The sequence below is a fragment of the Calliopsis andreniformis genome, chromosome 2 (assembly GCF_051401765.1).
Source record: "Calliopsis andreniformis isolate RMS-2024a chromosome 2, iyCalAndr_principal, whole genome shotgun sequence".
Lineage (NCBI taxonomy): Eukaryota > Metazoa > Arthropoda > Insecta > Hymenoptera > Andrenidae > Calliopsis > Calliopsis andreniformis.
The window spans coordinates 15,125,729-15,269,907 of NC_135063.1; the positions used below are offsets into that span (position 1 = coordinate 15,125,729).

Below are 144,179 nucleotides of genomic sequence, written 5' to 3' on the forward strand. Positions count from 1 at the left end.
TTGGGGGATGATGGACAAGTTCGTGGTGGACATGTTGCAGCCAACGCTTCTTCTAGACTCTGCGAACCATACTAGGGTGATGAATGGACGAAATGTGGGCAGCCCTAGTAGCATCATGGAAGCCATGGATTTTGTTTCGTACAAGAAAGGTTCGTCTGAGTCTACAAAGAGTTCGATAAGAGGTGTCAGAATATTTGTGGAAAATCCTATAGGCCAAAAAAGAGATAAAAAAGAACAAAAATTTATTCTGATTTAGGGGCATCTGTGATCCGTATGCTGAGTCATGTGATCGGGGATGTGGCTTTCCAAAGTGGTCTACAAAGTTATTTAAAAAACATGTAAGCATTGTGGAAAAAATTGTTACAGCCTTTTTGACACTTTTCATGAGACAAAAATATGTATGATAAAATATTAACAAACTTTGTGAAATGTTGAGTAATACTTCAGTGAATTATATCTTATCGTAGCTTGTTTGTAGACTTCTGAATATTTACATGATAATTCCTGACATTTATAGGAAAAAGTCTGTAATCAAACCAAATCACATTTCATTAATCCTGTCTGATAGGTTTTTGTAAATGTGTATATTCTGAATGGAAGCTTAAAATCACGATATGATAGTTTCTTTGAAAGTATTAACTCTATAGCTGATACTTTCAGATAGTCCCTTTTATTAATGACGATTCATGTGTCCTTCCATTTGACTACAGGACATATCGAGCAGCCACGCCATTCGACGTGTACGAATGTTTACAAACAGCTTCAGACAAGGCCAGACAATTACAAAGAGACGTACTTATTAAGGACATGATGGAATCCTGGACGACCCAGCCAGGTTTCCCTCTAGTGACAATCACGCGAGACTACAGGACGGAGACACTCACAGTCAGTCAAGAACAATTTTATCAAAATCGAGGACAATTTTCTCAGAATTCATCAAGATGGTACATACCGCTAAATTTTGCGAAAAAGTCCTCACTCATGGACTTTTCTCGCACGTCTCCGAACTACTGGATGAAACCAGAAGATAAAAACTTGACTATCAGTTCCATTCCATCGGAAGACTGGGTCGTTTTCAACGTTCAACAAGTTGGATATTATCGGGTGAACTATGACGAAAATAATTGGCGAATGCTTATTGATTACTTAAAATCCAGAGATTTTGAGAAGATACACAGGGTAAACAGAGCAATGCTTATAGACGACGCCTTCAACCTTGCTAGAGCTGGTTACATCGATTACTCGATTCCATTTAATCTCTCTTATTATCTGATTCAAGAGACTGACTATGAACCATGGGTTGCCGCAACAAATAGTTTCAAATTTCTGAATAAAATATTGAGCAGTGTTCCAGATGTACAGAAAGCATTTCAAGTAAGTAAAAGAACTCTAAATCGGTACAATAATTTAGCACATAAATTTGGTAGGGTCACAGTTATGCAAATTAGTTTAATACATGAATGTAACAATAGAATCACGTGGCACGTCTACTAGAACCGATGTATAATCGGTTAAGCTTCAATGAATCTCTAGGCGAGGATGTTTCAACGAAATTACACCGACAAATAATCTTATCAAGTTCCTGCTCAGTGCGCAATTATCACTGCTTGAGGACGTCCGAAACTCTATTTCGGAAGTGGATTTCCGCGAGTGATGAAAGGTATGAGAAACGTTGGACTGAGAAAATAATTACACAAAAAACAGGAGCTGACGATTCACTTTTTATTCAAAGTGTTATAACTAAGCGAAAAAAAATCGCAGTGCACTTATTGAGGTTTCATTGGAAAGAGGAGGCTTCAGATTTGAAATCTACTGCAAAATTAGTCCCGAAAAAAATTTTTCAGGTTCGTGAGATTCGTCTGAACCTGAAAAAGATTGAAGGGAAAACCACCTCCTCTTTCTCAGACTGTAGTTAATGGGAAAATTTTTTCTCGAAAAATTCAATTCAGGGATATAAAAGTAGACGCTTTTCCCTTCCAAATGAGACCAAGCTCATCTCCCTGCGATTTTTTTTGACAGAATTACAGTAATTCAAAGATTGACCACTTTTTTGGACTCTGAATTACCGCATGATTCTGAGGCTGGCGGCTCACTTTTCACTCTAACTGCCATATCTCAGCGAAAAAAAATCGCAGAGCACTCGCCAAGGTCTCATTCGAAAGGAAATGGTTCACACTTGACATCTACTGCAGAACCAGTGCTGAAAAAAATTTTTCAAGGTCGTCAGACTTTGCTGAATCTGAAAAAAATTCAAAGAAAAACAACCTTCCCTTTCTCAGCCTGTAGTCAAGTGGATCATTTTTTTCCAAAAGATTTAATTCAGAAGTGATAAAATAGAGGCTTTTTCCTTTAAAATGAGTCCAGGCTCGCTACTGTACGATTTTTTTTCGCAAAGTTACAGCAGCTCAAATATTGACAATTTTTTCGACCCCTAGATCATTGCGCAATTCTCATGCTCGAGTCCCACTTTTCATTCAAACTGCGATAACTCGGCGAAAAAAAATCGTAGTACACTCGCTAAGGTCTCATTCGAAAGGGAAGGGTTCCAGCTTTAATATCTCTACAGAAGTTGTCGCGAAAAAAATTTATCAAGTTCCTGAGAGTCGCTTAAAGTTGGAAAACATTGAGGGAAAAACCACCCTCTCTCTCTTGGCGTGTCGTGGACTGGAGAATTTTTTTCGGACAAGTTCAGTACAGGGGTGTAAAAGTAGAGGCTTCGCCCTTTAAAATGAGACCAGGCTCACCTTCCTGCGATTTTTTTTGACAAAGTTACACCAGCTCGAATCTTGGCAATTTTTCGGCCCAAAATTAGTGATCATTTAACTTTGTTGCGTAGTGTGGGTATATAAATAACATAAAATATGTTACAGAATATTACCAGACGTCAAAAGTTTCGTCTACTGCGAAGGCATTCGAAATGGGGAGGAAAAAGATTGGTACACAGTTTTAGATAAATTGCTGTTCCATAGTGTTCTACAAATCGAACAGGAATTATTTTTGCGCGCTCTAGGTTGTACTCAAAGATCCAACTTAATCAGCAGGTAAATTATGTTTAATCTAATCAGACTTTGATGCCACGATATCGACTTTTAATTCAGAACTTTTTCTGCAGCTATCTAACACTGTCGCTATCGGGTACACATAGTATTCGCAAACAGCACAGACTAGCTATACTTAATGCTATTTTAGACGGCGATACAAAGAATATTGAACATGTTCTGCAATTCGTTCGATATCATTTACAGGACATTACCAATGTGTATGTGTATTTAGTCGATAATTCTTCTGTTTGTTATCGAATGGCTACCAATTTTTTCTCGATTTCTATTTTAGGGGGGGATACGATTTCCTAGGTAAGATCATTAACGCGATTGGACGCGCGGTGACAAACGAAGAGCAAACAAAAATGGTATTAGACCCTCCTATTTTTCATTCATTTATTACAATTATCATAGCTTCATTACATACTTTTGATTCAATTATTAGAATATTTTTCGATATTTTCTATTTGGTATGCTTATTCGTTGCAGCTTCGTTCATTCGTAGAGGATAACACTGAGAAACTAGGAACAGCGTTGAACGCTGCGAAACAGGCGGTCGAAGTGTCCTCAGCAACTGTACAGTGGATTAAAAAATACGCGCCTGAAATTGCACGTTGTTTTAATTAATATAATGTACGCAGATTCTCGTATACTAATTTACAAAATTGTTATTAAAATGTCTGTACTTCGGTTTAATCAAAAGTTAAAATACATAATTTCATGAGTGCATGTGTGTTTTATCTATTTGTAGACACCAATACGGATATCGCAAACATAGATATGAAATTTATAGAATGTTGGAAAAAATAGTATATTCACTAAATTAGATACGTAATACTCTAAAATAATCAACCAATTTTGTCCTCGTCGATTTCACTAATTTAGACCATTGCAAAAGCGTCTAAACTTCGAGTGAGACGTGCCTGACTTATTCTAGTGGCCAGGTGGATCAGCCAGGTCAGGGGCAGCGATTTCAGTAGAATACGCCAGTAGAATAAGTTAAGTCAGACACACCTCGTTGGCGCCTTAAACGTCCTCTCAACAGTAACTCGAAAATGGAGCCTCAAACGTCAAATTTCGTCATTCTTTATGTCTGACTTTGAGTCTCATTCTACTAACCATTATGTTTGATCTGGTTAATAGCCTAATAGTAGTGTTCTAAATCTTTATCATTCTTAAGACAAGACTAGCTTTTACCAACGTTCAAACTACGCTCGAAAATACCGGTTCTCGTCCGATCACCGAAGTCAAGCAGCGTTGGGCGCGGTCAGTACTTGGATGGGTGACCGCCTGGGAACACCGCGTAATGTTGGCATATTTTTTATTTTTAATTTTTTAAATTAGTGATATTACAAAAAGATATACAGAACAATACTAGTATATTGTAATATAGTATAATATAATAATAAATCTTCATAATCACGTCTAAGGGTCAAGAAACTCAATTTTACTATTAAAATCATCATCTATCAATTTTATTATTAGACATTCCTCTATGAAATCGAATTATAGATTGCTTGTACTATCGAATACAAAAACGTCATACATTTCGGAGAATGCTTGCTCAAGTAATTAGTGAGAACGTGCGTTCAATGATTATTTATATCAATATTCAAAGAAACACTCTATCTTTTAAGTGATTCAAACGGATAGATTAAATCGTTTTCCTTGACTAATGTTCAATACTTACGTACCTGTGTACAAATATCGAAAACATGATTTTACATTTATGGTAGAGTGGGGCCACAGAATGACCACACTTTACTATTCCAAATGTACACACTGTACATTCCTGAAATTGATCAAAAAAATTATATCCCATTATTTATTTTCAAGAACCCACAATACATTTCTGGCAAGAAATTTCTAGGTAATTAAACAAAAACATGAAAATGTTTCTGTGAAAGAATTTTCATTCCTCGTTTGAATTATTATTGCTCAAATTTCTCCAGAAAAATATCTCATTTTGAGAAACACGGTCAATGGAATATTTTACGACAATATCATTATTCCAAAATTCCCGATATCAGACGGAAAACGTTCTCTACCTGTTTCACAAGTAACGTTCAATGGTCACAGTGAAATTTATCATTTTATCTGTTTCATTAAATCAAGCAGGGAGATTACCTAATACGATATAACATTGTTCGCGAGATATCGATGATAAGAAACGAAACCGACGAAGGATTCCGTCATATCTGGCATCGATATCTGGCATCCGTTGCTCATTGGTGGAATCCTACTATACGTTGAATGCCTCATTATCGTTATAGACAACAGTTTAAAAGCACCGATGCGAGGATTGCATAGAAATTTTGCGGTTCTAGTTCGATCATTTGCCTGTCGCTAACCAACGATGTAATAACTACGATCGGTAAAGAGCCAATTGATAAGATTAGAACGACAAACGTATTTTCGATAATAGCTCCTACTGTGAGTACCTTATAAAGCAAGAATATTTGTCCATGTAACCTTTTGAGAAACAATCGCCGACCTAGAATTTGCTCGTCGGTCATACGGCCGACCGTTGATCGCTCATTTACAAGGTACGTCTTATCAAAATCACTTCGTGTCGTGTCAATTCAATTAACATTCGCGTTATCTATCAGCTCGCTTTTTACGATTTTCGAAATTATTCGCGTAGCCAATACCGCGTATCGTAGGCATTTTATTAAAAGAAAATCAGATTCTTTACTTTGCCAATAAATACACCATAGTTTGAATTCGATCGGTTTTGTGTTAATCGCTGTGTCGCTAAATAAATATCATTAACATTGGCAATGTAAAGTCTCGTGAGTGATAAGCTCCGTGTAACAAGTGCTGTGTTTAATGAAGCAGAGAAGAAGAGTGGATCCTTCACCAAACGGGCTTTCGAATCAATCCAGGATGTCGGCCATAGCACTGCTGCCGATTCTTTTGTTCTCGAGTTTTTGCTGGGCTGAGGAACCACAGCCTCTGCCAACCTGTCCCAGTGTGGTTGACAGCAGATTGCCTCAAACTATTACACCCTTGAGCTATGCATTGCAACTGGAACCAGACTTAACAAATTTCAAGTTCAAGGGAGAAGCAAATATCACGATCAATGTTAAACAAGATGTACCTTGTATAATTTTGAACGCAAAGAACCTTACTTTTACTGCGCCCAATGTTACAGTAACTTTAATTAATGGATCTGGCATAGTTAATGTGACCAATGTAGAACAAATAGGCACAGAGTTTGTGACTATTTCGGTGAATCCTACGCTTCAGAAAGGCAAAAATTATATGCTGGATATTAAGTACAGTGGCACATTGAATGACGAAAAGAGGGGATTCTATAGAAGCAAATATCTGATGCCCGACGCCTCTCTAAAGTAAATATGTAAATTTATCGCAATACGATCTAGTGATTATTTGCTGGACTGCGAACGTTTATGCAGATTCATATTTTTTGGACAGAATTAGAGAAATGAAGCTTAACTAAAAATTCCTTTCACTCTTCATGTACAATAAACTCCGCTAAATTTTCGATATTTTATGCATTTCTGTATATCATATGAATTTTGTATTTTTTTAATATTAAAATTTCCCATGGATGCATAGGAATCCGCAGTCTAGATGTAGCTCAAGCATTAACACATTCGAGACCGATATATTTTAGCAAGAATGCCCCCAACGGCGGGAAATCTTGTGTAGTTTTAAAAGTGATCCGAATTATGGATCCACAATTAATTAGGAAAGGTATCGGTCTCGAAAATGCTGACTGTATTAAATTTCTCATGACTTATAGATTTAGTAATCTAAATTATCGAATACATTGTGTACCTGTTACAGATACATTGCTACGACCCACTTTGAGCCGACAGGCGCACGCCTGGCTTTCCCATGTTGGGATGAACCTGCGTTCAAAGCGACGTTCAAAATTTCTCTAATACATTTGTCAAATTATACAGCGATTTCTAACATGAAACAAGATGGGGATGTAAAACCGATAAAAGACACCAACAAAGTTGCAACTTCCTTCGTGGAAAGTAAGAGCATGTCCACTTATCTTGTGGCATTTGTGGTCTCAGACTATAACAAAACGGAGAACAGCGAAAAAACGATGAGAGTTTGGACGAAAGCTCATGCAATAAATCAAACAGAGTATGCCTTGAAAGTTGGTGAAGATATAATAAAACAATTAGACGAGTACACGGGTATCAAATACTTGCCAATAATGACAAAAATGGATCAGATTTCTATCAAAGACTTTACGGCTGGCGCTATGGAGAATTGGGGTCTCGTGACATATAGGTAGTTAGCTAATTAGTAATTACTGTTACTGTACTTTCTTGGTACTTTAGAATATTAGATACAGAAATTGAGATTGTTTGTATCTTTAGTATCTATATAGTTTATACTTAGCTAGCAAGTTGCATAAATTTAGATAAAATATTCATCGATATGAATGTAAATATTCATCGGTATGAATGTCAATGAACTCGTTTTATTGTTCTTATTAAAGGGAAACTGCCCTTCTTTACGAGCCAAACGTTACCACAACCCGTAGCAAGCAAAGCATTGCCACTATCATAGCCCACGAATTTGCACATCAGTGGTTTGGGAATCTTGTCAGTCCAAAGTGGTGGGAATTCATTTGGCTAAATGAAGGATTCGCTAACTATTTCCAGTACTACATTATGGACAAAGTAAGTAGAAATTGTACTTCGTTTCCTTAAATGAAAGAAATGAAAAGCTAATACAGATCAATGATCCTAGCTTTCCTTTCTATATGGTCTAATCTTCAAAATAAATTACAAACCTTTTAGAAAATACATTTACCAGATTTTGCTGTCGAAAATAAGGCGAAAGCAGTGATGAATTCCAACCTAATCGTTTCTAATCGAATATTTCAAATACAATGCTAATGATCTGTGATGTATGATTCCAGCTGGAGCCAGACTGGCGTCTAATGGAGGTATATGTTACGGAACCTTTGCAAGGTCAAGCCTTCGTCACCGATGCAGGTGAAAACACGCGTCCCATAAACAAGAATGTCAGCACTCCGAGTGAAATTTCGGCCTTGTTCGACAGAATCGCCTATGAGAAAGGTAGATCTTATTACAGCAATATTATTAAATCAAACTTGAATATAATGAACAATATATAAACTAAATAGCGCGAAAATTGATAGCCTTTGTTGGTGAAAATGAATTTGAGACAGCTTTGTTAATCACTCTGCTATCGAAATTCTAAATCGAGTAGATACAGTAGATGATGCAATTATTTCCAGTCATATAAACGTCTTCAAATCGTTCGATACAGTATGTTTAATATCGGACGGAAAATGTGAACGATGACAATACGGTTTTTTAATAATTCCTATTTGTTACCTGACGCCAATGATACCTAACACGAACGACGGATTACGTTTGTTCATGTACCAACACAACGATATCTTATCGATCAATTAACACGATATATTGTGGGTATAAGTACTATCAGCGTTGAAGATAAAATATAAGACTTCCGATGTCGAAAAATTCAAGTGTCCCCATTTTATGGGTTAACCCAAAGTGTGATAAGATCAGATGGAAAACAGAAAATAAACCATGCTTTAGAAGCAGTAGCTGTAAAAAATAATACTATCTAACTTACAAATAATAATGACTCTAATGATGAGAGTAGTCTCCTTCCTATTACAGTGACTTATGGATTTAGAAGTAGATAATAATTAAAAACTGACGTTTTTTACAGCTGGATCAGTCATTCGTATGATGTCACATATTTTGACACCAGAAGTCTTCCAAAAGGGATTAAAGGACTATTTGAACAAGATGTATGTATAAAATGAATTTTGAAGCATGATTTTCTTAAAGATCTTAAGCTTTGTATTGTAATATATTTTTATATCGTGGGCAAGAACTCTAAAGAAATTTTATCTTTCAAGATTGCTTATCTCTGAAGATTCAATTTAAAGATTATGTTTCTGTGATGAAGTTCAAACCTGAATTGTAATGCTGACATTAGAAAATATGTACAATTAATCGTATCTATAGAATAGAGTAATTATAGTAGTCTAGACATGAACATTTATTGGACCAACAAATTGTCGATATTTAAACAGCTGTAACTTTCTGAAAAAGAAAGATCCAGCGATGAGACTAGGCTCGTTTTAAAGAGCAATGCCTCTATTTTCACTTTCTTAAATTAAACTTTTCTCGGACAACTCTGGATTTTCGGTTACAGAGAGAGAAATAGAGGGTTGATTTTCACCAATCATCTTTCAAGTTTAAACGCCTGTGTAGCACTTAGTAAATTTTTTCCTTCAATGGTTTTAGAGTAAAATTGAAGGCAAAAGCCTCCCCTTTCGAACGAGACCTTAAAAATTTATCTACGATTTTTTTTCGCCGAGTTATCGCACTTTGAATGAAAAGTATACCTTAGATACCATTTCAGTCAAAGTGTACCCTGTGTATCGTTTCATTCAAAGTGCAATAACTCGGCGAAAAAAAATCGTAGATCGCTCTCTAAGGTCTCGTTCGAAAAGAGAGGGTTCCAGCTTTAACTTCTCCCAAAAAGATCTCGCGAAAAAAATTTATCAAATTCCTGAGAGTAGTTAGAAGTTGAAAAATATTTAGAGAAGAACTACCCTCCATTTTTCGGCATGTCGCCGAGTGGAGAATTTTTTCCGACCAAGTTCAACTCAGGAATGTTAAAGTAGGGGCTTTGCCCTCTAGAATGAGACCAGGTTCATCTTCCTGCGATTTTTTTTGACGGAGATACAGCAGCTCAAAGATTGGCTACTTTTTTGGGCTCTGGATCACTGCGTGATTCCAAGGCTGGCGACTCACTTTTCACTCGGATCGTGATAACTCAGCGAAAAAAAATCGCAGAGCATTCGCTAAGGTCTCATTCGAGAGAGGAGGGTTCCAGCTTTAATATCTCTACAGAAGTTGTCGCGAAAAAAATTTATCAAGTTCCCAAGAGTCGCCTAAAGTTGGAAAACATTCAGGGAAAAACCACCCTCTCTCTCTTAACGTGTCATGGACTGGAGAATTTTTTTTGGACAAGTTCAATTCAGGGATGTAAAAGTAGAGACTTTGCCCTTTCAAATGAGACTAGGCTCATCGTCCTGCGATTTTTTTTGACAAAGTTACACCAGGTCAAATCTTGGCAATTTTTCGGCCCAAAATTAGTGATCTTTTAATTTTGTTGCGAAGCGTACATTCGTCACAAAATCTGATTGTCACGAAGCCTATTGTGAACATAAATTCCTCAAAGGACAATTTCAATTAACTAATTTTAGTTTACACTCACAGTATCATTACTACTATTTGACTAACACTATCAACTATTCTAGGAAATTCTCCAATGCTGATGACGACGACCTTCTTGATGCGCTAAACGCTGCTGCGAATACAAACTGGGAGGGCAAGAACTTAACTGAAATCATGACCACATGGTTGGACAAACCAGGATACCCCGTAGTCAACGTTGTGAAAAGTGGAACAGATCTTTTAATAAAACAGGAGCGATTCACGTTGCACGAAAGCAGCGACAATACGAAGTGGTGGGTTCCTATTACCTACGCGCAGGAAGCCGATACTCGAGCTGCAGATACTAAACCTGTTGCGTGGTTGAACCCTAACGTTAACGAAACCAAAATTTCTAATATGAACAAAGACGGTTGGGTCATTGTCAACGTAAATCAGACAGGTGTGTACACTTCATAAAGTATGCTGGATCAAACATTTTTTAGTTAAAGATAAAGTAATTTCACTGTGAAAGAAGTACTGTTACATAATGGATATATTCTAGGTTTTTATCGAGTGAACTACAACAAAGAAAACTGGGATCAACTAACAAAATACTTGAAGTCGGATAATTATTCAAAAATAAGTCCTCTGGGCCGTGCGCAGTTAATCGACGACGCATTTGCTTTGGCCAGAACGAGTCGATTGAACTATTCTGTTGCACTATCTCTTACTTCTTATCTCAGCAAAGATACAGATTACATCCCATGGAACACGGCTTTCAGAAATCTCAACTTTTTGAATGACAAGCTTCAGCGCACTGAAAACTATCCCATCTTCCAGGTACGTGTACGCGAATGATAGTTATTCATTTTTCGTCTTTCCTTCTTTCTCATTTGCCAGAGAAGCCAAATCCTCATCATAAAGATATGGCACAGACACTATGTCTGCAGTAAAATTATTTTAGAAGACCTATTCTACTAACAGCCAGCGTTCAGCAGATCAGCCACAACAGCGGCAGTAGAATAACCCTTCTAGTCAGACACATTCTTACGCGCTCTTTAAAACTTAATATCTCTGAAATGAAGCACAGAATACAGTGTTGTTATTCTTTATGTTTGTCTTTTTCTGGCATGTGGAATTATCTTCTAGCATTTTTTACACCTGCTGTTGTACACACTGTATGTTCTACTCTGTATAGCACTTAATCTGAAATACTACTTGCAGCAGATTAGAGGAGATAATATACTATATCTCTTGTTTCAGCTCTACCTCAGATATTTGCTGAAGAAAGTGACGAAAGACGTGAAATATGAAGCATCGACTAAGGACAGCCACACCACGAGGCTTCTCAAAAGAAATGCATTGAAATGGGGCTGCAAAGCTGAGGAGCAGGAATGCACAAAATACGCAGTGAAGGAATTCAATGCGTGGGTCAGTGATCCTGTCAAGAAATCGTAAGTCCTTCTTTACTCTACCAATGAGCTGTCATAGAATATTCTGTAAATAGTTGTATAGCTATCTAATACTAAAATTGCTTATATTTTTAGACTCGATGTAGATCTGAAAAACAATATCATCTGCGTCGGATTAAGAACCGCAGACGAAAAGAAATGGAACAAGACTTTGGAAATATTGGTGAACTCTACACAGGACGAGGACGAAAGGAACGCTCTGCTTCCACTTATGGGCTGCTCAGGCTCGCCAGTAATTCTTAAGAAATTGTTACTGTCTTCCCTTCAGCAGAACCCTAAGGTCAACTTCAACATCGCTGTGGAAGCTGTGATTTCTGATCACAAGGATGGAGTGGACATTGTTCTAGACTTTATTACCACGGAACAAGAGAGGATCAAGAAATTGTAATGAGTTATAATATTGAAAATTATATCAACTAATAACTGCAGTATCGATATAACTCAAAAAATAACTGTCTCAAAAAAAGATCTTGCGTGAAATGAAGCTATTGCCTTATTTCTCGCAAAATTATGATTTTTTAGTTGTGTCACTGCTGCAGCACGTGAGCGATGTATAATTCAGTCTCTCTTTTTTATTGCAGAGATAATGCTGAGGAAAAGATAAAAGGATGTATAGAAAGTCTCGGAAGCACAATCACAGACGAACAACAGTTCTTGAAGGTATAGTAAAATTGTATTAATTATTTTATTTATTTTAATGGGATTTCAAAAGCTTAATTCTTTTTTCAGCTGACGCTATTCAGCGCAAAAGCAGGAGCGAAGCCAGACCTTCTGCACAATGCTGTAATGAAGGGACAAAAGAACCTCGAATGGATGAGTAATTACTCACAGGATATAGGAAAATGGTTAAAAGCTCATGAAGCTACCTTCTCCTCTGCTACTACGTTAGTATTCTCATCGTTCCTCACCATCTTGTCAATATTGGTTACACAATTTTACTAAGAATTTAATCCTTTGCGATCGGAAGTCGGAAGATTCTCTGCATTTTCGACTATATCTCACACTTCCAACCGCAAAAGGTGAATTTGTAAGATTTATACAAGAGATTTTATAAGTCGTAGGTAATAAATGACTAAATTAATTAGTATTCGAAAATTGTTCTGCTGTAATATGAAATGCATGACTTTTACTCAATATTTTTTGGGATCGCGTTCATTTTTTGAGGCAAAGGATTCCAGTTTCTTAAAAATATGATTCACTTAAACTATTGTAGTTGAACGCTAATGTGTATATGCTATATTATTCTTTGTTTTTAATTAAATCATAACATAATTGTTTTATTCTTATTTTCATTAACTTGATACAGTTTTTTTACTACAATGTACGTATTACTTCAAGGATATGACTATATTTCTTGTTAATGAATAAAAACAAACACTTTTATAGCACAAGCTAGACTAGTTCAAGAATAACCTTCCATTGTTCCCACTTTAGCAGCGAGGGCCATAAGTCAGCTGAATATATCATTCCCCTCCTTCTTTTCCGCTGTTTTCAAGAAAAACTTATTGCATTTGTCATTTGGATTTCGTTACAGGATAAAGTATTTACAAGCGAAGTTCATGTTAATTGAGGTGTCCTCTTACATACTTTAGTTTTAACAGTAACAACTAGCGTAATAACTTGCGTAATTCATTCAGTGCATAGTGAATAACTCGTCGTTCATTAAATAAGTGCACTTGTACATTCTGTTCCATGGTTATTTTCTGTATGTTCAACTAACTGAATAAGTGGAGGCGGTTGGTGGAGGTGTGGTTGTGTTACTTAATGTTACTTCGAATAAAAATATAACATTAATTCACAATTCAGATACTGCCCTTACTTCATAGGACCATTTAACACATTCGAGTCCGATGACCCACTCATTGGGTCGAAGGGTAGCTCTCCTCGTGAGCCAAGGACACAACATGTGAGTCATTTTTGTGCTGAAAAGGCTGTTGCCTGCCGCTGAGGACAGTCTTGGCAAAATACACTGATCTCGAATGTGTTAAAGAATGCTAGTAAATTCCTAAACATAATATGTATAAGATTTTCCTGGTTCAGAGTTTAATATCAGCAATGTGTTATCATAGACGTAGAATTTCGCAAGAAGTAGAATTTCTCGTCATGGTCAGACACGTTGCTCTAGATGGAATTTCCTATTAGTATCAAGGACTCACTAACGTGTCGTAACCTGGTGGGATTCTCCAGCGTCAGGCTAGTGTTTTCCCGTAAGCAATCGTCAATTATCGCTTAAGTAGTAAAGGTCAGCGAATTGAACATAAATTGACCTGTTGCTCCTACTCCTGCCAAACCAGCTATTCCCCACTCCGCTCCTGAGGTCGCTTGACTTTGAATGACTCCTTGGGTCCTCGGCAAAGGGACGCATATTGCAAAACACAATTGCAAAGCGCACTGGTCAGGTCATAGTCACAAGTGTCGTGTAAATTCAGTGAACATTCGCGTTGTCTAGCGACTCGTTCTCCACGATCTTGAAAGTCCTTTGAGTAAATAAATTTCAAGATAAAGTTGTAGTGGCAAGCAGTGATTAAGTTATAGATATTGATTATAAAAAGTGACTAAACTCTAAATTTGACGCAACACTTGAATTTTTAGTGATTTTATTAGATCGAAAGCATCGTTAAATGAATATTCATTAGTGATGTGTTTAATGAAACAGAGAAGTGAATATTCAGTGTCGAGTCTATTCAAAATGCCAGCCTTAGTCCTGCTGCCGATTCTTTTACTATCAGCGATATGCCAAGCGGATTTAATCTCTGAAGTGAGCCTCCAAGGAGGCTGTGTTGGTGAGATTGACTACAGACTACCCACAACTGTCACACCTTCGAACTATGAATTACACCTGGAACCAGACGTGGAGGCATTTCAGTTCAAAGGGCAAGCGCGAATTACTATCGATGTTAACAAGGATGTGACTTGTATAACTTTAAACGCACAGAATCTCACCATAAATAAGGCTGACGTTACTTTGACTCTTCCCAAAGGAGAAAAAAGAGTGCATCCGATAAATATAAAAAAAGTGAAAGAAGAATTTATGATTTTTACGTTTAATGATATACTTAAAAAAGGAAATGGCTATACTCTCGATATTTCATATTCTGGATTATTGAATAATGAAACGAGTGGGTTCTTCAGGAGTGAATACCTATTACCTAATGGCACTAAAGTGTAAGTGTATAGATTTGTTGCATTAGTGATTACTGAATTGCAGATTTCCTTTTATATATTTTTATAGACAGTTCAAGGATGAGTATCTAAACAAAAACTTCACCCCCAAATTTATTTCACTTTGCTTTCTACATTTTGCATACTTCTTCATATCTTTCCACATAGTATGCATTCTGTAATTTTTGCTTCAGTTAAAATTTCCATAAATCTCCATCCATGGCATATTGTAATTAAAATATTCGTGTGTGTTATCCACCATTACAGACACATTGCTGCAACTCACTTCGAGCCAACATTGGCACGCCAGGCTTTTCCATGTTGGGATGAACCAGCGTTCAAAGCAACGTTCAAAATTTCTATAACACACTTGTCGAACTACACAGCAGTATCTAACATGCCCCAAGATGGGGACGTAAAAAAGATAAATGGCAGCAATAAAGTTACAACTTGTTTCAAGACAAGTCCAAAAATGTCCACATATCTGGTGGCGTTTGTGGTCTCGAATTATAATAAAACTGAGAACAGAGACAAAACGATAAGAATTTGGACGAAACCTCATGCAGTGAATCAAACATGGTACGCCTTGCAAATGGCTGAAAGAGTGATAAAGAAGATGGAAGAATTTACAAATATTAAATATAATACATACATGCCGAAGTTGGATTCGATTTCTGTTCGAAATTTCGAGGACAGCGGTATGGAGAATTGGGGTCTAGCGATATTTGGGTGAGCATTGTTATTATCTTTCAAGGACTTCAAGTTTTTATCGGTTTTCAGAGACTTTGATAAAAAATTGACAATTATCCATACATGACTGCATGATTCATGTACTCAATTCGTTGTAGTTTTGTATGAGTCACTTCTGAGAACTATCAGGAAAGTTCACATATGACTCTTCACTTTTCCTTGTTATGGGGACGCTCGTTAAGCGAAACAATTATTCTTGTGGTCATTACAATTCTTCTTATTCGCTGTTCTCCTTAAAGGGAAGCTGCCCTCCTTTACGAACCTAATGTTACCCCAGCTCGTGGCAAGCAGGTCATTGGCAGGCTTCTGATGCATGAACTTTCGCATCAGTGGTTCGGAAATCTCGTCAGTCTGAAGTGGTGGAAGTATCTTTGGCTGAAGGAAGGATTTGCTACTTACTTCGAGTATCATATGCTGGATCAAGTAAGTACGAATTTTATTTTAGCTGTAAATAGAAATCAAAGAAATGCTTCGAATTTCTTATTTAAAATCAGGACTTGTAACAATTGTAAGGAGTTATTTCAAAAATCTAATAAATTATCGTCACGTGTTTTAGCTGGAGCCAGATTGGCGTATAGCAGAAGCTTTTGTTACAAATAACTTACAAGAAAATGCATTCGTTGTCGATGCAGAGAAGAGCATAAGACCCATTAACAGGGATGTTAGCAGCTCGACTGAAATTTGGGATGAGTTCGACAGCATTGCGTACAATAAAGGTAAATTTAATCAAACTTATACGCTACTAAATATATTTAGTTTAAGAAAATTAATACTACTCATCCTCGTTAAAATCACTTTCAATTAAATTGACATTTTCTGCAGCTGCCTCAATTATTCGAATGATGTCGCATATCTTAACACTAGAAACATTCCAAAAGGGTTTACAACACTATCTGAATAAACTGTACGTATTAAACAAATGTTTTTAACTAGTTTTAAAACTATTTTTTAACTGTTTTTAATTGAAATCAATTAGAATAATAAAACAAAAATAAAACAAATAATTGGTATCCTTTATTATTCTAGGCGATTGTCTGTTGCCGATGACAATGATCTTTTCCAGTCACTCCAAACTGTCGCAGATAAAACGTGGGAGGGCAAGGGTTTAAAAGAGATCATGGATTCCTGGATAAATAACCCAGGGTATCCGCTAGTCAATGTTGTAAAAAATGGAGAGGAGCTCCAAATAAGTCAGGAAAGATTCATATTGTATGGTAATAGCGACGATACGACGTGGTGGGTACCCATTACTTATGTCCAGCAGTGCCATCCTAAATTCACGAATGCTACTCCTGCTGCGTGGTTGAAACCCGAGGACACAGAAACCATAATTCCTAATGTCGATAAAAAGGGCTGGGTAATTGTCAACGTGAATCAAACAGGTATGTATACTTCATAAAATATGCTAAGACAGAACATCCTTCACAGTTCAAAATAGAGCAATTCCATTGTCAGGAAAAACTGTGTTACGAAATAAACATGTTCCAGGTTACTATCGTGTGAACTATGACGAAGACAATTGGAATCGTCTAACAGAATACTTGAAGTCGAATAATTATGCAAAAATAAGTCCCCTGAATCGTGCACAGTTAATCGACGATGCTCTCACTTTGGCCCAAGCAGGTCGCTTGAGTTATTCTGTTGCACTGTCCCTCGCTTCCTACCTCACTCAAGAGACAGATTATATTCCATGGAACTCAGCTTTCAGGCACGTCAACTTCTTGGAGAGAATGTTGCACCGTTCTGAATGCTATCCTCTTTTTCAGGTCTGCATAAAGATTATAGTAGGCTGATATTTAGGAGAATAAGAGATAATAAAAAGTAATGAATGATATTTATGACACTTATTATTTCAGCTTTATATAAGATATTTGATGAAGCAAGTGACAAGAGACGTGAAATATGAATCAACAGCTAAGGACAACCACGCCACGAAACTTCTTAGAGCAAATGTATTGAAGTGGGGGTGCAAAGCTCAGGAGCAAGAGTGCATGAAATACGCGCAGAGGGAGTTCAATGCGTGGGTCAATGATCCCAGCAAGCATCCGTGAGTTCTTAGTCACTCATTCAATAAAACGTCATAATACTTATATATGAACATTTATCAATATTTAGAGACAAATCCTATAATTCCTCTAGATTATATCAATTCACGTATTATTTATATTACTAAAATTGCATGTACTTACAGACTCGATATAGATCAGAAGGAGGAAATTATCTGCGCGGGATTAAGAACTGCAGATGAGCAGAAATGGAACAAAACTTGGGAAATATTGATGAATTCTACGTATGACCAGATCGAATTGAACAAACTGCTTCCATTTTTGGGTTGCTCTGGCTCTCTAAGTATTCTCAGGAAATTCCTCGTGTCCTCTCTTGAGCCGAATTCTACACTTGACTTCAACATCGCTGTAGAAGCTGTGGTTTCTGATCACAAAGAGGGAGTAGACCTAGCTCTGGACGTGCTTGCTGAGAATCAAGAGAAGATTGAAGAATTGTATTGAGTCCTAGAAGAAAAAATTAGACAATTTTCTAATACAATCGATCGATTTTACATCGACTCCTTTCGTTTCAGGGACAACGCTGAGGAGAAGATAAAAAAGTGCATCGAAACTCTTGGAGGTGTCGTTACAGACGAAAAGCAGTTCATAAAGGTAAAAAATAACTTGATCCTTACACGCAGACTATTTTTCACTTTTATGTCTTATTTCACTTTGATACAGCTGCAGAATTGTAACGAAAAATAGCAGTGGCTTGTAAACTTCTTTTTCAGTTGTTAAAACTCAGCGTGAAACTCGAAGGAGACTCAGACCTCGTAAGCAGTATTGTGCAAAAAGGGACACAAGCCATCGAGTGGAAAGATACTTACATGGAAAATGTCAAAAAATGGTTAACCACACACAGACAGAGCTTTCGAAATCGCCTACTGCATTAACATTTATCTTTACATGGTCCCAGTTACAAGAATAGTGAGTCATAGGAAGTTGTAGTCATACTTAATGCACACAGAAATATTATTTCTTTATTATTACGTAAAGATAAAATTTATTCAGCATTAGAAATTATTTTCTATTCTGATTTAATAGACAGTGTTAGTTATTTATGAGTAAATAGATCCAGATACCATAAGTAAATCATAGAGTATATATTCGCCTAGCTAGTTTGCTTGTCAAGCTTAAATCTAATGGACTTTTACTTATGAAATCTCTTAGATTTCATTCTTTACTTACGTGAATAGATAACAATAGTACATTCTATGTTAGCTGTAAAAAAGTATTTCTAAGAAAAGCATGAAACAGCAAAATACAGTAAATGTGTGTATTTGTTGTACAAAATAATTGTAAAAAAATGTTGTACTTAATATGTGGATTATTCTTTGCAGTGCAGCCCAGACAAAAGACATTTTAGATAGTCTTATCTCGAAAATCAACACGCTGAATCAGTTAGATAAGGTTTAGGACAATATGTCATTTTAGCTTTTATTGTCGGCAATACTAATCAGCTTCTAGACAGATTAAGTTATAATCAATTATTAATTCATTCCAGTTAAAGATCTTTTTATGAACCAGTGGAATTAACATGGATTTCTCGCTGCATTATCGCGAAAAAATATTAAAAGAAACTGGAAAAAGGTCACGCAAATATTCTATGTGCTGAAACCATTAGGATTATACTTTTATTTTAAAAAAGTTATAAAGATTAAATATATTTAAAAATTGATCATCGAGGTACAAATTAAATTACCGATAAAAATGTCAGATCATCTCGATTGTCTACTAAGTATTACAGACAACATACAATAGTTGCATAATCACCGTGATAAAGGAATTATTATTATCTCATTTACTAAAGAACTGATAGTAACAAAGAATTTAATTTCCTTGCATTTAGCCACCTTTAAAATAAAACTGTGCACTTATGAAAAAAATTAGACTAAACTAGCTTTCAGCTGAGACAGTCTCGTTCACTTATTCCATATGTAATCGTATAATCAGTATGCAAAATATGCGCTACATGTTCATTACCATGATATTGCAATGATTTAACACTTTCTGATAAAAAAGCGACAAGCAGTGAAACATGCAACAAGTATCCTTCTATGTTACAAGTTTCTTGCATAACTATCTTTCAGATAAGCAAATTAGCAGACGGTATTATTATTAATTGACCAAATACCACAAACGTTAGTTCTGAAAAGTGTAACTATAAGTTTGGCGTTTTGTAAATAGATTTTTATTCAGTAATAAAAGCTCATGGGCACTACGTGCAAGATCCAGAAACAAATTAGTTTTAGAATAAGAAAATGACTTATCACAAAAGATTATCGCTAGATTTCGATCGACTGAATACACATTTTCTGTTCAGGATAAGTTAGCAATTAACTTTGGACTCTGATAACTGTACTAAATGGTTTCAACTAAATCGCCTAAACAATTGCACGACCATTAAGACTATCGCGGGTTTATTTTCTATTAGTCCAGTCAGCTGGTACAAACACACGAGCGCGATAATGGCTCACACTTTCGTACCTCTGTACTAGGTAAAGTCTGCGCGATAATGTAGTTAGCATCCAGTAAAAAGTAGAATGTAGTATATCGGCCATTGGTCGGATCCTTGATAAGATAATTGACGATACTGAAAAATCGTGAAACAGTAAAAAACAAGGAAAGCGTGATTAGTGATTCAATGAGGCGCGAGTCTGTCGAATCGAAAGGTTCGACTTTTTGTACAGTGGTTTGTCACTGTTGTCGAGAGGTGTGCGATGTGTTGCTCGTCTTGGATTGTATTCTGGTGTGAACAGTGACTCGTGTCCATGAACTAGTCGTGATACGAATTTCTGTACTGACAAACAGCTTTCACTTTTGGAAGAAGTCAAATCTGCTCTTAGTGCTAGCCCATTGTTTCAGGAGAAGGATGTGACTATGAGGACACATCGTTTCAGGTGATAATTGAGCATTTTAAACTTTCCTTCCAAGCCTATAGAACATCTCATTTTTCTTTACGTTTTATGCTTTTTAAGTTCTCTTGGACTACTTTAAAGGGCTGTAACTTTGCGAAAAAAAATTATAGCAACTTGATCTTTTTTTTAGGTTGAAGGGAAAGGTTTAAATTATATGCTACGGTAAACGGTATTCCCTAAAAAAATTTTAGCGAGTCCCTGCATTTTGCCAAACTTTGTAATTTGTCGTATTGAAAATTGCCAACTTTGACGAGATGTACAGACTTGCTAAAATTTTTTTCGGCGATAAAGTTTACAGTGTCATATAGTTTGAACCTTCCTTTTCAATTTAAAAAAAAGATCAAGTCGTTGCGATTTTTTTTCGCAAAGTTACAGTATTTCAAAGTAACCCCTGCATTTGTACAGAATATCAGATAGTGCCAAAAAATGGCAAAAATGCAAGGATTATTTTAAGGTGCTGTAATTTTGCAAAAAAAAATCGTACCGACCTGATTCTTTTTTTAAATTAAAGGGGAAGATTCTGGCTTTAATCTGCCATAAGCGGCATTCTCAAAAAAAATTTTAGCATGTCCCTGCATTTTTTTAAAGTTTAGAAAATCTATATTCTTTGACATCATACTTTTGAGCTCTATATCTAAAAAATATTTTAATATTCTTAATATTACTCATAACATTATAATACATTAGAGTTTATTAGGTTATGTAATTATTGGTAATCAGTCTTCAATTAGTAATGAAACTAGAATAAAGTGCAATCAGATTCACATGGAGATGTTATCGTTTTCTCTGTAAATATTGATCTGGCAATGAGGCTGAAATTCAATTATATTTCGTGTACATACTTATCTTTTATTATCGATAAAGAAATATCTCATTGTTTTCTTGCTGCGTACATCGTAGTATATAATAAATTCCATATTGTAGTGTGTCCAATAATTACGACTCATTCTTCTTTCATGTGCTCATTAAGAAACTACTTTACAGTACAGTACAGTAGTTTACAGTACAGTAACTATGCTAATTATTCACGCAGTACATAATTTATTTTAAAACTCTAACTTTTATTTTTACAATGTAGCAAGCGGGAAAGAAATTGGTTCATCATGAATTTCTTTCAAATTGGGATTTCATTTATCATTTTTTCTCTACTCTTCACTGGAAATCAAGCAGCTACTAACAATGCTGCTGAGAATGAAGGTAATTCATTGAACTCTAAATACAAAATACGTATCACTGTTTATGGAGAAACATTTTATGCTTAAATTCTGGATAATTGATACAATTTTCGTCTATAAGAAATAATAAACAGAAGATATGAAGTATCAGTTACTTATATCTTAGTATTGTATGGCCTGGCTTAATGACACAAACTTTTATCTGCCAGATTATTACAGTATTCGTCATCCAAATTTGTGGCTGTCAATAAATTAAAAGAAAAGACGACCTTTTTATTCCACTTATTATAATACCATATTTCTAATTTTTTAGAAACATTTTTTGAAGATGGAACAATCCCATCAATTACCGACTTTCGACTACCAACAACAGTTATTCCTATCAGCTATGAGATTATGCTAAATCCAGAACTGGAAAAAACTATGACTTTTGATGGAATTGTTCACATTAGATCTACCGTACGAAATGCGACGAAAGTCATAACACTTCACGTGGGATCAGTTGTGATAAATAAAGTCAGCGTCACAACCTTTATTAATCCTCAAGATGAGCCACGAGAGTTAGATATCAGCACTATTAAGAACAGTAGTAGTACAGAAAAATATGAAATCACATTGAAGGAAATTCTACCAGTACAAACAAATATTTCAATCAATTTTGAGTACTCTGGTAAACTGAGGGATGACATGATCGGATTTTATAAAAGCTCCTACTACGACTCCTCAGGAACAATTAGGTAACCAGCTATAAAAGAATGAAGGAAAAGAAATGATAGAAGTCCAGGACAAATTTAGTTTTTGTTAAAAATTGTTCTAATATAAAAAATAATTTCAGATGGCTCGCTGCGACGCAATTTCAAACGACACATGCCAGACACGCTTTCCCATGTTTCGACGAGCCAAGTTTCAAAGCAACATTTACAGTTAGAATTTTAAGGGGCCCACAGTACACTTCTCTCAGCAATATGCCACTGAAAGCAAGCAATAAAACGTGAGCAACTGTTTCAATCTGAAAATACATTTTTAGCCTGAACATTTGAGGCCAAACGATTAATTGCTAATTAGCCTACCTTTTCCTTTATTACAACTTCAATTTACATATGACTTATCAATTAATACAGAAACGAAGGTCTATACTGGGATGAGTTTGAACACAGTATTCCCATGTCGACGTACTTGGTAGCTTTCGTCGTTTCGAACTTTGGCAACTCTTCAGAGGGCAAAGTCAGAGTTTGGGCCAGACCGAATGCCATAGATCAAGTCGCCTATGCTCTGAGCATTACACCTCGAGCCCTCGCCCATTTATCTACCTGGTTCAACCAATCGTACCAGTTGCCCAAATTGGACATGGTGGCTGTGCCTGATTTCTCAGCCGGGGCAATGGAGAACTGGGGCCTCATCACTTATCGAGAAAGTAGACTGTTGTACGAGGAAAAGACGACCTCTAAAGCAACTCGCCAAAGCATTGCTGCGGTAATTGTCCACGAGCTGACGCATATGTGGTTTGGAAATCAGATTACACCTGAATGGTGGAGCTACTTGTGGCTGAGTGAGGCGTTCGCTAGATATTTCCAATACTTTGCCACCGCGCAGGTAATTACTAGTTTTGCAATTGAGTAGTGATTGAGACACTGTTCGTTTTAAAAGGTTCTGGAAATAGGACTCCAAGACACGTGGACGTAAACAACACTTCAGCCCCCAAGTGTTTTCTATTTTACAGATTGAGATATCATGGAACATGGAGGAGCAGTTTGTAGTAGAACAGCATCAAACAGCCCTGGCAGCAGATGGTATCGAAACATCCCAGCCGATGACACGAAACGTTTCTAATTCAGCTCAGATGAGTGGAATTGGAGACACTATTACTTACAATAAGGGAGGGAGCATTGTACGAATGATGAATCTCATTCTGGGAGAAAAAGTTTTCCAGACGGGATTGCAAAATTATCTGAGGGACAAGTAATGATTAAATACTTTATCATCCATTTCAGTAGCTTCATAGCGATATTCAAACAAGAGTGGATATGGCACTCTTGGAAATTGACCAGAAGTCTTAAGAAACTGCATGTTACAAACTATTAACTCATAATTAGTCAACTTGAAATAAACTCAAGTCTTTATATATTTTCTGCAGCACAGAAAGGAAAGTAGCGCGTCCAGAGAATCTGTTTGAGGGTCTCCAGAAAGCAATCAACTATTATAAAACGCCACTTACCGTACCTATTAAGGATATTATGTCCACGTGGACAACCCAAGCTGGGTTCCCTGTTCTTCTTGCTTCCATTGAAAACGGTGTAGTTACTATGAGGCAACAGCGTTTCCTGCTGAGAAACTTGCAATTCACGCCTATAAATGTAACATGGTGGGTACCAATTTCGTGGGCCAGTAAAAGTCGTCCAGATTTTACGACTGTGAATGTGACACATTGGTTGAGCAAGAACGAGGGCACTATCAACCTGGGAATTCCCAATGAATGGGTGATATTAAATGTCCAATCCGCTGGTGAGTATTAACCAGAGCCCCCTGTTTCTTTGAATCTCGAGAGGTGGCAAACACTCCTCATTTTTGTAGGTTTCTATCGAGTGGTTTACGATAATGCGTCCTGGTACCGCATTTTCGATGTGTTAAACAGCAAGAATTACCAGGACATACATGTCCTGAACAGAGCAGCACTGGTCGACGATCTATTAAATTTGGCAAGAGCTGGATTAATCCTTTACAAAACAGCTTTTGATGGTTTACAATACATAAGACAGGAGAAGCATTACCTGCCTTTCAAGTCTGCATTATCTGGACTTACTTATCTAGACCAGCGTTTTAATGGACAGCCTGAATATGATCTGCTTAAGGTTTGTTTTACGACTTTATGTAACTCTTTCTGTTACTAATACTAGCATTATCGTTGCAGAAATTTGTCTTAACACTTATCCAAGAGAGGTACGACGAAATTGGATACGAAGATAAAGTGACAGACGATAGCCTGACTGTTTTATTGAGAGCTGAACTCAATAAATGGGCTTGCAATTATGGCCATCAGGGATGTATCATTACCTTCTTGAATATGTTCCAGCAATGGAGGGATAACCATACGTTAGCGTAAGAAAAATGCATGGGTTCCTTGAAATCTAATGAAATTACTTGACATTTTTCTCATGGGCCATATGTTCTGTGCTTCCAGCATTGGGCCCAATCAAATGGCTGTGGCATATTGTACAGGCATTAGATATGGAACTAGGGATGACTGGGAATTCTTATGGAACCGATACTTCAATTCGAATTTCGTTAATGAGCAAATGATTATTCTGCAAGCTCTCGGTTGCACTCGAAACGCCACGCTTTTGGACAGGTGAAAATTCTACTCTTATTATTGACTTCACCCTTAACTACCAACACTCAGTTTTATACACATAAAATTAATATATCATTATTTAGCGAGTAGAAATAAGATGTATGGAATAGTAGACTTTTTTATTTGAAGAAATATATGAAGTGGAATGTCTCAGATTCCTTGTCAGTAGTCAGACTACCCCATAATGAATATAAAGCACCATTTAATATGGTACGTTTCATTTCAGATATCTACTGTACGCGCTAGAAAGCTTCGAGAAAAGTAGAATTCGTAAACAAGACAGCAGTGCTGTATTTTCTGCTGTCTATAATACTGGTGCACCAGGCGCAGAATTCGTGCTAGATTTCGTTGCCAAATATTACAACAGGATGAGTACATAGTACGTATGCGTTAAACAGTGAATAACAAGAATTAAAAAAATGTTGTATCTCTAACATTTCTCTATTACTATTTCAGTTACAGTGGAACAGGTTCAATTGCGAGTATCTTATCATCAGCTTCCCAGCGTTTCTCAACGGAGCGTTTAGTAGAGAAATTTGAAAATATGACTAAAACGCAAACTGGAATTAAGGATATCTCAGAGTCCCTCAAAACTCCGCTGAACGTAGCGAAATTCGAACTGAAGTGGTGGAATAATTTCAAGGGACCAATCGTATCATGGATAACTGATTTCCTTGACAAGAATGAGGACAAATCGAATTATTATTTACCCAGAAACATAGTACCTAAAGCGTACCTAGTTCAACTGACACCTCATATCAATGAAACCCTGAATTTTACATTCGATGGAATCGTGAAAATCACCGCGCAGGTTGCTAGTCTCACGAAATTCATTGTTTTGCATTCAGCAGAAATGCACATCCGTAACGTTGTCGTGTTTAAAAAAGAGGTTCGATTGGAAACAGAAAACATAAGCACCACACCGAAATATGATTTCCTAACCATCGAGATGCAAAAGCTTCTGAGCCCAGGAGATATCATAACTATCGAGATAGACTACGTAGGGAACTTGAACGAGGAAATGCGTGGCTTCTATAGGAGCTGGTACAAGGATTCAGACGATGAAGTTAGGTATGATTTAGAAAAATTTAGAAAAACCTATAATTAGTTCTGACTGACTAGAATTCAATGCTATAAATACAGCAGAGAAGGTTGTAATTCAATAATCTTCTTTACGTGGTAGATGGTTAGCTGCCACTCACTTAGAACCTGTTGGAGCCAGAAAAGTATTTCCCTGCTTCGATGAACCAGCTCTAAAGGCAACATTTACTATAGAAGTCACGGTACAACCAGGATACGGTGCCATTAGTAACATGCCAATTCGGTCCACGACCAGATTTACGTAAGTGACACTTCCGGTTTTAGAATTAGATCATTGGATACATATTCAGAATCAACAGAGCAACGAAAAGATTGACAAAATATAAGGAACCTTGATTGAATCTTCTCGGAGAGCGATTTAAGAGAGAAAGTAGAATCGGTCCGTATGTGGTCAGACATGACAGTAGTAATCCCAGTTACGAGTGTATCTAGAATTTTTCACACGATCCGACTAGATTTTTCCATTAAATTCTATTTCGAATCATAGAAGTATCTAAGTAGAATCAGCCAGTATAGGTCAGACATATTCTAGCAGTGATTTCACTTGTAAGTGAATTTGACAATGACTATGATTTGACAAGACCCAACTAGATTTTTCGATTTAACTCACGTTTGAATTATATAAGACTCTAAGTAGAACCAGGCGGTATATAGTCAGCCACGCGCCAGTAGTAATCCCACTTATAAGTGTGTCTAAAGTCTGACACGATTTGCCTAGGTTTTTCGATGAAATTCTGCTATGAATAAAACTTGACTAAAAGTTACGATTAAATGAATTACTCCTCTACTCAATTTGAATTACAGGAATGGTGTGAAAAAGATAACTTTCCAAGAAACACCCCTAATGTCCACGTACCTGGTGGCGGTCGTGGTTTCTGACTTCACTTTGCTGAATCAGCTGGGAATTTACGGCGTACTGACAAGATCAGATGCGAAATCTGAAGGAGTTTATGCGTTATCTGTCATGGAGCCAGTGCTGTCGTTTTACGAAAATGCACTGAATATCTCGTATCAACTACCGAAACTCGACATGGTGGCGTTGCCTGATTTTGCATCAGGCGCAATGGAAAATTGGGGTTTACTGACGTACAAAGAACGAAATTTGTTGTACTCTTCTAGAAAGTCGACCACTGCGTCGAAGCAAGCCATCACTAATGTTATAGCACACGAAATCGCTCATCAATGGTTTGGAGATCTTGTTAGCCCACGCTGGTGGAAGTACCTGTGGCTGAACGAAGGTTTCGCCAGGTATTTCCAGTATTTCGCAACCAATACTGTACGTATAAATATACTATAGGATATTGAAATAGCTAGGGCGTTAGTTTTAAACTAAATACACCATTTTACTCGCTAGGTGATGACAGACTGGTCTCTCGAGACCCAATTCGTCGTGGATCAAGTTCACTCAGCATTGGAGGTTGACAGTTCTGAGTCTAGCCACCCTATGACCCACGATGTGTACTCTCCAACCCAAATTAGAGCAATATTCGATTCAATATCTTATAATAAAGGCGCTAGCGTTCTACGAATGCTGGAGAAAACAGTTGGCCACGAAGTTTTCTATCGAGCCCTTGAAAGCTATCTGAAGAAACGGTGAGTGTAATTTTTTTAGTTAAGCACACTGAATTTAAAAAAATCAGGGCTCTGTAAATTTTGAAGGGATTCAAAATAATATTTTAATAAAGTTTGACTGACATAGATTTTATTGGAGACCAGTTATACAGGATGGGACAGAAATTAAGAGACAGTTATTGAATTAGATATTTGATGTTTTAGTGAATACAATGACGCCACGCCAGAAGACTTATTCGATGCTTTTGAAGAACAGATCAACGACACAGAAACTCGAAATATAATTCACAATGTCATGTCGTCGTGGACAACTCAAGCTGGTTATCCTATTGTTCACGTTAACGTTCAAAATAATTATCTACACCTCAGACAAGAGAGATTCCAAATGAAACAGGAGAAAAATAATTCTACTAGCAGCGTTTGGTATATTCCAATTACTTGGACATCACTTAACGACTCAAATTTCTATAATACGACTCCAAAATACTGGTTCAAAGACAGGGAGAGTAGCATTAAAATTCCAAGCAGCGATAACGACTTGTTAATTTTAAATGTCCAACAAGCTGGTAAATTTTTTCAAATATTTCTTTAGACTTTTCACTTAAACCACTTTCACAAGGACTTTTAATTTGAAATAAAACTATTTCCAGGTTTCTATCGTACGAATTATGATACTAAGACCTGGGGACAAATAATCAATTTCTTGAAGGAAGATTCATATGTGAGAATTCCCGAAATTAATCGCGCTGCTTTGATAGATGATTTGATGAACTTTGCTAGGGCAGGCTATGTTAATTACAGTATCGTTTTAAGTGCAACAGAATACCTAGAGAAGGAGAAAGATTACGCTCCATGGCGTGCATTTTTCAATGGTTTGACTTATTTACGGAGACACGTTGAAGGAGCTGATGCATACGATGCATTCCAGGTATAATCATCAACGTTAATTTCACAGCTAACATAACGAAACAAAATTACAATTAATAACCAAGAAATCCTACTCTGTAATTAAATTGAATTTTCACGTGATTTTACAGCGATATGTAACAACAATTTTAAAACCAGTATACAATTGGTATCAATTTCATGATCAACTATACAACGATCATGTAACAAAAATATTCAGAACATATCTCAACAAATGGGCTTGCGATTTGCAAATGAGTGAATGTGAATCCAAAGTAATGCAATACTTACCCTTCGGTAACGACAGTGTTATAAAGTTAGTATTATCAGCCATTCTGAAATTGCAAACTAGAATAATAAAATACCAAAGCATAATAATAAGAATATTTTCAATATTAAAACGCCTAGAATATAAGCAAAATGTGTCTGACTTGGGACTTATTCTACTACCAACGCGCCCTAGCCAGATCAGACATACTGAAACCAGGAGAATAAGCCTCGAGTCAGACACAGTTAAATCAGTAGACTGCCTCCTAAATGGGAAACAGAACTAATACGAATCTAAAATTCTCTAACGTTACATACAAACATTCTATCGATTGCTATAATGTTACAGCGAAGCTGGGATACCACCAAATCAGCGCAGTACTGTATATTGCACCATAGTTAAGTTAACACCCGACATTCAATGGAAATATTTGCGGGAGGCCTACAGCACGACACCGTTTGCCTTGACGAAAGCAGTGATTCTTCAATCCTTGGCTTGCACAACGAACAAAGACCTGCTTACAGAGTATGCTCGTTCTTAATCAGTTTCATATAAGAATTTCCTTCATCTGCCACCAAATGCATATATAACTTCTTACTTTGCATGAAAGACTGCTTACATCAGCTATCACGAAAGACTTCGATATACGATCTGAGGATAGCTCTGGAGTTTTCACTTCAGTCATTAGCGCCAGCTTAGAGGGTGTCGAAACTGTGATGGAATTCATTAAGAATAATTACGATAAAATGGTCACGTAGTGAGTAAAATATAGAATATAGGCTACTGTATTTTTGTACAGATGACAGAATAATATATTTTCCTATCACTAGCTATGGAGGCGTATCTCAAGTGAAGAGCATTGTGAGCGCTCTTTCAAAAAGATTGTCTACAGACGAGCTCTATGAAAAGGTAATTATTATTAAGTAAATATTCGAATACTGTATTATTCTTCAATTTACTTCTCTGAAATTGGCATTGTCTTCAATAACAGTACATGAATCTCATCGATTGGCTCAATGGTAAAGACTCGACGCTTCGAAGCTCTTTGGAATCTTACAAAACGAACGCGAAAGAAGAATTAATGTGGGCTGAAAAATATATTCCACAAATTCACGAATGGATTGAGAGAACATATAACAATAATAATTATCGTTTACCACATTTATTTTCTCCATTGAAGTACAACGTTTCACTTTCTCCCTTCTTCGAAGAACGTAACTTCACGTTTGATGGAAGAGTTCAGATACATTTGAAGCGTCTTCAGGGTCCAGTATCCCGCATAGTTCTACATGCACACGAACTTGACATCAAAAGTATCTCAGTTTATGACAGTGACGTGAACTTGACCCAAGGCGAAAAGCTAAATATCAGCTCTTACTTTACACGCAATGACACACAGATGTTAATGATATTCATGAAGAATTTTATACGAAGCAATTACATACTCGTCGACATTGAATTCGCTGGGATTCTGAACGACAACTTGCAAGGCTTTTATCGTAGTTACTACAGCAACGAGGCAGGCAACATTCGGTTAGTAGATTGTCAGTAGATTCGTACAACCCATGAGTAATAAGTACTTCTTTTTATAATATAATGCTCAAAAAAGTTTTAGCTAAACATTGGCCAACTTTGACTGATAATGAATCGGAGAAAAATCAGTTTTATACCATGATCTTTTTCTAAATTATAGCTTGAAGCCTTAGATTTCAGATACTATGTCTGAATTTTACGTTCAAAACACTTCTACTACTGTAGCACCTTAAATATGAAGGCATGTTTATCGTATTGAAAACTGTAAAGTTTGACAAGATGTACGAACTTCTGAAAATTTTTTTCGGGGATACCGTTTACGGTAACATAAAGCTCAAACCTTCCCCTTTAATCTAAAAAAAAGATCAGGTCGCTACGATTTTTTTTCACAAAGTTACACCACTTTAAAGTAACCCTTGCATTTTTGTATCACATCAAGTAGCGCCAATATATAACAGAAGTGCAAGGTCTACTTCAAAGTCCTGTAACTTTACGAAAAAAAATCGTATTGAATTGATCTTTTTTTTAAATTAAAGAGGAAGGTTCAAGCTAGAAGACACTGTGAATGATATTCCCTGAAAAAATTATAGCGAGTCTCTGCGTTTTATCAAATTTTGAGTTTTGTGAGATGGAAAATTTCTCAACTTTGACGGAATGCATAGGCTTGTTAGAATTTTTTTAGAGGATGCTTTTTAAGAGAGCATAAAGTACAAACCTTCCCCTTTAATATAAAAAAAAGATCAGGTCCTTACGATTTTTTTTCGCAAAGTTACAGCACTTTAAAGTAACCCTTGCATTTTTGGCATTTATTGGCACCGATCCGATGTGCTGCAAAAATGAAGGGTTTCTTTAAAATGCTGTAACTTTGTGATAAAAAATCGCTTCGACCTGATCTTTTTTTTCAATTAAAGGGGAAGGTCCAAGCAATATACTCCTGTAAACGGCATCTCCGAAAAAAAGTTTGACAAGTCTGTGCATCTTGTCAAACTTTGCGATTTTCAATATGAAAATCACGTCCTCGTATTTAGGGAGTTTCAGTGGTAACGGTGCACTAAATCTAAATTGACGCATATTATCTTAAAGCTAAGACTTCAAACTTCAATTTTAAAAAAAGATCATGATCCTACGATGATTCTTCGCAGAGTTATCATCACCCAAAGTTGGTCAATTTTTGTCCAAAATTTTTGTATGCTATAATTTTTTTAAGCAGTGAATATACAACATATGTAATTTTGTAGATGGTTGGCTACAACTCAGTTTGAACCTACTCATGCCAGACGTGCATTCCCCTGCTTGGACGAACCAGCTTTCAAAGCTAACTTCACAATTCATATCGAGAGGCCTAATGATTATATTGCTCTTAGCAACATGCCTAGTGTAAAGACGTCTCCATCTAAGTAAGTATATTAGGTATATAAATAATCTTTAAGCTATGATCACTGTTTTTTGTGGCCTCACCCCTGCCACAGGTTTCTCACTAATAATGGTGCCATTCAGTTTGCCTAGCTTTAGGCGGGTTCCACCAATTTTTAAATACTCATACTTTAGAAATGAAGGCTCATGCCCAGTTTTATTATTCTTGATTTTTATGCCTAGGGTATAATGTCCGATTGAGTCAAAGATTCAGATAAATATAATAATTTCAATTTCAATTTCAGTTCACTAGATCGAACGTGGGTGACGTTTGCAGAAACAGTACAAATGTCTCCATACCTAGTGGCGTTCGTTGTTTGCGATTTTAAGACAGTCAGAAACACAGTCAGCGAATTGAATGTATGGGGCAGACCCGCTATTGCACCGAATGGTGAATTAGCGGAATTAGCTGGTAGCAGAATGCTCAAACTCTTAGCCACGGAAACAGGACACGAGTACACGTTACCGAAACTAGATTTAATAGGAATCCCAGACTTCTCGATGGGCGCTATGGAAAATTGGGGCCTTGCCACATTTAGGTGGGTAGCAAATTTTTCAATACTCGAATGGAACAGCAACTCTTCCAAGAAATTTCTCCACTATCGCAATCTACTAATCCTCGCAATTACTTTTACAGAGAGTATGGACTTTTCTACGACAAAACGGTAACATCAGCTAAGTACACTGACTACATACTGACCATCATAGCGCACGAACTGGCTCACATGTGGTTCGGGAACTTGGTTACATGTGACTGGTGGGAATACATTTGGTTGAACGAAGGTTTTGCAGAATACATGCAATGGCGTGTTTCTCATTCGGTGAGCGTCCATACGAAATTTTTAATTAAACAATTTTCAATCTACAACTCAGTTTATACGAATCTGTTGCAGTTCCGACCTAGCCACGGTTTTGATGATCTCTTCGTGGTTGACGAATTGCAAGTTGCTATGCAAAGCGACGATTATGTCTCATCACACCCAATGAATAACCCTGTTGCTTCGCCCTCTGAAATAGAGCAGGTCTTTGACACTATCACGTATGGAAAATGTAAGTACAGTGTATTTATTTATTTATGGTCTATGCATTTATCCATTCACGTGTGAAAAATGAATTATTTCACAGCGTCCAGTGTGATACGCATGATACACAATTCGCTGGATCCTGAAGTTTTCCCAAAAGCGATACATAAATATTTGTTAGAAAATCAGTACAAGTCTGCCACTCCGAAGGAACTCTGGAAGGCCTTCGACGATGTAATTAATGAAGTGAATGGTTTGGGAAACTGGAATATTTCTATGGAAGAGTTGATGGATAACTGGACTAATAAAGCAGGGTACCCAGTTATAACAGTCATCTTACGAAACCAGATACTGAACTTATACCAGGTAAATCCACTAGTCGGTTTAATCAATCTGTTAAGCACCAAATAGATGAAATTGCGTTCCAGGCTTCGTTTCCTACCTGTTATTAATCCACACATATTATTTCCCACAGTCGCGTTTCTCATTCAAGTATCGAACAGATCTCAGGAATGTACTCTTTTACGTACCCATTACTATGGTAACTGCATCTAAACTCGACTTCACAACAACTTCAACGAACATATGGATGACAAAGTCGGAAATGGATATCTTCGTTGACAATCCAAACGAATGGATACTTCTAAACGTTCGTCAGAGTGGTTATTACCGGGTCAACTATGACTTAACATTGTGGTGGCGTTTGTTTAACGCGTTGAAAGAAAAAAATCATAGTAGCATCCACGTGACGAATCGCGCTCAAATCGTCGACGATCTTCTCAATTTGGCTCGCGCGTCTCAGGTGAACTACAGTACGGTGATCGAGGGCCTGTCGTACTTAATCGATGAAGAAGAGTATCTCCCATGGAAAGCATTCTTTAATGGAATGAATTACATAGCGCAACGTTACGAAGGACACAAAAGTCAAGCACAACTTGGAAGTTACATTTTATACTTGACATCGAAACGGTTTGAAAAACTTGGCTTCAAGGACTCGATTAACAACAGCCACCAGGATGAACTAAGCAGAGAGTTGATTCTCAATTGGGTTTGCAAGTACAATGGAACCCAATGTGTGAGCACGTCGAAAAAGTTGTTTGCTGATTGGCGTCGTAATGTTACAAAAGTGTAAGGACCTGTCAGCTTCTTATATTTTAAAAATAGATTTTAAATATAAAAGAAATTGATACACTTGAAATAGTTTTAAAATGAAGAAAGGTATTTAGTTTACCTTCGATATAATTTTTAGAATTTCGCCAAACGCAAGATCAGCCGTTTACTGCACAGCTTTGAAGTATGGATCAAAAGATGATTGGAGTTTCCTGTGGAATCGTTATTTGAAGACAGACTTTGCCTCAGAAAAGAAGATCATACTGGATGCTCTCGGGTGCACGAAGAACAAGGATTTATTGATTCAGTAAGTCACAATCATCCGAGGAAAAAGAAAACTAACAGTTACAATACGGATTATATAAAAATTTGAAGATGTTACATAAAAACGTATATTCTTTTACTATGTTATAGATATATTGAATATGCATTCACTCGTAATTACACATCAAGCATTCGAAAACAGGATGTTAGCGCGGCTCTTGCATCTGTGTATAATTCTGGACAATTTGGATTAGAAACGATGCTAGATTATCTGATTACTAATTATATAATAGTATACGACTAGTAAGTATAAGAATAAAAAAAAAAAAGAAGAAATTATCGTTCGTTGAACGTAATAAAAAATCTTTTGTCTTTCAGTTATGGCGACTGGCAAAGTGTTGGACAATTATTCCTCAAAGTGACATCTCGTTTTTCTACCACAGAGCAGTATAACAAGGTACTTTCATCAAGCCTCTGTTTTTATTACTTTGTCTACTGTTACAGTTTGTAAAACTAGTGGAGAAAATGGTCGATGACGAATAGAAAGTAGACTGAGTTGGGAGATGCGTGAAGCGTGTCTGACTTGGGGACTTATTCTACTGGCACTTGCAATAGTTAGATTAGGCGCAACGATCCCAGTAGAATCAGACGGTAGGACGTATCCAGTCAGACACGTTTCAGGCGTGGTTTAGGCGTTTTCCAGACGAGACGAGATAAGAACGATGGTTAAATATTCATTTTCTGTGGAATTATGAGCTATTTAATGAATAACTCAATTATTTTTCATTATAGTATAAGCAGTTCTTGGGCGCTAGGAAAGATGAACTTCAGAGCATTATGAGCACGCTACTGAAAGGACTTGAAACTGCGGAGGATAATTTCGACTGGACCTACAGACATAAAGATAATATTGATGCCTCTCTAAAGAGATTCATGAAAAATAAGCAAACAAATGCTGGAGTTCCTATGAGTAGTTTGAGTATAACTTTCGTGACAATATTTTCGGTAGTCGTGTATGCTTTGAGCTAGTAAATTTAAATTCATCCAGAACTGATCGTATCAGATGTTACGTATAATATTGTTCCCTAATGTTCAAATGAAGTTACCTTATTGTATTCATTGTTGAAGTTTTATTGAATACAGTATTTACTATTAATTCTCCAAAATTATTATTTATATGAAATATCACCCTTTCGAAAACTACTGCGCGTTCGATTACTCTTAAAATTTCAATCATTGGTTCTCCCTCTTCTGGTTGGGAAGGTATAAATACCCTAGGAAGACGACGAATTTCTGTAAGCAGTCTTTATATTTAATTTGTAACAAGAGAATGTGCAAATTGTGTATAACAAGTAATAAATTAATGAATATATTTTCAAGTTACTTAATTACAAGAGTATTATAGAAGTCGTAATAACGTTATATACATGTACACATATACCTAAAATCGTAATAACAAAAAATAATTTGACGTCTGTAATGTTTCGCCAGTACAAAAATATCATACAATATAATTTATCCCTTCCATCATCAGTAAAATCTAATTTCTATTGCATATTATTTTTATATTGCTTATTAAGTGTTTATTATCTTGCTTCTGGTTTTGAAAACGGTTGTAGAGAGCCAGCTTGAACCCATGAAAGTCCTCGTACTTTATTATCTTCTTCTTCCTAAAGAAAATGTAAAATTATAACAACTGAATAATGTACAGATATTTCTATTCATAAGAATATACCTTTGGCTCATAAATTTCTCGTTTAATGGAGTCATGCAGTTCACTGATATATGGTCCAAAAGCTATGTAATGAGGATCATCTACCGTAGGTGGATTATGAACTGTATTTGAACTTTCTCTAACACATTTTTTTACACATTCTCGAAATGCTTCAAAGTTATTTTCCAATCTATAACAAACAATTGATATATTATGGAAACAAATTAAATCAAGTATGTTCATAATTTATATACTTACAACATAGATGCTTCCTGATTCACTGGATTCATTTTAATGTCAACTTTAGTAAGTATTTTCGTTATATACTGTACTAATTGCCAAAGTCTATTGCTTTTCCTCCATTCTGGGAATCCCCACAATGTACATAAGTCTCCAGATTCAGGATCAATTAAAGGATGAAACACTGGAGTTTGAAATGTAACTTTCTAAAATAGTAAACATTGTTACCATGTTTCTCTGTCAAGAATATTATATATTGAAAAAATAATATCTTACAGGGCAACCACCATCTGGAAAATTCTGTGGCAAAGTAATAGTAAACCTGAAGACTCCTCCTTGATATATTCCTTGTCGAACAAATTGTACACCAAACCATACTAATACAAAATAAATCAGTTATAATTTGACAAATGTAAAATCATGTATATAATCAATTATACAAAAAAAATGTGGCAAATAATAAATGCACATATTTACATGGAAATCACTATATAAGACGTAGTCAGGATAAGCAAGACCTAAGAATCAATCGATGCACTACTTCAATAATTTACATGTACAATTTTTTTTAGGCATGATGTGCATTAAAAATGAAAATTAATTTTCATATGTATGTACATGTATCACAAAATTAAATCATACATTACTTACATAAAGAGTTCTGTGCAGATGGTATAACATAAATGCCTTTTAGATCTTGTGAACATAACATACTACTGTGAACAATGAAAATAAAAAACAATTTATACATTTTGTAAACGAATGTACAACGCTATTTTCACAAAAATAACTTACTATTCTGATAGAATATTATATTCCAGTAAATAAACTGCATATTCCTTATTGGTTTGAGAAACAGTTGGCCTGTCGATCATCTTTACGGACATACTTAACTGAGAATCTCCATTAGTGTTTAAAGGTATCAGTTTTCTAAACGAACCCTGCCTCTTTAGATTATCAGCTTTATTGACGTCGGCCTATCGATAAAAATCATCGATAAAAGTGAATTGTTGTATCTGAAGTTGTTCATTTATTCTTTTCGTTGAGAAAAAATGTTCAATTACTATTTTTTGGTAGTACCTTTATGCTTGACATGACGGATTAATAGAAAACAGTTTGCTAACTGTTAATAATATTGCCAATTTAAAACAACGACGATGTACACCATACTTTCACAATTATGATGGATATTCAACACCATAAAGTAATAGCAAAACAGATGTGTCAATCGTTACTAGTATGTCTAAAAAAAAAAACAAGTATTCACTTCAAATATAGGGAATTTTATATATTATTGTTGGTTGCAGAACATCTTCAGTATAAGATTCTGTGTGCTGAACATGGCGCTACAAGCACATTCTAATTTAGCGCCACTGCAGTATGCGCGCGCAATCAAACCCACGAGATAAATACCAGGCACTCTACTTCAAAACTTCAGTCCATCTTCGGATCACTTCGAATCGTACATAGAGAAGAAGGTTAGGTACGCCGCTTTTATCGTTCTAAAAAGTGTCACGCCTATCCTTCCCATCTATTTATTACAATTATACTAATACTACATCCCTTTCTATAACTATCCTGAACTCTGCATCACACTACTCCACATTATTCCATACAACTGTGCTCATACTTTACGCAACTCAACGCTTCACACTACTCCATGCTACTACACGCAACTCCACGCAACTACACGCTTCACCGCGCCACTCTACACTACACTACGCCACACCACCGCCAGTACTACACACTTTTCTACGGTACCATATACCACACAACACAATTCCCATTCCTACTCCACGGTACTTTATACCACACTACACCACACCACACAAGTCCACACTATTCCACACACAACACCAAACTACACCCAACGCAATTACACAGAACACAGCACTTCAAGACACTATGTAACACCAAGAGAATCATCCACTTAGTTCCTGGACTTCTTCAAACACCGAACAACCAAAATTAAACAGAAAAAACATTTTAGAATTGACAGGGAGCGCCATCTACCGGTCAAACTTGGAATTAAAACAAGAAATTTTCTTTTTAATTCCACCTTTCACCGCTAGATGGCGCCACGTGTCAATTCCTAAAATGCTCCTCAAGAAAATAGGAATTGACAGGTGGCGCCATCTAGCGGCGAAAACCTGAACTAAAATTAGAAATTTTATTTTTAGTTCCGACTTTTGTCCGCTAGGTGGCGCCACATGTCAATTCCCAAAATGCTCCTCGCGAAAAATGGGAATTGACAAGTGGCGCCACCTAGCGGACAAAAGTTGGAACTAAAAATAAAATTTCTAATTTTAGTTGAAGGTTTCGCCGCTAGATGGCGCCACATGACATTTCCCAAAATGCTCCTCGCGAAAATGGGAATTGACAAGTGGCGCCACCTAGCGGACAAAAGCTGGAACTAAAAATAAAATTTCTAATTTTAGTTTAAAGTTTCGCCGCTAGATGGCGCCACCTGTCAATTCCTAAAATACTCCTTGCGCAAATGAGAATTGACAAGTTGTGCCACCTAGTGGAGGAAAGTCGGAACTAAAAATAAAATTTCTAATTTTAGTTCACGGTTTCGCCGCTAGATGGCGCCACCTGTCAATTCCTATTATGCTCTTCGCGAAAAATGGGAATTGACAAGTGGCGCCATCTGACGGACAAAGGCCGGAACTAAAAATATAATTTCTTATTTTAGTTCAAGTTTTCCCCGCTAAATGGCGTCACTTGCTAGTTCCCGTTTTCGCGAAAAGCATTTTAGGAATTTACATATGGCGCCATCTAACTGTGAATGTGGGAATTAAAAGGATATTTTCTTTGTTTCAGTTCCGAATTTGTCCGGTAGATGGCGCTGCCTGTCAATTCTGGCGATTAATTTCTGTAAGAATAAGTTTTTCGAAATTGTTCAAAGTCTACGAAGTAATAATATAGGTTCCATTTTTATTTCTGATTCTGGTGTTGTGTAATGTAGTGTTGTTTAATGTGATGTAGTATGGTGGTGTGTAATTTAGTGTAATGTAATGTGATATTGTATATTGTGGTGTGATATAATGTAGTAGAGTGTGGTGTCGTGTGATGTAACATGTTGTAGGTGAAGGCGTAGTCAGAAAAATGGTATGGAGTAGCATGGAATACCTTGGAATAGTGTTGGAAGTACTGTGGAGTAGTGTGAAATAGTACAGAGTAAGGTGGAGTAGTTGTGGGAGCTGTGTGGAGTGGCGTGGTGTTTCGGGAGAGGTTAGAGAAAAGGGACTTTTATAGCATTACTGTAATTAGCTTTAGGGAGAGGGGAGTAGGCGTGATGTTTTGTAAAATTGTAAAAGTTGTATACTTACCCTTCCTCTCCCTACAGAATAGTAAGGAGAATACTTTGGACTGAAGTTCTGGAGTAGTGTACCTAGTATATATCTCTTCGGTTTGAATGCGCGCGCATGGCATTATGGCGCTAAATAAGAATATGCTCGTAGCGCTAAGGTTGCGCCACGGAATTTAGCATTATAGTTAGGAATGCTGTTTATCAGAATTGACTAGAGGTGGATGATCAAGTATTTTGTTTAACTATGTACGTACAGTTTGAAAGCGGTTGAACGGATAATCAAAACATTGTGTCTGTCAAGAAGAACGAAATATCAAAGAAGGAAGTTATTATTTTCGTATAATGTATTCAAATTATTTAGAGAAATTGAGACTTCAAGCGCGATATCTAGATAATGGTATTGAAAAATTAAACGAGACATGGAAATTGCCAAGTGTTTTAGTCGGTCGTTTTGGGGAATGTACTGAAGAAACAAAATCTCATATAGAAGCAGTATGGAATACAATAAAAAACACTCAGGTTCTCATCATAAACTTATTTATTGATACTTTTATTCCTGTCCAAAAATTGTAATATTTTATCATATTAGGTTGCAATGGAAGAAACTTTATCAAAAATGAAGGAAAGTGAATTGAAAGATTCAGTGTCTATAGAACAGCTATTTCAAACAACTAAGGAAGAATATGAATCAATAAAAGAGCAATGTGATAGTTTAGAAACAGTTTTAGCAGAATATGGTTATCATTATGATAAAGTTGACACTTTAGAGCCGTAGGTTTTATTTTGGATATTATTTTATTTATAAGTGCTTAATGCTTAATGATATTTCACATGTTTTAAACAGGACAAATGGAAATACTAGTAAAGAATGTAATGAAACCGTAGTAAGGCAGATGGAAAATTTAGAGGTTGAATTTACTCCCAACCTTGGCTGGAAGTATACAAATAAAGCAAAGTGATATAAAGCAAATTGGTTGAGATATGAATTAAATTATATGATCACTTTAAGGCTCTATAATAATGAAACTGTAAAATATACAACAGTATGCGTTAAGACTTTTGTGTATCATGTTCCCTGACTATTGATTACTAATATAGCATATACATATGTTAACATTAAAGAATTATTACTATAAAATGGAAAAAAATTAGATGTTTCCCCATAAAATATATTGTGATTCATAAAAATAAATATGTAATATCTAATTCTAATTTTGACCACTCTTGGCGTTCTGATCTTGGTTTAAACTCTAATGATAATGTAGGATGCGACACTAAAATGATAATTATCGTTAATTTTACATCATTTTTTATCCTCTTAATTTTTCTTATTAATTTTTTCGTTTTTGTTTTTTTCTAAATTATTAACATCCACATTTTTAATATGTTGGAATAGTATTACATAAGCACTATTTACATTTATAATAAATTACTAACAAGTACAATTGTTTAACATATATTCTATGGTGAAGTTGAAGAATTATATTTTAAAATAAGCGCCTAAATTATTCACAATAAAAAAAGAAGTACCACTTATAAAAGAAATTAGTCTTACAAAGTTATTTTAACATTCGTCGTATTTCGTTCTCAGCAATAAATAAAGTACTTAAGCGAAGGACAGCTTAAGAAGAGCAGCAAATAGAAAAGCAAATCCGACGTAACGTGTCATAAGTATTTTATCTAACTCAAACAGATTCCCGAGCGATGTGTGTATCAAACCAATTTAATCGTGTGCATTATTCTTTACTCTCACATAGCAAGAGATGGGAGATGACTATCTTCAGCAAAAGCATAACCATCGAATTGAAAAAATTATTTGGTACCCTTGCTTGCGTGATATCTATGATTCGCGTGCAGAAAGGGAAGAAATGGTGTCATGATCGATAGAAAATTTGACAATGTCTTTGTCTCGACAGTGGAAATAAATGCGTTTATCTTGGAGCTGGTAAATATTTATCGTGATGTAAATGAATGGAGAAAATATTGAATTAGTGTTGCCGACAAAGGTTTCGAGACCGTTATATGCATCGTCTGTAACCTCCCTTATAGTTCAATTCATTAAAGGTAAGACGAAACAAGGAATGAATATGTTTAATTCATATGCACAGAATATGTATTTTTATTACCTATTTATTCTCAACAGGATTTTTTTATTTTCGTCAGGTTTTACTTTTATTTCATTCGTGTTTTGTGCGCCACATGTAACGCTCGTATTTAGTAATAAACGTAGTAATAAATTTTATATTTAGAAATTGTAAAATAGTCATTTGCTGTGTGTTTTTATACAACTGTGTACTAAGGATCATGTGATTAAATTTGTATTTATTGCAGATTGCAGTAGTATTTGAGACAAAATGAAGTTTGCGGAACATTTGTCTGCTCACATTACGCCAGAGTGGCGTAAGCAATACATTAGTTATGAGGTAAAGTAACATTAAAATTGTAATAATAAAGATAAGTTGACTTGAATGTTCTAAGAATATTTTTTTACAAATCCAATTTGTTTCAATTGTTAGGAAATGAAGGCAATGCTTTATACAGCTGTAGAGGAAGCACCTTCAGCTGAAAGTGTTGAACCAGAAGTAATATCTCGACATTTTGCCTCCTTTGATGAAGTCTTCTTTACATTTTGTGATCGTGAATTAAAAAAGATTAATACTTTCTATTCAGGTAAGAAGATTATATATAGAAACAATATCATCTACAACAAATGTCTCAAATTATGTCAATTAAACTTAATAAACATGTATTTTGTATAGAAAAGTTAGCAGAAGCAACACGTAAATATGCAGCCCTTCAAAGTGAATTGAAAACAGCATTGGAATTACAACAGGGTGGAGGAAAAAATAAAGGGAAGGCAAATATTAAGCCTCCTTTGCCAACAAGGAAGCTGAGAGAATTGAAACTTGCATTCTCAGAATTTTATTTATCCCTCATACTTCTTCAAAATTATCAAAATCTTAATTACACTGGTTTTCGGAAGATTCTTAAAAAGCATGACAAGGTAATTAAAAAGAAAAGCGTGTTTTGTTAATAGCTGCATAAATTTGTGCTTAATTCTTTGTATTTCTCTAGGTTTGCAGGTTCCTTTAAACAATAATGAAAAAAAAGGAAAGAAATAATACTTATCTTTTAAAGTCCCTTATCCTATTATGCACAAGTAAAAGTCCAGCACTCCTTTTACATTGTAGTAGCTTGCATTTGTTATTATACGACTTATAACATATTGTTCTCGTTTCTAGTTGCTGTCTGTAGACAGTGGTTCAAAATGGAGGGTAGAATGCGTCGAAACGGCACATTTTTATACATCGAAAGATATAGACAAGCTCATACAAGATACAGAAACTACCGTAACAAACGATTTAGAGGGTGGAGATAGACAACGTGCTATGAAACGATTACGTGTCCCACCATTAGGCGAACATCAAAGTCCGTGGACCACTTTCAAAGTTGGATTATTCTCTGGTAGTTTCATTGTTCTATTTGTAGCAGTCGTACTTTCAGGTAATGAGAAATACACCTAACATTAGAGAGATGATACAATTTCTCCTAATAGTATTTTCATTCTTACTTTATTTTCAGCAATATTTCATGATGGCGGAGAAAACTTAAAGATTGCATTTAGATTATACCGCGGGCCTTTACTCATTATACAATTTTTATTCCTTATTGGTGTGAATGTTTATGGATGGAGATCGTCAGGTGTTAATCATGTACTGATATTTGAATTGGATCCACGAAATCATCTTTCTGAGCAACATCTCATGGAATTGGCTGCTGTTCTTGGAGTTATATGGACCCTTAGTTTATTGAGCTTTTTATACAGTGCTAGTTTAAGCATTCCACCATACGTCAATCCATTAGCCTTAGTTTGCATTATGCTGGCATTTCTTTTAAATCCATTGAAAATGTTTCGCCACGAGGCACGATTTTGGTTATTGAAAATTATTGTAAGTATCGTAAACGCGGCGTATAGTTTAAAAAGAGCAAGCTAGTAAACAAGAAAATATATTTCTTTCAGGGTCGTGTTATAATATCACCATTTGCATATGTCAATTTTGCCGATTTCTGGATAGCAGATCAATTGAATAGCTTAGCCACAGCATTGCTAGATTTCCATTTCTTAACATGTTTCTATATCACTAATGGAAATTGGTTAGACGCGGGCGATACCACGCAATGTATGTCTGGTTCTCTGATCGTTAGGCCTATTGTTAATTGTCTACCTGCGTGGTTCCGTTTCGCGCAATGTATTCGACGATATCGTGACTCTAAAGAGGCATTTCCGCATTTAGCTAATGCTGGGAAATATTCAACGACTTTTCTCGTCGTGATATCGAACACCTTGTGCGCTTATCATGCTGGTAAGTTATTGACTGAGTCTTCAATTGCCTTTCGATGCGACAGAAAAACTTAAAATGTATGTGTTTTAGTGGAATATCAAAGTCGTTGGGAAAATCCATGGCTGTGGCTTTGGGTAATTAGTTGTTTTGTCAATTCCATATATTCTTTAACTTGGGATCTGAAAATGGACTGGGGCCTTCTGGATAACAACGCTGGAGAGAACAGATTTTTACGCGAAGAAGTTGTGTATTCAGCAGCGGTAAGTACACTGCAGCATGTGTATTTCGATTATATTCGATTTTTATGTTTCATTCTTTTTACAGGGATTTTATTATTTCGCTATAATTGAGGATTTTGTTCTACGATTTGCGTGGATTGCTAGTTTCGTACTTGTTGAATGCGAATATGTGTCTAGCGATTTAATGACATCCATAGTAGCGCCTCTCGAAGTTTTTAGGTAAGACTAGTTATTATTTATCATGTTTTATCATGTTCTCGAATAACGCATTAGTTGACGTAATAAAATATAATTGATTTTAGGAGATTCATTTGGAATTTCTTCCGATTAGAAAATGAGCATCTAAACAACTGTGGCAAATTCAGAGCTGTTCGTGATATATCGATTGCACCAATAGAAAGTTCTGATCAGACACAAATTTTGCGCATGATGGATGAAGAAAATGGTGTACTTAATAGAGGAAAACGTAAAATAGGAGGTAAACGGCAGGCTACTACCAAAGAAGAGAAACGAGCGTTGCTCAAGGATGAAACAATTGATATAGATATATCGAATGCTAGTTAAGGATAATTCAATTGTTTTATCATTCGATGCAGTCGAAAGCAATATTCCAAATTTAATAATTTTGTATGAATACGTGTGCTGTTAAACGAAACAAAACGAATATTATACAATACAATCTTACTCTGATAGCTGATCAAAATTGAAGACCTACAACTGAGACTATTACAAGTGCCTTGCATACTGTTCTTAACAGAATTCTTCGCTAACCTGTTACTTTAATACTTTAGTAGTACGATATTCACGCGACAGTCTTCCATGAATGTACTTAGGCACTAAACAATTGATTTGGAATCCAACGCGTTTGAAACGTTTGTTTAAGTGCTAATTTTTAATCGTAGTTGAGTATATACACACTTATATTGACTATTTTTTTTTTAAATAATTTTATGTAGTTGTTATTTTTAGAATATTTTGTGAATTAACATTGATAAAAAAGGAGTAGATGCTAGCGATACGTTGTGTACTGATAACGTATATATATGATTAGCTGTATAGTCTTCAATTTTGAGCAACAATTGTATAACTTCATATTTAACAAAATGCATACATGAAGTGTGTCATAAAATAGTAATTGTACATAATCAAGCTATCAATAGAAACAGATGTCTCACTTTTCTAGTAAATGTACATACATCTTGTACAATGACCGCCTATAGATGCTCAGTAAAAGTGATTAACTATCTACAGTTAGTGATTTTTATACACCATGTGTGCTGTGTTAGACACGTTGATAAAGGATTAAATAAGATATGTGAAGTACTTAATGTTGCACACTTCGTAGCATTTCTGCAAAAGTACTTTCACGTTAACGAGCATAGTTCATAGTTAACGAGCATCCGATATTACTTCAAGAGAATTTGAAGAATTCCGTTTCAGTGCTGGTAATACTAATAATGTAATAATAATACCAATGATAAGTTACCAATATAAGTAGTATTGCATAAAATCACATACTTCATACTTTACACTAAGTGATTAAAGTTTTCTATTGTTTTGTATAAAAACAAAACTATTTCAAAGAGTAATTTTTATAGTTTACAAGAAACAGAAGAGGCGCCCTCTGAATTTATTCATTCTGTTTCGATTTTGAATAGTATTGACTTTCCCATTACGTTGTCCCCAATCAAAATGATGTAATAATGTATTAGATATATAAATTCCAATAATTGTGATGGTTTTAAATATATTTTTTATATACTTCGTTATTAAAATAGCGATGGCTTTGATAGCGAAAGAGTTATTCCTAATGAAAAATGCCAGATATTTTTATACATCGTATATACTATGTACGAATTGTGTATCTTTCTTGAGATTTACGCAATATGTGCTACATGTGATTACATATAGTTAAAAATAGCTTTTAGTTATGAAGCATGTATACATATTTCCATTATAAAGTACTTATATTTCGTTAATAAAACAATGAGTATCGACATTCGAATATTGTTTAAACCTTATAATGATATTCATTTTATAAATTTATTTATTCGTAACAATATATGTTATATATAATATATACACGACAGAGTCTGCGTCGAATCGTGAGCAACTGCTTACGAACTTGATTAACAATGTTACGACTGTACAATGGAATGGCGATATTAAATCAATATTACACAACAAATAAGGTGTAGAAGTCATAAGGTATGTAATATTACCATTTACAATGTTACTGTGACTCGAGAGAAAAAGAGAGAGGCGGTAAAATATGATTTGCGACTTTCTACGTGATATTTTACAAATCTAATATAAATGTAAAATGACAGTATTATTAAAAATTGTATCACGCAAAAGTATCGGATATATAGGATGTCCAAACGTTAAAACATAGAAATTTTTTATGCTAAAAAATATCAAAGTGATGAAACATATTTTTAATTTTTATACCATAAAGAATTTCTATGGCTTGGTGTGGATCATAATATTTGGACACTCTGTACATGGAAAAATTAGCTTTGGCAGTATGTTTACCGACAAAATATATAACACAAACTTATGAATTAGTATTTAAAACATTAGACGAGTTAGAAAATATCAGTTCCTTTCCTATTCACTTTCCAACATAATTTTGAAAATGATTATACATTATATAAATCGATTTATATTTTATCTTACATTATGTGAAAGAAATATATCTAAGATTTTCCTTTGGAATTACCTAACAAATGCGCAAAGATATGTGTTCGATAAAAATGTACAAGAGTGATTAATTAATAAAAATCTCAATACCTACTTGGGAATACTCGTAATAAATGTTCATTAAATTAAGACAATAAAGCCTTCCAGCGAAAAATCTTTAAATACTAGTTAACTCCACAGTTTGTTCTAATGACTGAAAAGAGTGATCGAACGAACGACATGTTTAACAATACTTGCAGTGTCGACTACTTAAAAAAAACTCATCTCTAACGCTAGAAGAAACATGTACGAGAATTTTTAGAACAAGCGTAATAGAATGAATCTCAATAAGAATACAATTATCGTGCTTTCAGCTGGTCTTTGAGGTACCAATTTCACTTCCGTGACTACTCGAAGCTTTCGACTTCCTTTCTGGATCCATAGCGATCGAGATGAACTCCTCCGAGATTTTTTTATCCAGTCCTGTATACGTCTGTGCTAGATCCACTTGATCCTCCCCTATCGAGGACATCCTCTTCGAGGATTCTGCCTTCGCCTCGGCTTGCTTCCTTCTCTCCATCGTACTTTCTTGGTCCATTGGCAAATGGCGTTTATGTTTCGTTCGAATCTGTAATGTAACATCAAAATTCCTTCACTGATCGCTCAAAAAAGTAAACAATTTTAATGTATCTTTATGACAAAACACTTTCAGAAATATCAGTTCCCATGAATCGTCTCGAACAAGGCTTCCACGACTCTCTCACACCGAACAAGAAAGTAAACCCTAACAGATAGAATTTGTCATGCTTCGCTTTCACGAGTATCGGAATTTTCTAAGCAAGAACAGTTCTAAAAGAAGCCACGACGGAAGGTAAGCACTGAATATCACGAAACGAGAAACTTTTTTCTCGGTTACACAATTATATGCAAAGAGAAACGGCATTCCTTCCTTGCTCGATTAGGGAGGTCTCAAACAGCGTTAGAAATATCGACGAGGTATTTCACATGGTAATAATTTCTTGCTGGGAACCGTGAAGCGAATTCCAAGTGTCGTGATAAGGTCTTACCATTTGGGATGGAGGACGTCCACCGTATGGCATGTGTGGAAGCATAGGAACAGCACCGTAAGCTGAAGCTGGTATTGGCAGAGGTCCAGCAGGCACGAATCCTCCAGGAAACTTTCCAGGAGCTCCAGGCATTCCATAAGGTGACTATAATAAACGAGAAACTTGTTGCTGAGACTAATCTGTTCCAGAATTAGACATTATTTGAATAGAAGAGTATCTGCAATTTATTAGATTTGTTCCAACAGCTATAGGCACGTTTTCCTAGTTCCTCTTTCTAGTTCGCCGACTCGGTTGCATGGGCATTTCACTGGTTTACTGATTCCCCGACACAGTCACCGTTAATCTCTTGGTGGTCTGGCGAGCACGCGCGCATTAAGTACTTCCTTAAAGCGTACAATTGCACTGGATATTTTCTTAAAGCCAGACGGCAATTAACGTCTAAGCAGATGCAACGCTACTGCAACGCAAGATTCAAGAACTGCTAGGTTCTTCGTTTACTTCAACCTTTTAGTATCTATTAAAAAGTTAATCGATGATATTGAGAGAATGCTAGAACTCCTTTACTCTAAATAATTCTAAACTTACAGCAAATATATCAAAGAGGCTATAAAGAGGAAATACTGTACCCTTCCAATGGAAGACTTCAATGCAAAACCTGATCACTTTCAGTATCTTAAATTCTGCAATATTGACAAAAATCAAAATCCTCAGAAATAGTTATTCTTGCTAAAAAATTATAACTTTTTCGCATGGATTTATGCATCGAGCCTTCAACTACTCTCAGCGATTTTCCTCAAAGCCCAAGTTCAAGTTCCTCAGTAGATTGAAGTCAAAGGGAATCTGAAACCCAGCAGTCCCCGCCGAGCTCATCCTCCTGACATAGAAAGACACTCGAGCTCGTGCATCTCCGAAATGTAGGCACGAAGATCGCCCGGAGCGCAGCTCGGCGACGAGTTTCTCTCGACGTCCAATCGTCTGAACTTTCTAGCTCGCGTGTCACTGACCTATCCCTACTTCATATTGGCAGGGGTCGAGCAGGTAGCCGCGGAGGGGTCGTGGGAGAGAAGCTGGGCTCACCTGGATCATCGGATGCATCGGCAGCATGGGCTGCATCGGCTGCATCGGCTGCATCGGCTGCATCGGCTGCATCGGCTGCACCACGTAGATCGGCTGGCTCTTCGGCACGTGGGCCTGGGCCGTGACCCACTGGTGAACCATGTTGCGGGTCTTCAGGCGACCGTCGCTGGAGACGTCGTCGTTGTTGCTCGCCCTGAGGCAGCTGCAGAGCTTTGGGGTCAAGGTCAGGCACATGTAGCCAGAGACCACCAGCTCGGCCACGCTGGTCACCAGGAGGCCGATGCTCGCGAGGAGACCTGCCCAGCCACCATCGACGTCGTCGATGCTCGAGTCATCACCCTGGAACAGAATTTGCTTCTTGGTTAGTGGAGTTTTTAAAAGGGGAGACACTTTTTTAAAACTCTTTTTAGTAGATGGCTGTACATTAGAGGCTGTCTGGAGTCACTCTCTAAATTAAAAAATTGAAGGTTCCCCTTGCTAAGTAGGTAATTCAAGTGACAAGAAATGTGTCGCTGATTGTGACAGTGGTCTAAATAAAAAATCGAAACGAGTTGAGTTTCTCATTTATTTCATGTTGCCATCAATTAATATTACAGAATGAGCGATTTCAATTTTTTTACAATTCTGACTTAGACCACTTTCATAAGAATTATTGACACAGATTATTCTATGAATTCTTCCCACTATATTCGGATAAAGAATACTGTGACTATTACCGAAAGTACTAACTTCTATAAAATAATACTTTTCCGCACGTAGCGTGACTTTAATTCAGAATTTGCAAATAATTCCAAACTTCTGGAAGAAAGACAATCTTGTCTGCCTCGAATTTTAGACAGAAAATGACGAGCAAAATAATAAATTATTCCTGAATAATGAATACCATTTAAAGCAAAATTTATTCGACCGCTGTTCGACACAGCAAGCTACTAATTTTTCCTGCCCGCTTCTTGTTAACATTCTGAGCAAGGAGAACACGCAAAGTGGAGATAAAATTCCGATCAAGATGAAGAGCTGCCCGCCACAATTAACGACAACTGTTGATCGATACATTCTCCAATTAGTCTGCGGCAATGGTGACCTCGATTCCTTTCTCACTGGTTTTACGTCCACCGGTTGAATCGGCGAGTTTCGGCAAGGTAGACAGGCTGGAACAGGGTCGCTGAAACCGTTTGACCGCTGGAGAAAGTTTCCAATGCCAAGGCTAAAACGCGGTCAGAGCGCAGCGTCGTGAAATTTCAGATTGTCTTCGTCTCTGGACCCCGATGAAGCGCGTTTATCTAATTAATGACCCATCGTGAAGCTTCACGTTTCGATGGAGTGACGAATTCACTCTATTCAAAGTGGAGATGCTGAGATATCTAGCGTGGACTAAAATTTTCTATGCTCGCGATTACGAGCACAAGGAGATGTTGCACATTGGACGCTCTAATGCGTCCTCACTCTCGTGAGTAGAAATCAGTTTCCTTTCGGCCCAGCATTTTGCATTGTTTCCACGTCTCACGCAAAGGGAAACAAGAGGTCTAAAAAGAATCGTCCTTCTTCTACACTTTTATCCCCAGTCATGATGTCCCGAGTGGCAATTAAGGTCTGCTGGACTCTAAGATGTCCTTCAGAAAATTTTACGACAGTGGTTCTGTATCAAGTAGATCATCAAACTGAAACTAGTTTTCATAGAAGGATAATACGGTTGAAAAAGGGACAGCTATAAGAGAAACTACAAAAACAGGCCACAGTGATGAAGAATTATTAACTACTAACTCTCAATCTCGTATGAACATAAGCTTTAACGAGCACCGATTCCCCATCGAATTCCTCAATCAGCTGATGATATGTGCCTCGATAGAAAAAAGGCAAGATAACAAAAAACCGATTAACTACAGTCCCCCTGTAATGCCACGTACACTTCATTTAAGAGAATTTTGTTTATAGAAAAGATGATTACGTACTTTGCACAGAGGCATATGCAAAACGCGTCAAGTACTCTCATTCCAGATATCCCCAGGGTGAAGTTGATAAAGTTATAGAGCGATAAAGTCTTCTTTATCTGCACTTAGAGGCGGCTCATCGGGATCCAACTCCGTCTCTATTCACGTTCACTTTGTCAGTGGAGAGATTTTTCTCGATAGCTCCGATCCCTGTTTCTTATGAGCGGAGTGATAAATATGCCAAAGCGTGGTAATAATTTTCAAGCAAAGTCCCCGTTAACTTCCCGGTAGCTTCGCGGAATAGGCACGCGCCATCAATATCTCTCCAGGCGAAGTATTATACTTATCGCTTCGTTAACGATTAATCGTAATTGATACCTTGGCATTATAACATAGATCTTCCATGATTACCGACGCACTCTGAGAAACTACTAATTTCTGCTATCACCGAAGATGTACTAATTTCAGTGCGCCGATAAGGCAATGATGCGGAGTAACGAATGAAATGTTCAGAAATAAAAGAGAGGATCATTAAGGATAACGTAATTAGTAAATTAGAGATTCGAATTCACTTTCCTCAAACACGCGAGATGTGTGTCTGATTTGTGACTTATTCTACTGATAATGTGTGCTAGCCAGGTTAGATGTGAAAAAATCAGTAGAATAAGCCCCGAGCCAGACACAAAAAGAAGTAAGTGGAATAAGCCTCGAGTCAGACACAGCCAAGTCAGTAAAATAAAGTAGCAAGCTGCATTTTTCAAATCAATTATAGACCCAGACATAAAATATGAATGCCACAATTTTTTACGTGAAATTCTTAAACTATGCAATCTATATCACACCTATAAGGCATTGGTACACAGGAGGAGCATTGACTTTCCTCACAGCAGAGTGAAAGAGGCTCAGAGCGAAGAGGAGAATAAGGAACTGGCGAGAACGTAAACAACTACATACCGGTGCGGCGAGCGAGGTCACTTCCGGTGTCCTCTGGGAGTCCCTGACGATGGCAGTCAAGGCCGTGATCGCGGCCATGTTCGAGAGGGCAAGGGCGATCAGGCTCGCTGCAAGGTGAGCCGTTGAAAAGCTCGAGTTCGGTTTGCTGGAGGATGTCGCGAGCGTTGCGACAACACCCAGCGCTCCTGCGACGAGGGCACCCACACCTGCCCACAGCCCTGCACCTGAACCGCCTAACGAGGCGCCGTGCACCAACACCAGGATACCGAACACGATCAGGACTACACCTGCATAACCAGAAATTTATTTTCATCGGTGCTGCTGACACTCATGGATTTCAAGGCTTTATCTCTGGGTTGCTAATGAAAATTGGAACTGGATTTAGGAATCGCTGATGCAAAGGGGGAGGGAAGTTTATCAGCGTGTTGGGATGATTCAGAGAATGCATTTTTTGATCAAAAATTCGTATGGTGCATCTAGAGAAACGCCTGTTTTATTTTAATAGAATTATTTTTCATTTCTGTGAAGATTTTGTTCACTTCGGTAAACAGAGCTTTGAACTATGTACATGCAGAGTCTGTAGCTTTATATCTTTAAATCTTATAGATTTTGTCAATGAATATAGTAAAGTTCTTAAAATAGTCTTATTCCGCGAGAGATTTTGGATTAATTTAACATAAATACTAAATAGAAGTACTTCTACTGCCTCAAAGAGTAGTAAAAGTGAGGACGAACGTTTGTTTAGGTTGTAGAAAATATGCTAGATGGTCGAGTTTCTTCCATCTTACACGGACAGCAGATTTCACGCGAGCATTGTAATAATTGCAATTATGTCCAGTGCAGCTCGACCATCGGATCACAATGAATCGCAGCGTGGCGATTTTCTACGGTTTATAGACCCGCGGAAAGAGAGTTACACAAGTATGACTTTCTAAGTGAAATGTTTTCACTTTTACACCGATTTCTATGTACTTTGGAGAAATGTTCATGGTGTGCGCTTAGATCGAAATTCGTTTGTTCTGAGCTTGCAGAAGCTCACGGAGTCGAAAAACAACTGGATTTCATCAACGCGTTGTAGAAAAAAAAATCGACAAAGAAGATATTTATTCCTATCAATTTTTTATGTAATTTTTTCTAGTCTCTTTTATAGCAATTTATACAGTTTCGTTTATATCAGTCTCTTAATGCAGACATGTTTCCCTAATTGCTCTGATCAGTACTTTAAAAGCTCCTTAATGTGAAGATTAATTAACTTCAATCCAGTTTTATTAAATACTGCGGAGATCACTTAACACTTCGCTGACTTATGAATTTTCCTTTGTCGTAATTTCATGGTCAAGACTTCTTGTAAAAACAACAGATAACGAAGGAGAAGTATTCTGCTGATAAGAGGAATAGCTTAGACAGGAGGAGCAACGAGAAATCTTGGACAGGTACTACTTGGATCAATTTACATAATATTCAGTAGGTAGAGATCGTGATTATTCAATAAGGAATCATCTGTCTGCTTGAAATTAAACCGCGCGACAAACACGTTTACATGTGACCGATCAAACTGGTTTTCGTTATTGACAGTATCTAATCTAAGTTACTCAAATTCACCTCTCGTCATTAATTAGACGAACATAACACATTTGCCTCTAATTAATAATCCATTTCATATGTAAAATAACGATAAAATCGAAACTCACCAAGAAGTAGTTGGCCACAGGACGTGAACATAAGAAGATTAGAATCATCTTTAGACTCCGAATTCCTCAGCTTCTGCCTTTCCTCATGATGCTGCTGTCCATGTGGCTGGTGATGCTGTTGCCTGTGCTGCTTCTCCGAGATCAGGACATCCTTCGAATGCTTCGACTCCAAACAGCTCTCTGGTTTCGAATCCGAAGCGCTCGAGTCCTTCGAGTCATTCGAATCCTGACTCCTCACAGTCGAGTCAAGCGCGATCGCCGCGTTCTCCATGTTTCTTTCTTGTCAAAAACTATTTTATTAGCACATTACTATACGCTTCTTCTTCTCGAACACGTCTCCAGGAACGTTGTCTCATTTGCATTTGTCTCCCACGAGTCTCCACTATTTCATCTCTTCTTGCTCACCCTTTGTTCGATTAATCTTCCCTAGTTGCTTCTATTTCAAGAGTCGATCACAGTTTATCGGCATTTACCGCCGTTTACTTTCGCCTCGATGGTGATTGTCAGTGCTCAGGGGAGTGGGTCAACGAGGGCCTTCGTAAGCGTCGCTTTTGTTAAAGTTCGCAGATGAATCACGTGTGGAGTGACATTTTCGAGGGAATTCGACGTTTTTCCAGATAGTTCGCAGACTCTCTTCGTGATTGCTCCTGCTCCAGCGTGGTTCGGTAAAGGTCAATAGACGCTGTAGTCGGTAATCCGACTGACACAGTCCGTTGAGTCCCAACGATCTGTAAATTAAGCAACCGTGAGCTGCATTGATAATTGTTTTACAATTTTACTGGTTCGTTGGACGCTTCTTCGTTACAGAAAATCAATTATCTGCATTGGGATATACAGGATGCTCGATAATAGGATGCTTGATGCTTCGTTTCAGAGTTATTAATGACTGAGAAATATGTTTGACTTGAGACCTCTATTCTACTGTCGATGTGATCTACCCAGGTCAGGCACAGCGAATTCAGTAGAATAAGCTCCTAGTCAGACACATTTCACTTGAATTTTACCCATTTTCTTAACAGTTAATATCTCTGAAAAGAAGCTCTAAACTCAATTTTATTATTCTTGCTTCCCACCTTATTTTGACATGTAGAACCACCCCTTAAAATTTAGAATTTGATGGAAAACGTGTTTGAACTAATTTGGAGTTTTTAAGTGTTTCACGTGAAGAGTATAATAAATTTGGCTAAAAGTTCCAGGTCTGTGCGTGACGTTGCTGGACTACAGAGTATGACAAAACGTTTCTTCTTTTCTTCCATCATCATCATCGCCATCATCATTATGACCGATGACCAGTCGATAAATTCACCGTCATTGCCACTCGAAACGCATTGTAAATTGACCCTGTTACGTCTGCTGGCTGAGGAAAATACGGCGCGATGCTCAGTGCTTGTAAATCAAGTACAGTTAAGACTAGCCAGCTTAGAAAAATTCTGTGGTGCACGATGTGCACCGACCTTGAAGTAATACGAACTCGTCCTTGTTCCGTGGATATTTTGAAAGACGAAACTGGGCTTTCATTGAATTCTATACTTTGTAAACCAGACACGCATCTTCTTGCTCTTCAGCTTTATTTACGTACAATTTTTCGTGGACAGGTTTCGAGCGCCAGACATAAGGAATTAATGTTAATAATGTTTCCTCGGTGTGTTATTGAAATAAATTTGTATCTGAATAAACTTAGCTTCCTTTATGATTCTCTGTTACGGTTTATAAGCATACTGGTTTCAAGTTATGTTATCGTACGTACATGGAAATCAGAATTTTGATTAAAAATCAGGAGAAATCGTACTTGTTCTACAAACTAATGGCTAAATATGCTGATACGCAATGAAGAAACCGCGAAAGCTGCAATGCTGCAATGTCAAACCAACGTGTATGCTGTAATTTTTTATATTGCACCTAATACTGATAGACACAATTCAGATCCCCAAAGAGTAATTTCTTATTTTCCATTGCATAATCACTAGCTCTGGTTTATTACAGAGACACATACTTAAATTGTACCATTGAAATTTCAGAAGAAATTTTCTCTCAAAGAACTAAATATCCTAAGATTAGTCAGCCTTGTTATATGCAATATAAATTTCATTAAACCCTTATCACTAATCCCGTTATCTAATTAAGTACCCGCAATTCTGAATCACTTTGTGTATAAAGTCTTGTAGGCTTTAACAACGTTGCATCGTGCTGAATACTTCACGGAACACGAAACTAGCGTGTACGGTAAATTTCTGACCGGAAAAGAATCTCTGTGCAGGCTTGGAGTAGAAGAATCGCGATAAATTGCGAAGGAGCACGCATGGGACGAGTTTTATACTGTGCATTAAAATAGTGCAATTGTTGCAGCGGAGGAATATAAATTGGTTACAAGAACATCGCTTTTTTTCATCGTTTCCTTCAAACAATCTTCATACAGAGTGACGAACGAATCTTTTTATCGCGTAAATGTAGGATTTACAGTTATGTTATTATCTGCACGCACTTCTCATTTTTGCTACAGAGGCACAGTCATCATAAAGCTGATGGTTAGGCTTTATTGTATCAAAAGTAAAACATGAGTAAATACCTTTCGACAAATTAGATAATTAATTTTCCAGATAATTAGCACAGAATCGTCACGAACGAGTGCACTGAAAATAATATTTCACACGATTTTTATAAATCCTTGATTAAATAATCACACTAAAATAATAATTTCTCACTGAATTTCGTTACTTAGTAGACGAGACTTACTGATATTAATGTATGTACATTTCTCAGAACGAGAGCACATTTTTCACCAAATTAGAAGAAAGATCTGGTACCAACCGAGCTGCATCTCCAAACAATTCGTCTCACACGATTTCATCTTTCTATTGAAAAGAATAATCCACTAAGATTAAACTTTTCCCAGAATAAATCCTGTAACCTTTCACCAAATTGTAAAAAAGAATCACTTGACTACCAAAGTCTCTACTATCATTACACTTAAATAAATTACGAATGCAAGTGTCCTTCTTGGTACCAAAACAAAGGTGTCTTAAAGAAAGTTCACATAATCTCGTATGCTACCAGAATATAGCCCCCCAAAATGAACAAGAAAAGTACATACATACTTATACTATATTAAATCTTTTTAACTCCTTCTACGATACGAACGCAGCTTCGCAGGCCAGTGGAAGCTAGGAGCGCACAGAAAGATCGCGAATGAACGTACCAGGTCAACGTCGACTGTCACCGATCTTCACCGTATGATCCCCGAGGAGTATCGATTCACTTCACTGATCGGATAATATATCGTGTACTCTTTCCTCTCGAAACGCTCACGGTTCACTGATGAGACTTATAACAAGAGACACGTTCCCCCGAACAGCTCACGCGTTAGAAGAGAATTTTAAGTAACACTCGACCGCTTGAAATCAGTTCAGTAATATGGCAAATATTAACGAGTTTCGAGCGAGCTTAGAACGAGAGAATACTGTATCGCGCACTGTGTTCCCGCGTGCTGCATCTCGTTTATCATAGAGAGTTGTTCGGAAGCGTAGAAAGGCGAGAACTCGCTCGATGGTTCGCGATAACCACGACTTGCGACCGGCTGCTTGAACACCCGATCAGTGACTGGAGAGTGTTCCAGGGCTCTACAGGTTGCAACTACTCTCCTCGCGCCTTTCTCCGTCTCTCTTTCTTCCTTTGCACCGCCAGAGGTGAACTGCCCCTACTCTCCTTTCCTCCACGAGTCGTTCGCGCGGGCTATTTTTTCCCCACCTTCGAAACACCCCGAAAATTGCTCAAGACTGATCGGCAATTCCGCGGAGGTATGGTAAATCGCGGTTAACGCTGCGCTGGGCTCGCCGTGGGAACTGAGGGTTTACTGTGATGGAGAAAATTGCTTGATCAGGTGGCGCTTTATGGCTCGTGGGGTGGGGGAGGCCTGTAGGAATTAAGAGGGTGAATTTTTGGGTGATTTTAATCGAATACCTAGAGTATTCTGCTTTTTTCTTTCACTTCAATCTTTTCTGTTTTTCTTCCCTTTTTTTGGAGAATATTTTAACTTCTCTGCTCTCAGAACAAGTTTTTTTCATTTGTTTCGAAGCTTAAGCTGTATTAAATTCTACCTTGATGTCTTAATTATGATTGCGCTGAAATTACGATGCATGGAAGACATTCTTTTCTTATAAAAGGTCGTTTACTGCCTTATTTGTAGCAGACCAAAATTCACTGTGAAAGAGTTTAATTGAACTGATTTGTACTTAAATATACCTTGCGTTCTCCTCTTAATACTTTGCCTCGCATTTCACTTTTCCTTTTTACGAGAACTTTCAAACCGTTTAAGGAGCTCTGCATAATAATTAGGATTTTTATGTATTTTAATTTATAGATACTTTCTCTATAGTACTACTTGACCGGTCATACTAATTAAGCCATCTTAAGAAATGGGAAACTGATTGCGATAGTAAAAAAATAATCGTCTGTAATATGATTCTAGAGGAATTAGGAAAATTACTACTGTCAGTACCTAAAAATGTTAATACCAGAAAATGTTAATACTAAAAAATGTTAGTATAAAAAAATGTTAATACTAAAAATTCTCAATATCAGAAAATTCCAGTACCTAAAACTGTTAGTACCTCAATTCTGAGTAACTAAAAATGTTAATACCTCAAATATTATTAGCCCAAAATGTTACCACAACAGTTCTTTACATTCTCCAATCGTGACATACAGAATCGACGCTGGATTCACAGCCCCGCCCAATAAGTTTCGCGAATTAATTAGACGAGACATTTTTACGATGACGCAAAAGGTCGTCGTCAGTTTTCTATACTTTCTAGCGGCAGGTGCGAAGTGAAACGTCACAGCAAATTGATTTCCTTCGCACCAGTGATCGATGATTCGCGACAGACAATGCGGCGATTTGCCCCGACGCTTTTTCAACGAAACGACCACTATCCCGTGCAATTGACATTTATTAAAACTGTTGCAACCACCAGCGTCCTGTAACGCTAATGACCGAGGAGGCGTATCGCTCGCGAAACTTCCGATGTCCTCGGCACATTGAGCAATTTTTCTTGTTCAACCTGTCCCAGTGGATCTGGTGAAGCATTGACGAGACAGAATTGCATGTAGAATCTATAGTTGTCTCTTCGCAGCAGCTACCAGAAAATATCTATTTTCCTCCTTTTCTTTCAGCATGCAAATTTTGTAGGCAGAAAAACAATAAAAATCGCGACTACAATTTGCATGAAAGATTGATGAATGTGCAACGCATCGCGATATTTTATCAATACACCTCACGTTACAATATTTACAAGGGATTCATCCCCCAGGGGTTAAATTTGCAAATACCAAAGGCTCCCGTGTCTGAACTTTTATAGCCGATGCCATGCATTATTCATGCGATCCATTAAGACCGTTTTAATAAGGATTGCTCCTAAATTGTCAGCCAGTCTTCCACTCTTCTAGTTAATGTGCAGTATTCTTCTTCCGTGGAACGGCAGCGGCGCATACACGCGAGCTTTCATGTGCAACGTGCAGGCATGCACGTCTATCATCTTTGCTCGGCGAATTCTCATAGGCTATAGTTCTCCATCCACTGGCGATGATGCGCTGATCTTAAGGAAACGTCAAATTCGCTGAAGGAAGACTAAATCGTGACGTAGGGGTCTCCATGCATTATTTATACGAGAGAGTTGCCAGCGAATTTTTATTCTCCTTTAATGGGGATGCTATACAAGGTGTCCCATGTGGCTATTGTAACGAAATTTCAAGATTTTTCTTACAAATTCGAGGAAAATTCTATTCAGTAAAAATTGGAAAAAAAAGAACAGTGTAATCTTACAAAATCTCTTTAATGTACATTGTCTGCCAAATTACTTTTCATTTTGTCATCTATTGTGGCTAAATCTTTTCAGTGTTTATCTAAATTTAATACGCCAGCTTTTTTATCGTTAGGTATTCAATTTTCAGCAAACGATTTGTACTTTTTTATTAACTATAGGTGCGGTCTCATACTCTTGGCCAACAGTGTACATTCTTAGCACTTGGTTTTCATGAGATTGAGCAACGAAGAAGAATAGAGTAATATAATAAAAGAATCTTTTACGACCGATTATCCATGCCCACGTGAGAATCGTTCGATCATCTTAACAGTGTGTTTCCCAACTATTTCATGGTTTTCAGTATCTACCGTTTCTAGCAACCACTAATTCGTAGGTTAAGGAAGTGTCTTCGGAATCGCGCAGTTAAACCATCGACTCGTGACAAAAGAGTTTTTGCTGGTCGCCATCCGTTTCGTTACGTATTGCCGTCTTACGGTATTCCTAACGTTCACCTCACTTACATTTGCGTATGCATCGCTGTGATCCGTATGCACATGAGAACGTTAATTCCGCAGGTAACGTTGGTTTAGGTCAGGTGCGTACGTGTAAAACAACGCGTAGAGGCGTACAGTAAAACATTGGTAGTTAACGTGAACCTAAGCTATGGTATTTTGTCAAGTGGCTATGATTAGGTACTTATTAGCAATGCAAATAAATAGCGCTGGGAACACATGAATTCTGAGTTGAAAGAGGTACCATAAGAAGAAAAGAATATTTGTCGATCTTTGTGCAGAAAATAATTTCATATAATATATGTGTATCTCAGAGCCAGAGTAACCTAAATTCATTTTTTCTTAAATTAAGCTCTTTACAGAATCCTATTGCTTTCTCTTCTTTTTATTAGAATGACAGCGTTTATTCTATATACCGTTAACATTGTAAGTGCCTCCAACACCCATTAGAAGGTTCCCAATTAAACTGATCACCCTGTATATTTGCAAGTTCCTCTAGTACTGTAACTCGCCTCTACTCATAACGAGGAATTAAATAAATTATACTAACTCTCTCTCAGGTAAGTCTGTCTAACTTGACACAAACATACCTCTCTTAAATTTCTCACGTGCTAGATTGTAGAAGGGTTAACACGCGTCCTTTTCCCATTAAAACGAATAATTTCACTCGCCCACTTCACTCGATCGTTCAACCAACGTCACACGCGAGCTCTGATCGGTTTTGCAAGCAAAAGCAGAACCTGGCAGGCGATGGATCAGACTGCTAGCCGGATACTGCACGCAAATGGTGGTGCATTAAACGTTGCATTACACGTAGGACGAACGCACGCGAGAGCATCGATTCCTCGAGGAGGAGCAAGCCTAGAGTACGCTGCACTTTGTTGCATCGGGCGGTCAATTTGTTGGCGGAATCCTCGAGGCGGCCTCGAGGGCGCGAAGATTGCGAAGATTGCCCGCGAACGTAATGGCCCAATCAGAAATCAATTTCGCTGGCGCGATGCACGGAAAGGGACAGCGGATGGAGATTTACGATACGGTCATTTACTCGATTTCCATTTTTCATGGGATCGAGCGGCGGGAAACGGTGACTCGTTAGAATAAGTGCTTTGAAACGTGATTTCAGCGGTGCACCTGTTTGCGAGAGTTAGAAATCAATTTTTATAATGGAAATAATTAAACTAATGAATTCTCCGCGTTTCTTCGATAATATGGCTGCTATATTTTATTGCTTCCTAAGGCAAGGCTGATTAAGAATTAAAATATGGAGAATCATGACGTTCCTATACGTGTATAGATTATGCAGTAGAACTGCGCTGTTGGTATTCGCGGCGCACATCACAATGGAAACAATTTTATGCGAAGAATGTACACGGGCCTCGACGATGCAATCTGAACTATGTCAGTCAGATATGTGAATCGTTAGTGTAATGGTACTTGATACGATCGACTACGAATCATTAGACTTCCGACTTTCTAGGATAACACGATTCATTGGTATAACGATGGTCATTAATACAGGATGATCGTAATGGTAACAAGATCGATAATTCGTGTGCATTTGATGAAGTGCGACTGCTTGATTAAATGCATCTCGCGCGACTCGTTTGACTAATTGCACCACAGAACAGAGAGGAAGATCTTGCTTGCACTTTTTTCTGACTTTTGTATGCTGTTATAATTCAGGATTAATTTTTTGCTAAATTACTAAATAAATAATTCTATAATACTTCAGACTGCATTGTAATATCTAAATAAACTGCAGATTTTTATGCATTAATGAGAAATATCAATTAGTTAAAAAATCCAGTATTCGTATAATTGTAGGTAAAAGTTGGTCAACTTTGACTGAGTATAACTCCGCCGAAAATCATTGTAGGATCATGATCTTTTTTTTAAATTAAAGTCTGAAATTTTAACTTTAAGGCACTATGTCTATATTTCAAGTTTATTGCACCCATATCACTGTAACCCTGAATATTTGAGGACATGTTTGTGGCACTGAAAACTGCAAAGTTTGACAGGATGCACAGATTTACTCAAATTTTTTTCGGAAACGCCGTTTACAGGAACATAAAGTTGGAACCTTCCCCTACAATTTAAAAAAAAGATGAAGTCGATGCGATTTTTTTTCGCAAAGTTACAGCATTTTAAAGTAACCTTTGCATTTTTACATTACATCGGGTAGTGTCAATACATGGTAAAAATGCAAGGATTACTTTAAAGTGCTGTAACTTTGCGAAAAAAAATCGCAGCGACATTATCTTTTTTTTAAATTGAAGGGGAAGGTTCCAGCTTTATGCCAATGTCAATTGTATCCCCGAAAGAAATTGTGGCGAGTCCCTGTATTTTGTCAAACTTTGCAATTTATCATATTAAAAATTGTTAAATTTGACGAAACGCAGGGACTTACCAAAATTTTTTGGGGGAATGCCGTTCACAGTAGCATAAAGCTTGATCCTTCCCCTTTAATTAAAAAAAAAGATCAGGTCGCTGCGATTTTTTTTGACAAAGTTACAGCACTTTGAAGTAACCCCTGCATTTTTACAGTAGAACTGATAATGCCAATATATGGTGAAAATGCAAGGGTTACTTTAAAGTGCTGTAACTTCGCGAAAAAAAATCGCAGGGACCTGATCTTTTTTTTATATTAAAGGGCAAGGTTTGAACTTTATGCTCCCTTAAAGAGCATCCTCTAAAAAAATTCTAACAAGCCTATGCATTCCGTCAAAGTTGAGAAATTTTCTATCTCACAAAACTCAAAATTTGATAAAACGCAGAGACTCGCTATAATTTTTTCGGGGAATATCATTCACAGTATCTTCTAGCTTGAACCTTCCTCTTTAATTTAAAAAAAAGATCAATTCAATACGATTTTTTTTCGTAAAGTTACAGGACTTTGAAGTAGACCTTGCACTTCTGTCATATATTGGCATTACTTGATGTGATGCAAAAATGCAAGGGTTACTTTAAAGTAGTGTAACTTTGCGAAAAAAAATCGTATCGACCTGATCTTTTTTTTATATTAAAGGGGAAGGTTCGAACTTTATCCTACCGTAAACGGTATCCCCGAAAAAAATTTTATCTAGTCTGTGCATCTCGTCAAATTTTGCAAGTTTTGGCGAAAATTTTTCTATACCATCCGTCCGTGATGCCAGTTCTCTGATAAGCTATATTTCACTAACTTTTCTAATAAGAATGTTTGCTAGCTATATCTGATCAAAACAATCGTGTATAACAGCAGTACATTTCCGTCAGAAAAAAATCACAAGCGCGTGTCAGTCGTAATTAAGGAATCAGACTTCCGGAAGCGCAAACGCGGAATTACTTGAAACGAACACTACTCTAGATGGACATAACACAATTCTTCTAAAGCCTAATGTTCAGTATAATTTTTGTTCATTAAATTAGCTCGAACAACAACCACCCAGAGACCTTAATCTATACTCATAAATGAAAGTCGTGTTCGCTTTAGTACGACTTCTAGTAATTTGAAATCAACGCGCCGATAAGGGGGCTGATCGTATTAATCAGCTTCGTAACAAGCTTGATCGCAATCGCCGCACTCAGACGCTCGCGGTGAGGAATGCATGCAGCCTCTGGCGAGAAGGGGAGACGAATTAGCGAAAAGTTAAGCAAACGAAACCGATGTGCATCGCTGCCTCTGGAAAATCTCCGTCAAACGGTATGTCAGCGATTGCAAAGCGAGACGATGAGGTCTTTGTGCACGGCCTTCCAGAGGTTTCTCCGGCCTTTCTAAAATGGCCTCAAGAGAAATGCGCCACCGAAGAGAAGCCAGCACCCGGAATCCTCCTTTCGATCCAACGTTCCGAGATTTCCTCGCCTCGATGCACGTTTTTATCGCCACTCTGCAGAGATAAGCAATTTTTTTAACTACAGGCATTTGGCTCGTTCTTTATATGAATGAAGACTAGCGAATGCGACTATGAGTCACATATTCTAAATTTAACGAGAGAGCAATTTCAACTTCACCAGTTACATACAAAAGCCTCTTCTTGCATGAGCAATCTAATGGAGCTTGGAATTGTTTGAACGCTTCCAACAAATTCTACAATTTTAGGACTCAAAAAGTATAACGTGCCTGTGTATTAAAAAAAATAGAGGTGACTGAAGTCTTCAAAAATTCTAGACTAAAAAAAGAATTGTTATTTCCCTGTTATAGGGCACTCCATACCATGCAACTTTTGTAAATAAAATTTTTCCAGAGCTCTAAAAATAATGGAGATACTCGAAATGGTCTAAATTATTGGGCCACCCTGTATTTCTTGAGAATTCTGTTTTACACTATATCTGTTCACGTGGAGTCATCTCTATGACCCTATTAGAGGTTTTATACCTCTCGTTAGGCATCACGATCTTCGCCGAGAAAATCGGAAGATGTTACAGCAGCGAAAGTTCCGCGCTGTGACTACGTCTCGTCTTTTTGTTCGTCGGAGGTCGAAGAAAGTTGTGGCTCTTAAAATCGATGATCGATCTTTCGGATCTAATAGCCTCGAGGATCGTGAATCTTCGAAAATTCGCTTTCAACGCGTATTACTTTTTTCACGTGCTTATAGCTTTGAGGGGCAGTGTCGTTGAACCACATTTGCGAAAGTTTTTACGAGGAACATACTGTCCATTGACATTTACAGTCGAAAGTCTAATGTTTGTCGTTCTTTGCGCGAAAGACCCGTGTGCCTGTGTTTATAGAGTCTGAGCTTTCCAAATGGCAATAAGGACTTAATAATGCTTGGAAGAGCGCAGGTCTATTACTTTACTTGGAAATGCATGGAAGAGATCTGTATCTATTTTGTGATAATAAAAATCTGTAGCTCGGGCACTAAATCCAGGTGCTAATTACTGCTGCTGACAGATTTCTAACTGAAATGGCTCTCGTAATATCGTAGCGTGTCGATTGAGTACAGCAGAGTTTCTGCACCGATTACAGGGTCACAGGCGAAAGTCGCGTGCACACGTTCGGCTGTCCACTTTTTGCGAATTCATCTTAGCTGGGCCCCGAGGAAAGTTAGAGAACCTCGGTCGTGGGAAATGACGGTGGGACGGTCACGTACAGAAATCGCGATAGAATTCTCCCTGGTCGTCTGCATTCGCTGGAGAAACAATTTGCCCGGATGCAATAACCTGACCTTTTCCATCGGCATTGCGTTCCTTTTAGAGGTCTGCCCGATGCAAGCCTCGAGTCTGTTCTCCTTAGATTGTTTCTCACACTTCAGAAATGGTGGAACGAATTCAGTTTGCTTTTAAGGCATTAAACTGTGTCATAAAGCGATCAGAATAGAATTATTTTCATTACGTTTGCGTGTAATAACTGTTTAAATGGTGCATAGGGATTAATAGTATTCATAAATTTCCGTAGTACTAGTGTGACGATAGGGTTCCAAGAATTATGCTTCGTGTATTCCTACAGCTTCGTGCACGTCATGTGTGACATCGGAAGTGAGTGATAGATTAGTCGCGCAGGTTTCTACAGGAAGGCTTCTTTCAAAGCTATGATACGCTGGCTAATTCCGTGTGAACGTGATTCCGCTAATTCTGTCAGTCGAGACGGACCATGAAGCGAAGATCGATCACGAAAAACATGTATGCAAATCGATGTAAGCGGTTCAGATGGAGGATTGCAGCGTGTTAGCAAAAAGAAGCGCGGGATAATGGGATTCGACACGAAAACGATAGAGCATAAAAGAGGATCGATATAAATTCCTGGTTTTTTTACTTTTAATTCGTAGCAAATCTTCTATTTTTATTCAGTAAATATTATGATATTAGTAGGCTATTATTTAAATAAATAACTACTATGTTACTGACAGCAGTGGTGAAATATATTTTTATCAAAAATATTTTCGCTGAAGCTTTGAACCCCTTGAACACCCTGAACCCTTTCAATTCCTAAAACTCTCTGAACCCCTTGACCCCCGAAATAATCCACTCCCCCTCGAAAGCACCGAGGCGACTCTCATACAGTGAATTGGTCCTCGGTCCAGCCCTTGGTTTGCCCCTTCAACTAGCAGGATATTTTCCTAATGAATTACAATGAATTGTCTTATGACGGGGAATGAGAAACGACATTCCATTAGCATTCGTTGGAACGGCTGGAAAATCGAAGGGAAATCAGCGGTTATCGACACCGGGTATCGAAGCCGATCGAAAGGAATGAAATCGATCCTTGATTACAGGCAGATATTATCCTAGCTTGGCAAGTGTAATGGACCGTCGGTGGTACACGTTAAAAGTAAATTGGCCTCGCTTCACTTTTACTTTCGTCCCAACGCGGTCTCGTTCGCGGACTGAACTGCCGGCTTTCGACTTTCCTAGAAATACAACCACTTCCTCGATGTCTCTGCAAATCGAAACCTAATCTACGAAGCGCTCAACCATCGTACAATCATTTCCCTGCTCTTTTTTGCATAATTAATAAAGCTCCTTAAACAGAAGTCTATTTGATTTTACGATCCGCTGTGCGACTCAAAAACTTTACAACTTCGGAAAAAATACGTACTGCAATAAAATGTGAAGAAATATTATGTTTAATGTAGTTGTTTGATATGTCCAGAAACGCTGGTCTCTTGTTCCGGCGAGCGACCTTTTTAACAGGACTTTTTCTGAGGAAATTTCACAAAAAAGCAAGAATGCTAACCACTGCGCGGAGTGGCAAAGAATGCAGCCGGTGTTACATGAAGTCATCGCGGAGGAAATGTACAAGATCTTGCGTGATCCTTTAGCCATTTACGCAAAAACAAGTTCACTTAAGAGTTATTCGCGAGCATTAAAATCTAGAAGAATTCAACGACATGTTTGGTACTTGTACAAGGGTGTATCACTGCTACAACACTGCTCGTATACCACGCAGGCATTGTCAAGTTTACTTTATACTTTGGAAATCAGAATTATTAAGCAAACAAACTCTTGTGACTCACTAGCATTAAAATATTTGTATGTTATAAACATATTCTTTATTTCTCGGTGATGCGCATTTTTGTTGCACATGTTTGAGCATCTTGTACCTGTTTGCCTTCATGCTAAGTATTTTAAAATGACCAAATTGCATTGGAATGCAACTGTGTAACTTCAGTGTAAATTTTATGCATTTAGAGACCTTCAGCAATATTTGAATGTGCTGACATTCGTCGATAACCTATTTTATTAATTTTCAACCAGAAAATTGATTTTCTAACGATCTTCTTTTTCCCATCGAACATGATAACGTGTGATAAAATCAAATACCATTCAAGTGGAAAGAGGAAACCAGGCTAGCCTTGTCTGACATACTAATGATCTATTTTTCTCCACGTTCACTCGATCCATGAATTAAAACGTTCATGCGTTCCATACTGGACAAACGAGGACTAACCAGTAATCAGCACACTATTCGAGCTGTTTGATTGTCCCTTCTTCGGGATTCCTTCGCAGAAAAGGAAGCCATTAATTTCTAATTCATTAATTGTCTACCTTGATAGCTGTTCAGAAGTGTGTCAAACTATTTAGTTTTTTACTCAACTTCTAGTCCTATTAATTATGCATTAATTATATGCTGACATGTTCTCCAAAGAGATAGAAATGAAATTTAAGCTCGATTTATCCTTGAATTTTATATATTTAATAACCAAAGGAGGATTTCAAGATAATCAACTCAGAAAAGACTCGAATTTTTTCAGACCTATGATTTGAAATTATTATTCCAAGATTGCAGATCTTTCATCTCCCCAATCTCTTTCGAACCTCGCTTCTCCACGACTTTGGAACATACACCTGCGAGGAAGTAAGCGCATTCCACCCAACAAAATCCCAAAAAAAGCCACGCAATCTGCTGGATCTAACGAATGCATAGCGTGCATTTACCAGGACTACGTGCATTCATCTGCATAGGCTACATTCATCTCAACAGAGTAATTACCTCGCACCTGTACCTCAACGATCAACCGCTTCAATCACAGAATGTTCAATTTCAAAAGCGAATAAGCACGAGCCTGATTGAGCAATCAGAGAGAAAATGCTGTTCATCGATGAAGAGATAAAGAGAACCCAAATGAGTGAAAATAATTCGACCTTACTTCAAATCACTTTCATTCTTGACACTTTGGTGATCCCAGGGTTTTATTAATAAGAACACTCAATCTTCCTTTCAGCTGAAGATTCTAATATTTTAGAATATTTCTAGCACTCTGTTTCAAATGTATTCGGGACAATTACGAAAGACACAGGAATGCTTTCGACTTCTCTGGAATTCTTTCTATCATCAGTCAATATCCTCGACGATCCACTAATTAGCAAATATTTATAATTCACGTACTTAGTGACAGGAGAAGTGAAAGCCCATATGTGGTCGGGAAGATAAACGAAGAAAGAGACATGGGTCTGAGCTGAGGGAAGCTAATGAGTGTTCTTCACCTGACTCAGACTTTCGTTTGGCGGATTCTGCATATCGATGTTTTTAATTCTTAATCTAGAGGTTCGATGACCGACTGCGAGCCATTCACTCATTGCAGGCAATGACAGCATCGATTTCTATGGAGGTATGCTACCGATTATGAGTTTTGATACTGATTCTTTTCGTCAGTCAAGCGAAGTCAAGTGTCTTTTTTTCCTGTGAAGTATCTGTACCACACGCAAGGTCTTTCACGAGATTTAGATATTCTAATTTTTGCTCTAGAGACAGAGTATCGCCTTTCTATTCATATAATTGCGAAAGTAAAGCTCATTGTGTTATGTAGTTTTATTAGTAATATAATTTAATGGAACTTTATTATAGTTGTAGAAGAGTAATATTATTACTTAGACTATTAGTAAAAAGTTTAGAACGATCTACTAAATTGAGAAAAATAACAAAAATAGTTTCTTAAGCTACACAATTCTAATTATCCATTTACTTATCAATTTCTACGTATAAATATCTCATGCCTCGTAAAAAAGGAAACCAAATTTTTTGCTTACTTTCCTTTCATCTACTGAACGATAAAACCATTCAAATTGTAAAGTATAAAGCGTATTTAACACTGATCTGATTAAGTTGCAGCAATGTAACAGGAGGAAACTACCTTGAATCGAAATAAATCATAGAATTATGCATCAAAGGAATATAAGATCAATAAAATAAGAATTTTTCTAACTTCAAATCACAGCCTTTCATAAATTTGAAAGTAGAAATATTTCCGTGTGGCTATGTTTTATGTAAGGAAAGGTAACAAAGATAGAGATTTCACAGGAATCTCTAGAAAAACTTGCTTTAGTAGAATGGATTACTTTAAAAACCTATGACCATTAAATAAACACACTTTATTATATTCAATGAATAGTGTAAACCTCTGAAATGCTGGACCACTTTTCACGTACTTATTTCAATAAAAAATACAATCTTTCGAAAGGAAAACAACTACATGTGTAGGTGCCTTAACGATGTCTCTAAGATCCACGCATTTTGGTTTGCAAATGAGTAGCTCCTTGCAATAGGATGCGCAACGAATGAAAGTAGGATGCTCATGTTGCAGAACATCGTTCTATAGAGCGAAAATCCATTAAATCCACTTACTTTGGCGTGGACGTAGGCACGAGTGGACATTGCGTCGCACCTGAGAATGCGAACGCATCCTCTGCGTTCGTACAATTCAATTAAAACAGAGATGAAACACTTTTGCGATAGTGGGAGGTGTTATGAATAATGCAAACCCTGATAAATTTCATAAGTTTGAAACAGAGTCGATGACACCAGTGATGAAAGCAGAGACAAGCATTAAATCCAAGGTTTTCTGGACTTACTATTAGATTGAGGATGCAAATACTAGATTATACTACTGTATAATCTAACCTACTAAATTTTTCTTTGTACCTTTTTGCATACAGAAAGTTTCTATAAATGCATACAAATCTGCAGTCTGCTTATTACATATCGTTCCAATCTTCCTCTTGTGAAAAATAGCCACAAGGTGGTCCTTAGAGGGGCCCAAGAAAAAAATGGGGCAGTTTTCCAATTGCACAACACCTGCAGGCCCAATGCACTTCGTTATGCAACCAGGAGCTGCAGGATGTTGCACAAAGAGAGACTTCTTTCTAAAGTGTTTAAGTATCTTCGACTTCTTGGGCCATTTTAACAGAATTAAATCACAACTAAGACACGCTGTGCCTCTTAGTTCCGTTTCGAAACTTCCGCTATTTCGAGGCTAACAGCTACTAAATGTTAACTCGGCGAGATGCGATTGCTCGCTCGCGAGCAAAGTCTGCTCCAGAATCCTACGCGAAGGATAACAGCGAATCGTTGCAGTTTTCTCGGGTCACTGATTTACCTCGATCCACCCGTGTACAGTTACAGCCTTTCTACAAAAAGTCTAAATCTAAAACCACTAAAAGCTCGACAGTTTTCAGTTGGCTCGATTTTAATAAGTCATGCACGAATAACTGTAACCCCATTTTAGAAGATATGTCTGCGCTGCACAAAACAGAGCATAATCTACTTCAAACGATTTTATCGCTCTATAAGATGTATGGTACATGAAATATCCAGTGCGCTGCTTAATTAGATCTTCAGGCAAAATATTCAATCGGGCATTAACTATTGAATTTCTACAACTACTTTTCAGATTTCTTTTCGCCTAGCTAGTTCACAGAATTTCACTCTTAATAGGGAATTTTGTTAGGTTTATTAAAAATTTGGATATTTCTCTGTCAGTTCATCTAATAACTTTCACATTCTTAATTCTGGGGTAATTTATAATTATATCTTGCATTCCCATATCCTCCATCTATAAATTGCACCACTTTTAAGAAACAGTTCTACTTCTTTTGCAATAAAATGTTTTTGTAATAATGTTTAGATCTTTGCAGATATCTGTTTAAGTATCAAATAATTACTCAATAATGTGTCTCTGTGTATCTGCTGCAACTTTGTTTCGAATAGTTGAAACTCGCTCGAACATTTTGCACGAATCGATTACATAATTTTTATGTAACTTAAGTTAGGAAAAAAGGAGCGTTTCGAGAACCGCTAGAAAAGGAAGTATCGACTGCGAATTATATGCGATCCACTCGTTACGAATTTCCTTACACATTCTCCAGGAAGTCGGTATTTATACGAAATGTCGTGAAAAGAATTCACGTTTCACGAACGAACGGTGTGTTCTGAGTGAGGCGAAGTTTCGAAACCGCTGTGAAGTATGTAAAATATGCACAAACGCCTTTTTTAACGACTCTAACACAAGGTTACTTTATTGGGCGTGAAAAGAGAGGAAGTTTTTAGTCCGAGTCAGTAATAAATTATTAATATAAATGCTGAGGCACTTGGGTAAAATTCTGGATATGTATTGACTCTAATCTTAATGATAAATCAGGATTGTATAAGTAAGTTAAGGAATATTTTTTCTTGAAAATCTGATACAAAAATATGTCTGCAATTTGCTTTACTTCGATGCAGTGTCTCCAAATTCTTATAAAAAGACAATCAAGTTAATCAAGTCAAACCTGTCCACTTGGATTCTTTTTCACGGCGTATAATTTATCTAATTTGCATGCAGACAACTGAAAATATATTCTACACGATGTTTCATTAATTTTCTCATAAATCTCTCGAAGAGCTATAGCAGTCTGTTCACTAATTTTAGAGGAAGCTATTCGCGCCAGTGAAGTCGTCAACTCGAAAGAACAGTTTCAAATTATGCGTGCACTTGCACAAATTGCACGTGACGAGGTAATGCTGCGTTGTTCGACCACACTACAGGAGTTATTACATCGAAATTTATCGCCCATAGAACGGGGACTGCAAGGTCTAAGGCCCAAGGCACTGTGAAAGAATTCCGTACACACGATTTGCATACAGAAATTTTGAATTGCAAATTTGGAAACAGTTCATTTCAAGCATCGAATTGTCCTATGATTTTTCTGCTTTCTATGATTTAATTCTATGATTATTATTGATGGAATTTTTCTACACGTTCAGAAGGTTCACCGACTAACAGTTGCTTTCTACTGAACGCAATTAGCGCGTTCCTTACGCCACGAATCGCAATCAACGACGTGATCGCGTTAGCAAAGATATCGACAAGCAAGTTTTCGCGACGTGGATCGCTTCCGGGATCGCCATTAAAATGATCCGCGAATTCATTTAGGATCGTGCAATCAGACGATGCGACGATGAAAATAAACTCGAGGGAGAAACCTATTGTATATTAATTAAACTGGATCGTGTCTGACATGTTTATTAGAATGAAAGTGAAGCCTCATAAGGGAAGAGAGTTTCTTTTAAGACTGAAGAAAAGTCTGAAAAATTGTCGATATTTGAGCTCCTGTAACTTTATGAAAAAAAATCGTACGGTAGTCAGTCTGGTCTCATTTTTAAGAGCAAAGCCTCTACTTTTTAGTTCCTGAATTGAATTTCTTGAGAAAAATTTGCGTACTCGACTACAGGCCGCGAAAAAGAAGGTTGTTTTGTCTAAAATATATTCCAAATTCAATCGACTCTCAGGAGGGGGATAAATTTTTTTCACGACTCATTTTGCAGTGGATTTCAAGTATGAAGCCTCCCCATTCGAATGAGACCAGAACGAATGGTCTAAGATTTTTTTTCGCTGAGTTATCACATCTTGAATAAAAAGTGTCGCTTTAACATCACAATGACTGGATGATCCAGGTACCCTAAAAATGGCCAATCTCTGAGCTGCTATAACTCTGCGAAAAAAAATCGTACGATAGCGAGCCTGGTCTCATTTAAAAGAGTAAAGCCTCTACTTTATCATCCCTGAATTGAATTTTCTCAGAAAAATTTTTCTACTCAGTCACAAGCCGCGAAAGAGAAGGTTGTTTTTCCCAAAATATATTCCGAATTCGGTTAACTCTCAGGAGCGGCATAAATTTTTTTCGGGACTAATTCTGCACTAGATTTCAACTTTGAAGTCTTCCCTTTTGAATGAGACCAAAACGAAAGATCTACGATTTTTTTTCACCGAGTTATCGTGGTCTGAACGAAGAGTGTCACTTTAACATCAGAATGACTCGATAATCTAGGGACCCTAAAAATGGCCAATCTTTGAGCTTCTGTAACTTTGCAAAAAATAATCGTACGCCAGTGAGCCTGGTCTCATTTAAAAGAGTGAAGCCTCTACTTTATCATCCCTGAATTGAATTTTCTCAGAAAAATTTTTCTACTTAGTGACAAGCCGCGAAAGAGAAGGTTGTTTTTCCCAAAATATATTCCGAATTCGGTTGACTCTCAGGAGCGGGATAAATTTTTTTCGGGACTAATTCTGCACTAGATTTCAACTTTGAAGTCTTCCCTTTTGAATGAGACCAAAACGAAAGATCTACGATTTTTTTTCACCGAGTTATCGTGGTCTGAACGAAGAGTGTCACTTTAACATCAGAATGACTCGATAATCTAGGGACCCTAAAAATGGCCAATCTTTGAGCTTCTGTAACTTTGCAAAAAATAATCGTACGCCAGTGAGCCTGGTCTCATTTAAAAGAGTGAAGCCTCTACTTTATCATCCCTGAATTGAATTTTCTCAGAAAAATTTTTCTACTTAGTGACAAGCCGCGAAAGAGAAGGTTGTTTTTCCCAAAATATATTCCGAATTCGGTTGACTCTCAGGAGCGGGATAAATTTTTTTCGGGACTAATTCTGCACTAGATTTCAACTTTGAAGTCTTCCCTTTCGAATGAGACTAAAACGAAAGATCTACGATTTTTTTTCCCAGAGTTATCTCAGTTTGAATGAAAATTGGTCTGCCAGCAGTAGAGTAGTGCAAGATTTTTTCATTCAAATTGCGATAACTCAGTAAAAAAAAATCATAAATCACTCACTAAGATCTTGTTGGAAAGGGGAGGCTTCAGACTTGAAGTCCACTGCAAAACCAGTCCCAAAAAAAATTTGTCAAGTTCTCAAAAGTCCTCTGAACTTGAAAAAGATTCAGGCAGGAACAACCTCCACTTTCTCGTCCTGTAGGCGAGTAGACAAATTTTTTTGGAAAGATTCAATTTAGTGGCCATAAAATAGAAGCTATGCCCTTTAAAATGAGCCTAAGCTCACTGCTGTACGATTTTTTTTCGCGAAGTTACAGCAGCCCAAACATCGATAACTTTTCAATTCAAAATTAATGATCCTTTAATTTTGTACGAAGTATATTTTCGAAACATCTCAATCTAAAATTCAAATGCAAATCATAATTTTGACAAATTAATGTCTCAATCGAGATCTAAAAAATAGAATGTGTGTCTTCATAAAAGAGCAGTAAAGAAATTTAATCCCATCAAAACAAGAATGAGTCCAATACCAGTACCAGACTCCAGAATTAATGACCCAAAATTTTTGTCGCTAATATTTCAAAAATGGCGCGACAGGATTTACATAAAGAACTAAAATCAAGTTTCTTTCATTAGCATTACAGAAAACAGTGACTCAATCCTAATACTTTCGTTCCACCCTCCTACACACCCTCACAACAAGTAGCTTCACCCCTTCTCCATGCTTATGGGCGGAACTTCGTCCCCTCAACTCTTCATAAACGTATCCGGTCTCTGTTATAGGGAGACTTACGATCGATCAGCGATCACCTCAGTGACCAGGCACGTTTTACTTTCGCGACACGATGACTGCGTTTGTACTCTGGCAAACACGCCGCGCGGAATGCAAAAGCAAGAGGACGAGGAGAGGCTCTGCTGTCCCGTTGAAAATGTTTCCTTGATCGAGGCACGAGCCGCCGTTCCTCCTCGCTTCCTCTCGCTCCCTTCCGCCGATCTTCGAGCAACTCTGGTCGTCACGTATCGTAAAACGGCCGAGTAGATCGCCTTGGCCAAGCAGGAAAACAGTCTGATCTCATCTTGTAAATATGAACGTTCCTCTCTTGTTACCTCTCCCGAGAGCCACGGCTCGCATCAAATGCCGAAGATTCTATGAAAATGCCACCACTGTGCCTTGAAATAATCCGAGAGTAACGATCGGATCCCCTGTCTTCTATTATGTGTACATCGATCCCTGCTCGTTTGCTGAACGAGCGCGAGAAGGCTGGAAGACGGAAGTATTAAGCGCTGAGGGGCGTTCAGGCTTGGGCCAGTCGGGTTCAACTTCGGGGGAGATTATGCCACGTTTCTGGAGATTCTAGAACAGTATTTGATGCTGCAGAAATTCATTCTGAAAGCCTATTTAACTCTGTTTCGTTAGTATCACCTTACAAATATTATTGCTTTGGGTTCAATCGTTGCTGAAATATTCATTTGCATAACAATTTTTTCAAGTGTGAACGTGGCATTATCTTATGTCGAGTCCCAGATCTGAACGCACCTTTAAATCCTGACAGCTCGAGGATAAGCTTGAGATTCTTGGCATTTCAATCGAGAGTGTCTTACATTGTTGTAACACATTATTACTACAATACCTATTATGTCATCGTATTCACTGATGTTGAGATTCCTACTCGAGGTTGGATTTACAATATAAACATAACTCCTTCGCTATTCTCCTTCGTAAAAATTTTAGGTCCTCGACTAAACCCTCACAGAAGCAATGAATACTCAAGCAGGTGAGTTATTGGAGGCTTAATGAGATTTTACGTACACACAGTTAGAATAAATTCGTAATAGGAGGTAGGAAAGCGTGGTTTTTCCTGCATAGTGCATGGATGATAACTAAGGATCGTTAGATGAGACATACAAAAAAGGAAAGTTACGTAGTACCTATGATGCTTTCGTAAAACACGTGTCTCATTTAATCACGTATCCTTCAGTTCCCCTTCTTATTATACCTAGTACCTACACCTGACTTTCTGTATGCAAATGTTCGAAAAAGCAATTTCACGTGTAACTTGATTAACTCTGTTGTAAATCTCTCACTTTCCATCAAATGTTGAGAAAACACAGATGGACCGAGCGTTTCGTCACGAAATCGTTAGATTTATTTCTTAAGCCGTGACATAATTCTTCCCGCGGAAGGTTCAATAACACACGTATTTCTATTTCACTTCTGTCAGGTCAACGACCAAATAATATCCTGGTGAAATCTTCGAAGCATCTCTGTGCAGTATTTCAATTGCTCTGTGTAATTTTATACTGGTCTAATGGCTAACACGTTTCGCAGTTCTGGTACTCTGGTGCTTTTACTGTTACGACATATTAATTAAAGTGCAAATGACACGCTAATGGATCGAAAAATGGCTAGAAAATGGATGGGCATTGTGACACTAACGTTAAAGGATTTAGGAGAGATCTGAATGTTTAAAGAACTTTTAGCAGGAAACTCTGTTAGATAAAATACTATTTACATAAAGTTAATAAAAATATTATTAACAAAAGATAATGATTCACAATTGTTTGTACTGTGAATATTTTCCCCAAAAAGGTTCATACAAAAATAATGAACTATAATTCAGCTGGCTACTAGTAAACCTACTGGGTCAAAATTTGCTCCAAATCGCTTCAGTGGCTCGAAAGAAAATGGGTCATGAAGTTCGGCAATTTTCCACGTGAATTGATCTCATCGTCAATTGTGGGTTCCCTTAATTTGAACGCTAACTAGATCGTGATGTATGTTCCCCTGCCTAATTACACGCAACTTCGAAATAAATAAAAAACAAAGGCAGAAGAAGAGAAGTCCTGCGACAAATCGATCGAAGAACAGCTTCTAGCCAAAGACCACTGGTTTGCAACTCAAACTACCGTTCTACGTACCCCTTTCGAATCTTAAAAAGACGAAAGAGCGTGAGTGATATCGCAAAGGGGAACGCGAAAAAAGGAGAGGGGCAGAGATTCTTGGAAAAGGCACTCCAGGCTACGGTAATTCTTGTAAAATATTTCTAACGGAGTTCAACACCCACTTTGTTCCTTCCTACACAACAGGGGAACGAGCCTCGTGGAGGATGCGCCGACACGATGCCGATGACGGAAGAAGAGAAGTCATCGATCTTCCTTCATAAATACGGCCTGTAAGCCGCGGCTAGAAGAAACAGCGGCGAGGATGCTCGAGAAATACTCGCGAAACGACGTTCTAACGTTTCAGCAATACCTTAAGGACTGGACGACATTCTTTCGCTTTATCGACCATGACAGAGCTTATAATGATTATACGTTCCCTGTATGGCACGATCATCGTGATGTAATTTAGACTTCGAGGACTCTCGAAATATTGGAGTTCATGATGAAGGAACACCTTGTCGAGATAACAAACCTCTGTTTTGCCTCTACTCTTCATCACTATATGTATTGGAGAAGCTTAAGGTCTGCTAGCATGTCATTTAGATATGACAGAGAAGGTTCCATTGAATTATAGAGTGCCACTTATGGTGCAGTTTGAATCTTCTGAACTAGACTTCATTTATGATAAGTTATGGTCAAAAAATGTTGCTGTGAAGGATCTAGATTTTTTGAGTATTCTTTAGCAGCGAAAAAAATTGCTTTTTTTCGTAGTTTAATTCAGCTTTACGCTATTTAGAATACGTAAATGTATCGAGAGAATGGTCCACTGAATATTCTATCATCGCCAAGGCGGAAGCGTCTGGTACTACTTATACCAATTAAACATAAAATGATGAAGGATGTTAAGAGTGGTAAAAGTGTAACTTCATTAGTCGAGAAATATGATACAAGGAAGTCAATAACTATGGACATTAAAAAGTGGACGAGTTAGTTATTTACAGCGGATAAACCTGAGTACTTCTGTTAACTGATAACGTTTAATGACAATAAAAACAAGAATTGTAAATATACTCTTTTAAGCACAACAAAAATGACACATTACTGCCTGATCCTATTGTATATTAAGAAGCTCCGAAACTGAATAAAAAGTTGAATGAAAATGCAAATGTTGTGCAAGTAGTGTTAGCTATTCATAGGAAAAATGTATATACTTCTTGAAAATATTTACTCGATTACTTTGTTCGCATGACAAATCATTGTTTCAGTACGGTATATCGACCTACTTGTGAAATGGATTTTACTTTTACGGGTTCGTGGTTTGCTGATGCTTTATCTTTAATAGATTCTTAGTTAAGATCTCCTGCTTCGATTAAGTTTACAGGTTCTGAACGATACAACTTAGATTATGGATCAATGTTTTGTCATACTTTCTTATTTCAGTACGAGAAACTTCTTTCATGAATTTCATTTGGCCTTAAAACCTGGTTTAATTGTCTATTCAAACTTCCTCCAGTATATAATTTCAAGAAATTTCTCGTAGTTTCCAATTTTTTATTTATAAAAGAACAATCTACTACCAGCTACAACTAATTCCAAGATAACTCCTAGATTTCTCCGTTCAGCCTCCTGACTTCAATTCACTCAAAAATCCGCTTCCCAAAAAATGTAGAAAAAATGATTAAAAAATGAACCCCAAAAGAGAGTCGAGTCGCAGAAGAAAATACAGACTATCAAACGCTCTTTTCCATCGAGAGGTATCAGGGTACCCGTGGGACTGCAAGTGGAGATCGGTATACCCACGTGCAAAGATGAAAAGTGGCAGAACAATGCGTTCCGAAAGGTTACATGCAAATCGAACGCGGTCGAGCAGAGCGCGCGAACGTGTGCGCCTTGACGCAATTGACGAGTGAAAGAGAGAAGACGAAAGGAGCCTTATAATGCAAAGTGTAACGGCAGGTAGAGCCGCAGAAAAATTCGACCCGATAACCACAGGAATATCAATGAACCGGTCGCATTCTCCGGTTACGAATGGTCGTTTGTTGCAACACGCGGGTGAACGTAATTTGGGTTGCTCGTTCGCGATGTGACTGCTGAAACAAACGAGCAGGCCCGCCTGTTTGCTCCGAGCATGTTAACCGTAATGAATGGACGCCATTAGTGCCCCTTGCACCACCGAAAATTGCTGCCGCCGACTTTATCACTGTGGTCAGTGAAATTGTCGATTATTATTGCTCACGGCCGAATATATTGGATTGTTATTACACGTATCGTTGAACTTTCAACGAGATCTCTTGTATTCACCGTGCATGAAATTTTGACAAACAAGAGGCTTCGAAAAATGCTGTGGATATAATTAGAGGAAGGAGAGTTATTAACGAAAATTCTTTGGGAACTTGTATCTTTTCAATGTATAATTATAAATTTTAGAGGGTGATTCTAGACACTAAAATAAGTGGAAAATCAAGAGTGACGAAAATGCGTTTGAGGCTTCGTTTCGGAATTATTGATTGTCGGGAAGGAGCCTAACAGAGATGTGAAATGTGTCTGACTTGGGAGTTATTCTACTGTCGATACGCAGTAGCCAGGTCAGATACAGTGAAGTCAGTAGAATAAGCCCCGAGGCAGACACAGAAATTAGTAGAATAAGTCCCGAGTCAGACACAGGGAAATCAGTAGAATATCCTACGAGTCATGTACATCGAAATCAGTAGAATAAGTCTGAAATTAGACACGTTTTACACGAGTGTTAGTTCTATTTTTATATACAGAATCACCCTTCCAAATTTCTGACACCTGTTGTCGAACATTCTATATGTATATCAATTTCACTACACTTCAGTTTTAATGTTATATTATTTATATCTCTGACTACTTTCATTTATTTAAATTCCAGACATAATTCAATAATTAAGCAGTATATTATCTCATATTTTAACTATCAGCAAGAAACACCTGTCCACTTTGTTCAAGATTTATATAAAAGACAGCTCAATAAAATATTGTAATGGTACCTGGCAAATTCCATGAATCGAATAGAAACGTGACGCTAGTTTATGGCCAATTTGAAATTGAAATGGGACGTACGGAATGTGTTACATCCTGCATTTGAAGATATTTCGCATATCATCGACACCTATATCCACAAATAATACCAGCTGCTATGTCCTTCTTACAACCACCACTCGTACCCAAGTGGGTGTATGTGCCTGCATTGTCAAAGATTTGTGATACTATGTGACGTGAATTTTAAACTGAACGACTCGGCTGCTGCGTGGATTATTGATGAGTATTCAAAGTCAACTAAAAATGATTTTTTGGAACATCAAAGTCGAACGCTAGCTGACCCACTCTGTTCCACGTATGAGGCTTTAGATGCCTTTTTCCATTCACTATGATAGAATTACAAAGCTAGATCAAACTATATACTTTTCAATATTCTGACTTTATCTCTTCACAAATTTCCTTATGTTCATGTTCAATTTTTTGTTTCACACGATTTGAATAATTATGGATTTCAATATTTGCATAGACACCTACTCAGACCTGTCTAAAAGATTGCTCATTTATCTCCCAGCACACCCTGTATATTCCGCGCCTTGTACAAGAACGAAACGCGACTAATGAATGAAAAAAGTCATCGAAGTTATGGTGTCGCGACCTCCTTTGCGCGGCACCGTTCGTTCTCCGCACTGGCGCAAAGGCTCGCGGGCATTTTTCGTCCTCCCGTCAAACAAATTGCCGCCACGGAATGCAAACACCCTTTGCATCGTGAGAACAACGTCACGTGTATAGTCAGTAGCGATCCAGAATCGCAGGTGAAATGCGAGCACGAAGTGAAAGAAAGAGGAAAAAGGTCGGCGCCCAGCTTTCAAAGAGCAAATAATACAAAGTTCACCGATGAGAAATGTTCTTATCGTGTAATCGCAAGTCCGACCTGCGAAATATCGAGCGATAAGTTATGTTGGATAGGCGTTCTATCGTCGGAACGTCAGTATTCCTTTCACTCGAGCGGTTCTCAGTCGAAGGAGGGAAAGAAGAGAAGCCTGGGCGATTACAGTTAATGGAGAAGTGTCTTTACGCGGTAGAGAACACCTCGTCGTCTCGCGGTATACTTTTATCGTGACGCAATTCACCTGCTGCGTACACTTTCCTGGACCAGCGGCATGCAAGCGACAGTGTTAACCACATGAAACAGACTCACCGGTCAGGTGTCGTTGCTTTTGTTCCAGAATGATCTCTCCTAGGTAGCAGACGCCCTTTGTTGGTAACGAGACTCCGATCTCGTTTACGGTCTTCATGTTTGTTAGATAGACGCTGTTGACAGAAGGGGAAGGGGATTAAGCGGTGTTGATTGACTTTTGGGATTAGCTGTGAGAATAAATTGTAAATAATCCCTCTTTTTCTGCTGCTGATTTTAAGGAATTGTGAGGTAACTATGGGTACGCTTTATGAGAGTATTTTTTATCAGAGAATGTAAATAAACTCACCATTTTTTCCATTTCCAGTTTAGGCTCTCTGATTTGTAGTGTACAATGCTTTTTAAGCCAGTATCGTTACCCAGTATCAACACGGGCTCGCTTCTACTGTCATTTTCTACCAATGATTCCATTTCTTCGTACACTATGGTTGCTTGGATGTCTTGTGGAAATTCGATGTGAACTAGCAATAGTCTATAAAAAAAAAATACACATTAGTTGAAGAAAATTTTTAAATGTATTCTGTAACCCTTACCTGTGATACGACCTGGGATCGCCTGTAATTAATTTCAGACAACCACCTCCCTCGAAAGAAAACCGATCACAAAATTCAAAGCAGTTTACATCGACCAATGGCAATTTATTTTCAATATTCACAACCTTTCCGAATATTCTAATAATATGTTTTGTTGTTTCGTAAATATATTCTGTGACTGCCTTTGAACATTCGCTTCTATCATCTTTGGTTTTCGGCTCAGGAATGTCTGGAACGCGCGTAAATTTCAAATGCGGCATAGGCACAGAAATCTGAGGCTTTTGCATGGTTAAATTATAGAACGATTTTTCTTTTACTATGCTCTTGCCTTCTTCAATGAGCATTTCCAATTGCGCCTGTAAATAATTTAATTTTTAATTACACTACCAATAACTAAGTACATTGTAGCGTTTAAATAATTACACTTACTTCGCCACAGCGATAATACGAACTACCACTCCCGCGGCAGAAAGAAGTTCTGAACACCTCTCCTTCGTAAATAGGTACGTGAATATATAAATAAGGAAAAAGTTGCGCCCAAAATAAGGTTTCCAATTCTTGGAACGTTGCGGGACCGAAAAATTCATGCGTCCAACCTGGCGCAAAAATAGCGACAGACAATCCCTGCTGTCTTATTTTTTCCAAAGCCTGAAATTTATAATATTCGATTTAAAATCAATAAAAATGTTAATAAAATATAGAATAGCTATACGTACGAATGCTGAATTAAAGCCACCGCCACCTGGACAGCCTCTTCCCCAAACATCTACGCCTACGTAAATGTCTCGTATATCTCGATTGTGGTTCTTCGCAAGCGTACAACTATTTTCCAGTTTCGAAACAGTCCAGTTGTAATTCAGATAAATGCCATCACAATTTAAGAAATATTCTCTGGAATCACATAGACATATAAGTTTTAGAAACTTGAATAACTAAACGGATGAATAGTAAACTTACATGTTTGTATTATTTAACTCATTTTGCCATTTCAATTTCCCTTCATTAGTTACACTATCATACCATATAATTTCAGAATCTCTAATTTCTTCGTGAATACGTTCTGTCAGGTATTTCACAAAATATATTAAATTATTAACATGTTCACTGCTAATTTCATTTTCGACATTCAATAACCAGCCTTCAAACTTATAAAATTTTGCAACAAGGATGAGAGCTTCTGCAAACCTTCTCACTGTTTCCTGCGACTCGAGTATAGGCTCCAAAATACCTTGTTTTTCTGTAATTACAGTACCCAGTACTTTTACTCCATGATTATGCGCTGCATTGATCCATCCAAAAGGTGGTATAGTTACAAAATAATGACTGAAGTATACAAATATATCAATAACACTCCAGTGATAAAACAGATAAGAATCGTGAGATTTTGATCCATCTATAAATCTAAAACAAATAATTATATTACATATAATTTACTTAGTACATAAATAAGTAAAATACTACATATTTTATAAATATTACCTGTCTTCTAGGTAACCACCTTTCATGTCATGACACAGTAAAGTTCTAGGCTGTTCATCTCTATTGACTCTTTTCATGTATAACTTTTGACTATTTATTTCAGAGCCACTGTACACATAATCCGTTGATTCTCGTAGTTCCCTAATATGTGGCCAAGGGATTAAATTATTTATGCCACTGTAGAGCTCCTCTAAACTTTTGAAAGGCTGTGACTCCATGACTTCGGTGTTCATCTCCATGATTTGCACTGTGTCAGAGACAACATTGAAATAGTTTCATAGTAGTTCAATACAAAGGTTTCCCTTTCAACTTACTTCACTTGAAGAATTAGGACAATACAAAGAATCTGTCCAGATAGTGTTAACAAACGGAACTTGCATATCACTGGATGTGTAATATTATCTGACAGCTGCTAGTATGAATAACACAATCAGTACATTTATCTGCAATGCAATAGATAAAGCAATACTGCGCGTACTTGAATAATAATGTGATTACGTGGACTGTGACTAATGTTTACATAGTCCTGTAAAGTTACATTTTTTTAACCATAAAAATATTTGTTAGAAAAATATATACCTTTTGATATTTTGTCAGAAATTCACCATAACAGTGTCAAAAGCAAATATAGATAAGCAAACATCGTGACATTCAATATTTCACTTAGTATTCCAGCAAATAAACTCAATGTTTGAAAGTTTACTTAACCTTTCCTGGCCTTTCCTCAACATGTGTCGAATTAGTTTCGAGTTATGCTACTAGAGGCACTAACTTCAGCCTGGCTCCTTTTCTTTTCCCCCTCCCTTCGCGATCACAACTATCCCCTCTTTCTTTCATTCAAAATCTTTTTTCCATTCTTTTACTTATTTAGCTATCACTGATTCGAAAATTTAAAGAAATTCAAAAGAAAATACCGTTCTAATAAATATTGAATGCTTTTCTAACAAAATTTTGACTCTGGCTTTGATATTAAAGAAAGAAATTGTAAGAGACGCTGGACGCGAAGTTCACCCTTCAATGGTTGAAATGATACTAACTAGTGGCGCCAAGCGCGTCTATTTTCAAAATTTAAAGTAGGTGTAAGAATGTGAGATGAAGAGATTGGAGAACTGATAATAATAGAATTTCATATGGGCTAGTAATAAAAGTAAATGGGACGTAAAAAATATTCCAGAAAAAAAGTATCCATAAAAAAGAAGTTTAGATGAAAACTGAAAATATCCCAGAATAATACCACTTCGAAAAAAATTCCCTCTTACTTAATCTCTGAAGCAATTCCTAAATATTTTTAACGAAAAAAATGAATTCAAAACGCTAATTTACAAGGAAAGAAAGCTTCCTAAAAAACATGTGAAGTTTTCATTACAAAATTACTAAAAAGAAGGAAGAAACATGTTCTAAAAGGAATTTACATTTTGCTATAAATCTAGAAACGTGACGGCAATAGTAAAATCATGTGAATGTATCGCAAGATCTTCCTTTATTGAGTGTACACAACCCTCTTTAAGAAGACAGGAGATCCCACGGATTACGGTAGGGACACAACAGTATGTGGGGCGATTGGAAGACGTACGAGACCGTTACGTAAATGTAAACGTGAACGAAAAAACGAGCTGCCACGATGGTCCCGCGGTACGCCACTTTTACCATTCCTGCCGTTTCGTTCTTTCCTTTCGTCTCTTTACATGGGATATGTGTCTCGTGTGTTTCGTGTTCTCTAATTCGTAAGGACTTGTTACATATGAAACGACAATGCACGGATTGTCTACTCAGTTTTCATTTTCCATTAAAAACGACACAATTAAAAAATAGTCTTGATCGCTATGCCGCAATGGGTACAACACTCGTGATCATCCTGTTCCCTACTATGACTATTGTTAAAAGTAGCGCGAGCACAGGGCTTGCCGCGTTGCAGTTGTTCGTTCGAGTTCAACACTCGTCAACGAAAGTACAGTTAATGCGTCCGACGATCGAATTTAGTCGTTGCAAGAAGTGAACCCGAGCAGCGTTCTTCGAAACTCTTGCTCTATTGTATGCACTTAATTACGATTAACTAACGTTCGCAGAAGTTACAGCAATCTTGCCGATAGGATCGTTACCTTCCCTTAAGTATTGTAAAACTTTTAGACAAAGTTACCATTTTGGATGTATATATCACATTGGATGTCTACCTAACTATGCGACTAACTATAAACAATTAACTTCTCGTCGTCGTAAAAGTATAGTTACAACCCTCCGTTTCTCTCCACCTGCTTCGATATTAGAATCCATACTACAGTATACACTAATTATTTATATATGGAACGAAATTTATTAATCTATTTTTGGGTATAATGGTTCGAAGGAAAGTGGACCACTAGTAGATTAATTTCGTGGAAATGTTCATTCGTGAGAAATAGGATATTTGAGAGCCATCAATTTTAAAAGAGGCCTAAAATCGTTCGAATTATAGTCGAATCAATTCTGTAATAAACTGAATTTTTCTGGAAAAAGAGGTCCATCTAGCTTCCGATTAATATTTTCCCTGGAATGGATTCTATATCTGTCACAATTGCATTCAGAGTCGATGTCATAATGCGTAAGAAAAGGAAGAAAAAAATTATAGCTGGAATATCTACAGAAAATGTGCTTTGGTGTTCTACTTCTATAGGTAAAATAAATGTATCGTATGTGTAGGTACAATAATATTATCTCTCGATATTTGGTTCCTCGTGTACTGCATATTAGTATATACGTACATATATGAATATATATAATATATATGTATATTAAGTTGTGCATGGTAATTCGTACAACGAAGGAGTTCTTGGTTTTCTGTTCTCAATAAGGGAGATTATATGCATATATAATATATAGCTTAGAACATTATATGTAAGCTATTAAATTCAGCCGAAATACGCTAATAATTTAAATATTAAATATTTAGTTTCCATGTATGCGAGAGAAGCACCGTTCTACCAAAAAATCTGACTTCGATCTGTAACATGGTGTCAAGATGCAATTTGCACATATGGAGTTAGGATTACAATTATTCTCAAAAAATCCGCTTCACTCTACACTCATCAAGTACACTCTAATTAGTCCTTAATACTATACTAATCGTCCTTCTTAAATTCTTGATATTTCTCGATGATATTTTATCCGTGATATGATATAAATATACGAGTTGTTCGGTTGCACAGATCTGCAATCATTCCTCTTTAATTTGCTTGTTAGTTACGACATCCGCTTCAAATTAAATTTATCGACAACCAATAACTTGAAACGAATTTTCATGCCAATTTTCGATAAATGGAAATTAATTGGTCTTCGATAAAACAGCAACAATCTGTTTCATATCTATATTAGCTACTGAATTCCTCGAGTAATACTTAAAAAATATATAATCTAGAAGATTCTCCAACTAAAACGAAGTCAATTTTTACTCAATCTCACCGAACAGCTCGAATAATTCTTATTGTAGCAAAGTAGAGTATCTCCACTCGACCCAGGACCGATCGAGCACAGCTAATGAGTAGGATATGATTACATCTCGCCTAGGATATGACGAAGGATATGACGACACGTGGGATAACTATGACCTTACACGAGATGGAGACTTATAAAGCTCCAGAAATTGTCTCCTCTTAGGCGGGGTACTTGACTCCACGACTCGTAGGCCAGTTCTGGTACCCAACTTATTAATTCGTACGTTGTAGGCCGACGTCTACAGAATTATTTGTTTCTCCTTTGAGTGCGCGCGGAAGTGTTCCACTCCGAAACGTATATAGAAAATATCGCTCGATAGCCGAGAAGAATGAATGACCTAACTTAGAGAACTAAAGTAGCCGACGAGGTGGCTGACTCTTTATAAAGGTGTCTGCTATAGAAAAGGCGAAGCCAAACTGGCCACCTGCAGTATTTCCTCATTACAAGCCCACCTAATGTCTTGGAACCCTCATTTGTCTTTATTCCTGCCCTTGCTTCGAAACAAATAGGCCTGAAACTTGAGTCTCTAAGAAGAGCCTTAACATCTCAAAACTAGCCTTAAAAAATAGTATATTCTCGCTATGAACTCGTTGCTATTTCCCTTGCCTCTATATCGTCTGTCAATTGTCAAGACTCCTGCCTTTGATGAGGAAAATGTGTTAATGAAAATTGGACCTAGGAAGATTCCTCTTATTTTCTATAAGCTCGTTGTTTGCGTCGAATCGCGAGCACGTAGCGAGGAGATACTAAGATCGTAGGTCAGGGAACGAATTTTGTCCCTCTGGTAGGGTCGCAGCAAAGGTTTGTGCCGGAGGCTCTGGCAAGAGTGATTTTCTCGAGTCTCCCTTGAAATCCAAGGAGAAAGGCACACCCTCGAACGAGAGGAGCCGTCGATTCTCAATGCTTTGATGAAATCTATACGAGGGGACCTCGGTGCGGGAAAATTATCGAATGTCGATTCCACGTGGTACGAATTTATCGGTTCCTTGGCTGTTGTTAAGCTGTTGCTGCGAGGGAATATTGGACTCGAGACTTGGGTGCTGCTGAAGTTGGGACTCTTCTAGAGGAAATGCTTTGTGCCCAAAGATTGACGTTTCAAAGAGATTTATGCCATGAAAAAGCGGAATTGGCTTGTAAATGTAGTACAACTAGAATTGAGGTATAATTAATTGATGCCAGTTGATGGTTTCCAATAACCTTTGGGTAATAAATTAGGCCATGAAGCTGAAGCGATTAGAAACCGTGGGAGTAATAAATCAGAGTTCATTCCTATATAGGGTGTCCCACATTAATCTATCGAGGCCTCTATTTTCAGACCTAGCATCGATAACTATGTATAGAGAAAATTCAGACATTTTGTGACCTCTTGTCTGTGGTTCAGACACCTCTGGATAGAATTATTTCTAGTTTTGTGAAGAAAGACACGTGTTTCTGTTTACTAGAATCTGACCAAGTGTCATGAAGGCCCAAGCATTATGAAACGATTAGAAGACTAGTTAGATGACCTCTATCACAGGAACTCCCACACACTTCCTTGTGTCACACAAATGACGCAGACATGGTGGATACTGCTCGATAGTGATATTAACTATTTCATAGAGCCTGAAAGCGATGTTAGCCAAATGTCCTCGAAGCTTTCGATACCTATCTCTGACATTCTCCAGATCAAAGTAGGACACACAGTATATCTGGAAAGAGCATTTCGCCGTTCAGCCACCTATCGATCTCGCTGAATCGCTAATTAAACCTAATTATCCCGTCAGTTCTATCCAAACTGATTGAAAGTAAGTTATTGGAAGAGGAGATAAAGAAAATAGCAATTTAAAACTATCGACGTAGAATTTAAACCTATCACTCTGGTCGTTCCTTATCATCGTCTTAATTTCCTGGTAAAGTAATCTACAGTTTAGGGTAATATCGTATACCTACGCTTCGACTTTAATATTCTAAATATGCGAGTCCCGAGAAAGAAGCACTCCAGACCTCTTTCGTTTTATTATCGGTAATCGATTACGCGATTTTTTAGCGCAACTTTTCCCCATTTGTTTAGGGTTCTCGTTTTAACAGGATCGCGTTTCAGACAAGGGAGGTGAAGATTAAAAAAAAGAGGAGAGAATGTGGAGGAGAACTGAAAAGAATTCTACTTACAAATCCTTTGACCATGCAACTATTTTCTGTTAGGAATGATTTTTCTGGCCATTGATGTCATCCAATTAATTCCTAAAACATTGGGAGATTTAAAATAATTCTATTAGAACATTGCTTTTTTAAGGTTTCTCGAATCGTCAGTCTGATAATAATTAGGAAATTTTGATTTTAAACATTGTAGGGTGTTTCTAGTTAAAGAATTGATAAGTATTTTATCAGTAAGGGTAAAACTTAAATCACAGATGTGCAGGTAACAGTAACACGTTGTTGATCGATTAAACAGTAATATAAAAAATGATAGCTTCTTCTTAATCTACTTTATAATTGCTTACAAGTAATTTTTTGATATGTTCTTTCAAATTAGTTTCTTACTCTCATCAAGAAGACTCCAAGAAGTTAATCAAATATACACTTCCCCAAAAATGATTAATATTTCTATCACAAGCCTCACAGTGCTCTCCACCTCCTATATCCATTATTAAAATTAAGACTCAAGTACCTACATTCTAATCGAAAGATTAAAACGCATTCATTTGTTAAGGAGACCCCGTCCCAACAAAAGGGTCAGCATCGATCAACAAAGTGCCTGATGAGGGTAGAAAATAAAAATAAAAAACGCGAACCTCCCCGAAGATCGCGATTAAACCGAAGCCAAGTTGCGCGTGAAACGCGTCCGAGGAATGCATCGAGTGGCCGACGATCGTTATTATCGGATTCCTTAGAAGCTCTCGTCGAGCCCTCGATCCCTGGCGAGGTTGAACACTTCGAAGTCGCCTTCCGGTGCGTCTGGGATATCCGCTGCAACTGGTATCTCAGGTCGAAGGGCCACGCAATCCCTCGGAGAGCACTCGACTCGGCCCTCGGATCCACAGCTACATTCGATGCAGTTTCCGGTCGAGTGAGGAAGAGCCTCACCCTCGCGATACTCTCTTCCTGTAACCAAAATTTCGGTTCGTGTTGCAGAGACTGTTCTGCGAAGTGCAGTTGTATGTAGAGTGTTTCATGATATTGAGAAGTGACTTTCTGGGGAAAAAACTAACCTCTATTTTTCACCCCGTAGCTGAGGAGATAAATTTTTATGGGAAAAATCACTTCAGGTATGAGAAAGTAGAGGCTTTGCTCTTTAAAATGAGACCAGGCTCATTGCTATACGATTTTTTTTCGCAAAGTTACAGAAGCTTAAAGATTGGCAATTTTTTGGGCTTCTCGGTCATCGCGTCATTCTGACGCCAAAGTGTCACTTTTCATTCAGAGCGCGATAACTCGGCGAGAAAAAATCGCAGAGCACTCGCTAAGGTCTCGATCGAAAGAGGAGGCTTCAGACTTAAAATCTACTGCAGAACTAGTCTCGAAAAAAATTTTTTAAGTTCGTGGCACATGTTCGAACTTTAAGAAAATTCGAGGAGAAACTACCTCCTCTTTTTCGCCCTGTAAGCGAGTAGAAAATTTTGTTCGGAAAAATTCAATACAGGGGTGAAAAACTAGAGACTTTGCCCTGTAAAATGAGACCAGGCTCACCTCCTTGCGATTTTTTTTCGCGAAGTTACAGCATCTCAAACATTGACTATTTCTCCGACCTCTGGATCCTTGTGCTATTCCGATGCCAGAGTCACACTTTTCACTCAAAGTGCGATAACTCAGCGAAAAAAAATCGTAGATCAATTTTTAAGGTCTCGTTGGAAAGAGGAGACTTTAGACTTGAAATCTACTGTGAAAGAAGTTCTAAAAAAAATTTATTCTCATCCTGTGATTTCATTGAATTCGGAAAATATTTTCGTAAGAACAACCTTCTCTTTCGCGGCCTGTTACCAAGTAAACAAATTTTTTCGAGAAAATTCAATTCAGGGGTGATAAAGTAGAAGCTTTACCCTTTAAAATGAGACAAGGCTCACTGTCATACGATTTTTTTTCGCAAAGTTACAGAAGCTCAAATATTGGCTATTTTTTGGGTCCCTGGATCATCGAGTCATTCTGGTGCTAAAGTGACACTCTTCGTTCAGACCGCGATAACTCGGTGAAAAAAAATCGTAGATCTTTCATTTTGGTCTCATTCGAAAGGGGAGGCTTCAAACTTGAAATCTACTGTAGAACAAGGCGCGAAAAAAATGTATCGCGATCCTGAGAGTCTATTGAATTCGGAATATATTTTAAGAAAAACAACCTTCTCTTTCGTGGCTTGTCACTGAATAGAAAATTTTTTCTGAGAAAATTCAATTCAGGGATGATAAAGTAGAGGCTTTAGTCTTTAAAATGAGACCAGGCTCGCTGCCATACGATTTTTTTTCGCAAAGTTATAGCAGCTCAAAGATAGGTCAATTTTTGAATTCCTGGATCATTGAGTCATTCTGATATTAAAGCGACACTTTTCATTCAAAGTGTGATAACTCAGCGAAAAAAAATCGTAGACCATTCGTTCTGGTCTCATTCGAATGGGAAAGCTTCAAACTTGAAATTTACTGTGGAATAAGTCGTGAAAAAAATTTATCAAGTACGTGTGAGTCATCTAAAGTTGAAGAATATTTGGGGGAAACCACATCCTCTTACTTGGCCTATAGTCGAGTGAACAATATTTCCCGAAAAAGTTGAATTCAGGGATGAAAAAGTAGAGCCTCCACCCTTTGAAACGAGCCCAGGATCCCCTTAATCGTCCTCTACTTCCTCCCCACATTAAAAATTCCTCCACTCATCCTCATTTCAGATTCAGAGCCAGTAAATCGATGGCTGGAGGGCATAGACCCCAGGAAAGAATCAAGTGAAAACGAACAGGGACTAATTTATTACCCATGACGAGACACGTTGCAGGCGCTGCTGGTTGCGACGCGGTTGTATACGTCCCGTTAATCTCCGCGTATTCCTGTTGCTCGACAGCAGGCTCCTCTGCCGGATCACCAGGCGTTTCCGAACTGTCGACAGTATCCGTGCTTCCCTCCAGCGACGGCGTGTAATTACTTTCTATCGTCGTCGATGGGAGGAACGGGGGACCAGCGGATGGATCGGTGCTCGGATTGTAATTCTGCCACCAGCAATACACTTCGCCAGCGACGCAGAGACAGTGAACGTTCAGATCGTAGGTCGGTATCTGGAGCAGAAATGGAAAATTCATATATGGCGCGCGATCTGTGTATTGGGAGCTTGTTCTTGATTCCTTCTGTTACCTGTCTGCTTACCAGACCGCTTTTTCGTTACAGCTGCTTCAGGATTTCTGTGTTCAAGCTCTGTCTTAGGCTGTCTAGACATTTCAAGGCGAATTTCCAGGGACTCTGATTCAAGACTGGAAAAGTGTCGTCTTTTGGAGAGAAATTGGATTTTTATTTACCTGAGGTAGTAAATAGGCTTCCAAAATATTCTAGTTTATATAGCTTGATTTATTCTGAGGATACTTCTGTCAAAAATTTTCAAGCTGTGTTATGCTACTTTTCCTCAAATGGTAAAAAGTTCATTTGCAACTGAGGACGAGCTTGAACAGAGGAACCCTTCACTATCTGTCGACTTAGTACCTCAGTTTTTTATCATTCAAATTTCCCTGCGAAATTCATTTGCTAAAACCGAACAATCCTGACAACCCACCAGGTTTCTGCATACACCTACATCCATACGCACAGGCCTAGCAAATCGTAAAAAACGAGGAAAAAGAAGGTTGCATTCGCAGCGCGTCCTCTCGTCGCGTCATATTTTCCACCCATGTCTATCGCTGAAAAAAGAGGGCGCCAAAAAAAGTGCACGCTGCCACGGGACATATCGTTAATTACTATACATCTTTCACATAACGAAGGAACGTGTTCCCTCGCTATGAGAGCGTAGCAACATCGTCGACACTCGAGACTCATTGGAAGTCGTCTCGCGGGTCCCGCACTAATTAATAATATTGATGCTTGCGCAGAAACGCGATCGAAACGCTTAGAAAAAGAGAAGAAGAAAAAACAGAAATAAGAGCCGATGCAGAAGAGGGCACATAGAGAGGCGCGCGACATTCGAACGTTGAAAAGGATGTCGAGGAAAATGCGATAAAGGAAGTGGTCTCATTTAAAGGCGAGAAAAGCGAGGGATAGAGGGCGACAGGGAGAGCAGGATCAGGGAAAGCCTCGGTGTGATTAATTTCAACGGTGGAATTCGAGACGCGACGACTTCCGATCTGCTCTGCTAGGTCTGCGCCAGGTGTTGCCTGATAACGCGCCATCCTGTTAATTGGACACCCGCGCCGTATCCAGAGACGTCGTTACTCGCGTTCTCAGGGACGTCTGATGAATCACGACGGAATATGTACGAGCTGCGCAGGGGTTTTGCGATTTTTGGCGCGGTGGAGTTGGAATCTCTATGCCCTGCTTCTACTGGGACTTCGATTCTTTGATTTTTCTGGGAAATGGAGAAGGAGGTCGAAAGTGAATAACTAGGCACGCTTTAGGGAAGAGAGTGTGACTGGGAAGCCGAGCGATGGAAGCGTTTGGAATTTGGAACGTGTTAGGTGATGAGGAAGGAGGCGATTACAGGTGATTCGAGGTATTTTTTATGCAACTTAGGTGGGTACCTAAGAGTAATTGTAGACTGATAGTAATTGAGACTCTATATTACCTATAGGTAAAGACAGATTTAATAGTTTGAGCAACTGTTCACTATTCACATTAACTTCTAAGAAGTGCTTTATATGGCAGCAATAAAATAAAGGTGACACTTGTTGGAGCAGCTTTTGATTATTACCTTCCCTCTAAATTGCCACTTAGAGACTCAATTACTCTCACTCCACAATTGCTCGAAAGACTGCCACTAATTACCTCCTCTCCAATAAATATAAATGAATCTAGAAAGAAGAGAAATTTCATATGCACCAAGCCAATCCTGTTTCTCCACACGATCTCATAAAAAATTCAACATCCTAAGTACATCCGTTCCGACATCCGTTATATTTCCATAATTTCGCATTCCCCAGCGCGACAAGAGCTAAGATCACAATTTCTCAGTCAACTGTCGGAAGAATTTCGAATTCCGAGGAAATATCGGTGGAAAGAACAATGGAGGCGCGCAACAGACGTAATATTTCCGACATGCACGCGTTCCCACCCTACGACACGATACGGTATCACGTTCTTCCTTTGACACAGTACGCCCTGTTTCGGAGGGGACAAAATTCTAACGTCCTTTCACGCGTGTACAGCGGGACGTGTTCTACAAGACACGTCTACCCGAGTAAATGATTAAAGACGATGCAGCTGCGGCCCCTGTTGCGTCTATCATTCATAAACAAAACTTGGAGAAACGTGAACAGCGATTTGCCTCGTCATTTAGTAAACGTGGAAGCTGAGAGGGATTTAAGGAGAGATGTAGATGTTGAGGCTTGTCTAGGGTAGAATACTTGATTAAGTAAGAGCATATATTGATTGTCTGTATGTGAGTCTAATCTGGAAATGTAATAGAGCACAGTGTTCTGAGAAAAAGACTCAAACTTTCACCACTTCAAATTATTCAATTTTCAGTGTCTAAATTTCTAAGTTTCTACAGACCTTCTGAAAATAGTTATAGTATTACAAATAGGCTCCTCAATAATATCTGGTCTATGTTCATTTCAGGGTTACAGCTTTTTTGTAAATGTGTCCTTGACATGCAATGCTGGGTCTCGATCCTCCCTTGATTTCGTCGAAACGAGGAGAAAAAGGAAGAAAACGTAGAGAGAGGGAGGATCATGCGGGCCAGGGGGTAAAAAGAATTCTGTAAATATTCATTCCTTTCTCCCTGAGACGCGGAAGTTTCTAGGCTGAAAGCCAGCTACCGATCGATGCGTTTCCTGGCGAATCTATAAAAGCGCGAGCACGTCGGCTGAGATTTGCACGAAAACGGGATACCAGACACGAGGGGAGAACTTTTTTCGAGTTCCATGCTCCGAAGATCGATTTGTCGCGCCTCTTCGTGAGTGGAATAGTGACAGTAGCTCCTTCGATTTGGCGAAGGGTACTCGATACACTCGACATAATCGAGACTGTGAAATAAAATTAGGAGAAACAGACGGTCTTGCTGTACAAGCTGTGAAATACATGGTGGTCATTATTTCACGCCTGAGTATTTCAATTCGAATCGAAAATTCGTGAAAATAAATTGAAAGATGAGAAAAGTTCATGTATTTTACTTTCAAATAAAACTGTATAGAAAAGATTTCTAAATGAATTTAGATTCTCGTTATCTTCTTTATTATTTATTCAACTGTTACCTCAAGCACCTGAGTCTACGTATTAATGCCTAGTCTTCCACGAACACACTCGCGCATATTTGCATCCGGCACGCACGACTCTATTGCTTTAAATAGCACGTGCCTCGAATATGATAACACAGCCAGCAAAGACAGAAATTTCACTCGGCGCACGGCACACGTCTGAAACATTTCGTCGACGTGCACTATTGAATTTCCTGGCAAAGTCAATACATGTTGGCCGAACTTCCGGCAACGCGAGGGAAACGATTCTCCGCGCGAAGGAGATTCGTAAAACAATAAAACAATGACCTGAAACGCTTCGCCGACGTTACGTGGACGCTTTCGTCGAGCGAAGCTTGTTCGCGAGCAGATACATGCGAAGGTACGGAAAAATAGCAACTGTCCCAAGTAGATGTCACAGCCGACTGAAAGAAAGGTGATGGAAGAGTGTGATTTAATATTGACGAATTCCAGGGGGTATTCAGAGGGAGCTAAAGTCGAAGGAGGGCCTAGAACATACCCAGCCATTGGATATTAGCTCTAGGAATATTAAAAGAGGGGAGAGAGGGCAGTTTCTTGAGCCTGAAATTTGGAAAGTGTTCGAATTTGAGCTATCTATTTTCTGTAAAAAATTAAAATTTTGCTTGAGTAGTTTGAAAAAATTGTCTGAAGTATGTCTGACTATGTCTATTTATACTACTGTCACCGCTGCGCCTGGCCCAGCTATCCCGCGCCGCCAGTAGTATAAGTCAACGAAGTCAGAAACATCGTACTTGAATGTTAGGTATACCTTCGACAATTAATAACTCAGAAACGAGGTTCCAAACGTAGTTTTCTCATTTCTGGCCTCGTAAAATCACCCCTTGAAATTTCTTGCGCCTGTTTTTAGAATATTCTTTACCAGAACTTTTATATAAAGAATTCTCCTGAGAACAATTTTCACTTTTTATTCCTCTATACCCCTCCCATCAGTTTTATAGTTTTTAGCCCAGTTTCTCGCTACATATCAATAATATCTTCGACATCGTGTCCTTCAAAGTCACGAATCGAACTAAATCTTCGACTGGAGACTCATTTCAACCCTTGAAACCCAGACGCAAGCAATAAACGCTATAATCGTTTCGTAACACGTATTTCATTTCAGCAGGAAACGGTCCCGCGGAAAAGGTCATTCTTTCCTTTATTATTAACGTTCAGCCCTTGGGTCCCTTGCTCGCGAGCTCGACATAGTACCAATGCCATTATTGAAACGTGACGCACATGCTTGCCACACGACTATTTACACGGCAATGCACGGGTTACTCGAAATTCCATAAGGTAGCAAACCGTAACGCAATAATGCAGTCACTGAAGCGGCGGGACTTGTTTGGAATCCGTGATATACACGCCCTCGAGGAGACAATCATATGGATGTCTCGAAGTTGGATTATTAAACTTCGTCAGTATTCGTAAAATAAGCGAAAATAAAAAAGAGAATATTCGCAGAATATTTCAGAGGAGAAAAATTGTATAGGTTGTTCCATAAAACTGTTCACATTTCAATATAAAATCCTTTATGGAGCAGCCAGTAGAAATATTTCAAGGTTCAAACATTTTTTAATTTCCTCATAACAATGTTACGATAATTGCGAAAAAATCCTCTGAGAAATTGAATTTCAAATAATTTACCCACGTTAACGTTAAACGTTACTAGATTTAGGTTCGTGTATTTTTTTTAATTCACTGCGGAACGTGTCACCGTTTCGCTCAGCAGAAAGAACGTTTATTGAATTGGACATCAATCCATGTGTACGCAAATATTGTCACGCCTCGACGATGTATTTTATTCTGTGTAACATACGAAAACAAATATGGTTGGCACCGTTCCATGATACGCCGAGGATTCCAGGGACATAATAACGTTGAACTGTTCAGACTGAGTTAATAAAAAGTGAAAAAAATGAGGAATGATTTTGACGATTGAACACGTACCGTGTCGCCGTTCGTGTATGCGTGTCCATCGACGATGCATTTTTTAATGGCTGGGTCCTCTGTTGTAAATTCGTCGGCGCCATCTTCTTGAACGGCGATGTCGACTTCTCCTAGGAGGACCTGGCCTGTTGTTCGAGCTGGAACTGAAAAAAATCAGATAATTAAAAAAGAGAGTTCTCCAGATAATCCAAAAAATTAAAAGAAAAAAAAATAGATCAATACTTAGATCTCTTTTAATCTGTACAGTGGAATTATTGATTTAGCCAGCTCGAAGCAAAGTTTTTCCATTTGCAAGGAAAGCAAGTCTACCAAGGAGGCCCTGTGAATAATAAATGTCTAATGCAAAGATGCACTCGGTGAATGCATCGATTAAGTAACGCGTAAGTAGTAAGTTAGCGAGCAGCCCGACTATATAGAGTTGATCTCCTTTCCTTGGCCTCGTAAATGTTCGGGCTCTTTGAAAGCTTTTCCCTGACAGCATTATGTTATTGCAGCGAGGTAGAACTTGCTGGGAACGCGTCAAGAAGCATCTTGTTTCAACCCTCCTGATTTATTTCACTTTTCTTACACTTCATTTCAACTTTTGCGTTATTCTTATTCATTGAACAAGTCTACTATGTATACTAACACTATTATCTATTATCTATTATTATAGTATTCCATAATACTAATTTTTATATGAGAAACATCCTGTCTCTTCATTACTAAAAAGACCAGGAAATGGCTCAAGAGATAAAATTGTTCTGGGTTATTGGTTCCGTCGAAATGAAATAAAACCGACATAAAAATAAAAATCGTGCTCCATTAAACGGTGTATCGCGGAACGAAAATGCAATTTTCAAGATCCTATAACGATTCCATTTCAGAGGCAGTGCGTTCCATGTTCGCGTTGGTTAATTGACTGTGAGGCGAATCGGTGAATGCTATAACTAAACCTTCATATACCGTTCGAGATTAAATAGCAGATTTAAATTAATTATTAACCCATTTGTATTTATTATATGGTCAAAGTGTTCAATTACGTGAAATAAGTTCCTTTATGCCCTCAGTCACAATTTAGTGAAACATATTTCTCCTAGTAGAATAAGCCTTTCAAGTCAGACACAGCGACATCAGTAGAACAAGTACCGAGACAACCACTGTAGAATCAGTAGAAAAAGTCTCGAGTCAGACATAGAAAAGTTAGTAGAAGCAGTCTCAACGCAGACACAGTGAAGTAAATTAAGTATGTCTCGGGTCAGACACATTTCAATGAAGACTGCAGCTCTCGAACACTTTTAATAGGCGAAATATGGCTCCTCTCATAACGAGATGTGGTTACCACTGGTATATTCGCGCTGTCGAAAGCCAAATAAACCAATAGAATACCCACTGCTTTAATACCCTAATAAACTGTTATCGCCCCGCTTTCGAATTATCGTTATTCAATGAATTATTATTTAAATAAAAGCATCGCTTACGAGCCTAAATGAAACAGCGTTTATCACGTTTGCTTGTTACCCAGTGCTCGAATAAAACTTCGCCTATCTACAGGCTCCAGTCACGAGGCTGTCCCACTTCAATATTTAACTTTCGGTTTTCCTATCGATTTAAACACCTTATAAATATTGACAGGCTGTTCATCAAGGCGAAAGGGTAAAGCCGTTCAAAGTAATTGAGGCACAAAGCATTACGAGATTACATCGACGTCGAGTCGGCTGCAATATTGTAGGCGGCCTGTCTTCGGCTGCCTTCCTGCCTTCATATCTCAACGTGTTCGCACTTTGTCGTCTCTATGTGTGTACGCGCGCGTGTATTCTTCTACACGTGTGTGCGTTTAATTTGATCGCAACCAAGACACTCTCGCCTGTGCGTCCCTACGTGCATGGAAAAGTTGAGGGAAAATTGTCTTCGGCGAGCAAACTTTTCCGATAACTTCCCTTCAGGACAACGTTCATTTTAATCCGTATTGCTTCAAGTTATAATGACGATATTGAAACTGTGAGACGGAGAAAGAGTCAACGCGATGGGGCTTGATGATATTTTTAATACGACGAAAACGTTGCTGGAAAACGACCTATTTCTTCTGTAATAACTGCGAGTATTGACTGAGTTCTGAACATTTCAATCGTAGTTCAGTGTTGTAAATTTGTAGATCTCTTGTAGACTAATTTCCTATAGGATGAATTCAAATCTTTGGAAAATGTTATTTACGTAATTTTGCTTTATAATTACTGGATTAACAAATTTTCTAGTGCTTAAGAGCTTTGGAAATTAAAGCATGGATTTTGAATTTAGGTGCAAAACTAAACAGTAGGTGTTAAAGTATACATATACACTATTGTGGAGTAGGTCAAACAGATTAACACCTACCAGCAGTTTAAATTTGTAATGAAGTTTGAAAGGTTTGTGGTTGCCGCATTAAATAGTTAACCTCGTTGGAATTTTTATTTCAGACTTTTAATTAAAAAATTTTAATTAAAATTAAAATCGTAGCAAGAGTAGAAGGCACCATTTTTCGTATATTACAGGGCGTACAATTTTTGAGGAACACCAAATAGATATTTTGAAGTACTCCATGTCGAAAAATTCCTCTGTTATATTTTGTTTTCCTCGACTTTATAGCACCATTCGTAGAAACGACATTGCGCAAAACGAGCCACTTGCAATCCTCAATTTTCCTTTCATTAAACTGCCTTTAGCTGCACCAGACAATAAACGGTGGTGAAAAGCAGCTGGAGTTTATGACAATGACCGACACGCGGTTAACAATAACAGCCATTAATAATTATTATGAGGAAAGTGAAGTTGAGGAACAGGGTCGTTTTTCAAAGGGATCTGTTCAGACGAATGAAAGAAGCATCTTCGCGAAACTGCTTTTCAATAATCATCCTTTCCAATTAATGAAACGCCGCAGGAAGAAGAGACAAGGAGAGAATAATTAATTTGAAGGGGATATTCCATCTAGGCACGCTAATTGTTCGTCCAAAGGGATGAAACTTCGAAACAAAAAGAGCACTAAGGCTATTTGCAGCTTGTAACTGCATTATCCACTGCGCGCAGGAACACAGTGCACTAATAACAGTAGGTATATCGTTAACTAATGGTTACGATGGTAATTAGAGTTGCCTAACTCGGAGGAACAAATAATTTAATACAAAATAGTGGGTTTCATGTTGATCTAATACACTATAGGTGGATTTGTACATAAAATTAGTAGAAAAGAGTAATACTTTCTCTGGTTCTTATTGAAATTGTGCATACAATGATAAATAAATTTTATATGGAAATTTCTCTTTCTCACATTTACTCTATAGGAAAGAAAAGAACGTTATGCAGCATTTATAAGCCTCTGATATGTCAACGAAGCATAAATCGCGAATGGAGAGTAAATATCGGTTTAGGGACGCATTGATATAAAGTATCGGCGATAGAAACAGATAAGTGAGAGCAAATTTCGAGATCAAAAGCAAAGATATCAAACGGAAGTCTGTAAGATATATGGGTTCTCTGTATTCATTTGAAAATAAATACATTTAGGAAAATGTGAGGGATTGAAAAAATTTAGTGTATAATATATGTAGGTAGTGATTGAAAAAAATTGTGGTATGGAAAAATTTTGGGCAAAAATTGGCTAACTTTAAGTGACGATAACTCACCGAAAAATCGTCCCAGAATCACGATCTTTTTTTTAAATTAAAGCTTGAAGTCTCTAGTTTAAAATAATGTGCCTCGATTTTAAGCTTAATGCAGCACTATTATTGTAAACCCTAGAATTAGAGAGCATATCTAACGTATTAAAAATCACAAAGTTTGACGGGATACAGAGACTTATAAAAATTTTTTCCGAGGATACCGTCTACAGTAGCATATAGCCCAAACCTTCCCCTACAATTTAAAAAAAAGATCAACAGGCTGCGATTTTTTTTCGCGAAGTTACAGTACTTGAAAGTAACCCTTGTATTTTTACATTATATCGGGTAGTACCGATACATGGCAAAAATGCAAGGGTTGCTTTAAAGTACTGTAACTTTGCGAAAAAAAATCGTAGCGACCTGATATTTTTTTTAAATTGAAGGGGAAGGTTCCAACATTATGCTACTGTCAATCGTATCTCCGAAAAAAATTGTGGCGAGTCGCTGCATTTTGTCAAACTTTACAATTTATCATATTAAAAATTGTAAAATTTGACGAAACGCAGAGACTTGCCAAAATTTTTTTGAGGAATGCCGTTCAGACTAGCATAAAGCCTGATCCTTCCCCTTTAATTTAAAAAAAAGATCAAGTTGCTACGATTTTTTTTCGCAAAGTTACAGCACTCTAAAGTAACCCTTGCATTTTCGCCATATATTGGCATTATCAGTTCTAATGTAAAAATGCAGGGGTTACTTTAAAGTGCTGTAACTTTGCGAAAAAAAATCGCACCGACCTTATCTTTTTTTTAAATTAAAGGGGAAGGTTTGAACTATAAGTTACCGTAAACAGTATCCTCGAAAAAAATTTCTGCAAGCCAGTGCATTCCTTTAAAGTTGACAATTTTTAATACGACAAACACGCTTTCAAATTTTAGAAGTTACTGTGACAGCGCCCCATTGAGCTCTAAATCAAGATACAGTATCATAAAATAGAGACTTCAGGCTCTAATGTGAAAAAAAATCATGATCCTACGATAATTTTTCGCCGACTTATCGTCAATCAAATTTGGTAAATTTTTGCCTACAATTTTTCTGATTCAAAATTCCCAAAATTCTACCATGATCCTTTTGAACAGTGTAGAATGTATACTGTAACACGAAACTTTTTTGAAAAAAGCTCGAGATAAAAAGGGCGAATCAAACGTAGAATATCTAGCAACACAGACACTCCTAAAATCCTGCAATTTTTCCAACCACTACTGGTACAAATGCAAAGCCGACCATCAGCTTCTGCATTCACTTATCGGACGGGTCAGAGGTCGAAACGTTCGCAGATCTGAAAAGGCAGGAATCGGCGTGTTCCAAAGGGGCAGTATTAGCATAAAGATGGTTGCTCGGTTATGTAAGGAGGGGCCGAAGATTTCTCAAGGAAAAGGTAATTCGGCTGAAGGAGGGGGAAGGGCAATCCTTCTTCGCTGGGTTAATCCTACGTCCCATTGCCTTCTGCGTCCAGCCGATTCGAGGGCGTGAACACGACAAATCGATTTCTACGGTCTGCCAGAGTACGTCTGCTTGTACACGGGCCGTTTGCGTCTCGCTTTAAATTTCCCCGACGTTCTCCCTCTGTCCAGACAAACACATAGCGTCACGTTTACACGGAAACTCTGTACACTGTTCGTTAACCGATGATTCCGCCTGTTTCGAGTCGGATGCCTGAAAGCTACGAATTTTTTCCATCAGCCCTGGACTTCCCTGTCCTGCCAGTATCCGAGCTTTCAGAGGTGAATCATTTCGCTGTGTTAGAGTATTATCAGTTGTCGCAGGTGTAGGTTATAGCGACTTCTGTGACCTTATTCATTCGTAGAATCGATCTACAGGTACTTTTTCGAAAGAGTCTATCGTAGAATGGATTCCCAGATCGAGAAGGTTAAATGGTGCGTTAAAGGCATCGGTCATAGTCTCTCAAGAGGAATCGATAACTTTTAGACGCTGAAGAGACTGAAGGTGGATATCTGCGGAACAATGAGCTAACCGATGAAGTATTAAAAGAAGCTTTCGTCCTTTTTCCTTCTCATTTATTCACGACTACTGACAATGAGTGTGGCTCGGCGTTCAATGCTTCGAGCAATTGCTGAGAGAGGTCATTAGCTTCTTAAACGAAGAAGTATGGGCAATTAGTGTACTGTGACAAGTAGACACTATGGTTTCATCTACTTCTCCTCTGTTCTCTGTATATATTGTTGCAAGATAAGGATCAATAAACTTGATTCATAAGTATCCTATGTGATTTATAGATTGAAGGCTAATGGTTAATTGTTGTTTGCCAGTGGAACAGCCAGATAAATGGAAACACTGACAGACTCTGATACTACTACTGTATAATCTTGTTTATCAATAAATTGTAGAGCCAGTTGTAGAGAAGTTCTTTGCCAATATATCTTACAATACTACAAGTACATCATGTCGCGAAGTTTACATTATCCATCAGAGGATATAGCCATAAATATGTAGGCAAATAAATCCTTTCCATCACTCCTACAAAATATTGGCGATTATTGGAAATTCCACTACAGTTCATTTAAAAAGTGAAATAGTAAAATATAAAAATAAATGGTGAAATAGTCAAACAAAATAACTACTGTTTTCATGTTTTTTTTCTGTATTCAGTGTCTGCTATTGCAAATACAGCAAACGTTAAGGGGAAAAATGAGAAACACTGCAGTTCCGCTTCCACGGGTGTTGGTCCAAAAACCTCGCGTGCTTTGTTAATATTTATTTGTTCGACGGAATTGCGAAGTGGCGGAGCCATAAGTAGTAAAAGCGGCCAGCACTCAGGGAAACACGTGAATGCAAATGTCTCGGGGCTGTAGAATCTATAAACGGAGGCACATTTAAACGCGGTCGAGTGTTCCAGCTGGGCTGGACGGCAGATTTTTCAGCGTGAAAAGCGCAACACGGACTAACTTATTTGTCACGCTGAATGTATCTCCACTTTCTTCGAGTACGCCACCCCTATGGCGGCGCTGAGGCATTATATTTGTGGAGCTATGAATCTCGTGCATAAAATTATGCAATTTTCCTGTATTTCAGGTTCCTAAAAATAAACTAACCTCCGCTGAGAAAACAAATGAAAGTCGTACACGTATTGTCATGACTATACGCGGTTAAGAATGCTAAATAAATGGTCCCTGAAATTACGAATTTTCTTATTGGTCCTCTAGAAGCCCACTCTATAGATATTTTCCCTCGACTAGATGCAAGTTATTCATCATATTCCCCATCTGTTGGTTAAGGAAACTCAAAGTAGGCTAAACTAAAAGAAAGCTTGCGATAGAAGGTAACAGCTAACACGTTTCACGAGGGAAGTTGAAAGATTTTCAAAGTACTCTTAAATCATGAACTTTTGTTGAGTATAAAGTGTACAAGGACACGTGAAAGTGCTCACAAGAAACTTGGAATAAAATTAGTTCTGAAACAATTAGGCAGCTCTTAGAAAATTGCCTCTTTTATTTAGTCTTCAATACTCAGGATCCCGTTTGTATAGCACATTTCACTAAATCTGCATTCTTACGCCAAATAATGATCGCTCTCAAGTTCCTTTGTGTATAGTCGTTGGTAAGTAGTGTACAGACGGCTTACCCGCATTCACTGGCCAGCATTTTTCCTTTCACGTTTATCCAACTGCTGCTATCGCTTGTTATTGAGTGCCGTAAGAGGCGAGTGACGAGGAATCGGTAACCAAAAGAGCAACAGTGAATGGCACAGATATTGAGAGCCTCGGCATTGCGGTATATTTTCTAGCATTTCAAGAGACCTTCCCTTTCAGTATCTATTAAAGGGAGGAATTCCTCTGTACATGAATTTAACAAGTATTTAACTCTCTACTGTGTTAGCATTTTTTATTTTCATTTATAATGTGTGCAATATACTTTCTACATTACTAAATATTTAGTAATTTCCAAATAGGAGAAAAATCAGTTTCAAATGTGTCTGACCAGGGACTTATTCTACTGATCTTCTCGTATCTGATTTGCTTAGTGTACGTCATCAGCAGAATAAGTCCCAAATCAGACATACTTCACACATTTATTTTAGGCATTTTCTCTATAAATACTAACACCTAGATTCCAAAACCTATCATCAATCACAATACGAAACACCAACAAAAACATTCGAGAAAAAAATCCCAGCAGAAGAATGCCTCGCAATTGACCACTGTACACTAAAATTGAAATTCCTCTGTATACACTATCGTCCCAAAAGCATCCCCTGTCGCCTCTGCCCCGATCCCAGCACCCGTCGACAAGCAAATTTCAGCGCGCAAAATACACACCGAATTAACGCAACAATCGCGCGGTGCGTGGACGCAATTCAACTTGATTCGCTTTGCCAGGGCGAATTCGGACCACAATTGGCACGATTAATTTCACGGTGGCGCATAAACATAACAAATAGCGTTCGAGGCAGGTCGTCGATAAAGACAGCGCATCAGACGCGGTCCAGGGACTGACACATCGGTGCAGCCTCTGCCTGACCAATCGCTGGTATCGATCACTGCTCGCAGTAGAAACGACACGAGCGAGCCAGACGCAGCTGCTGGGTATTGTTTATCGGGACGCCTAATCGGGGGACGTGGAAATACCTGCTGGCAACTAATATCCCTGGGACATTGGTCATTTCGACGCGTTGCTCGATTTCTCTCTTTCGGTAATTGCCAGCGATTCCACCGCCAGATTGACGAACACTGACAACTACACAGTTTCGATTCAGCGTTTACATCGATGCTTGCTGATGCAATGTTCAAATGAATACGAATGCGTTGGAGGTGGTTGTATTACAATTGTTACTGAAATTTTGAGTTGTAAAGAATTTCAGAGAGTAGACTATATTTTTTGAGGGAAATGCAGAATTCGATTTATTCCGTATCATCGACTCGACGAAATTCTATTCACACGTCTTCCTTTATGGGAATCTCCTGCCTTGGATTTGCATTTCCTATTGAATATATGGTAAGCTTGTGATAAAGTCACATGGGGTTGAAAATATGACACGTGTCCAGCTCTTAGGCTCGTGAATGACGTGATTTACGATCCTCGAGCTCCCAAGCGCGGTTCTAGACAGACATTCTCTGCACGAGACGTTTCCCTGGCAATTCAAACCAGCGTCCTTTGCTACTGCTATAAGATTCAATTATGCGAAATTTATGACCCTCTATAAAACTATTCATCCCTCCACTAATATCTGGAAATTTAGGTAAACAGAAATTTTGATTAAAAAGAGAGGTATAAAAGCAATACTATTTACTTCCTCGTATTTGAAAAATCTAGTTATTACTCCTCACAAATTGAAACCACTGTGCAATGAAATTCTGCATCAGCACAGGACGCTATCTCCACCAAGTTACCATTACAAAAATTCTAGCACATCCAGCAGCGTTCCACCGAGCGACGACGTTCCAGTCACGAGATATCTCAAGCAGCCGAAACATCTCGGCCCCTCTCGGTACAACATTGCCACGAAATTCCTTTCAACTGCACTTATTGTCCCTGTTAATTGTGTCTGTCGGATGTCCCTCGAAAATCTCTGCGGTCGACAGACCATGATCGCAGCGAGGCAGCGTTTAATAATTAATATGCCAACTATATTTCCTGGTTGAAGGAGCACAAGGTGATATCGATACGGCAAGTGAAGCGCATCCTTCAACGCAGTATTATTAAACACGATGGCTTTACGGTCGCACAATGTCGCTCTATAATGGCAGCATTATTCAGCAGAACAACAGGCTTGTTTCCTTGGCGCCGAACAAAGGCCACTGACAATCAGTTAAAAGTAGCTCCAACGACCCCTAAATTAATTGACTACCCGCTCGCTGAGAATATCTTATGAGTTTCAGAATTCGGAAGTGATTACTGCTTTCCGCGGGATCTAATTTTAGATACAATGTAGCAGAAATGAAGTGGATTCGTTTTGCATTCCCTTGAAAAATTAAAAAGTGAAGGAGTTCTAAAACTACTGAAACTATTCTCCATGAAAACAACTCACTATGAATAATAGTGGTTGAGTTACAATAAAGTGTACTTTATCTAGGATAATACTATCATCTCTCATTTTCTAGTCTTAATCTTATTATCGAAAATCAGCTTGATTCCACCCTATCAGCTCATGATAAAATTCACCCTCCCTATACGTACGTTGTTGCTGCGCCGTCAATTACGATGCAGGCATCCAATATTCAGGATGTAACCATCATAGATTGGGTAACCGTGGATCCAGCATTCAATAACCGAGCCTTTAATTCGATAAGAGACATCCGATACATGATTTAAGGGTTATCACGATGCGCGGGCAAATTCAGGAAGCTGCCCGCGCATTTCGGTTAATCGAAAGGTGAATTTTATCCTGTCGTTTAAATGGACGTTATCGTCGACCAGTATATGAACTAAACCACCTATTTGTCTCGCCAGGATCGATAAGGAAAATTAACTAACGTCACAGACAAATTAATACTGTCGTCTGCGGTTACTTTATTCGCAGGTTTTATCATTTCTTGCGTCATTATTTCTGTCAACTCTTTTCGCAATGAAATACGTGAAATAATGTCTCTTTAGGAAAAAACTGTGACTTGGCCTCTGCTGTCTGATTCAATTTTGATTTATATAGAATATTTCAGTTTGGACCAATACGGAAGAAATTTAGAGGAGAACAGAATTCTAGAACTAAAAAATTGAAAAGTTAAAAAATTCAAATATTCGAAAATTTAAATATTCAAATATTTAAAAATTCAAATATTTAAAAACTCAAATATTTAAAAATTCAAATATTTAAAAATTCAAATATTTAAAAATTCAAATATTTAAAAATTCAAATATTCAAATGTTCAAAAATTCAAAAATTTTCTCTCATCAATTTTGTCTACCTTCAACAGCATATGAGACTCTAATTTTCAACGTTCTCTATGCAATTTCAGTTATCAACCCAAATGATCCATTTTACCACGATTTCAAATTCTTGGATCTCGAGGGGACAGGTAAAGCAGAGACAGTCTCTATTACCCGTATCACGGATCCGTCATTGCGCCGGTTAATCACTGTCTACCACGTCAAAGTCGCGTCTAATCACTTTATAGTATCTCCACTGCGCTGTCATATCGTGGAGCGTGGATCGGACACGTTGATACGGTATCGACCGTCATGAGGTCAGGATTTACCTACTAACCTAAATATTTCAAATGCGCCTAAATCCAATGGATTTGTTTGCTCCCAAGTTCACGGAGGAATGAATATACTTCGTGCTTGCTAGATTCCCCTAGCCGGAAATTTCAAGCCTCTGACCTCTTTTAACTACCATCCAGCTCAAGTTTAATTGTAATTTCGACGTGGAACGCGGATTTGCGATGAAATGAAATGTGCCTGTTAATCCTGCTCTGATAAAGGTGAAGCCTGTAGGCAGGTGCCTTCGAGAGACCTCATACATGAAAATTTCAATTCAAAAATGGAGGAACAGCCTCGAATCTTTGAATAAAGAATCTAAATAATTGTCTGGCACACGAAAATTCTTCCACTGAGCCTAAACATCGCCTGGCCGTGTAGGTACGTGCCATTTCTACTTTCAGTTCGCCACGACGGAACCTAGCTGCCGGCAGCTACGAGCCTAATTAAAAATGCTTCCGTCACGAGCCCGCTAAGACAAAAGGAACTTATGAATTACACGGAGAATCCTCTACACACCGTGTGTTGGTCGACCGTAACCAGTGTTCACAGAAAAGGGCACGAAATACAATAGAAAGAGAAGAAGGAACCCAACTTTCCCAGTCGTTCGCGGTGTCGTTTCGTGAGGAAGGACTACGTGTGCATAATGAGCGCGTCAAAAGTAAAATACAACTTTAGCTTTCGTTGGAAGATAGTGAAGCCATAGTTACCGAGGAAGTAGGAGTCATATAGCTGTGGTTCTAAGACAGAATAACCTAAGCTTCAAATCTTCTATTTTAATACTATTTTATGAATATATGATTTCTTGAACTCTTATTTTTAAGTAAAAATATTCTTTTGATACCCTTTCTTTTTTCTGAAAAAGTTTCTAAAAAATGTAATATAGGTCATTTTGTCTCACAGCCACAGATTTTTCTTACTAAAAAAACTGTCTGTATCTATTATTCTTATTTTTAATCCTGTCTTCCCAGAGGTAGTAAAATCCCCGAGAAGCCTCAGCTTCCCTCCTTAGCAAAGTAAATAATAATTATTTTTTCCTTCAACCGAAAATCTCGAGAGTTGTTCCTTAGAGAAAGTTCCGATTAAACATTCAAGTGTTCTGGATAGCTTCTTCCCCGCCTGACCGATGAGTTTTCGAGCACTTGCTCCTCGAATCGAATCTATCAAGCGTGACATTAACCACCATTGTTCTCAGACCTGTGACGGAGCCAGGACGGCTCCCATTAATCGCCGAAAATTTAATTAAGCACGACAAGAACGAGTTCTGGCTTCAACTGCCAAACGGTGTAAGCCCCTGGTTCAGCTTAAACCTAATAAAGAGAACAATGCATTCGTTGATATTCTAATTCTCCAGGAGAACCGCGTGATCGTCGAGACTCGGCTGCAATTATAATTAACGAGTTGTCTGGCATTTTTCAGAGCCCAGACTTTCCCGCTCAGAATTACTCTATCGATTCCTTGGTGTTCCATGTCTGTGAAACACAGTTTCCGCGACGATAAAAACCTTTTTGCATTCAGAGACCTCGAATATCGAAAACTGGCCGTGAATAAGAACAGAGGGGAAACCATGTTCTGAATACGAAACGAAGACCGTTTCTCAGCAGTTTATCGATGAATCGAGTCCATAAAATTCCGCGGAAAAATGAATCTCGGACTGGCAGCGATAAATAACATTTCGAAATTTCCTGCATTCAAAGGGGAACACGGCGGCCAGCCATGCGGAAGTAACAGACATTCTCCATTGTCGGCTGAATTAATAAATATCTTTTTCATTTCCCGAAAACGGCGCCACGTTGAATCGGCCTATTTTTAAATGCATTCAGCGTGGCCAACCTCAAGACGTAAATCAGTGCCTCGATCAAGATTAAGTTAACGCTGCTTTCGCGGGACGGCCATTCTTAGCTGAACGGCGATAGAGGAATGAGAGCTTTAACAGAGAAGCGTTTGTACGTAGAAGTAGAATCGAGTCTGGTATGCAGGATACACTTCTTATGTAGATGGAAAATGGGAAGTGTTAACTTGACCTGTAGTGTGACAAGTGCATGAGAGACTAACAGAGGACAGTGACGAACTGTAATTGGAAACACTCGTCAGACTTTAAAGTAAGTTTATTCATCAGTGTACAGGGGTTCAGAGTGCTGGAAAGTTCGTCTCTAAAGTGTTACTAATTTCAGTTCGAAGTTGTTCTTACGAGACAGACTCCAGAGTAGGGGAACCGATTTTATTCTTCCTTGAAATATGCAGCGGAGCAGCGCAATCTGATTGTGTCAAAGTACCAAGTTTAGTCAAATTTAGTCAAACTTGAATGAGAAATTGAATATTCTCTATTCAGTAACTAGTGACTACACGGTAAAATATCACATAAAATACAGAAAAATGATAAATTATTCTTTCGTGTGACACGCTTTGCTGATTTAAAGCTCTACACGTATCTGGTGCGTGAAGGAACGAAGGGAAAGTATAATGAGACTACAAAGCATAATGAGAACAATTAAACCTTCTATCCTCTGTTAGAGTTAGAATAAGAGTGTTACAGTTTTTATTTCATTTCTATACTTTGTGAAGTTATGTTATTTATTAATTCATTGCGACAAGCTTAACATAATTTGACAATTGAAAAAGAGGATTAATTTTATAATGCAAAAATGAGGTTACGATGCATCACTAAGACTAAGGGCTAATTTAATTGCAACTTTGTAATAAGTAGCAAGAATGATTTTATGATTACGAATGGGAGGAAATCTATCATAACGTCTGAGAATAACGACCTGACCCAGAGGGATAATAAATTTCACACCAACTTTAATTAAGATCCTGCAATAAAGAGTACTTAAGTATCTTCACTTATACAAAGAATTTTACCAAAAATTCCATTTAAAAAATGCATTCACACGTGAATACTATCAGAGGAAACTCATCAGAAGACATTCTAGACAAATTTAGATCACGTAAAATCCTCAAGGATGACTGGTTGATCCCATGACAGAAACCAACACGGACGTGCCGTAATTCCTAATTAGAGCAGCATCTCTCAATGCAACCTGGACGAGCACCTGCCTCTTGATATTCGCCACGTGAGAAGGATCCTCGTAGGCATCGGGGATTTCCGGATTAGGGTCGTCCAGAACTTTTCCCTCCTATGGCTCCACCTGCGCCTCGAATCTCCAGCAAGATTACGTATCCTGCAGTGGAAAATTGAAAAGCCCCCTCCTGTTCCATTCCCTTTGCGTTATTTCCTTCCTGTAGCAATCGTCTGCCTCTCCTGTGGATCGTACATTATCGCGCTATCGGATCCAACGATTTACCTCTATTTCGTAACACTATGATTAAAAGAATGCTCACAGTGGGGAAGGGGAGACATCAAGCTTGAAAAGTACTGCGAAAACAGCCCCTAAACAAATTTATTTGGTACTGGAGAGATGACTGAATTTGAAAAAAATTTTAGGAAAAATGACCTTCCATTTCAAGGCCTGTAGCTGAGTAGACGAATTTTTCTGAGAAAATTTAATTCAGGCACGAAAAAGTAGAGGCTTTACCCTTTAAAATGAGACCAGGCCCACCTCCTTGCGATTTTTTTTCGCGAAGTTACAGCACCTCAAAGATTGACTATTTCTTCGACCTCTGGATCCTTGTGCTATTCCGATGCCAGAGTCACACTTTTCACTCAAAGTGCGATAACTCAGCGAAAAAAAATCGTAGATCAATTTTTAAGGTCTCGTTGGAAAGAGGAGACTTTAGACTTGAAATCTACTGTGAAAGAAGTTCTAAAAAAAATTTATTCTCATCCTGTGATTCCATTGAATTCGGAAAATATTTTCGTAAAAACAACCTTCTCTTTCGCGGCCTGTTACCAAGTACACAAATTTTTTCGAGAGAATTCGATTCAGAAGTGATAAAGTAGAAGCTTTACCCTTTAAAATGAGACCAGGCTCACTGTCGTACGATTTTTTTTCGCAAAGTTACAGAAGCTCAAAGATTTGCCATTTTTAGGGTCCCTGGATCATCGAGTTATTCTGGTACTAAAGCGACATTTTTCATTCAAGGTGTGATAACTCAGCGAAAAAAAATCGTAGACCATTCGTTTTGGTCTCATTCGAAAGGGCAGGCTTCAGACTTGAAATCTACTGTAAAACAAGGCGCGAGTAAAATTTAACCCGATCCTGAGAGTCTATTGAATTCTGAATATATTTTAGGAAAAACAACCTTCTCTTTCGCGGCTTGTCACTGAATAGAAAATTTTTTCTGAGAAAATTCAATTCAGACATGATAAAGTAGAAGCATTACCCTTTAAAATGAGACCAGGCTCACTGTCGTACGATTTTTTTTCGCAAAGTTACAGAAGCTCAAACATTTGCCATTTTTAGGGTCCCTAGATTACCGAGTCATCCTGACGCTAAAATGACACTTTTTATTCAGACCGCGATAACTCAGTGAAAAAAAATCGTAGATCTCTCGTTCTGGTCTCATTCGAAAGGGGAGACTTCGGACTTAAAATCGACTGTAGAATAAATCGCGGAAAAAATTTATTCCGTTCGGGAGAGTCGCTCGAACTTAGAAAGAATTCCTGCTAAAACCATAAAGTGACACGATGGGTCAACAGAGGTCCAAATGACTGAAAGACGGTAAAGAATAGACCGTGGATGGTCAGTTGATCCTAACGCAGTGCCCCGTTTATGGGGAAGGACAGCTGATAAACGACAGGTCGCTCAGCGACAAGCATCCGAGCTGGCTGGCAAAATCGATCGTACGGGAAGAAAATTGGATGGCACATTGCGCCGCAAAACAAATGAACGTCGCGACTGGGGCACGTGATTGGCTATCAAGCCTGAACGATACCGGGATATTAACCAATCGAGATCGTGGTTTCTATCGGGCAGGCGGTGAGGGTGGATGATAAAAGCGGGCGAAGAAGAGTGACGGCCTGGTGTGCGTGCACACAATGCTTGAAGGAAGCCCGATCGAGCCTTCGGGGATCTGGAAATTACGGGAGGTTCCTTGCAGCACCTAATGAACGAAGGAACGTGCAAACAGGGAGAAGATCCGAGGAAGAATTCGGCTGAGGAAACAGGCGACTCGAGACGAGCCCCGCTGTTTTAAGTCGCGACCTGGGGAAAACCTGTCAGGGAGGATGTTTACGGTAATTAAGGATTAACGAATGAACGCGGGGGAGGATTAACGAGGAATCAGGGCCGCGCAAATGATCGCTTTGAAGTTTAATTGAATTTCAAATGATCGAACGGGATTGGAGGGCGAAAAATTGAGCGTCGCTGATCTTATTGAATTTGCAATCTTGTTTAGGCGGAACGGCGAGAAGGGAATTATTTAGCGCCGGCGTGCAAGTATTATGCATGGAACGTTCTGAATGTAAATTGATGCGACTTGTTTCGTATAAACGCGCGATATGAAAGTAAAATTTTCGGAGATGGGTCTGAGATCCTTTGGGGGCTTTGATATTTAGTGGGAGAAAATAGTTTTTGAGATACTAATTGTAAGGATAAGTTTGTAGAATATAATTTGTCACACTTTTAGTGATGTTATGATCCGAGTCAGTAGGGAAATATTTATTATCGACAGATTATACCAATTGTTGCAAAAACGTAGAAAATTCCCATGAAGCGTGTCTGACTAGAGACTTATTCTACTGCCTGCGTCCACTAGCCTGGTCAGACACAGCAAAATCAGGAGAATAAGTCTCAAGTCAGACATAGGGAAGTCAGGAAAATCAGTTCAAAATCAGACAGCGACAGTAGTAGAATAGATTCACAGTCAGACACAGTGAATGCAGTGCCTTAAGTCAGTCTTACGTCAGGCCTAACGTAATCAGTAGAATAAGTTCTAAACCAGACTCAGCAAAGGTAGTACAATTCTTCGTCTTACTTTATCATACAAAATCAACCGCAAAATTTCTGACACCCTTCGTCGAACATCCTGCATAAAAAATAATAAAAAATAAAATAGAGCTTGAATCGACACTGTATCCTCAAGAACAAATCCCTAATACGCTTGTGAGTCAGAACGAAAGCGTAAGCGACGATAATCTCCATAATAACTAAACAGAGGGAAGTCTGCTTCAATTTTCTAGGAAAGCTGATAGGATTCGAAGAAATCTCGGTCTGGGTGTATCGAAAGCTCGGAGATTTCGAGGCCCGAGCTCCTCGATTCACGGAGGGACGTGCAAACAATGAGAAAGCGGATAAGCGGAAAGAGAATGGGAATAGGACGGAAAATGGCATGTTGCGTTCATATGAAAGCGGAAAATGAGACTCGTCAGCGATTACGCTTCTTTTCTTTTTTCTTTTTTTTTCTTTTTTTTTTTTTTTTTTTTTTTTTTGAAGCGGGAAATGGAAAGAGGGGAAAAAAGGAAAAAACGAGCAGTCACATTTAAGTATCCCAGGATTCATATGGGCTATTTCTTTCAACATGTAGTGGATCAGGCACTTTTCCATTGTCTCTCGGAAACGCTGATTTATCGAAACCAGAATCTGTCTCTTCCATTTTATATTTCCATTCCATTTTCCACGACGAAAAGACAGATTTACTGGGATTATGTATTGTATAACAACAGAGTCGAGTTTTGTTAGTTTTTTTCTCGGGGAGAAGAGAGGGATAGAGAGATGCTGCACATACATCTTTTTACGATTTTTTTCCCCTTTTTACAATTTTTTGCGGAACAGCTAACGATGCTCGTTAAAATAAATATCAAAAAATACAATAAAAAACAGAGTAGTTTTCTGGTTGTAATTTACTGTTCTAAATTCTTTAGAAGTGTAAGAAGGAACAAATGCCCAGAGCACACATTCACATCCTCCAACATTTCTTAGTAAGGTATATAATTCATTCTAGATGTTCAAATATTCCCTCTGTAAAGTAATGGAACGTCTCATAGTATGGGTATTAATTATCCTCCAAAGTTTTACACCTCCCATGGAATTTCAAGACTTACAGGAGATTCAACGAACTGTTTTAATAAACGTTTAACAAGTTTCGATGGGAAACGAGATAAAGTAAGCATTAGAAAAGGCTTTAATAAAAAATTCTGCTCGAACATCTTCTTAAAGAACGAAAATCCCTAGTAATCAAATATTCACGTAAAGAGTACTCGAATGCAAATTGATCAGGTCCAGTCTACAGTAAGAATAATTAATATATTTTACTTGAGTCTCTCAACTTATCTCATTTGCTATTAGCCTTGCGTGACGATATTTTTGCAACATGCCGAAACTAACGCACGAAAAGGAGCATTTTCGAGCTCCAACCTAAACGGTTTGGGTAAAAGATATTACGTTCCCAGCTAGGAGTATACATAAATATTACTCGCAAGCCGCACGCGAACGTGGCGCTTCAGACAGGCTCATCAGGCTGCTTTCAAACCAGAAACCTCAACTTACCTTGGGAAAGTTAATGCTTTTGGACGTAAAAAGGTTTCCAGAGTGTTGGGTGAAAATGATTAAACAAGCTTACTTAAAAATTTTGTGAATGAAAATTTTGTGAAAAAGAATTAGTTACATAGCTACTATATCTGCGATTTATTGTGGAGAGACGCAGATTGCGATACAATTCATCTCTCAAACAATGGCATGTAAAGTCCATGGCATTATGATGTGACATTTAACTCGTTAACACTCTGAATAAGCTATGTTACCACATTATGCTGCAGCTAAACTAACAATGCTCCCTATGCCTTGACCTATTGTATTGCTAGGGATTAAATTGTGCTATTCGTGTGATCACGATTCAGCTAAATTACAATACAGCACTCTTTATAGTATTTCAGTCGGGTTATCTCAGTGGAGCGAATAAAAGCTCCAATAAGACTTAATTTTTTCCAATGCTTGCCTCAATATCCACGAATTTCCTCCTATTTTACTTCCTTTTTTCTATAATTGAAATTCAGAGACGACTTAAAAAATTAAGTGGAAAGAAATGTGTGATTACAGTCACAATAAATAGAAAAAATAATAAAAGCGATGCTCTCTGAATTTCATGTGAAAACGAACACTATAACCTTAAATGGAATTCTATTTTATCTTCAGTGTTCCTGGAAAACGATAGACACGGCGCAACTATGCACAGAACAAAGAAGATAACACTGTGGAACGTCGAGTAGCAACTCCAGCACTTGTAGGCCTGACCCTGAGAGCCTTAATAAACGGACAGACGTACAAACAGCGGAGAGACGCTGAAATGGACCAGCGAAATATCGAATCTGTGAGCGACGATTGTCTATCAGAACAGAAGTGAATCCTGTCCGAAGTATTCAAAACCAAACGCCAGGAATTTATATCTGCAGCTCACGTCAACTGAAATACATACAGCGTGGCACAGTTTGACGAACAGATTCCATCGAACGTGAAAAATGGTGGAAAAAGGGAAACAGGAGGTCTATTTGCTGCGATTGATCCTTCGCTAGTGGAATTGTCATCCTAGGGATCCTGCTAAATCTTTAGATAAATGAGAATCTTGTGATTGAAGTCACTAAAGTTATGCAATATTAAAAACCCTTTTTTTACCAAGTTTTTCTATTAAAAAAAATGAAAATAAGTTTTTGTGACACTGCATATATAACTAGCGAGTAATCATTTTCAGTGACAAATAATATTTTCTGCAATTGATGAAACGATCTCGTGTACTTTATCAATTTAGTCCGACAATTACGCGAATTAATTAAATGTCGCGTTTGTAGATGTGCGAGGTGCGTAAGACAAACTTTCATGACTGCCATTTCGCATTTTCGCGCGAAAATTAATAAAACATGTACCATCCACGAAATTGCGTTCCCATTATCGTTATACTAAAACGAGCGCGTGTATGTAACTGTATACATATATGTTCGTTTATTAATTTGCTTATGTGATTGCGGCCGATTATGCAACGCTGAAATAAGCGGTGGCAAAAGTGTTTGTATAATTAAATATTTCATATATTTACTGATTTCTATATTTAATAATATATCCACAATACAAAATGTAAATAAAAAACTAAAAAAAGGTAAGAAGTTGAAAATGTATTCTAAAAAATGATGAATTAATAATTAAAAGAGAATATATTTTTTCCTCAGTTTAAGGATCCTCTCCATCCCCTAACACACTCGAAACAGTACTCAAAAAAGAAAATGAAAAAAACAGAGAAACCGTGCCAAACAACAGCCCCATTAAAACTTGCACTTCACTCGTCCCCGATTAGCACAAATAATCGACAACTCACCCACTCCGTACGTCGCCAGAAACCAACTAATTGAACCCAATTCTTCCCCCACTGTCCCACTTTCACCCGCGAGAAAAATCGCGAGAAATTTAAATTACACAATTTCCCCAGGCCTTCAACGTTACAGTGTAAAAATGCTCGCCGTCCTTTAACGAGAAGACAGCGAGGAGGAAGATGGCCAACAGGCGGGAAGAAAGGCATCACGTACAAAGGAAGTTAATTAGAGAAGTCCACGGAGAAATTAGTATGGCGAAGTGCACGGTTTTAATAGGACGTCAGAAAGTTAAAAGCGTTTCACACTTCTTGCAGTTTTCGTGCCGCGAGGCGGCGAGGGTGTTCAGCGGCTGGAGAACCAGCAGGACCGGTAATTTGTGGATAAGGAAATTCCTAGCCAGGCGCAAGGGTTGTTTGCGACAGGAAGCGGGGGTATTAAAAACTTAGGCCGAGTTCATATTTCTTGAGGCCGCAGCCGCCCCTGCAGACGCCCCCGCAGCCAGGTCCTTTCACCCGACGAAGTTGTTAAGCTCGATTCATATGCGAGCCGCGTCGTCGATCGGTCCAGACGACGGGCGAGGGCGAGAACAGGCGTGGGAGGGACGCGAGCAGAGACAGAGGAGAGGGTGGAGAAAGCGAGAGACAAAGAGATTGAATACGGTTCGAGGGAGGTAACGAGGGAGTGGAATGAGCGAGGGACGGAGAAAAATGAGGGGTATTGGATGCTAACGCGTGAAATATCGGTTCTTCCTTTTTCTTTCACCTGAAATGAAAAAACGTTCGTGTTGGTGGAAACGTTTTTGCTGCTGCTTAAGGCGCGTTCAGGTTATGTAAAACAAAAGTCTTCTAAAAAGTTATGTAACTTTGTTACATAACATGTAGCGTAGACCCACCTTAAGAGGGGTTTCTCGCTGATGGATCGTGTGTCTTTGCCACGCAATTTTTGGTCCATTGGAGGTCAGGCGTTTAGGTCTGGGTTGGGACTGGGAGGGTTCACTGATGGATGTGTAACTTTACCTCACGAATTTTGGACCATTGGAGGTCATGGGTCATGGGGTCGAGTAGAGTTCATTATTAATCCTCAGACCGTCCAGTTACTTCGAGGTACATATATGTCAAAGGACACCAAAGAATAACTAAAGTGAGACAGACAGGAGAATCAAAGGGAAAACCTCAAAGGAGTAAAACGAAGGATGGCAGAGAAACTAACGAAAAAGGAATAGAAAGGTGAAACTCTGTAAAAGAGCGCTAGGTAGTAATAAAGGGAAAGAAATAGGCAAGTGTAAAAGGGGAGTTGTAAGAGGAAAGAAAAAGAAGTGTAAAAATGATATAAGATGTTAGGAAAAGAGAGAAGTAGAATCGTCATTATGGGAAGAAAGATAAAGAAAAAGAAAAGGGAGATGAAAGGGGAAAGGAAGAAAGGAGGTCCTTTAGTGCTAGGACGAGACGTTTAATTACTATGAGTCTTCGTCTGAAGAAGGTAGAAATGGTGGTTACGAAATATTTTGAAGAAGTCGATAATACTCGAAATTCAAATGACTTCGATGTATCGATTGTCTTTTTGAATTTCAATATTTTGAATTTTTTAAATATCCGAAAAAATAGAAATATTTAAATATTAAACACAAAGCTTTCTGTGCAGCTTTTGAATATGCATTTATACTGCCAACATCGGACAAAATTCTGGACGGTAGAAGTCTGATTTATAAATATGCAATTATGAAGTCCTAACATGTCCCACGTCTAAATTAAATTTATTTTCAAGCTCTCTCTCAATTTTATAACAAATTTTCACTCTAATTTACGAAAGATATAGAAAATATTTAATTAACATTTTACTCGCGCACTGAATAAAAATATATTCATTTTTGTCTGCTTCTAACTGTTTTAAAAAAGATGTTATGCAATTTAGACCACCCTTTAAAGATCGATCGCAGAGGGTTAAGAATTCTAGCCTCGAATTAAGTAGCTTCTATTTTTATCTACGCTGTATTGTATCGATTCGAAGTTCCTGTTTCTTAACATGTGCAGTATCTTAGACTGACCAAAAGCACTTCATGTAAACACAAAAACATAAAACCATGAAAATATTGCATATTAAATTCTATTCCAAGAAAAGGTAATTCGTTTGATTGCAAGTTCAGCTTTAAAGCAAACGTTATTTTTTGTCCTGCCAGCTGGTACGCAACCCACATCGCCTCTAACTATAGCGTGACAAGGCAATTATCCTAATTGTCAGTTTAAACGCTTCCGAAACTTTCTATCGAGGAACGTTTACGTGCAATCGATGCAAACATTCCTCGTGAATTCAGGCTGCAGTCCTTCTGCAGTTTACCTCTTTAGGATCAAAACGATTGAGGTAGTTACAGTCGGTGAGATAAATCAGGAAGCGTTAAAAGCACGCTACTAAAACAGTTAATACATACACTATTTCTTATAATATTATATTTTCTAAAATATGTAGTGTCACAATTTACTTTTTTAATTTTACGAAAGAAACCATACAGGATATTAGACGATAAATTGACGTCTGACCTATAAGGGACCTATTCTACTGCAAGAGAATATTAACCAGAACAAGTGTAGCGATATCAGTAGAATAAGTCCTCGAGTCAGACATATAATAGGACTTAGAAACAAAGCTTCAACGCGACTTCGCGAATAAAAATGTTAAAGAAACCTGATATTCAAGAGGAATATTTAAAAAGACAAAGTCAAGTCTCTAGTGATTTTAAAAAACAGAACATTTTACTCTGAAACAGAATGATTTTCGTAAAACATATCTGAGTGAGTGAATTGTAACATATAACAAAAGGAAGGTAATTCATAAATGTGAATTATGTTCAGAAATTATGAGTCTCTACCAAACACAATTGTTACCTGCTATTATCTGCCATCCACATTTTCGCATTGTAATAAGATAATACTGTTGCTAATTAACAGATATAAACTGTAGACTCAAAAGCAACTCGCTGTTTATTCAGTCAAAAAGATAGGAAGCATATGCATAATCCGGACGTAAATTTCTGAGTATTCTAGCAAAGCTAATCTGATGGAATTAATGGAAACAAAAAAGTATAGCTGCCATTGTAGCAAGCGCAGACGACCTTTTAATTACAGGAATTATTTAAGCAAACTAAAGCTTATTTATGTGTGAACCGTGAATACACAATTTTATTCGCAAATATTATATCCTATAATAATTTACAACATTTTTACTTTTTACTATTTATACCTATATCAGTTTAATACAATACTGAAATTTAATATATACGCGACTAACTTTAAATATGCAGAAAAGCGAAAAGCAAGTAGATAATCGAAATTCTGAACGAAAAAATTTATCCTCTGCATTATGGCTTAAAAGAAAATCAACATTTTCATGTTCAATTTACGTGATGCATAGTTCAGTCTACAACACCATAATGGCCTTCATAATTTCTCGAAGAAACTTAAAATTTACTATACCTAGAGGAACATTAGTACAAGGTAGAAAAACAAAATGTTATACTTCTACATTTTGAGATGCTCCTACTTTTTTATTGAATATCAATCATATTTATTTATTTTTTATACGAGACTCATAATTTAAGCTTTTAAATTTTCTCATGAAGAACCTGTTGAGATATGATTTCGTTAAAACTTTTCAGACTGAAATATATGTATAAATTCGTTCTAATTTAATTATTTTAATTGGAAGAAACTTCTAATTAAGGCAAACTTCATAAACTCTTCATTCATGAACGTAAGTCCTAAACTTCCTGGACAAGCAATTTTAGACAAGTTATTCGCTTTCACTAATTAAAACTCAGATCAATTCGAACTCTTCTTGTGAGCTTCAAATATTGTTGAGAAACATAGATCAGGAACTTTATAATATCAATCATGTGAGTAACACAATCCTGAAAGAAATTATGGCGTAGTGAAATTTTAGGCAAAAATTGGTCAACTTTGACAGACTGTAACTCGGCGAAAAATCATAGTGAGATCATGATCTTTTTTTTAAATTAAAGTTTGCTATCTTTACTTTAAGACACTGTGTCTTGATTTTAAGTTCAACACTCATCGGCTACTTGAATCGATAAAATCTGAAAACATGTTTGCCACATCGAAAACTGCAAAGTTTGACGGAGTGTCAGGACTCCGTAAAATTTTTTTCAGGGATTCCGTTTAGAGTAGCCTATAGCTTGAACCCTCTCCTCCAATTTAAAAAAAAGATCAAGTCAATACGATTTTTTTTCGTGAAGTTACAGTACTTCAAAGTAACCACTGCATTTTTGTCAAGTGCTGGCACTACTCGATGTGGTGTACAAATGCAAGGTTTGCTTTAAAACCCTGTAACTTTGCGAAAAAAAATCGTTGCGACTTCATCTTTTTTTTAAATTGAAGGAAAAGGATCAGCCTATGTGTCAGTGTAAATCACATTCCCGAAAAAAATTTTAACAAGCCTATGCATGCCGTCAAAGTTAGCAAATTTTCAACCTGACAAAATGCAAAATTTGATAAAATGCTGAGACTCGGTATAATTTTTGTCGGGAATTTCATTCACAGCAGCTAATAGCTTGAACCTTTCCCTTTAATTTAAAAAAAAGATCAAGTCATTACAATTTTTTTTCGCGAAGTTACAGCACTTCAAAGTAACCCTTGCATTTTTACAATATATCGTGTAGGGCCAATATATAGCAAAAATGCAAGGGTTACTTTAAACTGCTGTAACTTTGCGAAAAAAAATCGTAGCGAACTCATCCTTTTTTTAAATTGAAGGTGAAGGTTTGTACTTTGTGCTCCTGTAAACAGCATTTCTGGAAAAAATTCTCACAAGTCTGTACACCCCGTCAAACTCAACAATCTTCGATATGACAAACATTCCCTCAGATTTAATGATTTACAGTAAAAAAAAGTGCACTAAACCTAAAATCTAGATACCCTATCTTCAACTAGAGACTTCAGGCTTGAATTTAAAAAAAAGATCACGATCCTAGGATAATTTTTCGCTGAACTATCGTCAGTCAAAGTTGGCCAACTTCTGCCCATAATTTCCCTCTGCCATAATGTCCCTCAACAGCATATACATACATTAATTATCCCAAAGATGCTACAGCTACCTTTTTACATAAACTCCAAAAGGAGCCTCCATTCCCCTCGAAGTCAGAGCATCAGAGGCAGAGGATACGCCGCTCGCTTCTTTGAAGGTAAGCACACGGCTAAGAGGTTAAACGCCCCCGCGACGCTGTCAGAAATAGCTGCGTCTGCAGGACTCAGGGAGTCGAAAGTCAGCGCAAAACTGAAAGCGCGGCTGCCGTCGATCGAGTGAATTATTCAAGCCACTGAATCGGCCCCACGACAACCACGACCTGTCCACCCCCGCGGAAGGATTTAATCCGCCGGAAGACCTATACACGCTCCCACGGTCGGTGGCTCTCTTGCTCGATCGACGACTACCGACGCGTCGCGACGCTTGGGTCGTGAGCCAGTGGTGAAACGACATCGTGTCGGCACACGCTGGGGCCCCCGAGCCGAGACGGAACACCGCTTAACGCTCGCTTTAATCACGAAATTGGGTCGTGCTTAGTCGCTACGTTTGCACGGATACTAATTTCCGCGAACGGATTCGATTAAAATGCCCGACGAAAAGCCTGCCCCAGACAGATTCGACTGCGACCCTGAGTGGACGAGGTTTCAGGCCACGCTCTGAGGGAAAGTCGAATAACTGGATATTTCTAATTTTAGAGGGATTACAGTATTACCGAGGAACATTTCTGGGGAATTTTTCATTTATCGAAGGACCAGGTGAATAGATTTTTATGTGATTGATGAGGGAGACTCGAGAATATAAAATTTTTAGGAAAGAGGCCAGGTGAATAATTTGTAGAGGAAAATGTAGGTGAAAATTAAATGACAAGTTTTTGCTAAAAGTATGATTAATCATTGACTAGGTTTTGGTTTTGTACCATTTTATTGCAGACACCTGCAACTAGTTTTTTGGAGGAGATTTAAATCAAGGATTTTTCCTAGTTTTCCTGGGAATAAGCACACCTCCACCTACTTAATTACAGTAGAAAAAAGAACACGAGTGGCTCTATTGAATACGTACTGTAGGCAATTGAAAAGGATCTTTCTTCATTTATTTCCGACGAACGAGTATGTTTGCCTCTTTCAACCAATACGGAGCAATGCCTGTGATTATCGAACTACGCACAGCTGCATTCCTTCCACCTATTGTGTTCTGTAATTCGAAGCCAGGGTCGACGTGTGTCGCATAGCTGCGATTTAATAGGGTTGTTGGATCTGTTTCCCTCGTGATCCCTCTTCGAGGACATCGAGCTGTTCCCTCCAAAGTCTATCAATCAAATTTCTAATATTTCTAACATGACTGTGAGCTAATTGACCACAGATTTAGTATATCTGCGAAAGACTGAAATCGTCATCCAAGAGTCCAAAATCTATCTCAGCTGCGCTCTGTCGTAAAGATGAATAATTTGTATCGCTAGAGCACTGTTATTGATTTCGCCAGACCGCTACCACTTCGACACACGCGCGTTAAAAATTCACAGGCGAGCGAATCAGAAAAGAAATCCTTCACTGTTCTATCTCGCGGAGAAATCAACAGCATAGCAAGCATTCGAGGCAGCTCGTACATCTGTCCTCGCGCTTGTTATCCATTCACCTCTAAAAGGACACGAGTAAAGGCATCGCTATTTCACGGACACCGAGTACGTGGGCCGATATTAAACGGCGAAAGGAAGTATTCGAATGGGAGGGTGGAAAAAGAAAAAGAGAAAGAAAATGAGAATTCCTCGTTGTCTGGCCCACGCCATCCCCATGCCATCCCCATGCCTGCATTTTCTTTCCCTCATCTTCGACTTCTTCTGCACCCTGTATCTCGTTTCCCTATTTTCCATTTACTGCTGCATCCGTTTCCTTGTCCCCTCTGCCCTCGTTCCACTTTCCCTTTTCCTTCTTTCTATCTGGTCCACCCTCTCCATTCCTACATCTGTTGCTCTCTCTCTCTCTCTCATCCCTCGACACCTCTCTCATCGTCCCCTTGCTCCCCTTTCCCCCAGCGTCGCGTTTCATATAATTCAATTGCACTTATTTACAAAACGCTAGGAACGTGTCCCGTTGCAGCTCGAATAACTAAACTGCGCTGACCGTTCCTCCAGCCCAGACTACCTCTGCCATTTAGCGGCACCTGTAGAGAGGAAGCCGCTTTAACGAGATTTCGAGCCCCAGTGCTTGCTAAGTAGGATGCAGCCGATGCTGACAAAGGCAGGGCGAAAAAGCCTGCGATGTTTTTAGTCGGTTTGAATTCCTGGTATGGGTCGTTAGAGGCACTAATGCAGCAAAAGCAGGTGATGTAAAACGAGTCTGAATTATTGAATAGTTAGCGTTCAGGGGTGGAGGATGTTTTGCGAGGGAAGAGGGTAGTTTGGTGAGCAGATTTTGGGTTGGTCTAAGTGCTTCCCATATTTGATTGAAATGGAGAGATGGAGAAGAGTACAAGTCCAAAATTAGACAGTTCAAGGTAATCTTGAAAATGTATTTGGGCGTTAGAGTCCAAATAGATTGTGTTAAACAGAAAACAAGTGGACAATCTTGAAATAGCTCAACATTGGGATACCTTTAGATTGGGTTACCTCAAGATTGGGATACTTCAACACTAGGATATCTCAACGTTGAGATACCTCAACCTCGAATTTGGGACACCTCAGTCTTGGGATACCTCAACCTGGAGAATCTTCAGCCTTGAGATGCCTCGAACTTGGAACCCCTCAAAATGTGGACTTTGGTCTTGTACTGTTCTCCAACTCATCGATTCAATTATTGACGAATTCCTACTTTCACTAGTAGATGCTGATGTATTCGATACTCGACTACCCTAGTGATTATATTGAGCACAGTTTCCCATAAACCTGACCCTACCATGGCCCACCTTCCTCTGCACCGAATACTTCAACATTTGACTTTGTTTTGATACGTGAGCGTGTGTACATCTGTACATGTTTACGAGATAAAGGATTTCTCACTAATTGACGGGGGAGAATAACTCAGACATTCCCCACTCATAGAGTACAATTTCAACAACTCTGTTACTACACAGAATACGCATCCCCTTTGACAACGTAAAGTGCTCTACGGTTTCGTCATTAAGAAGTTCCAGACAGCCGCGATAGAAATGTTGTCCATGAGTTACTAAGTGTGCGCAGAGTTGATAGCGCGTGCATAGCTTAAGAACAATCTTCTTTGAAAGCACTACGTTACCTCAGTTCACAACATTAATTGGAACACAAAAAGCTTTGCATCTTGACGAGAAAAACGAACCAAGAGGGAAAAAGAAAATTCTCTACTAGAAGAGAAATTAAAAAATGTCATAAAATTGAAATTGACAATAACTGTTCAATAAACAATCGAAAAAGTTGCACAACTGCGCCGATCCATTTCCATCTTAGCAGAGTTACAAGAATTTCGTCTCGCTTTCGAGAAAGGACACTTTTCAACAGCTGAGCGAAAAGAGCTATTTGTCTAGCGACTCCTCTATCTTCGTGGCTAGATTTCTCATCGAAACCCAGATGGTTCGGTCCTCTGTCGTAGCAGTCACGTCTGTCTTGAAAGAAGAGCTTCACGGGACTTTCAGTATTTTTGTATCATCGATCAACGTGAATAGGAGGAACAATTGTGAAAAGAAACGTCCCTCAGCGCGGAAATTTCGATTCTGTTTCCCTTTTCAAAGGTGCAAACGTGTAGATATACTTTGATAAGCCTGATCGAAAGGACGTACATGTATCAATCTTATCATATTGTTCTTTAGTAGTGGAAGAAATATTGCAATTCTGTGAAAAAATGGAAGACAATGTCCATGCCATTAAAAGCTCGTCGAAAATGTCCCTCATTTTTATCTAAAAAGGCTTTAATAAGATGCTACACGACAGTACCAAACGCTGAACAACTTAATTACGGGTAACTCGCAACAAGATATAGCCTGCGTTAATTAAATTGACTGAAAATTGCGAACTTGTGAAATTAATAGCCCGTGAGGGCATTAAACAAGTAGAAAACTTCGTGTCGATGGACGTTAATGCTTATAGTTTACGGCAATTAATTCTGTAAAGTGTTCTCCTACTCGAGACCAGTGATACAATAAAACTTCAATTACCTTGATGGAGGAGTCGGTAATAAATCCCTGTGGTAATCAGAAAAGGGGTTCGAAGAAAGTGAAACGCTAGAAACGTATAAGATACATTAGTTGAAAAATTTCATATTTTCCTCATTATAGAAAACTAAAACAGCCCTGGAATTTCGTAGCTACCTAAGTCCTGTTATCAACGATGATGAAACAGATACTGTCACAGGTCCAACAAACAGCGCTCGACATAGGACGATGCGCTTCCTGCACCACAACCAGCAGGCTGCACAAAGCGTATCGCGACAATGTGTACGCGTTTAGTCCAACTCGTCTATCGAAATTGCACTCGGCTGTCGAGTGCAAATTACACAATGTCATCGACAAATTGCGATACTTAAACCGCAATGCATAGTTAACGGGAGGGGCGACCATCATCGTTGCCACGAAATCGAGTTAATTAGGATACTCGATCAAAGATTCGATACCACAGAAGCCTGGCGATGCAATGATTATTTTCAGTGACGAGAGGACATGCTCGCTGGGATTTAGTAAATAACCACGAGTGGGCGTTAACAGAGAAGAAAAAGAGAGGTTGAAGATGGTTTGAGGAGGGTTTGAAACTGGATTCTCCTAGAAAATTCAATGCAGGGACAACAAAGTGGAGACTTTGCTCTTTGAAATGAGCTCAGACTCACTGCTGTATGATTTTTTTTCACGAAGTTACAGAGGCTCGAACATCGATCAATTTCCCCACGATGCGTATGACAATTAATACTCATATGTATAAAATACACGAAATTTCGTATTATTTAAAGAATCATAATTGGTCACGTAGCATCGTTCGAAGTGTCAGGATAAATGATGGATCCTGGCTACATTTGTTTTAATTTAACGTCACGAGACGACAAGGCAATTTTCCTGGTTTATTATTGAACAGCGGTTGCGAGTGAATTATTCGCCTCTATTTATTAACTCATTCGATATTCCATTGAGAACATTTTCCAATAAACTCATTTGGAATTCTCAATACTTGATTATCCAAGTTTCCATGTTTCTCAATTCAGGAACCTGAGAAAATGTATCACTTTTCCCCATTATTCAATCCTATCGAACAATATTTGATGAACGAAAAATGAATATCTAACAGGAAAACTATGTTCCAATTAGACAGAAATAAAATCTTCACTATGCAACAGCAAAATCATATCGTTTCCAAAAGCTGTGAGAAACACCCGCACCAAATTTGCACGCTGTTCTATTAAAATCAGGATAAAATGAAGAAATTCAACTTCATCTCCAATTCAATTTGCCATTCAATAATTACTAAGCAATCTATTGCAATAATTTTCCATTCTCTAAAACATGCAACACGCGTAAATCTTCAATTACCCTATTTTCATAAACTCCTCTAACAAATATCACCTATCTATTATTCTCAATCATTCCCAACTTCAATCGACAAGCCTTTCACTACGTGTACCATATTCCAAGACCCTATATCACAAAAATTTGACAATTCCCGCAGCCCAAGGTCCCTTCCACGAGTTATGATAATGTCTGGAAATAAACTCTGCCGAGTAAACGAAGAAAATTCCCGATGCAGGTCAGAAATCTTAACTGTTTCAAATCGTTCGCGATTTCGCGCAGCGAACAACGGGCGAGCCTTCAGCGGAGCGTAATACAGAAATTCACAAAGCGATTCATAAAGTACGGCCGTTGATTTCATGACGCGACGGTGACCCATTTTCCTGGTCGCTTTAACCGTTCGACAAAGCGGAAAAAACAAGAGGAATGCACGCCGTCGGCTCATAAGCTACCGACGAAATCCCTCCTAAATTGCGCTCGCATTATACGTGTCTACGCTGGCTAATCCGTTTCGGATGGATGGCTTGGAAACGCGAAAACTTCCAGGAATTTCTTTATTTTCTCTTCTTACTGGCTCGACGAACTTTAACGCTGGCGTTAAGCGATATTCATGTAGGGTATCGAACATGAAAAACGCTGGAAAGTTGAAGAGTTCAACCACCCTCTCCGAGGGATGTGTGCAAGGCTTTTCGTCGCTTGAAAAATTAATGGAGGGACTGACAGGGACTTAGGTATACAAGAGAACTCAACAAATATTCGGAAAGTTCACGAAGATGATAAAAAGAAGTTCAGATTTTGGTACTACTTTCAGTTCGTAAAAAAGTGAGGAATTAATATAGTGGAAGTCACAGTAAAAATAAGTGCACAAAAGCTGCTGCAAAAAGTTCGTGACAAACAAATGCGTTCTTGCTGGAATATTAATCATCTCTTTCATTAAACGACGGAAATTGTGGCGTGCCACCAAAACCGACGAGACTGCATTAGATGAGCCAGGATACACCTAAAATGTGTATATATTATACAAGATTGATTTTCAGTCTGTTGGTTGGCAAACTTAATGACCAATTTGTCTCTAATAAACAACAGAAACTTGCTATGTACTATCAATAATTAACTACTAATTGCTCAATGTTATATTAGACGAACAGAACAATCTCTTTAAAAAAAAAGACAAAAAAGAATTTCTAAATTTAGGCCTTTTTACTTTGAGATACGACAATTAAGCTCGTCGCTGCTCGTCTTGCAAAGTATACCCACAACTACTCAAAAACCGTGGACCATAATCACGAGGCCATCACCGCGAATTTCCTCGGTTGATTACGATTTTATTCGCTCGTAAATTAAACTGTATTTTCCCCAAGCGAGAGATGTCAGCACTCCCATAAACTATGCAACCGCTCTAATGCATTTTCCAGGCGAAGACGGCCACGTGATACTTGTCACTTACTAATTCCCCGGTAGCAGTTAAAGTCAGAGGGACGGGGAAACTTTGAGGCACGACAATCTGTGTCAAGTGGGCCTGTAATTGGAAGGTACTTGTATAACCTCATTCCACGCGTAAGGAGAATACAGTGCCCTTTTAATGCGTCAAACTCCTTCAACGAGCTGAAAGTTCACGCTTTTTACTTTGACGATGGAAAATCATTTTCGGTCGATTAAATGAGCACCTCTGAGACGGCCACTGGTAGTTCCAGGCGCATTTTAGTTTTAAGCGTGCGTGATGCAGCATCAGCGAAGGACAAGTGACTTTTGAGTGCAATTTGCATTGAAAACTGCAACGTTTGACAAAATGCAGCGACTTGCAAACATTTTTTTCCGGGATGCGGTTTATAGTAGCAGAAAGCTCGATCCTTCGCCTTTAATTTAAAATAAGAATCAAGTCATTTTGACTTTTTTTCGCAAAGTTACAGAAGTTTAAAGTAACCCTTGCATTTTTACCATGTATTGTCCTACTGTAAAAATGCAGGGGTTACTTTAAAGTGCTGTAACTTTGCGAAAAAAAATCGCAGCGACTTGATTCAATTTTTAAATTAAAGGGAAAGGTTCAAATTGGAAGCTGCTGTGAATGAAATTCCCGAAAAAAATTTTCAGGGGTCCCTGCGTTTCGTCAAACTTCGCAATTTGTCCCATTAAAAATTTGTCAATTTTGATGGAGTGCACAAGCTCGTCAAAATTTTTTTCGGAGATGCCGTTTACAAGAGCATAAAGTACAATCCTTCGCCTTTAATTTAAAAAAAGAATCAAGTCATTTTGATTTTTTTTCGCAAAATTACAGCAGTTTAAAGTAACCCTTGCATTTTTGCCATTTAATGACACTTCCCGAGATAGTGTAAAAATGCAGGGGTTACTTTAAAATGCTGTAACTTTGCGAAAAAAAATCATAGCGAACTCATCTTTTTTTTAAATTGAAGAGGAAGGTGCGGGCTTTATGCTACTGTGAACCACATTTCTCAAAAAAATTGTTACAAGCCGATACATTTCATCAAATTTGTCAAATTTTCAATGGGACAAGTTGCAAAATTTGATAAAATGCAGAGACTCGTTATAATCTTTCTCGGGAATGTTACTCACAGTAGCTTCTAGCTTGAACCTTCCCCTTTAATTTAAAAAAAAGATCAAGTCATTACGATTTTTTTTCGCGAAGTTACAGCACTTTAAAGTAACCCTTGCATTTTAACAGTATATCGCGCAGGTCCAATACATAGCAAAAATGCAAGGGTTACTTTAAAGTTTTGTAACTTTGCGAAAAAAAATCGAAATGAATTGATTCTTTTTTTAAATTAAAGGGGAAGGATTCAATTTTATGGTCCTGTGAACGGAATTCTCGGAAAAAATTTTCACAAGTCTGTACACCCCGTCAAATTTTGCATTTTCGATATAAGTAACATGCCCTCAGATTTAGGGAACTCCAGTGACAAAAGTGTACTAAACTTAAAATTTAGACATAACATCTTAAATCTAAAACTACAAGCTTCAATTTAAAAAAAAGATCATGATCCTATGACCATTTTTTCCAGAGTTATCGGCAGTTAAAGTTGGCCAATTTATGTTCAAAAGTTTTCTATGCTACTATTTTTTTGAACAGCGCATAAATGAGTTTTTTAAATAGAAGAATATGAGAGAATTTTTTAAAGTAGTATATCTATTTAAATACCTGTTACTCTAGTCGAATAAAAAGTATATTCACTTGTAAATGTTACATAACTATTTCCCTTATTTTAGTTTCCGCAATTACTTGCATAAGGAGTACCTATGTAGCTGATTCAGGAGTACAACAATGCCGTGTATAACAAAAGGGAAGCAATTATATTGTTACGTAATCGCAACAGCTTTTGTACGTTTTTACTGTGAGTTTAGAGCAAAAAAAAGGAAGAAAAAGCACCATTTTCTCTGGCAATACGCAACGATCTGGTTGGCGCTAAAGTTTCCACTGATATGCCAGCTTTTCTCTTTTTCTATAAAACTGCACGTTATACTCGAATGTTGCCGCATTGGAAAAAAGAGGAAGCAGTCATACAATATCCTTGGAAAACCACCGATTTCCATACTGTAGAATTTCGATTGCATTATGTAAAACTCATGCGAGTAAAAACGAGAAATTAATGTAATATAACAAGCCCCTGTTCACTAACAATAACTTTCATTCTGATCCTCATCGAAACAGAAGAGTAAAATATTTTTTTTAAACATTCCTTGTCTCGATGCAACTGACACGCCACAAATTAACTCGGGAACTGCATTCAGCGCAGCGAAGATTCCTTTTCCCCAAAATTTTATTCCAATTCCCTTTGGTGTGACGTCTCAGGCAACACGACAGTTTCACGTTTCAAGAAGCTGCACGGTCTGCCGAAATTCAACGTGCCGAGGCTTTTGTTCGCTCGCCACTGCAGCGTGCATTAGCGGGCATCAGCTTGTACTTGGGAGCGCGAGGGTTGCATAAAAACTCAGAGCGCCAAGTGTTGTACACGAAACGAAGGCTTTCCCGCTAAAAACGGCGAGCCACCGATAGCATTTAGGTGAAAATGGCAGTGGCACAGGCCTGCCGTGTTATCTTCTCAAGTGGCAAGAAGCACAGGATGCTGACCGGCTTTAATATCTCACATTTTGCCTGATTACTTTCTGCACTTATCCCTCAGAGCCCCTCTTTCCCGACGGAACTCGCTGCTAAGATGCGCTGGCCTTGGCAGCGTTGCTCTTCCGAGCTGCAGTGATGCTTTGCACTTGATCATTTTTATGTAGAGTAATCTCAAATAGAAAGCCCAAAGGAAAATCAGATTAGAATGAAAAATTAAAGTGAATTTGTATTATTACGTTTTTAGAACGAGTGGAGTAAAGAACTCAGTCAGACTAAATTAATATTTTTTAAATTTGGAAAGAAATATGAAGTAATTTAGTCATTATATTTTTTCGTGAATACAATTAACGATTGTCGTGGCAACTATATACTTTTTATATACTTCTTTCTACATTTAAAGGAAAATAGTTAAATACCCAGAGACCGAGTCCTTTATCCTGTCTGGAAGTAGTTATCAAGATCTTCTAGAAGCTCGCAACTGATACAAAACTGACCATTAAATATTGCCACTGAACAGTCTACCAGAGAGCAAAGCCACAAAACCACGCCACATCATCCAACGATCAATCTTCCCTGACAGTTTCCGATTTTTCTCTCCAGAGAACAGCGCAGTGTATTTTTCTAACGTAGCAGAATCGATCATCTGATTACGCTTGGGTGAGGAAAAAAGTCCCCGCTGACAGAATTATATACGAGGAGCTTGACCGAATCGAATCCCGCGAGTTCAACCGAAGCGCTCACCTTAACGAGAGGCATTACAATATGGAGCCTGACCAGCCATTGTTTTTCGCCCCTTTTCGGCCATTCTCCACGCCCGACCAACATTTTTCTTTTCGTGGTCACCTTTGGCCTCCCTTTTTACGCCCCCTCATTCTTCCCGACGATTTTTCCTGGGCTTTCTTTCACCAGTAAAACGGATCGGTCGAAAGATAAATTACCCCCGGTCGGTTGGCTTTTCGCCCATTAAATTACCCTTATACACCGCGCCATTTATCCGGTCGAAATCTGTATACGTTGCTACAATTTACCCTGGTTGGTCTGACCGATGCACTGCCATCGAGGAAGTTCCACCATCCGGAGGAAAGATTAGTGGAAACGCGAATGTTATACGCTAAGTGGTGTGGGAGAAGGATAGTGGTCTAGAAATAAATACTTAGACTTTGGTGGTGAATTGAGATCATTTGGGGGATAAGGAGATTGTTTAGATTAGAGATCGTGTGTACTTTGGAGGTGGGAGAAAATGGAAGGTTTTTTGAAGGGGACATAGAGATGACTGAATTCCTTTTTTGGTTTACACCTCTTTTGTGAGATATGGTACCCCAAAAATGGACCTCTGAATTAGCCAATTATATAAAGTACCAAACTATAAATATTAGAAATTTTAAGGGCTGATTCTATATGTTCAAGTAATACGAGTGAAAATTCGAGTGAAATGTGTCTGACTCGTGACTTATTCTACTGATTTCGTTATTAGGACCTATTCTACTGACTAATGCATGTCAGCAGTAGAATGAGTCCGTAGTCAGACATATTTCACATGAATTTCTGAACCGAAGCGCCAAATGAAATTTCATCATTCTTAATTTGCCACTCATTTTAGCATGTATAATTTACACAACCAATGTAGCTTCAAAATTTCTGACACCCGTGATCGAATGCCCTGTATATCAATCCAATTTGCTAAGGTATTTCACTCTAACATATAACTCCTTTTACTAGTGATTAATATTATGGAAACAATTTAATTAACTGCAATGTGGAATCTCTAACATTGTTACTTTCAGTTTAATTTAATATCAGAGAAATTGTTGCATATTGTAATAGTAGTCGAATCGATATGATAATTAAGTGAATGTTATACTTTTATAATTTACTTTGTCTCAGTCTTAATACCAACTTTTTTACGACTTGGGTTCGAGTAGATGCGCTGAATAATAAAAGCATCCACGGTGCAAGAAACGTGGTGCAGAGGAATGATAATACTGAATCCTGGTTACAAGGATTTACTGCAGCTGGGGAGCGTCAATAAAGAAAATCCTTTTGTAGAGACTCCGCGAGACGAAAAGTGTTTCAGTGAGAAGGGAAGACTGTGCACTATACACCTTAACTAAGAACATAATCCACAACAGGTGCAAAGAATGTATTTTGTAAAGGGTTTCAGTTAATGTGCTATAGAAAATAATAACTTTGATACATATAAAACCACGATTTTACTCTCAATTCCTTTGCTATTATTTAAGTTTATTAAATATTAAATTTAATTATTAAATCTGTGGTTTATCTTAAAAATACCTTTCCATGTCACGTTAAACTACTCTGAATATACAGCAACAAGAAAATTATACATGCTTCAAGTATTCAATTTATCCCACTGTAAGTAACTTATTCACTTACAGAGTATATACACGTATATTCTACAAAACATATTCACGATATGAGGTTGAATTTGTTACCAAACTACCCCTTACATGGAAGTTTCTCAACCTAGATGCAAGAGGAAGTTCGAAATTTCTCTTAAGAGCATGAGTAAAGATAAAACTCAAACATTCAAAATCAAATTACTATTCAATGCATAAAAGCTTTGCAGAATTACACAGCTGAGCATTTTTCCAAAGGCTGGAATTCAAATATTTCTGCATTTGCAGTGATAGAAACAAAGAGAATCTGGAGGACAGAAACAGACAAGTGATAGAGGTCTGTCAATAGTCAGACGTCCTACGCTCAACGGCATAAACGATGTATCTCCTTCAATTTTCCAATATGTTTGATCACTATTCGAGTTTAAAGTCGATCTAAAACCCTTCACAAAATACAAACTCCTTTAAAACTTTCAATTTAATCTCGTTCCACGTATTTCTTCTTTAATTTCTCGATTATTGAAAAATACTATTCCTACCTGAAAATACTATTCATACTGTCGAGTAATTCTAATATACAGCCCATAGGCATGCAAATATTTTTCCCTGAAATCGATGCGAGGAACATTCCAATGAAAAATATTTTCCTCTAAACATGCGCTATGACGAGCTGCGGAAATACTAGGAAGTCATGAACGAAAACGACGGAAGTGCAAACTGGTAAAAGATCAGAGGTCCTGCCTGTTCGAAAGGGAAACGATAAACATGCTATCATTTCATCGAAACTAATCACAATTTTATTTCGCTCAGATCAAAGGTCGGAAAATGCTATTTGAATACTGTCTACCGATCCAGAGTGACTTCAAAGGGAGGCTGCGATTTATATTCGGAATAATAAAAACAGATCTGGCTCGTAGCTGGACTGCAAAAAGCATGGTGAAGCCATGACCCAAACCAAGCATAAAGTAAGCAAAGAGTTTACATTATGAAGCGAGGCAAAACGAAATCGCACCCACTAAAGCTAACGAGCAAGCAAAGTGCCGCGAAAAATACGACGGGTGATAACTTTTTCAAGGGCTGTAAAAAACTACCGTTCGTTCCAAGTTACTTTTCCTCGAAATGTTGCTTTAAAGTGTCACGGTTCTGCCAACGAAACCCGCCTAGTACTGATGAATCAAACAATTCTGTTGTTATGTAAACGCTAGATTTAAAATGTTAATGCATTTATGAAAAATTTAATTACAAAAAGTACACAGAATGGAAAAATATACAAAATGTTGAAAACTATGTAAATATTATAGAATTTAGAAGGTGAAATGAATTTCTAAAAATATGGCTTTAATAAATTTGAAAAAGTTTGACATTCTTTAAAAATTAATTAAAATTTTTGCCTGCAACTTGCGATGAATTTAAGTTTCTTAAAATTAAAAATTCAACGTCATGGATTTTAGAAGAATTTAACTAGCACTTTAAATAGACTTTCAAGACCCGAGATGCTCAAGTTGTAAAGGGTTTAAACAAGGTACGAGACTCAAAATACGAAAGACAGGAAATACTGTAAGACGTCGTAATGGCAAAAGTAACGACGTCATACGCTCGTAGCAATGACATTCGGGAGATACTCTCGGGGCTTGTTTCAAAACTTTATGATCTACCGAGAACCATTGCACAGATATACGTAGTCAGACCATCCCACAATCTCTGATCATTTCCTGTGAACCTTATGTCTAAAATCTCTAACAAGCAATTGAATTGTATTTCCTTTTTTAAATACAGAAACAACATAATATTTTTACTAGAATTAAAAACCACTCATTTTTAACCCCTTGCAGTTCATCGTCAAGTGTGTATTAAGAAGAGAATTTCAAAAATTCAAACAAAATAATTGGGATGGTGCTACTAAAATCGCGAAAAATAAATGAAACTGCAAAGGGTTAACAGAACTTGTCAAGCATCACAGATTAACATATTCTCAGCGGTATGACAAAGCTAAGCCTCAGGATTACACGAATGAACCTCGCCAAAAGAAGCAGAACCCAGGCAGCACCAATCAGCGTTGTCCATCCATAATCCAAGTCACCAGGCATGCCAAATGACGTCATCCCTGTATTAAATAAACATTCAATTACTGCTCGCAGGGATATAAATCCCAGGCAAGCAGACTTCCCCAGAATCCCCAGTGAATCGATCGGGCAACATCTCCCCATCCAGACGTCCCCAAAAACGATGCTATTTCAAAGGTGCATGTCACGAGTGGAAGTTCCGAAAAGTCTCGAACAGTTTCCATCAACGACTCGAATACTTGTCCCAAAGTACTAAGTCGAGGGGCAAGGCAGGCCAATCCTGAGACGGCGAGGTAGCCCCAGCAAAGGATAAGAGAGCACGAGAGACGCGGTTCCTCTGGCCATAGCTACGATTCTACCGCTGCTTAAATAACACTGGCAAAGCCTGGGGCTTTACACGAGCCTTGCATCTGACTGGCGTACGCCGAGGGATCACGGACGGAGCAGGACAGAGGAGACGCTTTCGAGAGAGAGGAGAGGCAAACACGTTCCTCGAGTCTCCTTTCAATTTCACTTTATACCTCAGGAGCGGGGAGAGACTCCTGCTTGGCTGGCGAACCTACGGGGCTCTTGCGCCAGCGAAACGGCTTTCAAAGATAACGAGAGGTTTTTCCACTTCGCTTCGCAACAAGGACATTTAAGTTCGCGCTAATAACTGGCGAAGGTCGGAGGCTGGAATAAGGGCGATACTCGGTCGCGGCCCACTTACGGAGGCATATCCTGTGGACTGGCGTGTTTGGAGCTTTAGGCGTCTATAGGAATGTACTGACGTATTTGGTAACGGCGGTTAAGGAAAAGCTGGGGAAGTAAGAATGTAAGACGAGTTTCTTGCGGTTCCTGAGATTCTACAGGAAGACTAAGGCTGGTACTAGGCTTAGGGTAGAATTATAACGTGGTGAATGCAGGCATTCAGCCGACTCTCTGGAATGAGATGAATTTTTTTCGGAACTTATTTCACACTGATTTTCAAGCCTGAAGTCTCCCCTTTCGAACGAAACCTTAAAAATTGATCTACGATTTTTTTTCGCGGAGTTATGGTAGTTTGAAGGAAAAGTGACACTCCGAAAGCAGAGTAGCGGAATGATCCTAAGATCGAAAAAGTAGTCGATCTTTGAGCTGCTGTCACTCTGTGAAAAAAAATCGTACGGCAGTGAGCCTGGTCTTATTTTAAAGTGCAAAGTCTCTACTTTCTCATACCTGAATTAAATTTTCCCAGAAAAATTTGTGTACTCGGCTGCGGGTCGAGAAGCGGGAGGTGGTTTTTCTCGAAAAGTTTTTCAACTTCAATGGGCTTTCAGAAACCGAATAAATTTTTTTGGGGATGTTTTTTGCAGGGAGCTTCAAGTTTGAACCCTCTCCTTTTGAATGAAACCTTAGTGAGTGATCTACGATTTTTTTTCGCCGAGTTATGGCACTTTCAGTGAAAAGTGGGATTTTGGCATCAAAATAGCGCAATGAGCCAGGGGTTGAAAATATGGTTAATATTTGAGCTGCTATAACTTTGCGAAAAAAAATCATACAGCAGTGAGCCTGATCTCTTTTAAGAGGGCAAAGCCTCTACTTTTATCTTCCTGAATTGAATTTTCTCAAAAAAATTTTCGTACTTAGCTGCAGGCCGAGAAATAGAAGGGTGGTTTTTTCCCTAATGTTTTCCAAGTTCGATCGGCTCTCCGGAATAGAATAAATTTTTTCCGGAACTTGTTTCGCAATAGATTTCAAGTTTGAAGCCTTCCCTTTCCAACAAAACGTTAACAAGTGGTCTGCGATTTTTTTCGCCGAGTTATCACGCTCTGAATAGAAAGTATACCTTGGGTACCACTTCATCCAAAGTGTACCTTCGGTATCACTTCATTCAAAGTGCCATAACTCGGCGAAAAAAAATCGTAGATGGTTCAACAAAAGCTCATTCGAAAGGGAAGACTTCCGCCTTTAATTTTACCTTAAAACAAATCGCGAAAAAAATTGATTAAGCTCTCTACAAACGTTTAAACTTGGAAGATGTTCGAGAAAAAATCACCCTTCTCTTTCGCGCCTCGCAGCTGAGTAAGAAAATTTTTCTGAGAAAATTCAATTCAGGGATGAGAAAATAGAGGCTTTACCATCTAAAATGAGACCAGGCTTACTGTCACACGATTTTTTTTTACAGAGTTACAGCAGCTCAAAGATCGACAATTTTTAGGTCCAAAATTAGCGATCCTTTAATTTTGTTGCAAGACTAATCACCAGCTGCTTCTTTCACAGCAAGCGACAGTAAGCTATAAATCTTGACTCCGAAACCGTCACTTATCTCACCTGCCGGCGCGGGAAATCAAGGTGATCAAGAAATTTAATCAAGGCCTCAGGAGGTTCCTCGAACGAGGGTGCCTGGCAACATAACCCGTGATAACAACGTGTTCGCCTAATGCGCACATCCAACGATATATCCCAGAAAATTAAGATTCTCTCTCGCGATTAGAGCAAATTCAAAGAGGAAATTCCTCGTGTTTCCTTTCAATTTCACTTCGCTCGTCGTTCCTAGCCTCCTTCTCTACCATCGTCCCCTGAGAGACTCGAAAAGGCGCAGTTTCAGGGCCAACGAATATTCCTCGTTCCACTCAAAAGAAAGACATTTAAATGCAGAGTAATAAGTTTTCGCTATCTGATAGCAGAGAGAATTCGAAGATATTCAGAAAAGGGACGAGGGGAAGAATTCTCCCCTGCAGTGGATGGAAAGAGCAGCAAGAACAGTCTCACTGAATTTCTCAAGCATGGCGTTTAATACCTTAATCTCAAGTTTGCACCTGCTCGTAAACAGGAGTTTTCACGACGAAATAAAACAGTAGTGGTACTTGTGACAGCACTTTTTGATTTTTAAATTACCACTCAACACCGTCACTATTTTAAGTCCACAATTAACGTCCACGGTTACATACAACAAAGCTCCATTATACAACCTGCTTAATCACTCCCACGATGCACTTCAATAATAACACTCCCAAAACTAGTCTACCATTCCACACACTTAACAGTTCACCCAACAAATTCCTCCCCCATTAGCGAAACCCATTTGTCCTTCAATATTCCCCAATTCCCACGCTCGAAATTATTTGCTACAACAATGAAAATCGTGCCCACGAGAGGCTGCATCACGGACCGCTCCGAAATCCCCGACGACCTCACCGAGACAAGAGCAACAAAGAGAAGAAGAGGGGAAAAAAGAATATTCGCGGAATTGTACCGGAGCATTATTTCAGCTTCAAAAATTTCCCTCGAAATTACTCGGCTCTTTTTCCTCCTCTCCTCCCGGTCGAGGGGATTGAAACAAACGTTCCCGAGGACAGGCGCAGCGCTGGCTGCGCCGAGAGGCACAACGATGGTTCTTAGAGGCTGCGGGAGAGAGGAAACTTGGAGGATGGGACGAACGACGCCACCCTACTCGTTAGTCGTTACAACTTCTCCACGCTCCGCATATATACCCAGCGATCCCAGCCCCCATAAAGTGCTCGTGCCCTGGACCATTCAACTGGTGTAACGCAGACCCGTAAAACTTCACGGCTGCTCCTCCGACGCGGGCAGAAAAATTTCAATTCACCGCGCGCCGCGACGCCCTCCTTCTGGGAGGACCTTCGAAACTCGTGCAAGTCGTGCACATGCTCGGGGATCACGTAAAGGGAAGTTATTAGACGAAACGAACGAGTGGCGATTTTTCTAGGGGATTCTGGGTGTTGGAGAGGCTCACACCTGGCTGAGAGTAAATTCTTAGAATATAGATTCTTGAAAGATTTTTAGAACTGTTAAATACTTGCTTTTTTAATGGAATTTAACGCGTTTAAGTATTACTAAGTCAATAATAACAGATATTATTCCCCAATTTCCAAGCTAATATTTCTGTAAAAAGTTCTGTATTCACTACAAATGGTATCGTTGAATACAATTTTGTTCGCACATTCAACAATAGAAAAAGTTAAAAAATTTTTGAAACACTGTATTCTACTATCGATGGATTGGTAGATGAAATAAAAATTACGGTGATTTAGTAGTTAATAGGAAATATCGGGAGCGATCGAGTGATATCAAAGATTTGAAGACCTTCGACCTCAGGAAAATACTAACTTGAGAATTTTCAAGTTTTACTGCTTGTTGGATTCTCACTTCTACAAAGTTTCCTTCGCCGCGACACGAACCGCACCATTGAGTTCTATGTTTCGACGTAAAATTTTATTTCGCCAATCTAAGTTCATCGTATTATCTCGAAAACGAGTTAACAATGGTCGTTGCCTTGATATCTGATAGAAAATGTTCCTCGTGCTCGGAATCTTCTAGTACCCCGTTCCCATGCTACTTTTTCTTGTTAAATGGGGTGAAGAATGTGGTATCGTTGTATCGAGATTTATTTTGCTCCACGAGAACCCGAAAAAGGTCTTCGATATATTCCACATGAATAAGTGAACATTGGAGTGAATCTATAAGGCATACTCTATCTACTTATTTAAAAGATTATCTGACTTCCTCATCCATCTCTGTAGCCTTTTTGTTAAGTATAAAATACTAAATATTCTACTTTATTTTCTACTTATATATTTTTAAAGAAACTTCGATGATTTAAGTAACAATTACTCGAGAAAAATAATGTGCTGTGGAAAATGAATTCTGACTGAATTTCAGTAAACTTATTTAAAAAAGAAATGCACAGAGGTGAAACACGGATCAACGTTCTTATGCGAATAAACGAATTAACTTGGCTTCTATTATGAGAGATAAAAGCAGGAGCGATGTAATTTTTTTATACGAGCAAAAGGGTAATGTAATTTCGCATTTCATTGTGTTTCATCTTTAAATATTATTGAGGTAAATGGATGGTGCTGTTTCAACACAATTATTTGGTGCAAAGTAATGTTTGAAATACCTTCCTGATTATTCGATTACAATGCAAAATATAATGAAGAGTGATAGAAAATGCCAACAAGAATTTATTAAAAAAGTTAAGTATACTCTTCAGAGGATTCATAAAATTTGCATGATAATATTTATTCTTGAGAACCAAGAATAGCTAATCTGAAAAATTCAAGCCCTCTCAAATTGAAGAATATACTTTCCATTAATCCACTTCTTGTCACGACTTTTATTTCTTAAAGTCATGAGACTTCTTTCGGTTTTTCAGTCTATGTATAAACTGTGCGATAAAATGGCATTGATAACTATGAAATAATAAATAACTTCGATTTTCTAGAGATGAAATGGTATTTTTCTTGACAACGTTAGCTCAAATCTACTTCATAATCGCTTAGCCAAGGGACGAATTTTCGGTTTACAAGTGGAAATGCATTGTACCGACGAGAACTAAGCACCTTATCTGCGATACGCAGACGGCTGCAAGCGTCGAGCCGTCCGCATGGATTTCAATGACGAGGATACTCAGAAAGGAAAAATGACTATGCAAATATCCAAATTGTCGATAAAAAATGTCTAAGAAAATTCAATTTATCAATTTGAAAGCCTTGCCTCCAAAAATCCTCTCTCAGACAATTTGCAATATCCTCAGAAACAAAAGAACTGTTATTTTTTATTTCCATGGAAGTAATTTATATAATTGTCGATAAATTTTGATATTTATGTTTCGAAGCTTTGCGGTATTCCATATTACGTCTCCTGTGAGTGTCAACGAGATTACTGGTAATAGATTATGTTTTCCAATATATTCGTCTAAATGCTCTCAGAGTTTTAAAAAACGTATGATGTATGAAAAAATTGATGAGGGTTGATCGTCAATTAAATGGTAACCTAGGAAGTCGTTAAGTAATTAAGTGGTAATTTCGGTAAAGTGAGAAATTTTCTAATAAATTCGCGTATAAAGTTTCACACTACGAGGCTAAGTAATATGCAAATGTGGAAGATGAGTAAGTAATAAGTAAAACACACCCACGAAGAGCAAAGTAAAATTAGATATTATTCAAAGAAATATTTGAACAAAGATTCTAAAACGCAACAAATAATTTGAGTTATCTATAACTAAATAATAATTCCTTCTTCATTACAGATAAATATACTTTATAATAAAAACAAGTCAACGTTTCACTAAATGAAAATTCATTTAAAAACACATCTGTGAGTTTCATTTGTTTCTCTGTGTTTGGTTTTCAAAATGAAATGTAACTCTGGTGCAAAGTTACAAGAAGATATTGTTTCTGTCATGTTTGTTATAAAATCTGTATGATAGTACACAAGCACCTTTCCCCATCGTATTTGTTTTCTGCTCGAGTTCAGTAGTATAGATCAATCATATCCTCCTCTATCTTCTTATATAGCAAGTTTCATTTATTTTGATCACCTGAGATGATCCACATTCTTTAATGACATAAAATATTGTTGAAGGAAAACCTTCTTTGTTTAAATAAAAGTATGTCATAATTACCAACAATTGGTATATAATAATGTCCATTTACTTTTTAATAAAAATTGCATCCATTTAAAAAAGATAGAGGAATCGATACTAAAATTTAATTAAAACTGAAAACCTTAAAACGTTCTTACACTTATCAAAAAACAAATACTGAACACTATTCAATACCTCACCCTCAAACAAGGCCAAACTCGACCAAACACGATCAGAAAAGAACAAAAATCGCACTAGTAAATCCACCAGAGCTTTTCAATTTGAAAACAAACCAAAAACAAAGATTCATATTCCCTCCCACTCATACGTCACCATCAAACACAATGATACAGCGGTTCCAGCGCAAGCAATCAAGCACTTCCGAGAACCGCAGCAAACTCCAAAGAGTAAATGAAATACAACCATTACGACTTACCAGCTCTCGTACTGGTGACGTGACACTGCAGGCAGGCAACGAGCGCGAGCAACGATGTAGTTCTCATTTTTTATTTCACCGCTCTTGAAACTTCAATCAGTCCGATTCAGAGCACCGAATCGATTAGCGATCGTCGACGAGAACGCACGTGCGAGTGTTGCACGAATGCGGTGGCCGAAGGGGCCCTCTAGCCTCGGTCCATGCACTGTTTACCACGCAAACATTCGCGACCAACACGCTCGAGCACACGAACCCTTTATTCCCCACAGACACGAACGCGCGTCGCTAATCGCGGACCCGCGACGCGCGAACAGCCCCCGCGACGCAATTCTAAACTTCCAATGTCGAATTCGGTTTGACGTTTCGTCGCCGGCGAACGACCGCGGCCAACATCTTCCCTCCAACAGCGCCTTGAACCGACTGAGCCACGACGCGGCAAGGAACCCCCCACCTGCCCCCGAGCGACGTGCCACGGGAGAGGGGTTGCGCGCAGCCGCGGCGCTCGCCAATCACCGCACGAGCATGGCCACCCCTAACCGCGGCCGACGCTCCACGACCTTTTTGTCGGATTTAAAAAGTGCCTTTCCCTGTTTTTCGTCCCGCGGATATCTCGGAAACAGACTCCGCGGGATCTTGTCGCGGAGTTCTGACATGCGACGTGCCTCTACTTCCGCGGATTTTAGCTCGTGTTTCACGCGGGCTTGGCTGGGAATGGGTGTCTGCGTGACGTATGTGTGCTTGGAGGGGGCTGGAGCGCCTGAAGGGGCGCAGGAGCGCAGTAGCGCAACAGGCGCGCATGTGGTCACTGAGGGCGCGGAGGTAGGGGATGGGGGCGAATGAAACTGGCGCTGTTAGTGTTCGTGAAAATAATTAGTGTTTGAAGCAGTAATAATTAAAGTGAAGAGATCATGAAGAGAACGTCTCTTGTTCAATTTTACGATTTTTTTGAGAAGTTGATGATCATTTTAGTGGTGAGAAAAGGGGTTCACAGGATAATGGAACAACCTGTTTTATCACAAATATTTTGTTAAGTGAATATTAATATATTGAACAAAAACGAAAGACGCTACCATACTTTTTTGCTTTTCTAGAAAAAGATAAAAATTAACAAGGGTTGTTTTTATCATGAGCCCTTCAATTATATTTTACTGTTTATTTATTTTCTCTGAATCTACCAAAACGCTATGTATTTCAACAACAATTTCATCCTCTCAAATGTCAGAAGCACGGATTGATTCCTTAAAATAAAATAATATGAAAGTTGCAAAATTAATGAAAGTGCATCCTATGTTCATCTGTTACGCTCAAATGAAAGAATACAGAAGATGCAAGGTCGCCTTCAAATCCTGAAACGTTAGATACAACGCATCGTGGGTTTCATTCATCTTCCAAGGGCTACGTGCTCCTCAATAGATTTAATTAAAAAGTCCGCACCTCTGAAAGCGCAGCCTATGCACTACACTACCCCTTTTCATTCGAAAATTAAATTTCTCGAGAACACAAAAGTTTCTGACATGTTATTTCAGCCCACCCCAATGGAAATGATTTTTTATTGAAAAACCTGTATGAATGCACATGTCGACAGTATTTTCAGAGGTTGAAATATTTTATACTTTCGATAGCATCAAAATTATTTCACGTAAACAGCGTGTATAGTTATTCAAAAATAATTACTGTTACGTAATCATCAAATTCAGCGTTCGTGATAAGAGATTTCTATAATAAATAACTATAGAAATTAATTGACTCGTTTCTGAAAGTAAATATTTTTCGCGAAATTAATTTTCACAGCTGTTCCTCATCTATGACAATGCAAGAGCATGTTGCGTGGGAAATTTTCGTTTACAATTCAATTTGTGCATGTATTATTCACGCACCGTACTTTCAGAAAACATTGTCGGATGTCGAAAAAT

General features: G+C 38.1%; 7 protein-coding genes and 1 pseudogene across 9 annotated transcripts; 4 read left to right on the plus strand and 4 right to left on the minus strand.

Moving 5' to 3' along the window:
• The first annotated feature begins 4,236 nt into the window (after nt 1–4,236).
• LOC143188558 (5S ribosomal RNA) lies at nt 4,237–4,356 on the plus strand (annotated as a pseudogene).
• Nucleotides 4,357–21,955: 17,599 nt separating this feature from the next.
• LOC143188380 (uncharacterized) lies at nt 21,956–34,864 on the plus strand. Its single transcript, XM_076392590.1, is given in 32 exon segments — nt 21,956–22,001; nt 22,097–22,520; nt 22,619–22,774; nt 22,905–23,376; nt 23,504–23,742; nt 23,918–24,285; nt 24,355–24,632; nt 24,692–24,873; nt 24,962–25,129; nt 25,359–25,511; nt 25,589–26,203; nt 26,316–26,474; nt 27,038–27,522; nt 27,598–27,826; nt 28,010–28,371; nt 28,456–28,733; nt 28,843–29,008; nt 29,120–29,213; nt 29,328–29,504; nt 29,590–29,736; nt 29,810–29,888; nt 29,971–30,512; nt 31,751–31,909; nt 32,171–32,464; nt 32,563–32,746; nt 32,819–32,975; nt 33,051–33,313; nt 33,423–34,056; nt 34,166–34,364; nt 34,472–34,624; nt 34,700–34,778; nt 34,826–34,864. Coding segments are annotated over 32 exon segments (7,980 nt in total).
• A 753-nt stretch (nt 34,865–35,617) lies between these two features.
• Nucleotides 35,618–39,664, minus strand: LOC143184853 (AKT-interacting protein). Of its 3 annotated transcripts, none has more exons than XM_076387393.1 (8): nt 39,608–39,664; nt 37,356–37,518; nt 37,071–37,252; nt 36,927–36,988; nt 36,552–36,652; nt 36,294–36,481; nt 36,057–36,225; nt 35,618–35,991 (listed from the first exon to the last, which is right to left on the minus strand). In XM_076387393.1, exons 2-8 carry the CDS (start codon nt 37,368–37,370, stop codon nt 35,908–35,910), a joined length of 801 nt encoding a protein of 266 aa, XP_076243508.1. In that variant the 5' UTR covers nt 37,371–37,518; nt 39,608–39,664; the 3' UTR covers nt 35,618–35,907. The 3 variants fall into 3 exon arrangements, with proteins under 3 accessions (XP_076243508.1, XP_076243489.1, XP_076243499.1); XM_076387374.1 differs by having other exon boundaries at nt 36,927–36,991; XM_076387384.1 differs by lacking the exon at nt 39,608–39,664 and adding an exon at nt 37,906–37,967 and having other exon boundaries at nt 36,927–36,991.
• Nucleotides 39,665–39,851: 187 nt separating this feature from the next.
• On the plus strand, nt 39,852–40,768 carry LOC143184863 (uncharacterized). The gene is made up of 3 exons (XM_076387407.1): nt 39,852–40,107; nt 40,178–40,359; nt 40,433–40,768. The coding sequence occupies exons 1-3, from the start codon at nt 39,931–39,933 to the stop codon at nt 40,545–40,547; spliced, it is 474 nt and encodes a 157-aa protein (XP_076243522.1). The 5' UTR covers nt 39,852–39,930; the 3' UTR covers nt 40,548–40,768.
• A 548-nt stretch (nt 40,769–41,316) lies between these two features.
• Nucleotides 41,317–44,734, plus strand: LOC143183989 (solute carrier family 53 member 1). Its single transcript, XM_076385892.1, has 10 exons — nt 41,317–41,652; nt 41,920–42,011; nt 42,105–42,258; nt 42,348–42,592; nt 42,831–43,092; nt 43,171–43,538; nt 43,610–43,952; nt 44,022–44,191; nt 44,256–44,389; nt 44,473–44,734. Exons 2-10 carry the CDS (start codon nt 41,943–41,945, stop codon nt 44,732–44,734), a joined length of 2,007 nt encoding a protein of 668 aa, XP_076242007.1. The 5' UTR covers nt 41,317–41,652; nt 41,920–41,942.
• A 1,447-nt stretch (nt 44,735–46,181) lies between these two features.
• On the minus strand, nt 46,182–54,070 carry LOC143183999 (uncharacterized). The gene is made up of 5 exons (XM_076385919.1): nt 53,570–54,070; nt 51,879–52,165; nt 48,997–49,335; nt 47,920–48,063; nt 46,182–47,480 (listed from the first exon to the last, which is right to left on the minus strand). Exons 1-5 carry the CDS (start codon nt 53,838–53,840, stop codon nt 47,223–47,225), a joined length of 1,299 nt encoding a protein of 432 aa, XP_076242034.1. The 5' UTR covers nt 53,841–54,070; the 3' UTR covers nt 46,182–47,222.
• A 43-nt stretch (nt 54,071–54,113) lies between these two features.
• Engase (cytosolic endo-beta-N-acetylglucosaminidase) lies at nt 54,114–83,482 on the minus strand. Its single transcript, XM_076385907.1, has 10 exons — nt 83,418–83,482; nt 83,024–83,118; nt 82,710–82,956; nt 82,188–82,631; nt 81,947–82,121; nt 81,660–81,878; nt 81,231–81,586; nt 80,987–81,169; nt 80,701–80,813; nt 54,114–54,297 (listed from the first exon to the last, which is right to left on the minus strand). Coding segments are annotated over exons 2-10 (1,794 nt in total). The 5' UTR covers nt 83,025–83,118; nt 83,418–83,482; the 3' UTR covers nt 54,114–54,241.
• A 4,622-nt stretch (nt 83,483–88,104) lies between these two features.
• On the minus strand, nt 88,105–142,668 carry LOC143184008 (uncharacterized). The gene is made up of 4 exons (XM_076385930.1): nt 142,267–142,668; nt 96,475–96,617; nt 91,107–91,404; nt 88,105–89,258 (listed from the first exon to the last, which is right to left on the minus strand). The coding sequence occupies exons 1-4, from the start codon at nt 142,331–142,333 to the stop codon at nt 89,044–89,046; spliced, it is 723 nt and encodes a 240-aa protein (XP_076242045.1). The 5' UTR covers nt 142,334–142,668; the 3' UTR covers nt 88,105–89,043.
• Between the last annotated feature and the right edge of the window lie 1,511 nt (nt 142,669–144,179).

Coding starts and splice junctions, on each gene's coding strand:
- LOC143184853 (XM_076387374.1), bottom strand. Junction 36,992..37,070: donor TATAATATTCTATCAGAATA/GTAAGTTATTTT, acceptor CATTGTTCACAG/TAGTATGTTATGTTCACAAG. Junction 36,226..36,293: donor AATCAGGAAGCATCTATGTT/GTAAGTATATAA, acceptor TGTTTGTTATAG/ATTGGAAAATAACTTTGAAG.
- LOC143184863 (XM_076387407.1), top strand. CDS start 39,931: ATGTATTCAAATTATTTAGAGAAATTGAGACTTCAAGCGCGATATCTA. Junction 40,108..40,177: donor ATACAATAAAAAACACTCAG/GTTCTCATCATA, acceptor TTATCATATTAG/GTTGCAATGGAAGAAACTTT. Junction 40,360..40,432: donor AAAGTTGACACTTTAGAGCC/GTAGGTTTTATT, acceptor TGTTTTAAACAG/GACAAATGGAAATACTAGTA.
- LOC143183989 (XM_076385892.1), top strand. CDS start 41,943: ATGAAGTTTGCGGAACATTTGTCTGCTCACATTACGCCAGAGTGGCGT. Junction 42,593..42,830: donor TTCTTAAAAAGCATGACAAG/GTAATTAAAAAG, acceptor TCTCGTTTCTAG/TTGCTGTCTGTAGACAGTGG. Junction 43,539..43,609: donor TTTGGTTATTGAAAATTATT/GTAAGTATCGTA, acceptor TATTTCTTTCAG/GGTCGTGTTATAATATCACC.
- LOC143183999 (XM_076385919.1), bottom strand. CDS start 53,840: ATGGAGAACGCGGCGATCGCGCTTGACTCGACTGTGAGGAGTCAGGAT. Junction 49,336..51,878: donor TGACCTCGCTCGCCGCACCG/GTATGTAGTTGT, acceptor ATTCTGTTCCAG/GGTGATGACTCGAGCATCGA. Junction 48,064..48,996: donor CGATGCATCCGATGATCCAG/GTGAGCCCAGCT, acceptor CGTTTATTATAG/TCACCTTATGGAATGCCTGG.
- Engase (XM_076385907.1), bottom strand. Junction 82,632..82,709: donor GGTGGTTACCTAGAAGACAG/GTAATATTTATA, acceptor TATTTGTTTTAG/ATTTATAGATGGATCAAAAT. Junction 82,122..82,187: donor GAGTTAAATAATACAAACAT/GTAAGTTTACTA, acceptor ATGTGATTCCAG/AGAATATTTCTTAAATTGTG.
- LOC143184008 (XM_076385930.1), bottom strand. CDS start 142,333: ATGAGAACTACATCGTTGCTCGCGCTCGTTGCCTGCCTGCAGTGTCAC. Junction 96,618..142,266: donor CGTCACCAGTACGAGAGCTG/GTAAGTCGTAAT, acceptor GATTTTTTTCAG/TTCCAGCTCGAACAACAGGC. Junction 91,405..96,474: donor CATACACGAACGGCGACACG/GTACGTGTTCAA, acceptor TTTCTGCTCCAG/ATACCGACCTACGATCTGAA.